Consider the following 144179-nt stretch of genomic DNA (forward strand, 5'->3'; position numbering starts at 1 on the left):
TATAGTTACTAGAATGGACACATCAATGTTGTGGCCATGAAGGGAAAGCAACACCCTAGCACCAGAGTAGGGAATACCTTAGGCCCTAGGAAGTAGAGGGAGGAGGAGAAGAGTTTATGCTCTCTCTGTCTGTTATACCCACCAACACAGTCTGGCAAAATGATCTTGTGGTCTGCTTGTAACAAACAGCAGCTGTGAGGGGAAATCTGACCTACCACTGAGTTTGTCATCCCTGTCTACATGCTAATGAAAACACAGAAACTCATGTGGACATGTCTGATGCTGAATTATTCCCCTATGTCTGAGACCATCGATGACAGTTCCTGAATGTGCCCTCCACCATTTGTGTACAAACACAAGGACCAGCACAACCTTGTTTCAATCTCACTGATACATATTTGTATACTTCTCCTGACACCGAAAGGAGCCTTAGAGGGCAAGGGTTAGATTGTTGGGAGAGGCTTCACCATGAGCCCTGAGCTTCCTTGCACATTCTTGCTGAGAATGCTCAGAACACAAGGCCCTCAGAGCTCTTTACACAGGCCATTTCTCAGGGTGATAGTTGCCATGAGTAACTTTGTGGGATGAAGTAATGTTTCCTTCCCAGACAAAGAGCAGGCTGTTTACAGCCTCAGCTTCAGTGTTCTTCTCCTGTAAGGCCACTGTGTGTTCAGTCACCATCAGTGTCATTCATGTTACTCTGTGGAACTTGAGGGGCAAGAGGAGCTGATGCCAAAATGCTTATTCTCATTCAGCTTATTGTACCACCAATATGAAATCCTTTTTCTCTGTCCCAAGATTCTTATATCTCCTGTCAGCATTCATGAAATAATAACAAGCTAACTTATTAGCTTGTACACAGGGCAAAATCAGATCCCTGATCTGACTTATACAAGGCCAAATTTCTGATTTAAAAAATCTGTGTGTATTTAAAAGATATATGTGTGTGTGTGTGTGTGTGTATATGCCTCCTAATGGTTCTGATTCTTTGATTGAACATTCACTGATACATCTGTTAAAAGACTTCTATCCAGAATATAACAAGAATGCTTACAACTCTTACAACTCAACAGGAAGATAAACAACTCGATCGAAAAAATAATTGGCAAAAGATTTTAATAAGCACTTTTCCAAAGTCAGTAGGAAAATAAAAATTAAAATCACAGTGAGATACCAGTTTTAAAAACTCAAAATACCAAGTTTACAGAGAATGTGAAGAAACTGAAACTGTCACCCATTGGTGAGAATGTAAAGTAGTGCCACCAATTTTGAAATAGTTTGGCAGCATTAAAAAAGTTAAACATACTACCCATATGACCCAGCAATTCCACTACTAGATATCTGCAGAGAGACTTGTACATAAATATTACAGTATTAGTATTATTACAGTAACAGTATTATTCATAATAGCCCAAAGTAGAAACATAATAGCCCAAAAGTAGAAACAATGCAAATGTCTGTCAAATGGTGAATGGATATACCAAATGTGGTATATCCGTCAATGGAATATTACTCAGCAATAAAAATGAATGACTACTGATACATGCAACAATATTGATGAATCTCAAAGGCATGTGTTAAGGGAAAGAAGCCAGACAAAAGATGACTTCTTATGGTATTTCATTTGTATGAAATTTCTAAAAAAGCAAATTCATTATCTATTGCTGCATCACAAACTTAGTGGCATAAAACAACACACATTTATTATCTTCCACACAATATTATCAACACACATTTGTTCTCTCCCTCTGGGTCCCACTAGGCTGTAATCCAGGTGTTGGCCAGGGCTGCAGTCCCATCAGAGGCTCAACTGAAGAAAGATCTATCTCAGCATTCTCTTAGGTTATTGACAGAAGTCACTTGTTGGAGGCTGGAGAACTGAGAGGCTGCCATGACCTGCCCACAGTTCCCTATCACATGACCCTCTTAATGGCTGTCACATAGCAGCTTGCTTCTTCAAGGCTTTCAGGAGGGCAAGAGAGAACAAATCTGCTAGCAAGTCAGGATCTTACATAATGTAACATAAGCACAGGAATGACATCTCATCACATTTGTTATGTTAACGTAATCACAGAGGTGACATCCCATCACCTTTGCCATATCCCATTGGTTAAAAGCAAGTCATAGGTTCTGCCCACACCCAAGGAGAGGGTATTACACGAGGGCATGAACACCGGGAGGTAGGAATCATGCAGGTCACCTCAGGTTCTGTCCACCACAGAAAGGCAAAAGTATAAAGACCAAAAGCAGATTGATGGCTGCCTGTAAAACAAAACAAAACAAAACTGTCTCTGCAATTAAATAGTTTCAAATATCCTCCCCAAAAACCTTATTTCTGTTCTTTCAAATGTCATCAACAACTTTTTGAAACCTCTCAGTCATTTGTAGAACTCCTGACTGTTCACTGAGTTCCATTCTGAATTTACACCCTCATGTAAATAATATCCAAGAGACTGACTGAGCTCACTCATGCGCCCTCTTACCCGGCTCTTACTTCGTCTTGCTTTCCCTATCTTTGTTTGCTTGTTTGTTTGTTTATTGTATTCCTTTTTGAGACAGGGTCTCGCGCTGTTGCTCAGGCTGGAATGCAGTGGTGCGACCACAGCCTTGACCTCTTGGGCTCAAGCAATTCTCCCATCTCAGCCTCCCGAGTAGCTGAGACTGCAGGCATGAGCCACCGCACCTAATTATTTTATTTTTATTTTTGTAGAGACAGTCTTACTGTGTTACCCAGGCTGCTCTTGAACTTCTGGACTCAAGTGATCCACCCGCCTCGGCCTCCCAGTGTTGGGATTATGGTGAGTCACTGCGCGCAGCAACACCTACATTTCTGTTTTCACCAAGCAAAGCAGAGATATGGAGGGAGAAAAGTGGGAACACAAGAGTAGGAAAAGGAGCCAAAACATGTTTCTTCAATGCTTCCCTCTCTACACATTAAAAAAAGAAAGCTAACAAATGTAAATTTGTAATACCAATAATTATATGAGAAGGGTATTCGTTAATTGCTATACAAGACTCACTGCTGTCTTCTCCTACAATTATTTCTAAAATCCATATAAAATGACTTCTTAAATGTTTATTATTATTATTATTATTATTAGAATTTTGGCCGGGCTCAGGGGCTCACACCTGTAATCCCAGCACTTTGGGAGGCTGAGGTGGGCAGATCACCTGAGGTCAGGAGATTGAGGCCAGCCTGGCCAACATAGCAATACCCCGTCTCTACTAAAAATACAAAAATTAGCCAGGCCTGGTGGCGGCCACCTGTCGTCCCAGCTACTTGGGAGGCTGAAGCAGGAGAATTGCTTGAACCTGGGAGGTGGAGGTTGCAGTGAGCCGAGACGGCGCCATTACACTCCAGCCTGGGCAACAAGAGCGAAACTCTGTCTCAAAAAAAAAGAATGAACTTTGTATAAAACTACAATATTGCAATTTCTGAAGAAGTAAGACATATCAGATCATGGAGTTCTCAAATGTAACTGTATAATATTGTTCTCTTTTTCAGTATAGCAGAGGCAAAATTTTACCCTCTTACAATTTTCAGCTGGGCCTGAGAATTAAACTGACATAAAAGAGATTAACAGAAGAAAAGCACACGAATTTGTTTAATGTAAGTTTTATGTGACACGGAATTTTTTATAAGAAAATGAAGACCCAAAGAAGTGGCAAAACCTAAATGCTTTTATACTAGTTTGAACAGAGAGAGGCAATTTTAGAAAAGTAACTAAAATATATGGGGAGGCTAGAGGCAGATAAGAGTTATTTTAACAAGTTTTGTTTGTAAGAATTCTCTGTGCTTCAACTCCCTGTCCCTGGTGATAAAAATGTTATTTCCTCCTAGTGTAGGGAGGATACCTTTCACACAGGAGTTTTATCTCCTACTTTCAGGAGGAAAAGAGACACTCAGAACATTCTTCTTGTACCTGTTGTTTTTTAAGTCCCTTTAGCTCAAAATAATTCTTACGCCAAAGTGGCATATTTTGGGGTGCCATATTCTGCCACCCTTCATCAGAGACATTATCCTTTTTGTAAGAAATTGAAAAAGAATTCAATGTCCTTTTTATGTTAAATGTTCGATCTACAGGGGAGTAGAAACATTCTTTTGACTGACATGTGCCCATTTCCCAAAGATACAGAGCACTAGTGTCTTTTTGCAATTATAGGCAAAGAAAGTGTTCTCAGTTATAAGACCTCTTTTTTTTTTTTTTGGAGACAGAGTCTTGCTCTGTCACCCAGGCTGGAGTGCAGTTGCATGATCTTAGCTCACTGCAACCTCCGCCTCCCAGGTTCAAGCAATTCTCCTCCCTCAGCCTCTCGAGTAGCTGGGACTGCAGGCAAACGCTGCTACACCTGGCTAATTTTTTGTATTTTTAGTAGAGACAGTGTTTCACCGTGTTGTCCAGGCTGGTCTCCAACTCCTGAGCTCAGGCAATCTGCCCACCTTGGCCTCCCAAAGTGTTGGGATTACTGGCGTTAGCCACCATGCCCGGCCTTAAGATCTCTTTTCCTATAAATTTTTTCTTTAATTTTTGAGGCCAATTACAATTTGTCTATGCTACATATTAAAGGAAAACAAGATTACATTTAGCACAAAAATATGTCTTATTTTTGGTTTACTGAAGCCATACATAATGGTCTTGGGTAAAAAGCATCCCGAGTTCAAGAAGCTCCAGGACCACTGATATGGAAAACAACAATAATCACAGATATAGAGAATTAACAGTCTTTTCTACTCAAAAGATTCTTGGTAGGAGAAAGAGAAATCCTTTCTCCACGTGTAAAGTAATTTAGAAAAAAAACTATAAGCTAGCTTCTCCTATGACCAAAAGAGGCTAAAAGAAAACTTATATTTTTCTTTTTTTTTTTTTTTTTTTGAAACGGAGTCTCGCTCTGTCGCCCAGGCTGGAGTGCGGTGGCGCAATCTCGGCTCACTGCAAGCTCCGCCTCCCGGGTTCACGCCCTTCTCCTGCCTCAGCCTCTCCATGTAGCTGGGACTACAGGCGCGCACCACCACGCCCGGCTAATTTTTTGTATTTTTAGTAGAGACGGGGTTTCACCGTGGTCTCGATCTCCTGACCTCGTGATCCGCCTGCCTCGGCCTCCCAAAGTGCTAGGATTACAAGCGTGAGCCACCGCGCCCAGCCTATTTTTCTTTAAATATAAAAATGGGCTGGGCGTGGTGGCTCATGCCTGTAATCTCAGCACTTTGGGAGGCAGAGCCTAGGGGATCACTCGAGGTCAGGAGTTCGAGACCAGCCTGGCCAACATGGTGAAACCCGTCTCTACTAAAAATACAAAAATTAGCCGGGTGTGGTGGCAGGCACCTGTAATCCCAGCTACTTGGTAGGCTGAGGCAGGAGAATCGCTTGAACCTGGGAGGTGCAGGTTATAATGAGCCGAGATCGCGCCACTGCACTCCAGCCTGGTTGACAAGGTGAGACTCCGTCTCAAAAAAAAAAATAGTATATATATATATATATATATATATATATATATACACACACACACATATATATATACACATATATATATACACACACACATATGTATATATACATTTTTAAAATATATAATATAATCTAAATAATCTGCTAATATAATCTACATATTTGATTTTAAAATAAAATCTGCCAATATAATCTACATTTGATTTAAAAATATCTAATCTGGGCCGGGCTTAGTGGCTCACGCCTGTAATCCCAGCACTTTGGGAGGCCGAGGCGGGCAGATCACGAGGTCAGGAGATCGAGACCATCCTGGCTAACACGGTGAAACCCCGTCTCTACTAAAAATACAAAACAAAATTAGCCAGGCGTGGTGGCAGGCGCCTGTAGTCCCAGCTACTCAGGAGGCTGAGGCAGGACAATGGCATGAACCCGGGAGGTGGAGCTTGCAGTGAGCCGAGATCACGCCCCTTGCACTCCAGCCTGGGCGACAGAGCAAGAGTCCATCTCAAAAAAAAAATATATATATATATATATATACACACACACACACACACACATATATATACAATCTGCCAATATAATCTACATATTTGATTTAAAAATAAAATCTGTTAATATAATCTACATATTTGATTTTAAATTAAAATTTTTAATTTTATTAAGAATAAATAATTTAATAATTAATAATTAAAATTAATAATTAAAATAATTATTTTTATTTAAAAAGGGTATTATGCTGAGTGAAAAAGCCACTCTCAGAAGGCCACACACTGAATAGTTCCATGTCTATAGCATTCTCAAAAATCACAAAAATATAGAGATGGAACACAGTGGTTGTTAGGGGTTACCTGGGAAGCAGGGGGAAAGGGATAGGAGGTGTGATTATAAAGGGGTAGCATAAGAGAGATCTTTGTGGTTTTAGACTGATTCTGTGTTGTGACTGCAGTTACAGGAATCTCATATGTGATAAAATGGCATCTGACTACACACACATTGTACTAATGTCAATTTCCAGGCTTTAATGCGGTGCTAACGTTACATAACAATGTCAATACTAGGGGAAACAGGGTGAAGGGTATGCAAGACCTCTCTGTATTGTCTTTGCAACTTCCTGTGAGTCTATAATTGTTTCAAAATGAAAGGGTTTTTTCTGTTTGTTTTTAAAAGATCCCCAAGTGATTTAAGTACACACAAAATTTTGGAAACAATGACTCTGTTTGTTTACCTCAGTCACAAATGTGAAATAAATAGGAATAGAGTTATTATTTGTTCAGATGGTTCAGTAACTACCTAGTCACCTGGGGAGCCAAATAAAGAAAAAGAAAACCAGGCTTCAGACTAAATCAGATTCTGGGTTGAGCACAGTGGCTCATGCCCATAATCCCAGGCAGGAGAATTGCTTGAAATAAGCCTGGACAACATAAAGAAATCCCATCTCTACAAAAAATAAAAAAATTAGCCAGGCATGGTGGCAAGCCCCTGTGGTCCAGCTATTCCGGAGGCGGAGGCAGGAGGACTGCTAAGCCTAAGAGGTCAAGGCTGCAGTAAACTGCAATTGTGCCACTGCACTCCAGTCTGGGTGACAGAGCAATACCTTGTCTCTAAATCAATCGGTCAATCAATCAGTCAGGTTCTGACAAAGTGGCACTTGAGATTTTGCATTTTTCACACTTCCAGGTGAGGAGCAAGGACAAATTTCTGGCAAGAAATTAGACTGAAAAGATGTAGTGCCACATATGTACATGCTTTTGTTAATATGTATGAGAAAAGTGGTTACTAATCTAGTCTTTTTCTTTTCTGTATCATCATGGAATAGTAACTAGTATCTCTAGGAATCATTATGAGGCTCCAAATGGTTCTGAAAAAAGAAATATATTTGTAAACACAAGTACATAAAATATTTACACATATTTCTGTAATCATCAAATACATCTTCATTGGGAGGAAGAGTACTGAAGACAATAAAACAGCCTTCACAAATACACAGGGGGCTGTGAAAAGAGAAGTATAAGTCATTCTTATACCAACTGGGGTTGGAGGGAAGAGTCCTTTGCTCTCCGTTGGCAAATCTACGAGTCCAGATCTGCTGGGAGCCATCCCCTTACCCCGACACATCTTCTCTAGTCCTTCCCACCCCACAGAGCTCTGATAAATCCCATCCACAGGGCAGGGAGAGTGCATCAGAGGCACAAAGAGAAACAGAAAAAAGGAAACAGAAAATATGGTTTCAATTGTTTCCACTTGTCCTCTTTCCTGTCTCACTACAATTTTTAAGATAATGTTTTACTTATATCAAAGTAATATATGTACATATTTTTTTAAAGTCCAGTAGTTTTTTGGCATTTGTTTGTTTGCTTGTTTGTTTGAGATGGAGTCTCGCTCTGTCCCCGGGGCTGGAGTGCAGTGGCACGATCTCGGCTCACTACAACCTCCGCCTCCTGGGTTCAAGCGATTCTCCTGCCTCAGTCTCCAGAGCAGCTGGGATTACAGGTGCACACCACCACGCCCGGCTAATTTTTTGCATTTTTAGTAGAGACAGGTTTCGCCATGTTGGTCAGCTTGTCTCAAACTTCTGACTTTAAGTGATCTGCCCGCCTCGGCCTCCCAAAGTGCTGGGATTATAGGCGTGAGCCACCGTGCCTGGCAAGTCCAATAGTTTCATAAGGCTTCTAATACACAGCAGCAGTCCCTTCCTCCACCCCTCATCATATCCAGTTTCTGCCCTGCCAATGGCAGCCACTTCTAACTCTTTTGGCTATAGTGTCTGACACTTTACTCCATATTCCAGACATCATGATTATATAGGAATTTGATTTTTCAAGTTCAAATATCTTCTACTGGCATCCTACTCCTGATCAAAAGGGTTTAGATCTCTTCTACCTCCATCTGTTTATGTGGGAAAACCACCCTCACAACACGCACACACCCACACCCAAACACTCACTTCCTTATGTTTTTTTTTTATTATTGTTGTTAAATATTTAGTATTTATATTATAGCAACTATGTAAATACATATTTCTGTTACCTGAGCCATTTCACTTTTAATTTTCCTTGGAGTTTATATGTGCTTCATTTGGCTTTATTTTCTAATTCATTTCAAGCTCTGTGCTAGAAGTACAAATCTCCTTTTGGTGCTTTTAAAAATACTATGTATTCTACTTTGTTTGTTTTTAAATTTAGACATGTCTGGAGCTCTCCACCATTCTGTTTTAATTTCGATTTTTAAAATTCTAGGCCTGCTACATTATTGTATTCTGGGAATTATATTTACCATCATCCTGGCAATTCTCACTTTTCTCTTGTGTTGTTACTGGAGCTCACATATTTCTTTCTTGATTCACCCTCTCTTTCAATAGAGTGTATTATCCAGAGCTTCCTGAAAAACAATTTATTACAGTAAGGGTTTTAAAGCCTTGGTTGTCTTTATGCTACCCTTATTTGACTGATAGTATGTTAGCTATAGAATTCTAGATTGGATTTCATTTTCCCTTGGAAATTTGAAGGTATTGCTTCATCATGGTCCAGTTTTCTATGCTTTGTATGTGTTCTACCCCCTTCTCCATTCCTTGAGTTTTAAAATCTTCTCTTTAATCCTGATGTTCTAAAATCTCACAATGCTTCATCAAGGCATGGGAATTTTTTTCCTTTTATTTTGCTGGGCGCTCTGTGGATCCTTCAATCTGGAGACTCATGAGCTTTTATTCTGAGAAAGTTTCTAATACTTTTTCCTGATTATTTTCTCCTGTCTTTTCTATGTTCTGTCATTTTGGAACTCCTCATTTGAGCATTGGATCTGCTCAAATGATCCCACTTCCTCCTATTATTTTTTAAGCTTTTATTGATTTAATTGTTTTTTTCCGTGTCACCCAGGCTGGAGTACAGTGACACAATCTTGGCTCACTGCAACCTTGACCTCCCAGGTTCAAGCCATCCTCCCTCCTCAGCCTCTTGACTAGCTGGAACTACAGGTCCATGCCCAGCTAATTTTTGTAGAGGCAGCGTTTTACCATGTTGCCCAAGCTGGTCTCAAACTCCTGAGCGCAAACCATCCACTAGCCTCAGCCTCCCAAAGTGCTGAGATTACAGGCATCAACCATTGCACCCGGTCCCTAATTTAACTAGTAATTTAGCTAATGCATTTTTAATTATCAAAAATGTTTTCTTGATTGTTGAATGTTCCTTTTTTAGTTTTTTTTTTTTTTTCCTATTTCATGGCTCAAAATCTTCTTCTCCCTAGATTGTCTCTTTTCTTCTAATTAAAAAAAAAAAAAAAAAAAAGTGTTTTTTTCTTTCTTATTGAATGCTTTTCCCAAATCTCTTATGGTCCTTGGGTACTGCCCATATTTAAGAGTAAGTAAGGCTCTACAAAGCCGTTTGAGAGCACAGTGGTAGCCTTCATTGTAGGGTGATCAGGCCAGGACCCAGCTGTTTTCCTGGGGGCCTACATTGTCCCCTGCCCATAACTATAAGTTTTTTCCCTTTGATTCTCTGGTTTCCCAAGGGAGGAATCATCCTATTTCTAAGCCTCTAAGCCAGTCTTCTGACAGCTGAGTCAGGGAAGGCGGCTGAAGTCTAACTATAAAAATGCAGACTTTATCCAGTTTATCACTGATGGGCATTTGGGTTGATTGCATGTCTTTACTATTGTGAATAGTGCTGCAATGAACATACGCGTGCATGCATCTTTATAATAGAATGATTTCTATTCCTTTGGGTATATACCCAGTAATGGGATTGCTGGGTCAAATGGTGTTTCCGATTCTAAGTCTTTGAGGAATGGCCACACTGTCTTCCACAGTGGTTGAACTAATTTACATTGCCACCAACAGTGTAAAAGTGTTTTCTCCACAACCTTGCCAGCATCTGTTGTTTCTTGACTGCATAAAGAAACTGTGGTACATATACACCATGGAATACTATGCAACCATAAAAAGGAACGAGATCATGTCGTTTGCAGGGACATGGATGAAGCTGGAAGCCATTATCCTCAGCAAACTAATGCAGAAGCAGAAAACCAAACACTGCATGTTCTCACTTATAAGTGGGAGCTGAACAATGAGAACACATAAACACAGGGAGGGGAACAGCACTTACTGGGGCCTGTCAGGGGAGGGTGGAGGAGGGGCACAGCATTAGGGAAAAGAGCTAATGCATGCTGGGTTTAATACCTAGGTGCTGGGTTGATAGGTGCAGCAAACCATCATGGCACACGTTTACCTATGTAACAAACCTGCACATCCCGCACATGTACCCTGGAACTTAAAAAAAAATAAAATAAAATAATTATAAAGAAAAAAAAGAAAATGCAAACTTTCCCTCAGCTCCTTTTTAGTAGGATCTTTCTTCTGTTTGCTATTCTTCATATTTCTAAATCCAGAGTCTCTCTGATTCTCTCTAGAAAGTAAAGCTTCAATCCTCTCTTGGGGTGGGAAGTTGTAGTCTGGCTATGTAGAGAAAGAGTTCTAAAGGCCTGACTGCTTTCTTTCATTGTTATGCAGACTTCCTCATGTTTTTAGTCCCAGTCATACCCACCCTTGCCTGTTGTGTCTAATTCAAACCTTTCCAGAATTCTGCGATGAAAATCAGCCTGCTTCTTGGAGTCACCCTCCTATAAGCAGTTAGATTTAAGAAAATGAAATCCAGCCTTACTGGTAATCAGCCTGTGATATTCCTAACAGAACATGAACGATGTTTCCACGGAATACGAGCAACGTCATAGAAACAACTTTTCTATATAAGAACATACCACAGTTGCAAAAGCACCAACAACCTTGGCCCAGTGTGGTGGCTCACACCTATAATCTCAGCACTTTGGGAGGCCAAGGTGGGAGGATCACTTGAGACCAGGAGTTTGAGACCAGGCCAGGCAACATAGCAAAGGAGTTTGAGTCCAGACCAGGCAACATAGCAAGACCCCTGTCTCTACAAAAAATAATAATAATAAAATAAAAATTAAAAAATAGCCAGGATTGCTGGCACACACCTGTAGTCTTATCTACTCAGGAGGCTGAAGCAATAGAATCCCTTGAGCCCAGGAGGTCAAGGCTGCAGTATAGAAGTAAAATGACCTGATGTTTCCTTCAAATGCCACAGAAGGTGGGTGCAGTGGCTCATGCCTATAATCCCAGCAGTTTAGGAGGCCAAGGGAGGAGGATCGTTTGAGATCAGCCTAATCAACATAGCAAGATCCTATCTTTACAAAAAAATTTTTAAAATTAGCTAGGTCTAGTGGTGTGCGCCTGTATTCCTAACTGCTTAGGATGCTGAGGCAGGAGGAGTGATTGAGCCCAGGAGTTCAAAGTTAACAGTGAGCCATGATCACACCACTGCACTCCAGCCTGGATGACAAACTGAGATTCTGTCTCCAAATAAATAAATAAATACATAAATAGCCACAAGAAAGAGATAAAAAGAAAGAAGGAAGGATGGATGGAGGAAGAGAGGACAGGAAAAACAGAGAGATACAGCCGGGCGCAGTGGCTCACACACACTTTGGGAAGCTCAGGCAGGCGGATCACCTGAGGTCAGGAGTTCGAGACCAGCCTGGCCAATGTGGCAAAATCCTGTCTCTACTAAAAATACAAAAAGTAGCCAGGCAGGGTGGCATGCACCTGTAATCCCAGCTACTTGAGAGGCTGAGGCAGGAGAATCACTTGAACCCGGGAGGTGGAGGTTGTGGTGAGCCAAGATCGCACCATTGCACTCTAGCCTGGGCAATAAGAGTGAAACTCAGTGTCAAAAAAACAAAACAAAACAAAACAAAAAACAGAGAGATAAACCAGTAGAAGTATAGCAAATTTTTGATAATTATTGAAAACTGGGTGCTGAACACAGAAGATTCATTTATTATTCTCTCTGTTCTTCTGTGTGTTTGAAAAAGCTTACAAATGCCATAAAAATACCCAAAAGGCATGCAGATTAAAAATGGAAAACATTCATTTAGTGGGATTATGGTCCAAACTGCCCTTTGGATATACTAAACCTCATCATTTTTATGAGCAAATCAATTGTACATAATCCATTTTAAAATTCTTAAATAAAGAGATTTTACATCTGTGAAGAGCAGAGAAACTAAGGCCGGTATTCACTATCATGATGGTCCTCTTTAAAGCTTTTCTTTTCTTTTCTTTTTTCTTCTTTCTTCTTTTCTGAAACAGATTCTTACTCTGTTGTCCAGGCTGGAGTGCAGTGGTGCAATCTCTGCTCACTACAGCCTCTGCCTCCTGGGTTCCAGCTATTCTCATGCCTCAGCCTCCAGAGTAGCTGGGACTATAGGCACCCAACACGCCTGGCTAATTTTTGTATTTTTAGTAGAGATGGAGTTATACCATGTTGGCCAGGCTGGTTTCAAACTCCTGGCCTCAAGCGATCCACCCGCCCTGGCCTCCCAAAGTTCTGGGATTATAGGCGTGAGCCACCACGTATGGCCCTCGTCTTTCTTTTCTTAATGGCTAAAAATACCTGAAAACCTTGTAGCTTTAAGGGTGACTAAGTAAAGCTCACTTTAATGCTAGCTTTGTCCTTAAGATTCCACATAAATTTTCTGATTTGAAAATAAAGATTTTAAACTTCAAAACATAATTTTGGAAGGAATTAAAAATGAGAAAAAATGCCTACTAAGTAAGCCTTTTGCTATTAGGCAAACACACAGAATAAACTAAACATTGTATGAAGATTTACACTGTGCTAAGGATTTCATGCACTCCTTCCTTTTGTCCTTCATGCGTACAATGCATACTTATTAGGAAATTACTGTGGGACAGCACTGTGCTAGTTTTTTATTAGACACACAAATTTTCTACCTTCACAGAGCATAGAGTCTACCAGAAAAGACACGACAGAGTCTTGTTCTCCTACCCTGACGCACCTCACCCCCACCTTGCCCCGGCAAGGAGATTGTTTTGTGTTGGTGTGTGTGGGTGTGTGTGGGTGTGTGTGTGGGTTTAGCAATTATTACAAATAAGTACGCCTTTGAGGTTGTTTTAAACTGTCATTAGCAATAACAGGAAAAGCAAAGTGGCTAAGTTGGGCTACTCAAAGTTTGGACTAGATAAACTCCGGATATGCCTGATCATCAAAAGCAGCTCCCTTGGTTACCATTTAGTATGTGGCACCACTTGGTGTAAGACTTGAGAACTGCAACATGAAAATTACAGTTCTAACAGATTTACAAAGATTTTCAATGTGTCCTTACAAGACTGTCAGAAAAGAAAGTAAAACAGCCCACTCCACAGTGGCTTAGAAGACAGTCATAAAAGGAAGTGAAAACAGCCACAGTGGCCACCACAGTTATCTTGAAAATAGTAGGCTTTAATAAATGCTTCTTAAATGAATCCAAATGAAATCCAAGGCACATTACTGAACTACAGATTCTGTTCTGTAGACTCAGACTGTGGCTGAAGAAATGTATAAATTTAGCCCTTGTAACTATCAGGATAGGCTAGTGATTCTGAAATAACAAATAATCCCCAAAGCTTAACAGTTTAACACAATAATGATTTGTGAAGGGGTGGGTTGCCCCTCCACACCTGTGGGCATTTCTCGTTAGGTGGAACGAGAGACTTGGAAAAGAAAGAGGCACAAAGTATAGAGAAAGAAAAAAGGGGGCCCAGGGGACTGGCGTTCAGCATACGGAGGATCCACGCCGGCCTCTGAGTTCCCTTAGTATTTATTGAATATTATTGGGTGCTTCTCGGAGAGGGGGATGTGGCAGGATCATAGGATAAAAGTGAAGAGAAGGTCAGCAGGTAAACACGTGAACAAAGGTCTCTGCATCATAAACAAGGTAAAGAATTAAATTTGTTTTTTGTTTATATGTGTGGGTTTTTTTTTTTTTTTCCAAGTCTCGCTCTGTCACCCAGGCTGGAGTGCAGTGGTGTGATCTCGGCTCACTGCAGCCTGTGCCTCCCTGGTTCAAGTGATTCTCCTGCCTCAGCCTCCCAAGTACTTGGGATTACAGGTGTGTGCCACCATGCCAAGCTACATTTTTGTATTTTTATAGTAGGGACAGGTTTTCACCATGTTAGTCAGGATGCTCTCAAACTCTTAGCCTCAAGTGATTCACCCACCTCAGCCTCCCAAAGTGCTGAGATTATAGGCGTGAGCCACCACGCCCAGCCTAAATCTGTTTCTTCATACGGCGTCTGCTGTGGGTCCTGATGACTCCATTCAGTGGAAGGCAGGGCTAGAGAATTGAGCACTGGACATGAAATGCCCCTACCTGGAAGTGACACACAACACTTCTACTGATATGTCAGTGGCCAAAGCAAGTTATAAGCAGGACAGGCAGTATAATCTCCTACATGCCTGAAAGTAGACAGTATCGAAAATTGGATAGTGCTTTTAATTTTTACATTTTTTTAGAGATGAGGGTCTTACTCTATCGTCCATGCTAGACTGCAGTGGAACCTCCTGCTTGGCTCAAGGGATTTTTCCACCTCAGCCTCCTGAGGAGCTGGGATTGCAGGTGTGCACCACCATGCCTGGCTAATTTTTTACTTTTTTTTTTTTTTTTTTTAGAAACAGGAAAGGAGGGAGGGAGGGAGGGAGGAAAGGAGGGAGGGAGGGAGCAAAGGAGGGAGGGAGGGAGGGAGGAAAGGAGGGAGGGAGGGAGGGAGGGAGGAAAGGAGGGAGGGAGGGAGGGAGGAAAGGATGCCTGGTCTGAAGCTCTTGGACTCAACCAATCCTCCCACCTCAGCCTCCCAATGTGCCAAAATTATAGGTATAAGTCTCCATACCCCACCTTGATATTGGTGAGCAGTAGGAATGCCTACCACAGACCTAAACAGTCAATAAGTTTTCCTCTTAGAGATAACAAATATATCTATTTACTGGGGAAATACTTCCTTTTCATCATCTCCTGGTGTCAATTTCCCTTGAAGAGGTTCAGGCTTCGGATCTTTGCAGATATGTGTGTCTGAATTCAAATCTATCAAATGGATACACCATGACCTTTACTCCCAGGTAATGTAAACACAGTCAGTGCTCTAGAAAATGAACAGTGCCTCAGAAACACTGTAGAAAGAATCATTGTTAATATCCTAATATACAAGACTAATCAGGTGTTATTCAGTCAGTCATTCACTAAGCTAATGGAAAAAATAAAGACTGATACCGAAAATGGAGCACTGAGTGAAGAGGTTTGACAGATAAGCAGAGATCCTGGGTCAGCACAGTGTCTAGTTGGCTCTCTGGGATGAGGTTCAAGAAAGGAGAAATAAGCCAGGCTCGGTGGCTCACGCCTGTAATTCCAGCACTGAGGCAGGCGGATTACCTGAGGTCAGGAGTTTGAGACCAGCCTGGCCAACATGGAGAAACCCCATCTCCAATAAAAATACCAAAAATTAGCTGGGTATAGTGGTAAGTGCCTGTAATCCCAGCTACTCAGGAGGCTGAGACAGGAGAATTGCTTGAACCTGGGAGGTGGAGGTTGAAGTGGGCCAAGATCGTGCCATTCCACTCTAGCCTGGGCAACACGAACAAAACTCCATCTCAAAAAAAAAAAAGAAAGAAAGAAAGGAGAGATAGGCTAGATCTTTTACAACCACAACACTGTCCCTGTCCCATTTTAGGAAAGCAAATTGTCTGAGTGTGTTGATTGGAATGGCTAGATTTGGGCTTTGTTGGACTGCTTTTTTGTTGTTTTTTCGACAGGGTCTCACTCTGTTACCCAGGCTAGAGTACAGTGGTACAATCACAGCTCACTGCAGCCTTGACCTCCCGGGTTCAAGAGATCCTCTTACTTCAGCCTCCTGAGTAGGGACTACAGGCACATGGCTAATTTTTTGTGGGTTTTTTTTTTTTTTTTTTTTTTGTAGAGAGAGGGTTTTGCCACATTTCCCAGGCTCATCTCAAATTCCTGCACTCAAGTGATCTGCCTGCCTTGGCCTCCCAAAGTGCTGAGATTACTGGTGTGAGCCACTGTACCTGGCCTGTAGTGCTTTCAAAAAAGAAATGTATAAATTTAGTCCTTGTACCTGTGTAAGGGTGGCTTGGAATTTTGGAGCTCAGATGGCTCTGTTGAGTATGTGAGATCGCTGACTTGAGACTCTTGCATGCAGCCACCTCATGCCTGAGTCAGAAGTGTGTCCCTTAGGTGTGCACTAGTGTTAGCTGACTAGGTAACCATGACAGAGTTTATCAATTCATTCGACAAACAGAATACCAAGCTAGGCCATGTGTCATGTGCTCCCATACCTGCACTATATAAGTTTACTAATTATATTCCAGTGTTGTACTGTAAGGACCAGGAGACCAATGACCATGTCTATCTTGCTCACACTGTATTGCCAGTATCTAGTACAGTGCTGAACACAAGGTAGATATGCAATGAATATTCTACTGTAAGAAATGAATGAGGCTGTATGCAAGATACTGTGCTAAGCAGGGAAATGGAGCAGATTGGAAGACAATAAAACTGGAACTTACAGTCTGTGGAGAGACAACATGATGAAAAGATGGAGCCAAATTTTGCAAGGGCAGACGCTTATGCAAACTGGGAAGATCAATTTAAGAAAAATAATATAAAATTTTAATACAGGCTGGGTGTGGTGGCTCATGCCTGTAACCCCAGCACTTTCTTGAGGCTGAAGTGGGTGCATCACTTGAGGTCAGGAGTTTGAGACCAGACTGGCCAACATGGTGAAATCCCGTCTCTACTAAAAATACAAAAATTAGCCGGGCATCGTGGTGCACACCTGTAGTCCCAGCTACTTGGGAAGCTGAGTCATGAGAATCGCTTGAACTCGAAAGGAGGAGGTTGCAGAGAGCCGAGATCATGCCACTGCACTTCAGCCTGGGCAACAGAGTGAGATTCTGTCTCAAAATAAATAATACAAAATTAAGCACCTGGTCTTGGAAGAGGTTCATGCAATTGAAGGGACTTGAAATTTAAGCTTTAATAACTTCACAGTAAATCCATCTCTGGGGATAAGTGGACAAATGTACTAACTACTGTGGACTCTAAAGATTGGTCAGAGATGTCGGCAAGGGAAAATCAAGGTTTCATAGAAGAGATCAACTGTGGCCGGGCGCGGTGGCTCAAGCCTGTAATCCCAGCACTTTGGGAGGCCGAGGCGGGCGGATCATGAGGTCAGGAGATCGAGACCATCCTGGCTAACACGATGAAACCCTGTCTCTACTAAAAATACAAAAAAATTAGCCGGGCGTGTTGGCGGGCGCCTGTAGTCCCAGCTACTCGGGAGGCTGAGGCAGGAGAATGTCGTGAACCCGGGAGGCAGAGCTTGCAGCGAGCCGATATCGCGCCACTGCACCCCAGCCTGGGGGACAGAGCAAGACTCCATCTCAAAAAAAAAAAAAAAAAAAAAAAAAGAAGAGATCAACTGTGAGCTTCGTCTTACAGAAACAAAGGAAACAAATTGCAGGTGGAAGAAACATGCTAGATCACACAAGTGAGAAAAAGAGAAAAAGGCAGAGCGTATCTGTGGAATAGTGAGAAATACTATATGGTTAGTGTGGGGTTGGGTGAGGAAAGACTTAGGATAGTGGTTCTCCAGATGTGATCACAGGCCAGCAGCACGGACATCGAAAGGAAATTTGTTAAAACTGCAGCTACTCAGGCCCTAGTCCAGATTTACCCAGTTCTCTTCATCCCATATCCCAAAATAAATTGTAGACAAACTAAAAAGTTAAAGCAAAAAATGAAAATCAGATCTTGCATAGAAGAAAAGATTATCTCAGCAAAAGGCCAAAAATAGAACTTGCAAAGGAAAAGATTAATAGACTTGCTTTCACTACAATTTAAAATGTTTGTACCACTAAAAAAATTAAAAAACAACAACAAACTACAATTATGCCTGTAATCCCAGTACTTTGGGAGGCCGAGGTGGGTGGATCACCTGAGGTCAGGAGTTTGACACTAGCCTGGCCAACATGGTGAAACCCCATCTCTGCTAAAAATACAAAAATTAGCCCCGTGTGGTGCCATGCGCCTATAATCCCAGCTACTCGGAGGCTGAGGCAGGAGAATCGCTTGAACCCGGGAGGCGGAGGTTGCAGTGAGCCAAGATCACCCCATTGCACTCCGGCCTGGGCGAAAGAGCAAGACTCTGTCTCAAAAACAAACAAACAAACAAACAAAAAACATAAAGAATGCTCGTGCTATACTAATTGGAAAAAAGAACCTGTTAGAAAAAAACACAACCAATATTCTAATTTTGAAAACAAATTTGTATGTCTGTATAGGTATAAAAGTAACCGAAAGATAGAAAGCAAAATGTTACCATTGATGAGCTCAGGGTTGTGAGATTATGGTAAATTTACTTTTGCTCTTTGTACTTTTCTGTTGTCTCCATTATGTACTAAAAACTAACTATTTTTTAATCAGGAAGAAATTAAGTGGCCGGGCGCGGTGGCTCGCGCCTGTAATCCCAGCACTTTGGGAGGCCAAGGCGGGCGGATCATTTGATGCCAGAAGCTCAAGACCAGCCTGACCAATATGGTGAAATCTCATCGCCACTAAAAATACAAAAATTAGCCGGGTGTGGCGGCTCGCGCCTGTAATCTCAGCTAATCTGAAGGGTGGGGCACGAGAATCGCTTGAATTTGGGAGGTGGAGATTGCAGTGAGCAGATATCCCATCTCTGTACTGCAGCCTGGGCGACAGAGTGAGACCCTGAGAAAGAAAAAAGAAAAAAGAAAAAAAAAAGAAAAGAAAAGAAAAGAAGGAAAGAAAGGAAGGAGAAATTTAGCTATTCTACAAGTGTGTGAAAAAGTTGGAAGAATGATGTTTTAATAGCCCTGAATCAAATTTATAATAGTATTTAAGAAATTCTACAATTGAGTACTCTTGAGATTTTAGGGTTTTATCCCAGCTATCACCCTCCCTTGGAGCGGAAGATGAGGAAAAGAGGGACCCAAAAATGAAACTGAAAAACACTCCAGCTAATCAAGAACTTGAAACTGCTTGCAATTTGTGACTATGTTAAACAACATCTAAACAAGGTCAAGCTCTTCTAAGTGCAAACAATACGTGGGATGCTGGGGAGAGTGTGCGTTTACTTTCACTACAAAATGTTTTGGAGTAAAACTTCATTTTGAAATATAAAGATTTTGTTGGACACAAGGCTATGTGGTAAGGTGAAGTGGTAAGATGGTGGCATGACACCCCCTTGTGGTTTCCACCGATTCCCGGTTCTGTGCTAGATACTAACTATTCTAGGATTTAAAAATGTCTCTACATTTCTTCGAACTTTAGGGCCATACTAGCATTCGTGAACATTTATTTGAGCTGAGTACCCACATAAAATTTGGGAGGTCATAAAAACTGAGCCTCACAAACAAGTAGTGTCTCTTTCAAATATAGCTTTATCTCCTGGGGGATGGTGGAGGGATCAGAGCAAAGTCTGTGATTATTACTTTCCAGCGATTGATTGGTTGATTAGCATGTGGTTATCAGAAAACGCAGTGGACGTGAACAAAGAGACATCATTGCAGCCCTAACTATCTGAGTGACCTTGGGTACCTGATAATCCACATGGCTCTCAGTCATCCTCTTAACCGTTTGAACCTCAGGGGCTTAGGCTACCAAAATGAATTAAGACCCAGTCTTTAGCTTCTCACACATTTACTTTTCTATTTTGTAAAATGTGACTAAAAACCTCAACTCATTGTCAAAAGGATTGAATTAAACATATCACCACACTTGCACAGAGATCATTTATGGAACCATGCTCACAAATTTATTTATGCTCGTGTAATTTAATCATTTCTACAGCTGCTCAAAGAAAGTCAAAGTCGAGAAAGGACTTAAATAGTCAAGTCCAGTCCCCCTTAACTCCTCATTCATTCCACTATTTCTCGAGCCAAGGAATCGGGTGAAACCCAACACCGACTCGCAGTCTTCAGGTTTTACCCTCTTGCCCTGAGGGCAGCATCCCAGCCCTGGGTGGTTCTCTGGTGTGGCCTCAGTAAAACTGTGACGCGGTCCTCCGCCTCTTTGTCCCCAATAGGCGGCTGGCACACTTCGGGGTCTGAAATGCCATCTGCCTTGCCTAACCTGCGCAAGACCATTCGCGTCCTTTCCCTTGAGGAGCAGCGTGGGAAAGATGCCGCTGCGCGTCACGTTTCTCCCACTTCCCCGGGGCTCGAGGGGGCGGTGGAGGCGGGCGGCGTAGGTTCGCTGGCTGCCTGGCGTAGAGCAATCCTAGAGGGTGGGATCGCCCTCGGGGCTCGGGAGGGGCTCTTCCCCGCCCAGAAGAAGACTGCGGCGGCGCAAGGCCTCCGGCAGGGGGCGCAGGCCGCTAGGCCTCCGCCGGGGCTGCGGGCCGGTGGTCCCTCCCAGGCCGCGTGTGCGGTGCGTACGCGCAGCCCGCTCCCTGCCCCCACCTCACCTCGTCACCTCCCAGCCTTCTCAGCAGGCCCCCTGAGGTGCGCGGCGCAGGCGCGGAGCTAGGCGGCCAGGGCAGTGCGGCCGCGGAGCCTAGGCCAGGGGCCTGGCGCTCAGGGCCTGGGGCGCGCGGGGAGGGAGAGGGGTCGGCCCAGCACAGCGTCCGGGAGCGCTAGGGCCGGAGCAGCGCTGCCCGCCGCCGTGCGTCCGCGGGAAGGACCGTGCGGCCCCTCCGCCCGCGCTGTCGGCCGCCGCCGCCTCTGTGTGGGCCGGCCAGGCGGGCCTCGGGGGACTGGTGAGTGTGAGGGAGGAGCGGGTGGGCCGGGCGCTGGACTGCTCCAGGGGACGCGGGCGTGCGGGCGCATCTTCTAACGGGGGAGGGCGGGAGAGACCGGAGTTCCCTTTACACGGAAACTCTGCCTTCGTTATATGGCGGGATGGCGTTCCCCTCCCCCATCCCGAAGGCAGTTCCACCCCCTGCGCAGGACGCCTTGGCCAGGCTCGCCTCGGCCCCCTGCTGCCGTTGTCTTTACGGAACCTTTGGGGTCGGGGCTTGGGAGTCTCCTCGGCGCCGGCTTCTGGGCCCGGGCCAGGCTGGTGCGTGGCGCCGGGGTGGAGGCGGCTAAGTCCCGGGGACTCCTGCCCTGCGCCTCCGACGGGCGTTTATCTGGCTGCGTCCGAGCTCCGGACGATCCTGGGTCCTTGCTGGCGCTGCGGCCCTGCCCGGCGGCTTCGTGACCTCCGGCGGCGAATCCCCGGGCTCGCGCAACAAGTCGTATCCGCGGAGAGCAGGCGTCGATGCTGGCGCCCAAAGCCTCCAGCCGAGAGTCGCCTCATTCGTTACGGTGCTTAGAAACCCTTTTTTTGGTTTTGTCTTTAAGTACTGTCTAGGGAAACGAGTCATTTGAAGCAGTTTATGCCTTTTTTTTTTTTTTTTTTCAAAGAGAGAAAGATTTATGCCGGACTGAAAAATAGCGAATCAAGTATTTAGTGACCGTGTGGTATTGCAGTAAAGACTGCCTCCACGTTGGACATGTAGTGGATTCTAGTTCAGGCTCTCCTGCAACATGTTTTGTTTCAATTCTTTTACAACTTAAAGCAGATACTTATTTTAATGAGAATGAAAAAGGAAGCTTAACTCTTTTTAAACTCGTTAAAAATGGAGTTATTTACTGTAAAGACGTCTTATAGCAATTAGGAAGAAAGACTATACATTGCATGAAAAGCCTCTTAAAACGTTTATCTATTTGATGATTGTTGACTGCCTGTTGTAGGTATTGTATTTTGTGCATAGACTTTCTTGTTGGTTGAAAAAAAATGACAGGTGGAAAGATGTTGGTTTCTAGGTGATATAAAATTTTTTTGAACATTTTTCTGATTTTCCTGCAGTGACACGTGTTACATATGTCGTTTGTATTTCAGAGGGAGGGGGGACTCTGTGATAAGTTGCTTGTGATTCAGAATCTTCCTACTAAGAAGACTAGTGAGCAAATGTTTCTGACATCCTTGAGTAAAAAGCTAAGTTTTTTCAAGGCTGTTATGCACACAAAAGGCACATAAAAATGTTTGCTGAAATGAAGGATGGTTAGTTTTTTTGGTCTTGAGTAGGCATCACCATTGTGCTGAAAGGAAGTCCGATAGACATTTGGATATTGTTCGGCCCCTAGTAGGAGTCAAACCCTTCCTGATCCATGTGCCTACTCCTCTCGCATAACAGCCTGAATCCAGGCCAGCTTGCAACGTTAATTTTAATACCACGCTTGGTTTCCTTTTCTTACTTTTATTCTTTAAGTTCCAAAGAACTTGAGATGCATTCTGAAATAACAAGAGACTACTTAACATGTTCGGCTGAGTGTTTTCAGTGTTCTCCCTGATGCTTTTAGAGTATTTAGAACATGAAGTGTGAAGCTTTGGGCTGTATGAATCCTAACAGCTCTTCTCTTTTTAATTTTTGAATGCAGTGAATTGAGATGGTTACTCAAGGAATGATTGTTTACATTGTTAGGTGAGGCATTTGATTTTATTCTTTTTTCTTTCTTTTTTTTTTTTTTTTTTTTTTTTTTTTGAGACGGAGTTTCTCTCTTGTTACCCAGGCTAGAGGACAGTGATGTGATCTCGGGTCACCACAACCTCCGCCTCCCGGGTTCAAGCGATTCTCATGCCTCAGGCTCCCGAGTAGCTGAGATTACAGGCATGCGCCACCACGCCCGGCTAATTTTGTATTTTCAATCGAAACGGGGTTTCTCCATGTTGTTCAGGCTAGTCTTGAATTCCCGACCTCAGGTGATCTGTCCGCCTCGGCCTGCCAAAGTGCTGGGATTACAGGCGTGAACCACTGCGCCCGGCGAGGTGAGGCATTTTATATATTGGTATCATTTCTGTACATTTCATGGTTGTCTGTTTCTTTAGGCTATTCCATTCTCCTTCTCCCAACTGGAAGCAAGATGTACATGCATTTTCATCTCTGGTTCTCCTGCGTATTAGTTGACTTAACTTTCACTAAGGCTGTTTCCACATCAGTAAAAATGTAAATGGGTTTGATAGTAACCCCTCCATGTACCGCACGGGACCATTTTGAAGATGAAATAGAATAAGGGTTAGGAAAATGCTTAATAAACTGAAAAGGCCGGGCGCGGTGGCTCACGCCTGTAATCCCAGCACTTTGGGAGGCTGAGGCGGGCGGATCACGAGGTCCAGAGATCGAGACTATCCTGGCTAACACGGTGAAACCCCGTCTCTACTAAAAATACAAAAAATTAGCCGGGCACCTATATAGTCCCAGCTACTTGGGAGGCTGAGGCAGGAGAATAGCGTGAACCCGGGAGGCGGAGCTTGCAGTGAGCCAAGGTAGCGCCACTGCACTCCAGCCTGGGCGAAAGAGCGAGACTCTGTCTCAAAAAAATAAAATAAAATAAACTGAAAAAGCACTATCTCATTCCCTGCTGTATTATATCACTTCAGTGCTGATATACCCAGAACTTAGTGAAGCAGCAAAAATAGTATGTGCACCTCAACTAGAACACCTGTCATCTGTATCACCTTGGTGTTAAGAGCATTATAGGCCGGGCGTGGTGCCTCATGCCTGTAATCCCAGCACTTTGGGAGGCTGAGGTGGGCGGATCACTTGAGGTCGGGAGTTCAAGACCAGCCTGGCTAAGATAGTAAACCCCCGTCTCTACTAAAAATACAAAAATTAGCTGGGTGTGCTGGCGGGTACCTGTAATCCCAGCCTCCTGCTGGCGGGCACCTGTAATCCTAGCCACTCAGGAGGCTGAAGCAGGAGAATCGCTTGAGCTGGGGAGGCAGAGGTTGCAAAGAGCCAAGATCGCGCCACTGCACTCCAGCCTGGGTGACAGAGCAAGACTCCGTTTCAAATAAATAAATAGATTAATAAATAAAGTTCGGTAAACCTTTATTCAAATCCCAATCCCAGCATTTACTGAGTATCTAGCTTTGACTTTACTGTGCCTCAGTTTCCTCAATAACAGGAAGTAAATAATGATTTTGAGAGGGTGATGTGAATTTTGCATCTCATATGATTACATAGGATTACATGAGATAAAGTATGTTCACAGCCTGGTACATAATTGGTGGTCAGTAAATTATTATTATCACTTTTACTTTTTTCTTTTTTTGTTTTGTTTTGGTTTTTTGTTTTTGAGAGTCTTGCTCTGTTGCCCAGGCTGGAGTGCAGTGGCATGATGTCAGCTCACTGCAGCCCTCCGCCTCCCAGGTTCAAGCGATTCTCCTGCCTCAGCCTCTTGAGTAACTGGGATTGCAGGTGCGCACCATCACGCCCGGCTGATTTTTGTATTTTTAGCAGAGACGAGATTTCACCATATTGGCCAGGCTGGTCTCGATCTCTTGACCTGGGGTGATCCACCCGCCTCGGCGTCCCAAAGTGCTGGAATTACACGCGTGAGCCACTGTGCCCAGCCACTTTTACTTTTATTTCTTAAATAAATAATCTATAAGGGCTGTAACAGTTTAAAGTTTATAATTTGGGCCAGGCAAGGTGACTCACGCCTGTAATCCCAGCACTTTGGGAGGCCGAGGTGGGTGGATCACCTGAGGTCAGGAGTTTGAGACCAGCCTGGCCAACATGGTGAAACCCCGTCTCTGCTAAAAATAGAAAAATTAGCCCGGTGTGGTGCCACACGCCTGTAATCGCAGCTACTTGGGAGGCTGAGGCAGGAGAATTGCTTGAACCCAGGAGGCAGAGGTTGCAGTAAGCTGAGATTGCGCCATTGCACTCCAGCCTGGGTGACAAGAGCAAAGCTCAGTCTCAAAAACAAAAAAAAAGTTTATAATTTGGTTTGCTTTCATTATGCTTGCATTCCTTATGGATGAATAAATTAATTCAGATTCATATTCCTATTTTGGTGTCAAAAGATTTAACTATAGGTCAGGTGTGAGACTGTCTCAAAAAAAAAACTATAGAAGGTAAATCATTTCAAAGAAATGTGGAAATTTACATATAATCACATATTTATCAATATATACAGTTTTTAGTGTGTAGTACATTATTTTCAAAATAATATATCTTAATTAGTTCTGTATAACTTTCCAATTGATTAAAGATCTGGTGCCATTGTATTATTCAGTACCAGAAATGAGCTATATTTTTGCTTACTAACTTCTTTCATGTTTTACTTACAGGCATTTTTTACCATCTACAGAAACTTACTGTAATTCATTTTTCCTCACTCCAGTAGTAAGAATTATACCAAGTAAGTGGACTGTATTGAAACTAATTAATTTTGTAACAGTTAATGAGAATGTAATTGGACAGTGGTTGCTGCACCTGTTGTGTTCTCAGTGGAACGTTGAATGTGACCTCATAAATAGGAAAATGATTTTTTTTCTTGAAAATTTTATATTCTGATCTATGTGATGAGTACTTTTTTCTGGAAGCCAGGGGGCTTCCATATTTGTGACAATATTTTTTTAAAGAAATGTCTCCGCCTTTAGCTTGAAAACTACATAAAAATACTTCCAATGGTAGGAAATGTGCCTTTAAAACTCCTAGTATGGTGCCATAGGCAGTGTTTCTTTATTATGTATACACAAAATAAAATGACTTAAGCATGTGGTTTATTGTAATTATCCAGTTCTCACAATTTATATCAACATTTGAAAAAGAACTTTTTAACCTCCGTAAGAAAGAAAACAGAAATCAGTTTCTGCCTTGAAACCTGATTGGAAAACAATCTGAAATACAAACAGAGGCATCGTGTAACATTTTTCTTATACCGTAGATTTTCAAGTGACTCACATATTTCATATTGCCAATAAATTCTTCAGTTAGAATTTTTATAACGGCATTAACAGTTGTTATTTGTGACATATTTGTTAATTTTTTTTCATTTTTTAGATTGAAAAGATATGAATGAGTATCCTAAAAAAAGAAAAAGGAAGACTCTACACCCTTCTCGTTATTCAGGTCAGTGTATAATTATTTTAAAGTTGGGTATGAATTAATTCCCACAAAATTATATTCTCATCCATTTTCTCCTAAGTGATCAGATAAGACTTAAATGTCTGGGTCAATTTTTAGGTAAAAGAATGGTTTAAATACATTATCTGAATATATATTCCTTATTGTCTACCATGTGCTAGGCACACATAAGAACTTTACAGACATTATTTTATTCCTCACAGCTCAATGGGTTATAAATATTTAAAATTAGATAGCCAAGGTTATTTACTTATATAGCATAATTGGGATTTGCATGTCTAATTCCTAAGCTGTGCTTAAGACCCAATAATGACAACCTTGGTAGAAAATATCTTACATTATTGGGGAAAGAAGACTTTATCCTCTCTCTTACTTTCGGAAATGTAAACTTTCATTCTGAATGTGTAATTTTTTTTTTTTTTTTTTTTTTTTTTTTTTTTGAGACAGAGTCTCACTCTAGCCCAGGCTGGAGTGCAGCGGTGTGATGTCAGCTCACTGCAACCTCTGCCTTTTGGGTTCAAGTGATTCTCCTGCCTCAGCCTCCCAAGTAGCTGGGATTACAGGCATGTACCGCCACACCCAGCTAACTTTTTGTATTTTTAAAGTAGAGATGGGGTTTCACCATGCTGCCCAGGCTGGATGACTATGTAACTTTAGATCCTTTCATTGAGGTTGGCTGTGCTGTGTTGGCAGTATAAGAAAAGGGGTCTTTTGGCCAGGTGCGGTGGCTCACACTTGTAATCCCAGCACTTTGGGAGGCCGAGGCGGGCGGATTAAGAGGTCAGGAGATCGAGACCACGGTGAAACCCCGTCTCTACTAAAAATACAAAAAAATTAGCCGGGCGTGGTGGCGGGCGCCTATAGTCCCAGCTACTCGGAGAGGCTGAGGCAGGAGAATGGCGTGAACCCAGGAGGCGGAGCTTGCAGTGAGCCGAAATTGCGCCACTGCACTCCAGCCTGGGCGACAGAGCGAGACTCCGTCTCAAAAAAAAAGAAAAGGGGTCTTTGTGGCCATCTCTAATATACCTCGCATACATTTACTTGGGACCATCTCAGTCTTACCTATTAGTCTACCCAGGCTACACATTCTTCATATCTGAAGAAATTAAGCCTAGTATACTGCTTACTGGCCCTTCCTAGACAAGACTTGAAATGACTATATTCAGAAGCCCTAAGTGGTCCTTACCATTTTCCCTATGTAATAACCTTTCTCTGCATGACATGGCACACCTTCCTGGTGTTTATTTCACTGTTTTGTGCAGTTAATACAGTGTTTATCATTTATTTTTATTTTGTGTGATTCTGATCACACAAATGTATCCTTGTGTATTTCAAAGTTGTTACGTTTTAAAGTATGTAATTTGTGGTTCTTTCAAAGTCCAATGTCAGTATCGGATCTGAAATATAAAAGCTTTAAAAGTTGAAAATATATAATATTTTCATTACAGATATTATAATTAATATTAAGAACATTTGTGTAAGTTAGATAACGGGAAGTTTCTCATTAAATGTGTTATGTTTACTGTGCTTGAAATATTTTTCATTTTATGTTCAGATTCCTCTGGAATAAGCAGAATTGCAGATGGATTCAATGGAATTTTCTCTGACCATTGTTACAGTGTCTGTTCTATGAGACAGCCAGATTTAAAATATTTTGACAACAAAGGTATATCTAATATTTTCGAAAATATGTTTCTTTAAACTGCTTTTATGTTTTTTATTCCTTACTTGAAAATGTGGGTAAAATGTGGATTGATGATTTCAAAACAGACAAGTCTTTGAAATTTGTTACAATGTAAGAAAACAAAGTTGTATTTTTTTAAGAAAGCAAGTAATTTTTATTATTCTTTTTTTTTTTTTTGAGATGGAATCTCGCTTTGTCGCTCAGGCTGGAGTGCAACAGCACGATCTTGGCTCACTGCAACCTCCACCTCCCGGGCTCAAGCGATTCTCCTGCCTCAGCCTCCTGTGTAGCTGGGGTTACAGGTGCGTGCCACCACACTCAGCTAATTTTTTTTTTTTTTGTTCTGTTTTTTTTTTCTTGAGACGGAGTCTCGCTCTGTCGCCCAGGCTGGAGTGCAGTGGTGCAGTCTCGGCTCACTGCAGGCTCCGCCTCCCGGGTTCACGCCATTCTCCTGCCTCAGCCTCTCCGAGTAGGTGGGACTACAGGCGCCCACCACCACGCCTGGCTAATTTTTTGTATTTTTAGTAGAGACGGGGTTTCACTGTGGTCTCGATCTCCTGACCTCGTGATCCGCCTGCCTTGGCCTCCCAAAGTGCTGGGATTACAAGCGTGAGCCACCGCGCCCGGCAGCTAATTTTTGTATTTTTAGTAGAGACGGGGTTTCACCATGTTGGTCAGGCTGGTCTCAAATTCCTGACCTCACGATCTGCCCGCCTTGGCCTCCAAAAGTGCTGGAATTACAGGCTTGAGCCACCGTGCCCGGCTGTAATTTTAACTTTTAACATTATTTCTGACATATAAATAAAAAAGTGCACTCTCTTAAGTCCATTTTTTGAAGGGGGTGGGGTTAGGGGAAGACAGTCTTCATTCTGTCACCCATGCAGCCATGTCTCACTCCACGGATTATGGCTCACTGCATTCTTGACCTCTTGAGCTAAAGCAATCCTCCCACTCAGCCTTTTGAGTAGGTGGGACTACAGGCATGCACCATGATGCCTGGCTAATTTAAATTTTTTTTGTAAAGATAGGGTCTTGCTGTGTTGCCCAGGCTGGTCTTGAACTCCTGGCCTCAAGCCGTCCTCCCATGTTGGCCTCACGGAGTGCTGAGATTGCAGGTGTGAGCCACGGCTCTCAGCCCTAAATCCACTTTAGTTGGTTAGGAATTGGTGGCAATGCAGGAGTGACTCAGAGTTGGGAGTATTTTTGTTGAAAGTTTAAGAATGGTGTTAGACACAGTTCTACTCAGCTAACCACATAGTGTGGAAGAAAAGAACAGAGGGTGATTTGGTATTTTTCAATGTTGGATCTTCTATTGGCTCCTCTGTTCTAGAGCATTGGTGAATGATAACAATTTACAACTTGCACTTAAGCTTCTTCTGCAATCAGATTGTCCCAGTTCCCTTGAGCTCCCGTTACAGGCACAGAAATATAAATTACAAAAAACATGTAGAGTTAGAGACATCAGTATGAATTCATGTTTAGCTTACTATAGATTCAGATGGCTACATACAGAATGCTTGTAGATATGTGTGTGTATATGTATGTGGTACTGTACACACACACACTTTTTGCTCTGTTAGCTGAGAGGGGCTAAAAGAAATGACACCCAGAAGCAGTGAGCATGAGCACATTCAGTGCCCAGGTCTTGGTTTCTAATGCCATTCTTTAGTAAAAAGAACTAGGCCTCCTTGGGAAAATGGCTGATTCTAGGTCTGGGGCAGGAAATACACAAGATGAACCTGGAGCATTTTGTAGTGCTGGAAAATAGGAAAGTACTTAAAAAAACCTAAACACACGCACTTGACGGGCATGCCAAAGGAGCACACGTCAACTTAAAGAGCTCCCAACAGCCAAAACTGAAAACTATTTGGGGACAATTATAACTCAGAGTATAAAATAAATATTTTATACTGTTATAAATTATTAAATAGAGGAGATGAGGCAAATCTGTGCAGAAAAATTCCAAATTATTAGACTTCATCTTAGCCAAAAGGCCAAGAAGCAATAAAATTCCAAATTATTTATGTAGCTACTCCTCCCTCTAGGAGGTGGAATATAAGTCTGCACTCCTTAAGCATGGACTGCACATAGTGACTTCTTACAAAGGGTAAAGTATGGAAAGGAAAAGCACAACTTTAGGCCGGGCGCAGTGGCTCGTGCCTGTAATCCCAGCACTTGGGGAGGCTGAGGCGGGCAGATCACGTGAGGTCAGGAGTTCGAGACCAGCCTCAACATGGAGAGACCCTATCTCTACTAAAAATACAAAATTAGCCGGGCATGGTGGTGCATGCCTGTAATCTCAGCTACTCGGGAGGCTGAGGCAGGAGAATTGCTTGAACCTGGGAGGCGGAGGTTGTGGTGAGCCGAGATCACACCGTGCACTGCAGCCTGGGCAACAAGAGCGAAACTCCATCTCAAAAAAAAAAAAAAAAAAAAAAAAAAAAACTTTATAGTGTTGAATCCTAATAAAGATTTAGCCAGGTGATCAAGATCAACATCAACGCCGGGCGCGGTGGCTCACGCTTGTAATCCCAGCACTTTGGGAGGCCGAGGCGGGCGGATCACGAGGTCAGGAGATCGAGACTACGGTGAAACCCCGTCTCTACTAAAAATACAAAAAAAAAAAAAATTAGCCGGGCATGGTGGCGGGCGCCTGTAGTCCCAGCTACTCGGAGAGGCTGAGGCAGGAGAATGGCGTGAATCCGGGAGGCGGAGCTTGCAGTGAGCCGAGATTGCGCCACTGCACTCCAGCCTGGGTGACAGAGCGAGACTCCGTCTCAAAAAAAAGATCAACATCAACAACCCTAAATCATATTGATAGTCTGTACCCTTGATAAGAAGTGGTGAAAATGGCAGTTTACCTCTGGTCTATCTCCCAGTAATCCATAATTCCAGCCTAATCATTTAAAAAAAAAGAAAGCAGACAAATTCCATTAGCAAGGCATCCTACAGAATACCTGATTAGTATTCCTCAAGGAGTGAGAAACTGCCACAGCCAACAATAGCCTAGAGAGGCATGGCACCTTAATGGAATGTGGTATCCTGAAACAGAAAAGGGACATTAGGTTAAAAACTAAGGGCATTTAGATGACTTTATTGACTTTATTAATAAGATACCAGTATTGGTCATTAATTGTAACAAATGTGCCGCACTAATGTTAGATGTTAGTAGTGGGGAAACTGGGATACATGGGACCTCTCCATACTATCCTCAGATTTTTCTGTATTTCTAAAACTATTCTAAAAAATAGTGTATTTTAAGAAAACATAGCCGGGCACGGTGGCTCACGCTTGTAGTCCCAGCACTTTGGGAGGCCAAGGCAGGCGGATCACGAGGTCAGGAGATCGAGACCACAGTGAAACCCCGTCTCTACTAAAAATACAAAAAATTAGCCGGGCGTGGTGGCGGGCGCCTGTAGTCCCAGCTACTCGGAGAGGCTGAGGCAGGAGAATGGCGTGAACCCGGGAGGTGGAGGTTGCAGTGAGCCGAGATCGCGCCACTGCACTCCAGCCTGGGTGACAGAGCGAGACTCCGTCTCAAAAAAAAAAAAAAAAAAAAGAAAACATGATGGATGGGCTGAGTGTGGTGGCTCACGCCTGTAATCTCAGGTCTTTGGGAGGCCAAGGGGGGAGGATCGCTTGAGGTGATGAGTTCAAGGCCAGCCTGGACAACATAACAAGACCCCATCTCAAAAAAACAAGAATTACCCGGGCTTGGTGGTGCATGCCTGTAGTCCTATCTACTCAGGAGGCTGAGGCTGAAGGATCACTTGAGCCCAGGAGTTTGAGGCTGCAGTGAGTGAGCCACGATCATGCCACAGTACTCCAGCCTTGGCAGACTGAGCAAAACTTGGTCCCTCGCAAAATGTTGAAGCCCAATTTTCACTATTAACCTGTATTTCAGTTTCCCCGTGCTAACTTTGAAACACTGGGGCTGGCCTGAGGGTATAAAGGCTTATTCAAACTCAGTAATTTAAACTTGAAATCCTAAGGAGCTTTAAAAAGTGTAATCTAGTCCAAATGGGGCATCAATTCTAAAGCATTTGCTTGTTTGAGCAGATTTTCTGTGTCTGAGGTATATAGATAACTTCTCTTTTTATGACTAAATCCAAGTCCTTAGTTCCTGTTGGAATTCAAAATCATATTTAAAAATTGATGCTTTGTTCTATAATTAATGTTTTGATTTTATAAATAATAAGTATTCTTCCAAATCCCTTTTTACAGATGATGATTCTGATATCGAGACATCAAACGACTTGCCAAAATTTGCAGATGGAATCAAGGCCAGAAACAGAAATCAGAACTACCTGGTTCCCAGTCCTGTACTTAGAATTCTAGACCACACTGCCTTTTCTTCAGGTTGGGAGAACTAATTTATAGCATTAATATATTTTGTATTGGTGAATTAAAAAAAAAAAGTGCATGCAATAAATTTCTTTTTGCCCAGTTGTATTTAACAGATCTTATTTAGTTATAGTCATATAATAGGTTTGTTTTATTCTTCAGAAAAATCTGCTGATATTGAAATTTGTGATGAAGAGTGTGACTCACCTGAATCAGTCAACCAGCAAACCCAAGAGGAGAGTCCTATAGAAGTTCACACTGCTGAAGATGTTCCAATTGCTGTAGAAGTGCATGCGATTTCTGAGGATTATGATATAGAGACAGAAAACAATTCCTCTGAGAGTCTCCAAGACCAAACTGATGAAGAACCGCCAGCTAAACTTTGTAAAATTCTTGACAAGAGCCAAGCTTTGAATGTGACTGCCCAGCAGAAGTGGCCTTTACTGAGAGCTAATAGCAGTGGCCTCTATAAATGTGAACTTTGTGAGTTTAACAGCAAATATTTTTCTGACTTGAAGCAGCATATGATCCTGAAGCATAAACGTACTGATTCAAATGTGTGTCGAGTATGCAAGGAAAGTTTCTCTACCAATATGCTTCTGATAGAACATGCCAAACTACATGAAGAGGATCCCTACATTTGTAAATACTGTGATTATAAGACAGTAATTTTTGAGAACCTCAGCCAGCACATTGCAGACACCCATTTCAGTGATCACCTTTATTGGTGTGAACAGTGTGATGTACAGTTCTCCTCAAGCAGTGAACTCTACCTACATTTCCAGGAGCACAGCTGTGATGAACAGTATTTGTGTCAGTTCTGTGAACATGAAACTAATGATCCAGAAGATTTGCATAGCCATGTGGTAAATGAGCATGCATGTAAATTAATAGAGTTAAGTGATAAGTATAACAATGGTGAACATGGACAGTATAGCCTCTTAAGCAAAATTACCTTTGACAAATGTAAAAACTTCTTTGTATGTCAAGTATGTGGTTTTCGGAGTAGACTTCATACAAATGTCAACAGGCATGTTGCTATTGAACATACAAAAATTTTTCCTCATGTTTGTGATGACTGTGGGAAAGGCTTTTCAAGTATGCTAGAATATTGCAAGCATTTAAATTCACATTTATCTGAAGGGATTTATTTATGTCAATATTGTGAATACTCAACAGGACAAATTGAAGATCTTAAAATTCATCTAGATTTCAAGCATTCAGCTGACTTGCCTCATAAATGTAGTGACTGCTTGATGAGGTTTGGAAATGAAAGGGAATTAATAAGTCACCTTCCAGTCCATGAGACAACTTGATTATTCTCTTTAACTTACAGAATGTTAGTTTAAAATAATAAATTCATCCTTTTTTTGGAGATGATTAAATGGATGATTGTAAACACAACTTATGAAATTTGCCGTTAACAAGTAACTTTTTTAAATTATAAAATTTTATTGGCATTGCTCCATTTTCAGTATATAAATATATCTTTAATGTGGTATTTTCAATTGCGTGATAGTTTGTAGTTTTAACCACTCTTGGTGACTGTCATCCTGTTTCTTGCATGTTCTCTGATTTCATGAATTGAAAAGAAACAAATGTATTGAAGAAATGAGCTACAGTTTTCCTTCCTTAACCATGGGTGCTAGTAACTTTTTAAAACTCAAGACAAGATTAGTTTTTTGTGTATGAAGTCATTAAATTATTACACGACCAGAACTAAAATGCAATATACAATTGAGTCCACGGATACTCCCATTAATAAGAAGTAACACTAGAAAGCCACTATTATCACAGGAAGAAAAGATTTGATTTTCATGCCAGTCTGTTTTTTTAAAAAAAATTTTTTTGAGCCCCTGTCTATTGTTGAATATTTTAAGATGGGATGAGGGAGGAACTAATAAGGGCTTACACAATAAAAAATAACTATATCATAACTCATTCATAACTTGATGTTTCATTTTCTGTTGAAGAATCATAAATTCATGCACAGAGTTAATTATTTTTTTCTTAGAGACGGTCTCGTTCTGTTGTCCAGGATGGAGTGCAGTAGTTGATCATAGCTCCCGGGCTGTAGTCTCCCAGGCTCAAGCAATCCTTCCACTTCAGCCTCCTGCATAGCTAGGACTACAGGCATGTGGCACCATGCCCGCTAAGTTTTTAAATTTCTTGCAGAGATGAGATCTCGCTATGTTGCCCAGGCCAGTCTCAGACTCCTGGACTCAAGCAATCCTCCCACCTTGGCCTTCCAAATCACTGGGATTATAGGCATGAGCCGCTATGCCTGACTCTTGCCCAAATTTCTGATGTCAAATTGTTCGTTGACAGAAAACCCACTGAAGTATTTAAAGTTAGGAAGATCTGGGAGATAGGGGTTGCTGGCATGAAAATATATAACTTACCTTTGTTTATTAATAAAATGATAAATGAGCATCAATATTAGTTCGTATGGCTGCCATAACAAATTACTACAAACTGAGTTGCCTACCTAGCAGAAATTTGTGGTCTCACAGTTGTGGAGGCCAGACATTCAAAATGGAGTTATTGGCAGTTGGTTCCTTCTGAGGGTTGTGGGGGAAGGATCTGTTTCAGGTCTGTCCTTGGCTTGTAGATGGATAGCCTCATGTTCACATGGATAGCCTCATGTTCACATGGTGTTCTCCCTGTGTGCAAGTCTGTCCTCAAATGTCCTTTTTTTTTCTTTTTTAATTTTTTGAGACAGAATTTCACTCTTGTCGCCCAGACTGGAGTACAGTGGCGCAATCTCAGCTCATTGCAACCTCTGCCTCCCAGGTTCAAGTGATTCTCCTGCCTCAGCTTCCCAAGTAGCTGGGGTTACAGGCGCCAGCCACCATGCCGGGCTAATTTTGTATTTTTAGTAGAAACGGGGTTTCACCACGTTGGCCAGGCTGGTCTCAAATTCCTGACCTCAGGTGATCCACCTGCCTCAGTCTCCCAAAGTGCTGGGATTACAGGCATGAGCCACTGCCCCAGGCCAAATTTCCTGTTTTTATAAGGACTCCAGTCATTGATTGGATTAGGGCCCCTCCCAATGTCCTTTTAACTTGAAGACCTGATCTCCAAATAAGGTCATATTCTAAGGTGATGAGGTTTAGGACTTTCAACATATGAATTTGGGAGGGAACACAATTGAGTAGCAGAGTCTGCAATAGCAGTATGAAGAAGATAGAATTATGTGTATCATTGCCCTCAAATTTAACAAGCACTGCTAACTATTATTTTTTAGGTTTACTGGTATAAGTGGAAGATCAATTTATGACCAATGGTTTTCCCACTTCAGGAATGTAGTCTGGACAATGGTGGCTGCAAGTATTCCTAGAAGGTATTATTTTTATCCCCACTATTTTGTTGTATGTGCATACCTGTGTTCCTAGCAACTCACATTCCATCTAATTATAACATTCCTGTTACGGCTGATACAAATGTTTCTCAGAAGACTTAAAATTGTAACAGTTTAAATTGTAAGATAACCTTAGAAAGCATCTGGTCTAAACCCTCCAGTTTTCTAAGTTTCTTGCAGAAATAGAAACGTAGATCGCTATGAGGCCAAGTACATATAACCAGTTATGTCATATGCGAGTGGGATCCAGGTTATCTGGTTTACTGTCTAGTGATGTTTCCACTACATCATGTTAAATAAACCTAACTTTTGTCCCTGGGACGTTTTCTGTGACTACTTCACCTAACAATTAACCTAGTTGTTGATAATTTTGTTTTTATGCTTTTTATACATCTAGGTCCAGGAATTGGATTTTCGGAAAAACACCTTAAGTAATGCCTTGGTTTGTTTGTTTTCTTTTAATCTATTTGCTGCTTTACATTTTGATCAAGGGTTAGTAATTGAAAAGATTGCAGGCCGGGCGTGGTGGCTTACGCCTGTAATCCCAGCACTTTGGGAGGCTGAGACGGGCGGATCACGAGGTCAGGAGATCCAGACCATCCTGGCTAACAGTGAAACCCCGTCTCTACTAAAAATACAAAAAAAATTAGCTGGGCGTGGTGGCGGGCACCTGTAGTCCCAGCTACTCGGGAGACTGAGGCAGGGGAATGGCGTGAACCCAGGAGGTGGAGCTTGCAGTGAGCCGAGATCACGCTACCACACTCCAGCCTGGGTGACAGAGTGAGACTGTCTCAAAAAAAAAGAAGAAAAGATTGCAATGCAGCTACTCAAGAGACATATATCCAAGTTTCAGAACCATATAATTTTGTACTTTTTTTTTTTTTTTTTTCAGACAGTCTTGCTCTGTTGCCCAGGCTGGAGTGTAGTGGTGTGATCTTGGCTCACGGCAACCTCCACCTCTCAGGTTCAAGCAATTCTCCTGCCTTAGCCTCCCAAGTAGCTGGGATTATAGGCATGTGCCACCATGCCCGGCTAATTTTTGTGTTTTTAGTAGAGACGGGGTTTCACCATGTTGACCAGGCTGGTCTTGAACTCCTGACCTCTTGTGATCTGCCCACTTCGACCTCCCAAAGTGCTAGGATTACAGGCGTGAGCCACTGCACCCGGCATAATTTTGTACTTTTTGATGAATCTGCAGCTTAAGGACCTATCCCAATGACAGTTTGTCCCACAAAACGTTTTTGCCTTGGCCCGATTTTCAAATCAATGATTGGCCATAAATTGCTTGAAGTAGTTGGTCTTTATTTATTTATTTTTTGAGATGGAGCCTCACTCTGTTGCCCAGACTGGAATGCAGTGGCGTGATCTTGGCTCGCTGCAACCTCCGCCTCCCGGGTTTAAGCAATTCTCCTGCCTTAGCCTCCCGAGTAGCTGGGATTACAGGCACCCACCACCACACCCAGCTAATTTTTGTATTTTTAGTAGAGATGGGGTTTCACCATCTTCGCCAGACTGGTCTTGAACTCCTGACCTTGTGATCCACCCACCTCGGCCTCCCAAAGTGCTGGGATTACAGGCATGAGCCATCGCACCCAGTCAGTCTTTATTTTTAACTTAAAGAACTTCAGGCCGGGCACAGTGGCTCACGCTTGTAATCCCAGCACTTTGGGAGGCCGAGGCGGGCGGATCACGAGGTCAGGAGATCGAGACCACGGTGAAACCCCGTCTCTACTAAAAATACAAAAAAAAAAATTAGCCGGGCGTGGTGGCGGGCGCCTGTAGTCCCAGCTACTCGGAGAGGCTGAGGCAGGAGAAGGGCGTGAACCCGGGAGGCGGAGCTTGCAGTGAGCTGAGATTGCGCCACTGCACTCCAGCCTGGGCGACAGAGCGAGACTCCATATCAAAAAAAAAAAAAAAAAAAAGAACTTCAGAAAAACAAACCTACCTAAAAAAATTAACACTCCTGGTTTGGTTTGGTTTGGTTTGGTTTTACTTCAGAGACAGACATTTTCACTGTATTCTTGTGACTTGCACCACAATTCAAGTCTGAGATTACCTAACTGATGATGTTTATTAACACTTCAGTAGAATTCTTCACAGCAGTGAACAGTGGTGACAGGTCATTATTGTTTTTCTTGCTGTTTTAAATCTTCATCTTACAATGAGTTATTTTGAAATTCCAAAACATTTCCCTGTATTCCAGAAATTGAAAATGGTTGTTCATTAAAAAGCCTCTTCTTTTCCTGCTTATAAATTTGCCAATTTTACCATTTTAAATCACCTTTCTTACATTTCTCTGAATTGTATATTATTTGTCAATTTCACAGTTTCTATAATCTATTGTTTGCTGAATTGTTGCAGGCTTTTGTTTGTTTATTAAAAACTAGACTAGCACTATTCCTAATTATTAAATCTGATTTACAAAACATTGAATTATTTAATCCTGGCACTTTTCCACTTTGCTTTTTTTTTTGTTTTTTTTTTGAGACGGAGCCTTGCTCTTTCTCCCAGGCTGGAGTGCAGTGGCGCGATCTCCGCTCACTGCAAGCTCCTCCTCCTGGGTTCACACCATTCTCCTGCCTCAGCCTCCGGAGTAGCTGGGACTACAGGCACCTGCCACCATGCCTGGCTAATTTTTTGTATTTTTAGTAGAGACGGGGTTTCACCATGTTAGCCAGGATGGTCTCGATCTCCTGACCTTGTGATCCGCCCACCTCGGCCTCCCAAAGTGCTGGGATTACAGGCATGAGCCACCGTGCTTGTCCCACTTGTATGTCTTACTACCTTTTACAAGAGACTTAGTATATTTTCCAAGCTGCTGTGTTAATTTTCTAATGGAATTTTAATGCCTAAAAAGGCCAAATGTTGGCCAGGTGCAATGACTCACACCTGTAATCCCAGCACTTTGGGAGGTTAAGGCGGACGGATCATCTGAGGTCAGGAGTTCGAGACCAGCCTGGCCAACATGGTGAAACCCCTTCTCTACTAAAAATAAAAAACAACAACAACAAAATTTCCATTGGTTTCCAGATGAGGAAACAGATTCTTAAAAAGACAAACATCTCTCCAAGGTCACGGGGTGAGCAAGAACTTGGAGACTCTTGATTCCCAGTTTCTGACCCTCTGGTCAATTTCTATCAAATGGCCGAAAGGACTACAGGATAGACTTATACAGATCTAGTGGGTTGTTAGCCAGGTGTGGTGGTTGGCACCTGTAATCTCAGCTACTCGGGAGGCTGAGACAGGAGAACTGCTTGAACCCGGGAGGCAGAGGTTGCAGTGAGCCAAGATTGCACCATTTCCTGGGCGACAAGAGTGAAATTCTGTCCAAAAGAAAAAAACAAAAACATATGTTATATAAATTTGAAAGAGCTAATAAAAATCAAATGGCCACAATCTTCTTGGAAAGTAGATTGGCTTACCAAAACATCAATATTCATTAAAAATTTAAGGCCGGGCGCGGTGGCTCAAGCCTGTAATCCCAGCACTTTGGGAGGCCGAGGCGGGCGGATCACGAGGTCAGGAGATCGAGACCATCCTGGCTAACACAGTGAAACCCCATCTCTACTAAAAATACAAAAAATTAGCCGGACGTGTTGGCAGGCGCCTGTAGTCCCAGCTACTCGGGAGGCTGAGGCAGGAGAATGGCATCAACCCGGGAGGTGGAGCTTGCAATGAGCCGAGATCGCGCCATTGCACTCCCGCCTGGGAGACAGAGCAAGACTCCGTCTCAAAAAAAAAAAAAAGAATTTAAGTGAGGCTGGATGCACGTGGTGGCTCACACCTGTAATCTCAGCACTTTGGGAGTCCAAGGTGGGTGGATCATGAGGTCAGAAGTTCAAGACCAGCCTGGCCAAGATGGTGAAACCCTGTCTCTACTAAAAATACAAAAATTAGCTGGCCATGGTGGCGGGCACCTGTAATCCCAGCTACTCGGGAGGCTGAGGCAGAGAATTGCTTGAACCCAGGAGGCAGAGGTTGCAGTGAGCCGAGATCATATCACTGTGCTCCAGCCTGGGTGACAGAGTGAGACTCCATCTCAAAAACAACAACAACAAAAAGAATTTAAGTGAAAATAAATAGTTAAGATCAACTGGTAAACCCAGTGGAGAAACCAATCTGGTTAATCAGGTATACCGTACAATTAACAGTTTCATCCTAATAAATAAAACAGAAATTTTGGGATATATATTCCCTTGCCTGTAACTTTTAACCTCAGTTAAAAGTTATCTTTTAGTCATCAGTACTGATAACTAAAGATAGAGTCACAAGAGAATTTTTATTATGGCACTGAGTTTATGGGATTACATATACTCCTTATGTTAATTTGGCTTTCCATAAATTAATCTTTTAAGACAACATTCACATCTAAGAAATGTGTACATTCATGATTTAAAACAAATTTGCAAAGCTAAAAGTTTTCACATATAGTTTACCTGTTTATATAAACTTATATGTCCAATTTGTAAGTTTAAAAACTAAGATTTTAAGACTATTAGAGTTGTTAGGAATTTACCTTGTACTAGTGATTTGAAAAATAATTTTCTGGATAACGAATTTCCATACTAAAGCATCAGTTACCACCAATTCCTTATTTCTCCTTAGTAACTTTGGTGTTAAAGTGGTAACTATCTGAACCCAAAATAAATTTGTGAAGAGTAATTTATTCATTCTAAAAAGAAATTTTCGGCCGGGCGCAGTGGCTCACGCTTGTAATCCCAGCACTTTGGGAGGCCGAGGCGGGCGGATCACGAGGTCAGGAGATCGAGACCACGGTGAAACCCCGTCTCTACTAAAAATACAAAAAAATTAGCTGGGGGTGGTGGCGGGCGCCTGTAGTCCCAGCTACTCGGAGAGGCTGAGGCAGGAGAATGGTGTGAACCCGGGAGGCGGAGCTTGCAGTGAGCCGAGATTGCGCCACTGCACTCCAGCCTGGGCGACAGAGCGAGACTCCGTCTCAAAAAAAAAAAGAAATTTTCTTACATTGCTAGAAAAGAATATTAAAGTATCTACTAATCTTATTCCCATACTTTATGAAGGGTGATTATTTAGAGAGTTTTAAAAGAAATTAACAGAACATTTAAAAGTGTGTTCTTTGTTGTTTGTTTTTAAATAGGCAAATGACTCTAACCTGACATCTTTTCTCGCCTTGCTAGAAATATTGAGCTGAATGAATTACATTCCGAAAATGTAATGAATAGTACATATTTTGAATGAAAACTCAAAAGTTTTTTAGTTTTAAATATCTTGTCCAGAGAGTGTATCCACTACTGAAAAATACTGCAGTTGAATCATTGATATTTTCACCTTTACTCTTCAAAGTAAAGCTGAAATCAGAAATTGGAATCATATTCAGCAAATGTAATTTCTGGTGGGTAATTTTTTTTTTCTTTTTAAGGCTATTCACCATGCTGTTCTGGATTTTGGTTGGCTGAAATTTGAGAATACGGAATTCCCATGTTTCCTGCCTACCCTGTTCATTTGTGGTAATGTCCAGAATGGCATTATTTGTCTTTTTCTGTTTTTCTTTTATAAGAGAGGCCCAGGCAGACCTCAAACTCCTGGGCTCAAGCAATCCACCTGCCTTAGCCTCCCAAAGTGCTGGGATTACAGTCATGAGCCTCCACTTCCGGCCTTATTCATCTTTTTTTAAATACATTATTTCTGAAATTATATTCTATGGCTGATTACTGTTATCTTTACAGTTCATCTTATTTGAGTTTTCAGAAAGTTTCAAAGTTTTCCCAACTAACAAGGTAAGTTTCCATGAACTAAACGTGTCCCCCTCAAAATTCGTATGTTCAAATCCTAATCCCCAATGTGATGGTATCAGAAGATGGGGCCTTTGGTATATGATTAAGTCATGAAAGTGGAGCCCTCATGAATGGGATTAGTGCCGTTATAAAAGGGATCCCAGAGAGCGTTCACCTGTTTTCCATGTGAGGATACAATGAGAAGTCAGCAGTCTGCAACCTAGAAGAGAGCCTCACCAGAACCTAACCACACTGGCACCTTGATCTCAGACTTCCGGCCTCCAGAACTGTGAGAAATTTCTGTTGTTTATAGGCCACTCAGTCTATGGTACATTGTTATAGTAGCCTATATTGACTAAGATAGATTTGTTTTGATTCTTCCTTCCATCTGTTCTCCAAACTCTTAAAATAAGTTATTCCCTTCATGCCATATCCCACATCACTTGCTTGTATACCCTGTAAATATTTTATATATACCTGCCTGGCATCAGTTTGTGCTGAATTTGTAAATTTTGAATGTGTCTATTTTAGATTTTAAGCAGAACATTATGGCACAGATCTTAATAACTTCTTTATGGTTACAATATTCTGGTTAAATTCCTTATGGCATTCATCCATTGTTAGTGAGCAACTAAGATGCCGAAGAAGGACCTAACCTAGAATGACACAATATTAGATCTGGGATGAACCTTAGAGATATAGTCTAGATTTAAAGTGAAAAACATGTAAAAATAATTGTGTCTGGGTGTCACCACAGGCTTACTCCTGTAATCTCAGCTCTTTGGGAGGCCAAGGCAGGAGGATCACCTGAGGCCAGCCTGGGTGACATAGTGAGATCCCACCTATACAAAAATTTAAAATAGGCTGGGCGCGGTGGCTTAACGCCTGTAATCCCAGCACTTTGGGAGGCCAAGGCGGGCGGATCATGAGATCAGGAGATCAAGACCATCCTGGCTAACATGGTGAAACCCCATCTTTACTAAAAATACAAAAAAAAAGAAAAAATAAGCCGGGCATGGTGGTGGTCGCCTGTAGTCCCAGCTACTTGGGAGGCTGAGGCAGGAGAATGGTGTGAACCTGAACCCAGGAGGCGGAGCTTGCAGTGAGCCAAGATAGCGCCACTGCAGTCCAGCCTGGGCGAAAGAGCGAGTCTCTGTCTCAAAAAAAAAATTTTTTTAAATAAGCCAGGTATGGTGGTGTGTGCCTGTAGTCCCACCTACTTGGGAGGCTGAGGTGAGAGGATTGCTTGAGCTCAGGATTTCAAGGCTGCAGTGAGCTATTATGGATCATGCCACTGCACTTCAGCCTGGGCAGACAGAGTGAGACCCTGTCTCTAATAATAATAACAACAATAATTGTATATGGTATGTAGTTTTTACTTTCATGGTTGTAAATTATGTGGTATAAAATTTAATTGGCACAACACTTTGATTCATGAATATTTTTACTTAGGACAAAATTAACTTTTTAAGAAAAGCAAATTGGTGAAAAATATGAAGTAAATAATAATAGTTATACATGGATATGGAAAAAATTGGGTAGGTGACACATGAATGACTGAAATTGGAGAATACAGAATTCTAGACAAAACTTGTTTATACTTCAGAAAAATGATCTTCTAATATCATTAGTCAAATGCTTTTTAAGGTAGAATAAACATGACAAACTCCCAACCACTCTTCAAATAATTTTCTTTAAAGTTAAAATGTGCCCTGTGTTTTTTATGGAATGTCATACCAAACACTTAGAGAAAATAACATATTAAAAAATAAAGGACAAAAGCATATGACTCTGATTTGTAATCCCTGTTCAGTAGCAATAAATTGTGTGACTATGACCATGAACAGTAGATGTAATGTTACTAAGTTTTTCTTAAATAGTCCATGGGTTCTGCAACTCCTTAAAACAAGCTTGTCCAACCCACGGCCCAACACAAATTTGTAAACTTTCTTGAAATGTTATGAGATTTATTTGCAATTTTTTGTTTTGTTTTGTTTTCATGCTCATCAGCTATTGTTAGTGTATTTTATGTGTGACCCAAGACAATACTTCTTCCAATGTGGCCCAGGGAAGCCAAAAGATTGGACACCCCCTTCCTTAATAACTTTTTTTTTTTTTTAACCTTAAAAACTTCTATTTTTGGCCGGGCGCGTTGGCTCACGCTTGTAATCCCAGCACTTTGGGAGGCCGAGGCGGGCGGATCACGAGGTCAGGAAATCGAGACCACGGTGAAACCCCGTCTCTACTAAAAATACAAAAAATTAGCCGGGCGTGGTGGCGGGCGCCTATAGTCCCAGCTACTCGGAGAGGCTGAGGCAGGAGAATGGCGTGAACCCGGGAGGCGGAGCTTGCAGTGAGCCGAGATTGCGCCACTGCACTCCAGCCTGGGTGACAGAGCGAGACTCTGTCTCAAAAAAAAAAAAAAAAAAAACTTCTATTTTTACGGGCTGGGCGCGGTGGCTCACGCCCGCCCATAATTCCAACAATTTGGGAGGCTGAGGCAGGTGGATCACCTGAGGTCAGGAGTTTGAGACCAGCCTGGCCAACATGGTGAAACCCTGTCTCTACACAAATAGAAAAATTAGCCAAGCATGGTGGCGGATGCCTGTAATCCCAGCTACTCGGGAGGCTGAGGCAGGAGAATCGCTTGAATCCGGGAGGTGGAAGTTGCAGTGAGCCGAGATCGTGCCATTGCACTCCAGCCTGGGCAACTAAGCGGGACTACTCAAAAAAACAAAACAAAACCAAACAAAACAAAAAGACTATTTTACTATGCTTCTATTTAACCAACAGCTATGGAATATCTACTATCAAGCCAAGTGCTCAGGAATACAAAGATAAACTATGGTTCTTGACCTCAAAGAGATTTACCATGTAATGCAGGAAACTGTCACCTTTCTGAACTACAATTCAGTTAAATATCAAATTGACTTTCATGTATCTAAGTATTTGCCTTTTGTATAATGCTACCTACCATACACGTTCTTGTAAGTTTTTTATATACTTGTGATTCAGTACTTCCAAAATATATGCAGAATGACTAAAGTTTATACTCCCATCAGCAAGATCATGTTTCCTCACAGGCTTATCAACAATATCATACAACTTTTTTTTTTTTTTTTTTTTTTTTTTGTATTTTTAGTAGAGACGGGGTTTCACCATGTTAGCCAGGACGGTCTCGATCTCCTGACCTTGTGATCCGCCCACCTCGGCCTCCTAAAGTGCTGGGATTACAGGCTTGAGCCACCGTGCCCGGCCAGTATCATACAACTTTTAAATTTCCTGTAAATCTTAAGGGTATAAAATAGCACATTATTATTGTTTAAATTTGCATAATCTGATTACTAACAAGGTTGAGACTATTTAATATGCTTATTAGTCATTTTAACTTTCATTTTGTGAACTGCTTCTCCCTATCCTTTGTCTGCTTTTCTGTTGGGTTTTCTGCTCTATTTTCCGAAGTTCTTTATTTTTAACTATTGATTTTTGTTGGCAATATATACTGCAAAAAATAGATTTCCTATGTGTCTGTTATGGATGTCTTTTGTTGAACAGAAATCCTTAAATTTAATGTAATAGATTCATCACATTTTCCCTTTACATTGTACCTCCTGCCTGTTAATTTTACAAAATTCTCTCCAACTAAAATGTCCCCAAATTATTTTCCTACGTTTTTTCCTAGTTTTCTGGTTTTACTTTTCATGTTTAGGTCTTATACCCATCTGAATTTGTATATAGATATGATTCAAACTTTATTTTTGTTAATTAAACTGAACCAATTTCTCCAATGCGATAAAATGATTTATCTTACCCAGTGATTAATAATACCAATTTTATCATATACCAACTCCCCATGGACATAATTAGCTTGTAAATCTGTGTCTTACACAATTACATTCCATTGTTTGTTCCTCCAAGAGTATCACATACTTTATAGTAACAACATGCTTTAAATATTAAGAGTTGGGTAAGTATAGGCAGAGAACAAGGGAAATAAAGAGAAACGGTTGATAATTTAAAAAATAATAAATATTAGAGCTTTGCTTATAGCAAATAAATATTAAATAAATATTAGGACTTATTATAAATATGTATTAAACTTTAGCAATTACTTCTTCTGCATGTATTGAGATAAATGTGGGTTTCCTCCTTTGGTCTGTCAGTATTATGGATTATATTGATTTCTGTTTGATGATTTCTGTATTCCTAGGAAAACCCTACTTAGATAAAAAAAAAAAATTTAATACAACGTTGGCCTCAGGTAGCTAATATTTCCTATGTTTGCCTCTGTAGTCCGTAAGTGTGATTTTTTTTTTTTTTTTTTTTTTTTTCTGGAGACTGAGTCTCACTCTGTCGCCCAGGCTGGAGTGCAGTAGCGTAATGTTGGCTCACTGAAACCTCTTCCTCCCGGATTCAAGTGATTCTCCCGCCTCAGCCTCTGGAGTAGCTGGGACTACAGGCACCTGCCACCACGCCTGGCTAATTTTTGTATTTTTTATTAGAGACGAGGTTTCACCATATTGGACAGGCTAGTCTCGAACTCCTGACCTCATGATCCACACGCCTCGGCCTCCCAAACTGCTGGGATTAAAGGCGTGAGCCATCGCACCCGGCAAGATTAATCTTTTCGTTAAACACGTAATAGAAAGTTAACCCTAAAATCATCTAGACCTGGCTATTTTTGAATATGTGGGAAACTTTGCCTATTCGAGTTTTCTATTTTTTTTTTTTTTTTTTTTTTTTTTGAGACGGAGTCTTGCTCTGTCGCCCAGGCTGGAGTGCAGTGGCGCGATCTCGGCTCACTGCAAGCTCCGCCTCCCGGGTTCACGCCATTCTCCTGCCTCAGCCTCTCCGAGTAGCTGGGACTACAGGCGCCCGCCACCACGCCCGGCTAATTTTTTGTATTTTTAGTAGAGACGGGGTTTCACTGTGGTCTCGATCTCCTGACCTCGTGATCCGCCCGCCTCGGCCTCCCAACGTGCTGGGATTACAAGCGTGAGCCACCGCGCCCGGCGAGTTTTCTATTTTTTCTCGGTCTAATTTTGGTATTTGATGTTTTCCCAGATTTTATACTTCATCTAAGCTTTTCAATTTGTTGGCATTTATATTACATATCTATGGTTAATCTCCCCTTAATTTCTGTCTTCTCTCATTTTTTATGTTCTTGAACAGATTTGGCAGTGACACATCAAATTGATAATTTCTTTCAAATAACGTTAGTTTTTGTTAATATCTATGTTGGTTTTAGCCTTTATATTTTAATTCTTTTCCTTCTTTGTGTTTACTCTCCTGGCTTTTTGGTAATATATGTGTTCCACACACACATACAAAAGCAATGGATTAAATTTCTTATTACTATATTAAACATTTAATTACCGTGCTATAATTTATAGCCTGTAATATGTCACTCTTGCTTTAAAATACAGTAATTATATTAAATATAATTATTAAGTACAGAACTAATAAAAGGATACCATCATGATTTTTAAAATTCAAACAAAATAGAGTAAAATTTCCCTTTGAGACTACCTACGCTCAGAACTGATGGATCAGCTGGCACGACCCAGACCCATAAACTGGCTCATCTGATCTAGTGTCCCCCAACCCAGGAACTGACTCCTGCAGAAAGACAGCTTCCACTCCCTGTGATTTCATCCCTGACCAATCAGCACTCCTGGCTCAGTGGCCTCCCCCAACCCACCAAATTGTCCTTAAAAATTCTGCTCCCCAATGCTGCTCGGGGAGACTGATTTCAGTAATAACAAAACTCCAGTCTCCCACACAGCCGGCTCTGCGTGACTGTCTTTATTTGCAATTCCCCTGTCTGTTGGAAAGCTTTTTTTTTTTTTGTCTGAGATGGAGTCTGGCTCTGTCGCCTAGGCTGGAGTGCAGTGGCGCGATCTCGGCTCACTGTAACCTCCGCCTCCCGGGTTCAAGCAATTCTCTGCCTCAGGCTCCTGGGTAGCTGGAACTACAGGCCCCCGCCACCACGCCCGGCTACTTTTTGTATTTTTAGTAGAGACGGGCTTTCACCGTGTTAGCCAGCATGCTCCCGATCTCCTGACCTTGTGATCCGCCCGCCTCGGCCTCCCAAAGTGCTGAGATTACAGGCGTGAGCGACCCCGCCCGGCCTGGAAAGCTTTTTAAGCTCGGAAAGTAATACGATCTGGATTTCTTTTCTTTTGTCTTTTTATTTATTTATTTGGAGACAATGTCTCGCTCTCTTGCCCAGGCTGGAGTGCAGTGGCACGATAAATCACAGTTCGCTGCAGCCCCGGGCCCAAACAATCCCCCCACCTCAGCCTCCGAAGTAGCTGGGACCACAGGTGTGTGCCACCACGCCTCGCTAGGTTTTTAAATTTTTTTTAATTTTTAATTTTTTTATTTTGTAGAGACGGGGAGAAGGAAGTGGGTCGGGGGCGGGGGTCGCCTCTCTATGTTAGCCAGGCTGGTCTCGAACTTCTGGGCTTAAGAGATATCCCACCCCTTTGGTCTCCCAAAGTGCTGGGATTACAGGCGTCAGCTACCACCATCATTGGAAGCTAGCTCAGCCTAGGCTGGGCAGAGACTTGGACACTTTGAGGGGAGAAGGGAGGGGAAGAAGTTGGAAGGGGGAACGGAAAACCACTCTCCTTGTAGCAGTCTCTGCCCACAACAAGCCTTGCCTTCTGCCCTTAAGGAAAATGGCGCCTGGCATAGATGCGCTTCCGGCCACGGAGCCAAACAGAGCAGAGGAGGCAAGAGGCCGGAAGTGACCGCCCTTTGCCACTCCCCCTGCCTGCTCTCAGCTTTTAACTTCTCGGGAAGATGAGGCAGTTTGGGAATTGTGGCCCGGTTGCTATTGCCCGGTGATAGTTGGAGCGGAAACTGTGAGTGCCGGCTGCCTCGACAGCTAGCACGTTTGCGACGCTCGGAGTGACCTTCGAGCGACTGGGGACTGGGCGCGGGAGTCGTGCACGCAGCGTTCTGTGACGAGGCGCCGCCCGCCGCGGTCCTGTAGGAAAGGAGAGAGCTTACTGTCGGGCGAACGGGGCTGGCGGCCGAGTCGAGCCCACGGAGCCCACGAGGCCGTGCTCCGGGGTGGGAGTGGGGGATCCGGAACTGGACGGTCGTGCGCGGGGGTGGGGGGGTGGGTGGGCTCTGGCCCTGACTCCTGCGCCCGGTGTGGGAAGGTGGGAGGCCTTTTCTAAGGCAGGTGTTCACACCGGCGGGACCGGGGCGTTACCCACACCCGACTTTTCCCACGCAGCTCCTTCGCGCGGTCATTTCTTGACTCTCTGGAAGAATCCGCCTTCTTTATGGCCACTGTTCCTTTCCATGTACACACCAGGATTAGAGCGTGATTATTTGTCTTTGGTGTCTTTTTCTTGAGAAACCACCTATGCTTTCTTAAACTTATATTCCTTGAAGTTTCTGGTACTTTGGCTGGAAGCGTTAATGCCCTCTTGAAGCCTTACCTCCTCATTTGTAGTGATGAACTCCGTCTTTCTAAATGTCAGCCTCACATTGTGATCTTAGAATTTTATTTCCTCACTCTGCATATCCACCCCTACTCACCTAGAACTTCAGGTTGAGAAACTTAGTAACTTCGTTATTGTTTGTGAACTTGGCTTCGTCTCACTAACCCTGTTCCCTGATGTACTTTAGAGTCACATACAGTGACAAACTTAGTCACAATTAGTTTCGTCTTCACCAAAGGGAAATTGAGTAGAAATTGCAACCAAGATTTTGGCTAATAGATTTAACTTATTTTAGTGAAATATCATTCAAAAGTCATCTCTAATTGTCTGACTAGAACACTCCCAAAAAAGAATTACCTAAAAACATTTTGCCGCATAATTTATTTCATTGGGGAGTTGATGACTGTCACTGGTGTGTCATCAGTTTGCATGTCTATCATCAACTTTAGTTTGTGCTTTTCTAACTTTATCTCCCTCTAGTAGCATAATGGCAGAACCTGTTTCTCCACTGAAGCACTTTGTGCTGGCTAAGAAGGCGATTACTGCAATCTTTGACCAGTTACTGGAGTTTGTTACTGAAGGATCACATTTTGTTGAAGGTTAGTTCTTCTTAAGTTCTTAAAGTAATTACTGTTGAAAATATATAAAAGTGCTTATTCTTTTTTTTTTTTTTTTTTTTTTTTTTTTTTTTGAGATGGAGTCTCGCTCTGTTGCCCAGGCTGGAGTGCAGTGGCGCAATCTCGGCTCACTGCAAGCTCTGCCTCCCGGGTTCACGCCATTCTCCTGCCTCAGCCTCTCTGAGTAGCTGGGACTACAGGCGCCCGCCACCACGCCCGGCTAATTTTTTTGTATTTTTAGTAGAGACGGGGTTTCACAGTGGTCTCGATCTCCTGACCTCATGATCTGCCTGCCTCGGCCTCCCAAAGTGCTGGGATTACAAGCGTGAGCCACCGCGCCCAGCAAAAGTGCTTATTCTTTCAACGTTAGTTATTGAACACATGTATAGGGCATTGTACTGTATACTATGAGAAGTACCATAATGAATAAAACCCCTTTCTACCCTCCAGAAGGGGAAAATTAAATGGTATTAATAACAACTAAGAACTTTAGTATATTAATAGCTCATTTAATTTTCATCACCACTAGGTGATGAGAAATAGCTATATTAATAGTTCATTTAATTTTCATCACCACCATCTTTCATTTTAAAGATGAAGAAACCAAGTCAAAGAAAAGTTAAACAGTTTGCCCAAGATCACACAGCTAATAAGTGCCCAGACAAAAAATCAGGCAGTCCACATTTAACCATTATACTTGTCTCCTCCCCAACTTAGCAGTTAAGCCAAGACCTCAGACATATCTCATTCTCTCAAATGAGGCTGAGTTACAGTGGAAAGGGGGAAAAAGGAGTTTCATAACTGTTAAAGGTGATTAGGAATGTCTTACTAGGGAATACTTCTTTTTTTTTTTTTGAGACGGAGTTATAACTGTTAAAGGTGATGAGGAATGTCTTACTAGGGAATAGTTTTTTTTGTTTTTTTTTTTTTTTGAGACGGAGTCTTGTCTTGTTGCCCAGGCTGGAGTGCAGTGGCGTGTTCTCGGCTCACTGCAGCCTCCGCTTCCTGGGTTCAAGCGATTCTTCTGCCTCAGCCTCCCAAGTAAATGGGACTACAGTGCACATGCCAGCATGCCCAGCTAATTTTTGTATTTTTAGTAGAGACAGGGTTTCACCATATTGGCCAGGCTGTTCTCGAACTCCTGACCCCATGCCACCCCTCTTGGCCTCCCAAAGTGCTGCGATTACAGGCCTGAGCCACCACACCCAGCCGGGAATACTTCTTTGGAGATAACTGTTGAAATTTTTTTCTGGTTCTTATGTACCTCTCGGCCAGGCGCCCTGACTCACACCTGTAATCCCAGCACTTTGGGAGTCCAAGATGGGCAGATTACCTGAGGTTAGAAGTTCAAGACCAGCCTGATCAACATGGTGAAACCCTGTCTGTACTTAAAAATACAAAAATTAGCTGGGCATGGTGGTGGACGCCTGTAATCCTAGCTACTCAGGAGGCTCGAGGAGGGAGAATCGCTTGAACCCGGGAGGCAGAGGTTGCAGTGAACCGAAGTCGCGCACTGCACTCCAGCCTGGGTGACAGAGTGAGACTCCATCTCAAAAAAAAAAAAAAAAAGATTATGTACCTCTCAACTATACAATGGAAAGGGAGGGATTCTGTAAATTTTTCCAGCGACAGTGGGGAAACCTTTGGTAGATTGGGAATCAAACTTTTTTTTTCATGTCTCTCCCAACCGTCTTTTACCAGATTTTGAGCTCCTTTAGGGCAGGAGCCTGGGATTCATTGTATTCCTAGCACCAGACTTGACACAATTCAATGCTGAATGAGAAAAAAAAAAAAATAGTAGTATAGAATCTTTGTTTCCAATTAGGAAATAATTTGAGCTGGCACAGTTGACGTTTTAAAAATATTTTTTTTTCTAAAAAAATTAATAGGAAGTGAAAATGAAGTTAGATGTGTATTGTGTGTGTTATAGATCATGCATCATGATAGGCACTAGTGAAATGGCAGCTTTAGAATCTGAATTCAGTTTTACAGGTTTTAGAACCTCTAAAAATGTTGCAAAAAGGAGACAAAGCAACTACATCAGGAAAAACATACAAGAGCAAAAATAAAATGAAAAGCAAAAATAAACGTAATGATACTTAAACCAGTCTGTCCATTATTCACCAAATTGCACAGAAAAGTATGGTGAGATATGAGAAGCTGAATTGGATGTGCACTGGAGAAGTTTTAAGTGGCAGTGTTTGTCTCTAATTAGGGTCATTCAGATAGCCAGATGAATCTTTTTGTTTTTGTTTTTGTATTTTTGAGACGATGTCTCACTCTGTCACCAGGTTGGAGTGCAGTGGCACCATCTCAGCTCACTGCAAACTCTGCCTCCGGATTCAAGTGATTTCCAGCTAATTTTTATATTTTTAGTAGAGATGGTGTTTTACCATATTGTCCAGGCTGGTCACGAACTCCTGACCTCAAGTGATCTGCCCACTTCGGCCTCCCAAAGTGCTAGGATTATAGGCGTGAGCCCCCACACCCACATGAATCTTCATGTCTTTATCTTCAAAAAGAGGTGATAAGAATGTAAACATCAAGTTATCTCCTATTCCTGAGTTATAAACAAAACTGAAAGATTTTTCTATTTTCCAAACCCAGGCTTTTTCAACTACCTCCAGCCATGGAGGAGAGGTGAGGGCTGGGATGTGCAGTTAAACCCTAAACCTGATGAGAGTAAGAGTGGGCTACAATCTGATGAGATCGAGTGCATTCAGGGTGGTATGGCTGTAGACGGGATACAACGTGTAATTCTCTTCCTTCTCTGTCTTTGTGTTAAGTGAGCTGTTTCACCTCATCCCTGGGGGAAGCAGATAGAACGTGGTAAAGTAGCAAGGTCTTTCCTAGCTTGGAGACCTTGAACCGTATTCTGAGGGGCTCCTATTCGAACCTCATTTTTTTCTCAGTATGTGGCTCCCCCTTCTGAGCTCAAGATCTGAAGATCCATTCAGTCGGGTTGGAACAATAATAGGTCAGTGTTAGGTTCTAGTTTCTCTCTTTAGAAATGTAGTCTTGTCTCAAGGGTAGCTTGTATGTTTGAGACCTAGAAGTCTCAAACTTTTGACTGTGCCCTTGCAACTTTTAATATTCTTGAAATTCTTTTGGGCGGGATTCTTGTGACCCATTGCCACGGAGTATGCACCTTTTACCAAACATTCAGATGCTGTGGGTGGCATGTTAACATAAAGCCAAAATACATACAATCTTAGGTATTCCATTATATAACTAACTTAATATTCATTTATATCACTTTTCTAATGCCATTTCAATTTTGCAGCAACATATAAGAATCCAGAACTTGATCGAATAGCCGCTGAAGATCATCTGGTAGAAATGCAGGGATATAAAGACAAGCTTTCCATCATTGGTGAGGTGCTATCTCGGAGACACATGAAGGTGGCATTTTTTGGCAGGTAATTATTTATTATTACTTCTAAGATTAGTTTCCAGGAATCAGCTTTGTGTCTGATGTTTCAACAAGTAATATTTCTCCTATCCTCCCCAAACCCCACAAGTTTCTGCCTGTGTTGAACGTTAAAGCTGTTAGTTAGCATGTTAAAGAATTTGTGCATTTTACCTCCTGGTATAAAATGAAGCTTTATGAAAGTCAATCATACTTTTACCTTTTAATGATTCTCATCTCTAAGAATTGGCTCTTAGTTTTAAGAATGGAAATATAGATAAATGATAAGCATACTTTGTGTTTTACTCTTTTAAGTTTACTTGATTATGTGAAAGTTTCAGAAGCTAGGATGAAATCACTTTTGTCATACCTAGACAGGCCTAGAAGGAAAGAGGCTCTTGTCTGAGGTAACTATTTCCAAGGACTTTCTAGAAATTCTTTCAAATCTCCTGCTTTGATAAGACTTATCAGTAAACATACTTTAGGACTGCCTTAATTCAGATAAAATGTTTTCAGGAGAGTTCTTGCCCAGTAATGGCATCTCCACCAATGAACTGACAATAACTGGCGTTGAACCTCTGGAACCAAATAACTCTTGTTTCTAGGCAGCTTATGTAAATCTCTTTTTGCTAATAAAAACTCCTCTTACCCTCACCGAATGCACTGGTGTGCCATTCCATGCATTCCAGATTATAATCTTTATTTTTGATTCCCAATTAAACTCAGCTTTTTTTTTTTTTTTTTTCTTGAGAGGGAGTATCACTCTGTCACCCACGCTGGAGTGCAGTGGCACAATCTCGGCTCGCTGCAACCTCCACATCCCGGGTTCAAGCAATTCTCCTGCCTGAGCCTCCCTGGTAGCTGGAATTATAGGCGTGTGCCACCATACCTGGCTAATTTTTGTATTTTTAGTAGAGATGGAGTTTCACCATGTTGGCCAGGCTAGTCTTGAACTCCTGACCTCAGGTGATCCACCCGCCTTGGCCTCCCAAAGTGTTGTAATTACAGGCGTGAGCCACCACATCCAGCCTAATTTTTTTTTTTTTTTTTTTGAGACGGAGTCTCACTCTGTTGCCAGGTTGGAGTGCAGTGGCACCATCTCGGCTCACTGCAACCTCCGCCTCCCGAGTTCAAGCAATTCTCCTGCCTCAGCCTCCCTAGTAGCTGGGACTACAGGCACATGCTGCCACACCCAGCTAATTTTTTTTTTTTTTTGTATTTTAGTAGAGATGGGGTTTCACCATGTTGCCCAGGCTGGTCTCGAACTCCTGAGCCCAGGCAATCCACCCACCTCGAACTCCTAAAGTGCTGGGATTACAGGCATCAGCCACTGTGCCTGGCTAATTTAGAGGTGATTTTCTTTAGTGTGTTTCTTAAGGTTGACAATTATCTGGTTCACAGGTTGTAAGGATTATGGCGGGGAGAAAAGGGCAGTGATCAGGTACATCTTCCAAAATTTTCAACTCCATCATTCCTAGAGGGAGAGTAGGAGGCGTACATTGGTATAACAATCCAGAGTGATAGGGTGATCTCTGCCACAGCTTATATGCAAACGCAAATGACTAGCTCCATAACTGGTTATTCAGCTATCATGTGCTGTGTACCAACAGAGGCATTTATTTACTAAACTAACTTCGTAGGCCTTCTAAGCTATTTCCCATCGTAGGGCTTTTGCCCTTGCAATTCCCTTTGCCTACGACTCTCGTTTCCTTGTTCTGAACATCTATGTCTAGTGCCTTCTCACTCTTCATATTTCATCCTAAATGTTAACTACCTCGGACACCTTCTCTGACCACTCTTATCTAAATTATTCCTTCTTAGTTATTTTTTGTTAAAGCACCCTGTTAATGTCTTTCAACACTTTTCACAAAGCTCTTATTTTATGTTTTTATTTTCTGCTTCTCCCACTTGACCATATTCTCAGGGCCTTACCCAGAGTCTGGCATGAGACAGCTCCATTTAAAAAGATCCTTCTTCAGATTAGGGTGGAGTAGGAAGGAAGAGCCTCCTGGGAAGGTGATGACTCAACTGTCCTACTGAGAATGAGAAATAGGTATAGCTTTGGATGTGAAAAAGGTCCAAAAGCTCATTTCTTGCAGAAAGCCGTAAATAGAAAGGGGTAGGGAGACCACGGTGTGTTTGGAGAACTCAAGTAGTTGAATTTAAGGTGTTAATGAAACAATAGCAGAAGAAGAGACTTTGTAAGCAAAAGCCAGATTGTAAAAGACCTTGTATTAATATATCATGGTAAGGCGTTCTGCATTCTTTTATTTTGGAAAATAGTCATGAGAGGATTGGATGTTACAAGTATAACCTTAGATATAATGGGGAGAATGAATTGAATGAGAACAGGGGTAGGAGGCAGTTGTAGTAATGTTACCAGAAAGGGGCCCCGATCCTAACCCCAAGAGAGGGTTCTTGGACCTTGCGCAAGAAAGAATTCCTGGTGGGTCCATAAAGTGAAAGCAAGCTTATTAAGAAAATAAAGGAATAAAGAATGGCTGCTGCATAGGCAGATCAGTCCCGAGAACTGCTGCTTTGCTATTTTTATGGTTATTTCTTCATTGTATGCCAAACAAAGGGTGGATTATTCCTGAGTTTTCCAGGTAAAGGGTAGGCAATTCCCAGAACTGAAGGTTGGTACCTGTCTCCCACTTTTTCTTTTTTTGGGAGACAGAATTTCACTCTTGTCACCCAGGCTGGAGCGCAATGGCATGATCTTGGCTCACTGCAACCTTTGCCTCCCGGCTTCAAGCGATTCTCCTGCCTCAGCCTCCCTATAGTAGCTGGGATTACAGGAGTGCACCACCACACCCAGCTAATCTTTGTATTATTTGTAGAGATGGGATTTCACCATGTTGGCCAGCCTGGTCTCGAACTCCTGACCTCAGGCCATCCACCCACCTGGGCTTCCCAAAGTGCTGGGATTACAGGTGTGAGCCACCGTGCCCAGCTGGTACCTCCCCTTTTTAGCCCATATATCCATCCATTCTGGATGTTGCCATGGCATCTAAACTGTATATATCATATACATATAATATATATATTACAGTGAGCAGTGAGGACTACCAGAGGTCACTTTCATCGCCATCTTGGTTTTGGTGGGATTTGGCCACTTCTTTTATCAGCAAAGTCTTTGTGACGTGTATATTGTGCCAACCTCCTATCTCATTCTGTGACTTAAAACGCCTAATCTCCTGGGAATGCAGCCCAATAGGTCTCATCCTCATTTGACCCAGCCCCTGTTCAAGATGGAGTTGCTCTACTTCAAACACCTCTGACAGTAGTATAGGCAAGAAATTGTGTGTGTTTAATACAACTATATATATTCAAGTGCAGTTACCAAAAAGGCAGTTGGAAATATGAGACTTGGACTAGGGAGAATTCTAGGAAATTTAGGAATTATTGGCTTATGTTGCTGATTGAGATCACAAGAGTTGATGAGATGATCCAGGGAGAGTGTGTAATGAAAAACAATGACAGCACTGGGGAGAGGAAGAGGGACTATCCATGGAAATGCCAGCCAGGGGCCAGGCATGGTGGCTCACACCTGTAATCCCAGCACTTTGGGAGGCTGAGGCAGGTGGATCACCTGAGGTCAGGAGTTTGAGACCAGGCTGGCCAACATGGTGAATCCCTGTCTCTACCAAAAATATAAAAATTAACTGGGTGTGGTGGTACACTCCTGTAATCCCAGCTACTTGGGAGGCCGTGGCAGGAGAATCGCTTGAACCCAGGAGGTGGAGGTTGCAGTGAGCTGAGATCGCACCACTGCACTCCAGCCTGGGCCACAGAAGGAGACTCCATCTCAAACAAGAAAAAAAAATGCCAGCCAGGTAAAAGGAAAATTAGAAAGCATTAGTATGGTATAAAAAGAAATATATTTGACCTTTGTCCCATTCTTGTCACAGAGCTTCTAAAACCATAGGAATTTCCTGAGTGATTGGAGTATCTTGTTTTCATAATGAGCCCTTATTGATGACACCTGAATTTATGCTAATGAGTGGTTTAGGGTGGGGCACCTAGATAACCTCAGAGGGTGACCAGTCACCTGAAAGTTTAAGTGATCAGGGGATTAGAGGACTGGAACTTTCCTTCCCACCCACCCATTTCCAGGAAGGGTGGGGGAGGACAGGCTGCAAATTAGGCTTTATGAAAACTCTTGAACAAGATTGGAATTCCAGGTAACTAAACTCATGGTTATGCTGGGAGAGTGGCATGCTGAGAGGGCATGAATGCTCAGGCATCTCATCTGTGTCACTTACAATATCCTTTATAATAAACCAGTAAATGTAAGTATAGTGCTTCCCTGAGTTCTGTGAGCTATTCTGACATTGAACCAAGGTGGGAGGAGGTAGAAATGAATTGAATGATAGGACACCCAGTTGGTGTTTGCTGGAGAACTGCTTCATGCATGTGGAAAAATCCCCATATATCTAGTTATGAAGTGTTCTGTGTTGATTTTGATAGTAGAGGAGAAAAAGTTCCTATTTCCACAGTTGTTTTTTTTGTTTGTTTTGGGAAGGCAGGGTGACAGTGTGTCTCACTTTAGTATGCATAAGAATCATCCCAAGAGCATCCCCAGAGTCTTGATTCTTTAGGTTTACAATTCACTTGAGGAATCTGCATCATTAATGGGCTCCCCAGATGATTCTTCTATGGGGTAGAGGGACCCAAACTGTAATTATAGTAGGTCCATCACCCAACATATGCAGCAAGTTGATATGCTGAGACACCAGGTTGCAGCAGAGAAGAGGTTTAATCGTAGGGTCACCAAATGAGGAGATGGGAGGGAACCTCAATCCATCTCCCCAAGGAATTTGAGGTTAGGCTTTTTAAGGTTTTTGGAGTGCCCAAAGTGTAGAGGTCGTTGATTGGTTGGAACTTGCAGAGTGAAGTCATGGGACAGGGAGATAATAAGGCTAGGCTGTATTCGCATGCTGATCCATCCCATTCCTCTGTGGGGGGTCTTCAAACTGGTTGCTGGATTTGGGGGGCCCGAAAAACATCTTAAGCTATCCTTAAAAGTGTTATGATTCTAATGTCAGAGCTCCTGTCTATAGGAAGAATGGGGGTGCAAATGGTCAGTATCTGGTGTTACGTGACATTTAGCAACAAGGAAGTGAGCCAAAGTGCAGCCTGATTATTAATGAGCTACAGCCATATTTCTGTCCAGAACCCAGCATGTAATTCTTGTTAACCCCATGGGGATGGTTTCAGAACTACTCTTGAGGATCACTGTAAGGCTTCATGAAATGTCCAGAAAGATAAATTTTAAGAGAGATCATAGGCATCCTTGCAGGATGTGGTATATTGGCAATAGAAGCCAATGTTGAGCTAATGAAGGCAAGAAGTTTCCCTGGGAAGGGAGTTGGGAATGACATCCATAACATAAAGAAAAGTGCTTTCCCTCTTATGCTAAAGGAAAGAGGTAAAACATATGCCGAAAAGATAGGATGCTTTTGCAGTGAACCAAAAGGCTCCCAGTAGTATCTGGGACTTGGGTTGACTTAATGGAAAGCAAGTCCCCGAAGTGAGTATGAGTTGTTCTTTGCATTTCAGAGCCATCAAAAGTGTCCTTTTTCCTATGACTGCATAACAGATTACCCAAAACTTAGCAACTTAACAGCCATTTTATTATGTTCAGTGATTCTGTGAGTCAAGAATACAGATAGGGCACAGCGGGGATGTCTTGTCTTTGCTCCGTGGACTCTGGAGCCTTAACTGAGAAGGTGTGAAGATTGGGGTGGCTCAACAACTGAGGGTTGAAATAATCTTAAATCTTCACTCACATGTCTGGGACCTCGGCTGGAATGGTTCAAAGACTAGGACTGTTGAGTAGAGCACTACTCAGAGCTCTCCATTTAGCTTGACTTCCTTGCAGCACAGCAGACTCGGGGTAAGTGGACTGTTTACATGGCAAGGCTCCAAGCGCATATATTCCAGGGAACAAGATAGAAGAAGCTACATTGCCTTTTATGACCTAGTCTTGGAAGTCACCCAGTGTCACTCCTTTTTTTTTTTGAGACTCAGTCTGGCTCTGTCACCCTTGGAGTGCAGTGGCACAATCTTGGCTCACTGCAACCTCCACCTCCTGGGTTCAAGCGATTCTTCTGCCTCAGTCTCCTGAGTAGCTGGGATTACAGGGCCCCCCCCAACACCTGGCTATTTTTTTGTATTTTTAGTAGAGATGGGGTTTCACCATGTTCAGGCTGGTCCCGAACTCCTGACCTCAAGTGATCCACCCACCTTGGCTTCCCAAAGTGCTGGGATTACAGGCGTGAGCCACTGTGCCTTGCCACCCACTGTCACTTCTAATGTGCATTATTTGTTGAAGCAGTCACAAACCATCCCAGATTTAAGGAGATGAGATATTAGACCCCATTTTGTGATGGGAGTAGTGTTGCAGAATTTTGACCTGTGATTTCAAATTGTCACAAAAAGCAAGAAAAGTTGAGGATACTACTATGAGAAAGGTGGGATTTGTCTTCTTGCACTTTATTTTTTCTGAAATGTACATTGCTAGTATTTGTGTAAGCCAAGTGGTCAATCTTTTCATAAAAATGCAGTCTTAAGAAATCTTAACCAAATTTGGATTTTAAAAAAAGTTGATTATTAGACCCAGTGAAAGCATTAATTTTTTTACTGTTATGTTTTGTTTTTCATGATTTTGTATATTCTTCAGGACAAGCAGTGGGAAGAGCTCTGTTATCAATGCAATGTTGTGGGATAAAGTTCTCCCTAGTGGGATTGGCCATATAACCAATTGCTTCCTAAGTGTTGAAGGAACCGATGGAGATAAAGCCTATCTTATGACAGAAGGATCAGATGAAAAAAAGAGTATGAAGGTATGATCTTTAACCTTTAGCAGAATAATATACCTGAAACAATGTCCTGAACTTACTCTTTAATAACATTGTTATAGATGTCTGCATCGCTGACATCTTATAAAAAGAACCGTTAATATTTCTTTCTTTTTTTTAGATGGAGTTTCGCTTTTGTCACCCAGGCTGGAGTGCAATTGCACGATCTCGGCTCACTGCAACCTCTGCCTCCCGGGTTCAAGCGATTCTCCTGCCTCAGCCTCCCAAGTGGCTGGGACTACAGGTGTGCGCCACCACACCCGGCCAATTTTTGTATTTTTAGTAGAGACGGGGGTTTTACCATCTTGGCCAGGCTGGTCTCAAACTCCTGACCTCATGATCCACCCACCTTGGCTTCCCAAAGTGCTAGGATTATAGGCATGAGCCACTGCACCTGGCCTTTTTTTTTTTTTTTTTTGACACTGAGTCTCACTCTGTCGCCCGGGCTAGAGTACAGTGGCATGCGATCTTGGCTCGCTCCAACCTCTGCCTCTCGGGTTCAAATGATTCTCCTGCCTCAGCCTCCCGAGTAGCTGGGATTACAGGTGTGCGCCACCATGCCCAGCTAATTTTTGTACTTTTTTTTTTTTTTTTTTTTTTTTTTTAGTAGAAACGGGGTTTCACCATGTTGGCCAGGCTGGTCTTGAAGTCTTGACCTCAGGTGATCCACCCACCTCAGCCTTCCAAAGCACTAGGATTATAGGCATGCACCATCACACCCGGCCAAAAAGAACTGTTAATATTTCTAACTTTGAAAGCCATCACTAAATATTTTGAGTCTTCTAAATTTTTTTTTTTTTACTTCGTAGCGAAATTAGTGAAAGAATAAAACCTGTCCTTAATTTAAGGTATTATTAGAATTAACAAGTTTTTTAAATCTACCATTCCAGTGAGACTAACATTATTTTATTTATTTATTTGTTTTTAGATGGAGTCTTGCTCTGTTGCCCAGGCTGGAGTGCAATGGCACGATCTCAGCTAGCAACCTCCACCTCCTGGGCTCAAGCAATTCTCCCGCCTCAGCCTCCCAAGTAGCTGGGATTACAGGCACGCACCACCACACCTGCCTAATTTTTGTATCTTTAGTAGAGATGGGGTTTCACCATATTGCCCAGGCTGGTCTTGAACTCCTGACCTCAGGTGATCCACCCGCCTTGGCCTCCCAAAGTGCTGGGATTACAGGTGTGAACCACCACGCCTGGCCAAGACTAACATTATTGAAGTGTATCATTGCTATTTAATCGTGTATCATTGCTGTTTAATCTCAAATTTGTCCCACCTTGGCCTCCCAAAGTGCTGTGGTTACAGGCTTGTGCCACCATGCCTGGCCTCCGATTTGTCCTTTTAAAACAGAATTGCTTAAGAAATTGGGCCCTGGAATCTGTTTTTGATATGTATCTGTGTCTTTAGAAACTGTCTTACCTCAGGAGTATGTGGTAAATATATTTATGAATAAATATTTTAACTTTATCAGATGAGGGCCAATGGCAATTCCCTACCTTTCATACATTTCTCAATTCAGTGCCACTAGACTCCTTCAGCCAAAAAAAGCATAAAAGGAAAAACAAATTAGGATGCAAGATGTTGACTCTGGACTGAAAGCAGTTAGTTAAGGCACTGTTTCTCATTGTGGTCACTTTCTCTTGAGTCTAAAAAGATCTCTTCCACAAACACAAAAGTTCAGTGCTTGAAGATCCATGCTATTTTATTTCTTGGTAAAGTCATGGGTGGTTCTTGCTCTGTGAATTTGCTCTTTGATGTATATCAGGTGACTCAATCTGTAAGCTTTAGAATAAGCATAGTCTTCAGATTAGTTATTAGAAAAATAAGATGATGTTTATGAAAATACCATTCAAGGCTGGGCACAGTGGCTCATGCTTGCAATCCTAGCACTTGAGGTGGTCGGATTGCTTGAGACCAGCCTGAGCAATATAGTGAGACCCCATCTCTACAAAAAATACAAAAATTAGCCAAGCATAGTGGCGCATACCTATAGTCCCAGCTACCCAAGTGGCTGAGGTGGGAGGATTGGTTGAATCTGGGAGGTTGAGGCTTCAGTGAGCCGTGATCACTCAGCCTGGGAAATGGAGCAAGACACTGTCTCGAAAAGAAAAGAAAATACTAATCAAGCTTTTAATTCATATAAATGAAGGAATCACTATTGTTTCGTGATTAAGATTTTTCGCAAATCAAAATTCAAACTTCTCGTGACTTCAGAGTCTCAAAGTACGCTGTTATTTTAAAGAAATCATCTCTCATTTTCCTGATCTATGCTCTTCCAGTCCTCTTCACACTCTTTTCCTCCTCCTTATTTTAGATTCAGGGGTTGGTTACATGTACAGGTTTATTACGTGGATACATTGTGTGATGCATTACGTCTGGGCTTCAACTGAGCCCGTCACCCAAATAGTGAATGTAGCATTCAGTAGTTTTTCAGCTCTTGTCACCTTCCACCTTTACCCCTGTAGTAGCTCCCAGTGTTTATTGTTCCCATCTTTATTTCTGTGTGTACCCAAATGTTTATGTCTCACTTTTTTTTTTTTTTTTTTTTTGAGACAGAGTCTTGCTGTGTTGCCCAGGCTGGGGTGCACTGGCGCGATCTCGGCTCACTGCAACCTCCACCTCCTGGGTTCAAGCAATTCTCCTGTCTCCGCCTCCCGAGTAGCTGAAATTAGAGGCACGTGCCACCATACCTAGCTAATTTTTGTATTTTTCGTAGAGACAGGATTTCATGATGTTGTCCAGGCTGGTCTCAAAACTCCTGACCTCAGTTGATCCACCCGCCTCGGCCTCCCAAAGTGCTGGAATTACTGGCATGAGCCACCGCCCCCGGCCTAGCTCTCACTTTTAAGTGAGAAGATGCAGTATTTGGTTTTCTGTTTCTGCGTTAATTGACTTAGGATAATGGCCTGCAGCTCCATCCATGTTCCTGCAAAAGACATGATTTCATTCCTTTCTATGGGGTGTTAAAAGCTATGTAATTTTAACCTATTTTAATAATGACATTTCTTCCATATGACTAAGTGATACACATTTATTTCAGTAGAATCAGAAAATACAAATAGGCAAAAATAACAGACTCCAGAACTTACATACTTCACAAAATCAGTTATCAGGAGTTGCTTAGAATTCTGTTGCTGGAGTTCTTGAGGGAACCATTTTTTTTTCTACTTGGAAATTTAAAAATTCAGGTTCTCAAGATTGCTCAGAAGGTTTTATTTCAGAGTTTTACCTTTTATACCCCTGTTTTGCTAAAATAAATGTACCACAATATTTTTAATTTTTATTGAATTTTATTACAAGTGGAGTTTATTTTTTTCTTTTCCTCCTGCTTTAGACAGTTAATCAACTGGCCCATGCCCTTCACATGGACAAAGATTTGAAAGCTGGCGGTCTTGTACATGTGTTTTGGCCAAAAGCAAAATGTGCCCTCTTGAGAGATGACCTGGTGTTAGTAGACAGGTAAAATTACATGTGGATTGCATTTTCTCTGGAAGTTTATTTAATAGTATAATACTGCTTACTTTAGCATATGGTATAAAAAATTAAAACATTCAGTTGCCACTTTGTTCTCATTAGCTAGATTAAGGAAGAGATACGGTATTGGTTTTATTTTATAAGTTACATAAAAGCACCAATTCATCAGTCTGATTCCATTTCAAGAAATTTTAAGGATGGCCACTTTTTTTGGCCAGAGTGCAGTGCTGCAGTGCCATGATCTTGGCTTACTGCAACCTTCGCCTGCCGGGCACAAGTGATTCTCCCACCTCAGTCTCCTTGGTAGCTGGGATTACAGACACACACCAGCCACCTCACCTGGCTCCATTTTGTTTTTGATAATGGATTTTCCTTTTAAATGGAAATGAGTGTTTCAGGTAATCCCTAGAAACAGAGGAGAGAGAAGATGTTCATGACACCAAAATATTTGATTTAAATACAGTGTTAATTAGTTTAGCTTTATTTCGTAGCCAGATTGTATCTATGACCCAGTCAGTCAAGATTGACAGTTGGATAGATACAAGAAAAAATGAATGAGATGTAGTATTTGGTACCAAAATGGGTAACGGTAGTGAACAATAATTGATTTTTATTTATTTTTTTGAGACAGAGTCTCACTCTGTCACCTAGGCTGGAGTACAGTGGCGCAGTGTTGGCTCACTGCAACCTCCGCCTCCAGGGTTCAAGCCATTCTTGTGCCTCAGCCTCCTGAGTAGCCCCATGCCTGGCTAATTTTTGTATTTTTTGGTAGAGACGGAGATTCACCATGTTGGCCAGGCTGGTCTCAAACTCCTGGCTTCAAGTAATCCCCCCATCTCAGCCTCCCAAAGTGCTGAAATGACAGGTGTGAGCTGCCGTACCTGGCTGAATAACAATTTAATTGTACATTTAAAAATAACTAAAAGAATATTGTATTGTTTGTAATACAAAGAATAAATGCTTGAGGTGATAGATACCTCGTTTACCATGTGACTTTTTTTTTTTTTTTTTTGGAAGCAGGGTCTTGCTGTGTTGCCCAGTCTGGAGTGCAGTGGTGGGATCATGGCTTATTGCAACCTCTGCCTCCCAGGCTTAAGCAATCCTTCCACCTCAGCTTCCAGAGTAGCTGGGGCTACAGGGGCATGCCACCAAGCCTAGCTAATTTTTTTGCATTTTTTTTTTTTTTTTTTTTTTTTTTGTGGAGTCAGGGTTTTGTCATGTTGCTCAGACTGGTCTCAAAGTCCTGGACTCAAGCACTCCCGCCTTGGCATCCCAAAATGCTAGGATTATAGGAATATGCCACTGCACTCAGCCCCGATGTGATTATTACACATTGTATGCTTGTATCAAAATACTTCATATACCTCATAAATATGTATACTTAATATGTACACACAAAAATTTAAAATGAAAATTTTTTTTAACTTTTTACAAAGATTTATTGTTGGCAAATTCTTCACTGCAGGTCCTAGTATAGTTGGTATATTAAATTTATATTTTTTTATTTGTGTTTATAAGTGCTTAAATCTTCTCTGAGCCATATTGGATATAGCTGCTTGAACCCTCGTTGTTTAGTATCTATTAGCCTAGTTTTATATTTCAGCCATCTAAAGCATAAACATTAAAAAGATTGAAATATTGAGCATGTTATTTGCTTTGTCAAAGATCACTAGGTTAAAATTTCCTAGGCTTCTTACAGATGACAGCTGGAAATCCTGTTTTTTAGACTTCAAATTATATATAAAAGCTGAAAAAATTCTGTAACCCAAATTTTCTTTTTAAAAAATATAATACAATTTTTATTTCACTCTCATTAGTCCAGGTACAGATGTTACTACAGAGCTGGATAGCTGGATTGATAAGTTTTGCCTAGATGCTGATGTCTTCGTTTTGGTCGCAAACTCTGAATCAACATTAATGAATACGGTAGGATTTATTCTTATTATTGTGTTTCTATGGTAGGAAATGAAACGGTGTCTGTTTTAATTCTGAAAAGCAAGGGAAATCCAAATCATGGATTAGAAATAACTTCTAAAAACAGGCATGAATGAAGGGGTTTATGTTTTCATAGAACCAGAAGGGCTGTTTCTAGTCTTTCTATAGTATGTAGTTCCCTGGATTTCTCTAGCAGTATAGGGCTTGATGGCTCTAGCTTCTGGTTATTTGTCAGTCTCAGGGAAAATGAGTGCCAGAAATTTTAGGATGCTTATTTCTCTTGAATAAAGTATAAACCACTCCTTCTTTCTGCCATCTATCAGGCAAGGCTTTTTATATTTTCAGTATTGTCAGCTATTTCCAGCTTCACCAGAATATACTCTAGGATTCGCTTAACTGTGTACACTTTAAGCTGCTGTCAGACTTAGAAGATTATTTAGCCAGATGTCTGGAGCCAGACTCATCTGAAATAAACTTTCCAGAGTTTAGATAATCTAATATTCAAAACTATAACATGATTTTTTAAAGTTGTTATCAGTTTTTTTCATCTTTGAAAGTTTAATGCTCATAAAGTGCTTTGGGATCCTTTGTCAGTGGTGTTAATTACTGTTGTCTAAATGGTTCAGACTTTCTCATTAAAATAAAATTTCAATTATAAATGTAAATTATAGTGAATGTACTGTGGGGTTTTTTTTTTGTTTGTTTTTCAGGAAAAACACTTTTTTCACAAGGTGAATGAGCGGCTTTCCAAGCCTAATATTTTCATTCTCAATAATCGTTGGGATGCCTCTGCATCAGAGCCAGAATATATGGAAGACGTAAGTTATTTTTTTTTGTAGGGTTTGAAATACAGTCACTTACGTTGTTGTTTGAGAAAATAATATTGCTTATAGAATAGAAAATTATAAGAACTATTCCATGAAAGAAGATAGAGAAAACCTGAAGTAGGTATGTGATAAAGACCAAGGTATGAAGTTACTTTGAGGGAAAATTGTGTTATACTATCTAGTTATTTCAAAGCTTGAAACTTCTTTTTTGTTTAAGTTGTTATTGAAATGTACATAACATAAATCGTAAGCGATCCTTCCAATTTGGCTTCCTAAAGTGCTGGGATGACAGGCCTGAGCCACCATGCCTGGCCAAATTTTACAAATTTAACACACCTGTGTCAAAATCCAGACCAAAAAGCAGACCATTCTGAACACCCCCCAGAACCTTCCTCTTACCTACCTCCTTCCAACTTCCCTTCTGTCCTACTTCCCAAGGAGAAATTATCCATTTCTCATGACTTCTGACCCCCTAAATTAATCTTTCTGGTTGTTCAACTTTATATAACAGAGTCATATAATACCTGCTTTTGCATGTGTTTTTGTTTTTATTTAACGTGTTTGTCATACATGTCCATATTATTGTGCAGAGCATAGTTGTATTGCATTCCCATTGCTGTATAGTATTCCATCTGTGACTATACTACAATTGATTTATTCACAGTGATGGGCATTTGGGTTAATTTACTATATTTAATTATGAATGCTACTGTGCATATGCTTGTATATGTCCTTCTGGTGTGCATATGTATGCATTTTTGTTAGGTAGTTCTCAGTGTGGAGGATGGACAGTTTTGACCCCCGTGGGATATTTGACAGCGTCTGAAGATATTTTTTTTTTTTTTTGTCACAATTGGGGTTTTCTGCTACTGACATCTAATGAGTAGAGGTTAGAGATGCTGTTACACATGCTCTGACACAGAACAGGCCCCCAAGCAAACATTGGCCAATCCAAAACGTCAGTAATGCAGAGGTCAGTAAACCATGGGTATATGTACTTAGAGGTAAAATTGCTAGATTACAAGTTAAGAATATGTTCGATTTTAGTAAATATAGCACCAGAGTTCTCCAAAGTGCTTGGTGTCAATTTATACTCCTGCCAGCAGATTGAGTTTCATAAGATTTCCATCCTCAACTTTTTTTTTTTTTTTTTTTTTGGCATTTTAGTCACACCAATTTTAGAAACTTAAAAAGATTGAAGTATCTGGAATTTGGACTATAAATAATAATTATTTAATTTGAGACTATTTCTGATTTTAATAGTAGTACGAAATTATTATATGTAGAGGACAAGATAAAAATAACTTAAACTATTCCATCACTGTTCACATGTTAAATTATTTGCTTTCATTTTTCCCCAATTGGAATTTTGTGTAACATCATGTTTTATATCCTCCTGTCATTAACTGTTGTCTTACAGTCTTGCTCTTTCAAATTGGGGTCTCCGAATTAGGAAGCATCACTCATAAATTATTTTTCCTCAAATATTTCAGCATTCCTATTTAGATTTATTTTTGCAAGTCTTAATATAGAGATCTGTCATCATAGCCATAATGCTAAAGACTAGTACTAAATCCTAACTTCTAACCCTTAATCTTCACTTCAGTGCCCAAGTGGTAATCTTGAACCCAACATTGCAATTCTAATGCCTGGTTAATGCATTCTCCCCAACCTTAACTCCCCAACCTTAACTTTGTTTTTTGAGACGGAGTCTTGCTCTGTCACCCAGGCTGGAGTACAGGGGCGCGATCTTGGCTCACTGCAGCCTCCACCTCCCAGGCTCAAGCGATTCTCCTGCCTCAGCCTGCCCAGTAGCTGGGATTACCGGTGCCTGCCACCACACCCAGCTAATTTTTGTGTTTTTAGTAGAGACGGGGTTTCACCATGTTGGCCAGGCTGGTCTCAAACTCCTGACCTCGTGATCTGCCTGCCTTGGCTTCCAAAAGTGCTGGGATTACAGGCGTGAGCCACTGTGCCCAGCAGAATTTTAAATAGATGTTCAAAAGACAGAATCGTTAAGAGAAAGATTTCCTGTCATCAAGTATCAAACTTCATTTATTAGAATTTCTTAAATTCATTAGTTATATGGTAACTTTTATTATATCACTGTGAATAAAGTCAGTATTGGTCTATAGTCGTTGGTTATTATATTTGCTTAAATTATTAGAATTCTTTTAATACGGTTTTCTCTGTAGGTACGCAGACAGCACATGGAAAGATGCCTACATTTCTTGGTGGAGGAGCTCAAAGTTGTGAATGCTTTAGAAGCACAGAATCGTATCTTCTTTGTTTCAGCAAAGGAAGTTCTTAGTGCTAGAATGCAAAAAGCACAGGGGATGCCAGAAAATGGTATGCATTAATTATAGATTTCCTTTTTAAATATAAAAATATTTAAAATTGGCCGGGTGCGGTAGCTCACGCCTGTAATCCCAGCACTTTGGAAGGCCGAGGCGGGCGGATCATGAGGTCAAGAGTTCGAGGCCAGCCTGGCCAACATGGTGAAACCCCATCTCTACTAAAAATACAAAAATTAGCTGGGCATGGTGGTGCACACCTGTATTCCCAGCTACTTGGGGGGCTGAAGCTGGAAAATTGCTTGAACCCAGGAGGCGGAGGTTGCAGTGAGCCAAGATTGCGCCGTTGCACTCCAGCTCTGGGCAGCAGAGCAAGACTCTGTCTCGGGGGGGAAAAAATATATATATATATATATATATTTAAAATTATAAAATCAGTAGCCTACCAGAAAATATATCTTGCTATATACTAGGTTTTTAAATCTTTGCCTGTACGTTACAGGTGGGGCACTTGCTGAAGGATTTCAGGCAAGATTACAGGAATTTCAGAACTTTGAACAAATCTTTGAGGTAGGAATTTTGTGATTGTATTGTCTAATACAAAACTCTTTCTTTGGTTGGAGAAAGCATAATCTTCTATTTTTATCATTTGTCTTTGTCAATAACTTTTGCTATTATTTAGTTTAGTTACTGACACAGCCAGTAAAATGTGGAAAGTGAAGAAGCCCCTGCAAAATGATTTGTAAGAATTGAGAATTAAAGAGTGTAATTTCTTCCTTATTCTTATTTTTATGTATTTATATATAAATAAGAAACTGTGTTTCAATATTGCTGTGTTGTGCAATGAATGAAATTCCCTGTATTCAATAATTTGGAACAAGAGCGAACAAACAAGCGTAATTGCTGTTAGAATGGATAATAGAGCAAAGTAAGCATTATCCTTTTTTTCTTTGCGCTGCATGACGAATAGAAGTATACAAAACATGATTAATGCCATTTGACAAAATTGTATTATATTTATATACTGTGTTGCCACATGTCCATTCTCCATATTTTGTGCCAAACATTCTAAATGAATAATTGAGTAGAAAAGAGCTTCAGTGTTTTCAGAAACTTCTAGGAAACTACTGAAGTGCTATTTTTTGAGACAGAGTGGTAGATGGGGAGGAAGGCTAGCTTCTTATGTTGCATTGTAAGTGTTTTTATTCAGAGACATTAAAACCCTACATTCGACTGAATAGTTCTTTAGATATTAACCTTCTGAACTCCTGTTTTGCCCTATGTAATTCATATCACCTTCCCACTTAGGAATGAACACAGTGACTTCAGCATTGAAGACACCTCAATCTGTAATTATTCTTATAAGTAGTAACTGCCTTAATAGGGGGGACATGAATGTTGAGTATACTTGGCAGGATTTTTAAAATAAAAAATGTGCTTACTATCTCTCATCTTTAATTTGATGAGAGAAAAAAGGTTATTAGACAGATGAAGACAAACTGGAAGAAAGCAAATCCACTGCCAGCTATCTCGATAAGATCTAATTGTTCAGAGGCTACTGGATTATCAGTAGATGTCCTCTCAAGCCAAGCTATAGGATACATGAAGTCCCGGTTACTCAAAGACCATTGTTTGTTTTTTTTCTTTTCCTTTTGCTTTCACCAAAGGGTTAATGCTCTCCTCACCTTTTTTTTTCTCTTAAAGAAATGGGATCTCCCTCTGTTACCAGGCTGGAGTGCAGTTGGGCAGTCATAGCTCATTGCAGCCTTGAACTCCTGGGCTCAAATGATCCTCCCACCTCAGCCTCCTCTCCTCACTGTTATCAGTTATTTCATCCATGGGGAAAATATGTAGGGAGAGGATCTATTCTATTTCCTTGTCTTTCCTTATTTATTGACCTTTGTATATATGTGTTTTATGTATGTTTATCATTGATTTCTTCTAAATTATACATTTATATAATGTATAATTGTGTAATGTTCTGTTACACATTTATACTGCTTCCATATTGGTTCATGGTATAGCTTGTGCTTCCCAAGAATATCTCATTGAGGAGGTGGGAATGAGAAGAATAAAAGACATGCTGTAGGGAATTGGTTCACAAGCCTGGCTGATCATCAGAATCACATGACATGCTTTAGAGAACCACAGGCTCCTGACCTATCCTATCCCCAACCCCAGATCCAGGGGGGTTGGGCTTGGTCTAGGAATCTACATACGTATATATTCAAAGCTCCCCAAGTGATTGCAATAATCAGACAGCCTTAGGAACTATTCTTTTTAAATGTTTTTAGAGGAAACTTGGCAGTTTATGTTTTATTCTAATGGTCCATTTGGGATTCTAAAATTTATGTATGGAAAAAATTGCTTATGAGCAGTAGCTTTTTGTTTTTACTTAGTCATGGAATGTCCAGCTTTAGAGTTTGAAAATTTTAAGTCTGAAATATCTAAAATGAGAAACAGTTAAAAATTACTTGAATTTATCCAAACAATCAGCTGGGCAAAAAATATTATGTCTGAATGTACTAAAAAGAGACAAAACATTTTTTGGTAATTAATTATATTGAAAGTTTTAGTCAGCTTTATTCCAAAACGAGTATTTGTTACTTCTTAAGTCAGTTTTGGTAATTTTTGATTTCTGAGAAATTGGTGTATTTCTGAAGATATATAATTTAGTAGCATAAAATTGTTTGTTTTGAATCTCTTGTTTCTCACTTCTATATTTAAATGTAAATGTATATCTACATATACATACACACACACACACACACACACACACACACACACACACACACACACACAGACCCTTAATGGGTTTGCCAATGATTTATCATCCAAAGACACAGCCCCAGCTCTTACGTAATTTATCACTTAATAAATATCATTTTTTGGGTTTCATTCACTAAGTTCTTTTTTTTCTTTGATACAGAGTCTCGCTCTGTCGCTAGGCTGGAGTGAGTGCAGTGGCGTGATCTCAGCTCACTACAACCTCCAGCTCCTGGGTTCAAGGGACTCTTCTGCCTCAGCTTCCCTAGTAGCTGGGACTACAGGGGCGCACCACTACACCTGGCTAATTTTTGTATTTTTAGTAGAGATGGGGTTACACAGTTTTGGCCAGGATGGTCTCGATCTCCTGACCTCGTGATCCACCCGCCTCGGCCTCCCAAAGTGCTGGGATTACAGGCACGAGCCATCGTGCCTGGCCTGTGTTCATCTTTAACATTGTTTGCTTTGAAGATGCATTGGTTTTTGCTTATTGTTCTTAAAGAAAAGATTCAAGATTGTGAATTTGTGACTGCAGCTTTAGGAGTATCCCAAGGTTTTCAGTACTAGTTTAGTTTTTGTTGTTTTTGTTTCTAATTATCCTTTTGGCATTTCCTTATCAATATAAGACTTTTTAAAATTCAAGTGTTTTGATTCATTTTATCCAATTTTTGGTTACTAATTTCTTGGTTTCTTTGTGTTGTGGTCACATCATGTGGCTTTTACACACATTTTCTCTTCGTTTTGGGGATTTGCTTACTTTTCTTTGTAGTCGTGCAAGATTTTTTGTGAAAAGAAAAACTGTATCAAGTTCATCACCTTTATCAATCTGACCTTTGCCGTGCACTTCTTTAGATTAATTTGATTCAAACGGATCTAAGTATTTTAAACATTTAGAATACTAAGTTAAGCAACGCTTGAAAATTAAATTGAGTAAAGCAATAAAAAAAATCAATATTAGCCTGGGCATTGGTGGCTCATGCCAGTAATGCCAGTACTTTGGGATGCCAAAGCAGGAAGATCGCTTGAGCTTAGGAGATTGAGATCAGGTTGGGCAAAAACATGAAAAGACTAAAGCCCATCTCTACCAGAAAAAGAAAAAAATAAGCCAGATATGATGGCTCATGACTATAGTCGCAGCTACCCTAGAGGCTGAGGTAGAAGGCCAAGAAGTTTGAGGCTGTGGTGATGGTGAGCTATGGAGGTACCACTGTGCTCCAACCTTTGTGACAGAGTGAGACTCTGTCTCTTTTCTTTCAAAAAAAAAAAGGAAGAAAGGAAAATCAATGTTAGTCTATTAATACATTTTCTTATTGTTTTAAAACTGTATTTGGAAAGTTTCAAAATGCATTTGGACTGCATTGTTCTAAAGGCAAGTTAGAAATCCAGATTTCTTTTGCACAGTTATTTCACCATTAATTCTTACTAGTTTTGGTTGTATGACGGGAGACAGACGTATAAAAATAACTTATTTAAAATGTCAGTGGATTTTTTTGTAATGGACATTCCTGGATGATAGGTGAAATTTGAACATGAACTGTTTGTTAGATAATAGTATTGTCTCAATGGTGCATACTCTGAACACAATTGTTTCGTGATTGTACAAATGTTTTCTTTCTTAGAAGACAAGTATTGATGTATTAGGTAATAAGCTTGTGATGTAGTAATGACCTGTCAAAATGTTCAGGAAGGAAAATAATACATAAGTATATATAAAAATGTATGCCTCTCTTTATATATATGGGGGTCATACATTTTATATATATATTGCAAGACATGTATTATATATATTACATATAATACATATATATTATTTATGTATAATATATATTATATATTTATTATATATAATATATATATTTATTATATATATTATATATAATATATGTATTTATGATATATAATATATTATATATATTTATTATATATAATATATATCTTTATTATAAATAATATAATATATCTTATATATTTATTATATATGATATATATTTATTATATATAATGTTATATGTAAATATTATATATATGTGCCCTCACATAGGAGAGAGAGTATCAAGCGTGAGTATGGAGGGAGGGGAGAAGTAAACAAAAGGGGCTGAATGTTCATATTTGATATATCTAGATGAAAGATATATTTCTTGCACTTTTCTGTTGAAAGTATATCAAAATAAGTTGGCAGTGATGAATAGCATGTTGTTAGATGTTTGTAGGGTCTATTTTCAAGGGAAATTGACAAGTTGGTTGGTTTTATGTTTTAATTACATGTATAAATTAATATTAATGTATGATTAGAGTTCCTGATAAAATAAGTCTGGGAACTGCTGCATATTATATATGTTCCCCATAGAGATTAATTAGCATATTAGTGTATTAAGGATGCTGAGAAATAACTTAGAAGGGGAACTTTATTTAAATTAACACTTCCCATACTTATTTGGAGTAGAATGTTCTTTTTTCAAGGTACCTCTTAAATATCCTACAGATCAGCGGGAACACCAGTATGGGATACTTTTTAATTAGAAGATTGATTATTTTCTTCTCTATACTTATTCATCATTATATATTTTTCAATCAGACAGTAACTTATATTGCCTAATAACTTCTGGAGATCTTTTCTGTCTCGTCTAGCTCTAACACTGTGCTGTTATCTACAAATTTGGATCTTCACTGCTGATATCTAGATCTGCTTCATCGAGGAATATAGGCTTTATTTTAATCTTTTTACTTTTAAAAATATTTTTGTGTTTATAATTTTGCGGAAGTTAATTTGACACATTTGTGAGGCATTTATTTAAAATAAAATCAATGCATTCTTTTAGTTATTAAAAAATAAGTAGTTTACAAATGTTCACTATTATGTAATTATTGGTGATTTTAAAGAATGTTTTATCTTTAGAATACTATAACTTCCTACATTAACTTTTTCAAAATCACCATGGGCAAAAATGAAGCTAGACAATGCAAGAAAGTAATGGCTTCGGAGTTAAATATTGACTAAATGAATTACCCTCATGTGCTCTATAGCTAAATAATCTGTTTTGTTTTCTCCACCTCAAACGAAATGCTGAAGAGGGGAGCTAAAATGGCAAAAGAGATTATAGTCTTTCTGAGTGCTCAAATAATTTCAGAGACATGAAGGCTAAGCACAGTTCGTAAATAGGACATTGAATGCACGTGTAGCATCCGGATGATTTCAGGATAACAAATGTAGCACTAGAGTATTAAGTAAATGCCTTCTGAAGCCTAAAAGACATTTATTAAAGGAAGGATAATAATGAACTTCAGGAAGCAATTACCACAATTTGTATTAGCTAAATATATAGAGGTTCGAGAAGATGAATTCATTGGAGTATCAGCAAATTAATATATCCCTAATTTTAAAAAAATTTATCATAGAAAATAAACATGTCTTTTATAAAACATCTATAGTAGTTACTGTGCTGTATTTCAGTGCAGAATTTGACTTTCTATGAAGTAAAAATGAAATAAGACAAATTGTAATATAAAAATTTTATAAATTTTTATTTCTATATTTATTTTTTGAGACAGAGTCTCGCTCTGTCGCCCAGGCTGGAGTGCAGTGGCGCTATCTCAGCTCACTACAAGCTCCATCTTCTGGGTTCTCGCCATTCTCCTGCCTCAGCCTCCCGAGTAGCTGGGACTACAGGTGCATGCCACCACGCCCAGCTAATTTTTTGTATTTTCAGTAGAGACGGGGTTTCACCGTGTTAGCCAGGATGGTCTCGATCTCCTGACCTCGTGATCTGCCCACCTCGGCCTCTCAAAGTGCTGGGATTACAGGAGTGAGCCACCACGCCTGGCCAAATTTTATAAATTTTATATGATAAATCATAGTAAATATATATTTATAGGATGGGCGTGGTTGCTCACTCTTGTAATCCTAGCACTTTGTGAGACTGAGACAGGCAGATGACTTGAGGTCAGGAGTTGAAGACCGGCCTGGCCAACACTGCAAAACCCTAACCCTACTAAAAATGTAAAAATTAGCCAGGCATAGTGGTGCATGCCTGTAATTACAGCTACTTGGGAGGCTAAAGTAGGAGAATCACTTGAACCTGGGCGGTGGAGGTTGCAGTGAGTTGAGATCATGCCATTGCACTCCAGCCTTGGTGACAGTGCAAGACTGTCAAAAAAAAAAAAAAAATATATATATATATATATATATATATATGTATGTATGTATGTATGTATTAGATAACAAGTATTCTATATATTGAAAATTGAAACAAAAATGTTGCGAAATGTGTCCATCGATATATGTGATGCATTGTGATGTATTTTTTATTTAAATAAATACGGTTATAAAACACTGATTTATAACAACTTTTAAATGGGTTGTTAGCTTGAAGATAAATGAGATAGGGCATGATTCAGGCCTTTGTGTACACACTATATTCTAATGAAAGTAATTACAATTATCTTCTAAATAGCTGCAGATATTTTTTCTATAAACAATTTTAGATGTTACATTGTTAAATGTTAGCTTTCAAATTCTTCACATTTTAACCTAATGAAGTCCTTTTTAGCAAACTTACAGGAATCATTGTATCATTCAGCTATTAAATAAGGAATTGTTCTAATTCGCATCTTAATTAAGAACTTTACTAGATTATATCTATTGCAAGTATGAGAAGAATCTAGATAGAAGGACTAGAATTGGATTAAAGGTGATCCAGATAAAAACAGTAATTCTAATGAGGAAATTTTTTAACATTGAAAATAGTACCGTTTATTTTTTTTAATGTTAGAGTCAAACCATTGCACATTACTGTGTAAAACTACACAAAGATGGTAACTTGCTGCTAAAGCCCTTTTTACTTTTGAATCTTTGTTATTTTTTTCACCTTTGTAATTTTAAGTTGTGCTTTCATCACTCATTTGTTTTCTATCTTTATTTCTGTTTGGGTTAAAGTTACAAACAGCAAGTTTTTGTGTTTAAATTCCTGAAAATGTTGCGATGGAATTACAGTAATGTGTTATGGCTTGGGCCCCTCGCAGGAGTGTATCTCGCAGTCAGCAGTGAAAACAAAGTTTGAACAGCACACTGTCAGAGCTAAACAGATCCTAGCTACTGTGAAAAACATAATGGATTCAATAAGCCTGGCAGCTGAAGAGAAAAGGTATGAGTTCATTTTGTTGCAACATAAAAATGTTAGTTTTTTTGTCAGACTTTTGTTAAGATGAGGTTTTAAATTGTTGTACTATAAATACTTTTTACACTGAAATCAACCTTGTGGGTTTAACTGATGCCTACTTCTATATTTTTAAGTGCATATTTGAAAGTGTCTATTTATTCTGCAACCTTGCACACATCATTTATATTCCCTGGACCTCACTATTCCTGTGTATGAATTGTGATTTTTAAAATGTTTTGTGGCTTTAAAATATCTTTGAAGCAGTGGAAGAACCATTTCTTCAAGCAGATTTTTATGAAGAAGTCCAAAACAGGTGATCCTCTTTTTGCATTCAATCCACGATCCATTTTTTACTATAGTCGTACATCGGTATTTTGAAATCACTATTTTATACTAGTTGTGTTTGTTTATCGCCTGATGAACAAACAAGGTGATGCTACCTGCCAACCAGAAAGTTGATTTGGTAAGCAGTACCCTTTATGTTATACTGTACGGTATTATTTTATACTATTTGTTACCTTGTAAAGGTGGCAATGAATACATGAAAATACCAGCATTATCGATAGAAAGTATAATTCTCACAAACTTGGTATGCTTGAAACACAGATCGGGATGTTATTAGATGTGACAAAAGTAATGATGTTAAGCCTCGATAGGACCTGCAGTGGACTTAAGCCAGTTGAAGGAAACATAAACGCATCAAAGCTTAAGTCCAAGATGACATAACATTGGAATTTTAAATGTATTTGCTCTTGCAGGGAACAAAGACCCCTTCATGTCCCTGTCTGTTGCTTTATAGTGGTACTTTCTTAGGAATGAATGAAGTTCAAATGCAGAGAACTGCCAGCGTATAAAACGCAAGGATCAGAACCCTGAGTTTGAACTCAGCCCCTGTGTACAGCCTCCGTGTCGCCTCTGTTTAATGAGACTGTGCTGCTATAGCAGTTCCTTCTAGCTCAGTTGCTTTGATGTAGTACCTAAATTTTGGTCTATAAGATTGATTTAATTTTTAAATCAATGTGATAAATCCAGATAAAAACAGTAATTTTTTTAAAATTTTAAAATTTAAAATTACAAAGGTGAAAAAAATACAAAGATTCAAAAGTAAAAAGGGCTTTAGCAGCAAGTTACCATCTTTGTGTAGTTTTACACAGTAATGTGCAATGGTTTGACTCTAACATTAAAAAAAATAAACAGGGTACTATTTTCAATGTTAAAAAATTTCCTCATTAGAATTACTGTTTTTATCTGGATAAAACAGTGATAATTTTTAAAGACATAGGATGTTGAACAAAGTATAGCACAAAGATGTGATTTGAGGATTGTATAATCATAATGCCCTGGGAACTTCTTAAGTAAAAGATCTTCTTAAATGGATCTCAGGTCTTTAGTTTCCTATATCAGCCAGAGGTGAACAAACTTTTTTAACAAAAGATCCAGATAGTAAATATTCTAGGCTTTATGGGCCATAAAGTCTCTTGGAGCTACTCATTTCTACAGTTTTAGAACAAAAGCACCCGTAGATAGATAATAGGTAAATGAATAGGTGTGGCTGTGTTTCAAGAAAACTTTAACAAAAGCTGGCAGCTGGCTAGATTTGGCTTGTAAGGTGCTATATGCTGACCCCTGCTTATTAACTAAAGTCAGTATTGCATTCTGTTTTGCCTGTTCATATCTATGAAGTGTTTGAAGACTTAGAATTCTTATTCATCCTTTCTGGGATTCAGGTGCCACATGGGCAGAGAAATGTGGTTTCTATCAAATCATCTATATACAATACTTTATAAGTGAAATATTACTTGAATCCTTTCAGATGTTACAAGTTTTTTTTTTCCTTGAGTCATACTAATAGATGGTTCAATACATGAATGAGTCCCTTGCTGAAATGCTTTAGGACTTCAGACTACCCTGAACGTTGATTACTCTTTATACTGAAATAGGCATTATTCAGTGGAAGAGAGGGAAGACCAAATTGATAGACTGGACTTTATTCGAAACCAGATGAACCTTTTAACACTGGATGTTAAGAAAAAAATCAAGGAGGTTACCGAGGAGGTGGCAAACAAAGTGGGTAACAGTAGCTTCATGATTAAAATAACATGGATGGAAATTATTTTTGATAATACTAAAAATGTCATTCCTGTTACTTTAAAAGAATGTTTTAAGATTTTTCAATTTAATTTTTTTGAGTAATTGATAATCTTGTTTAATTATTTTAACTCCAAAATTTTCATATTTTCAGGTTGCATGTGCAGTGACAGATGAAATTTGTCGACTGTCTGTTTTGGTTGATGAATTTTGTTCAGAGTTTCATCCTAATCCAGATGTATTAAAAATATATAAAAGTGTAAGTTAAAGTATAGATAAAATTATTCAGAGACAGTTTCTTATTATTCTATACCCTCATTTATTTCATGGTTTGGCATTTCAGTATATCAGTACAAAATGAAACTGTTAGATCTCTTGTGCCCTCTTGTAATAAATGTAAACTGTCTTGTATAAAAAGTAAATAGAAAATTTATACTTAGAATGAGATAAAGATCATTTTAGGACGAGGCACAGTGGCTCATGCCTGTAATCTCAACACTTTGGGAGGCTGAGGTGGGAGGATCACTTGGGCCCCGGAGTTCGAGACCAGCCTGGGCAACATAGTGAGAACTCTAATTTACAAAAAACAGTTAGGCTGGTTGTGGTGGCTCCCACCTGTAATCCCAGCACTTTGGGAGGCTGAGGCAGACGGATCACGAGGTTAGGAGTTCTAGACCAGCCTGACCAACATGGTGAAACCCTGTCTACTAAAAATACAAAAAAAAAATTAACCAGTGGCAGGCGCCTGTAATGCCAGCTACTCGGGAAGCTGAGGCGGGAGAATCGTTTGAAACTGGAAGGCAGAAGTTGCAGTGAGCCAAGATCACACCACTGCACTCCAGCGTGGGCAACAAGAGCAAAACTCTGTCTCAAAAAAAAAATAAAAAATACCCAACCGTGGTGACACGCTCCTATAGTCCCAGTTACTCGGGAGTCTGAGGCAGGAGGATCACTTGAGCCTAGGAGGTCAAGGCTACGGTGAGTCAAGATCAAAGCACTCCAGCCTAGGCAACAAAGCAAGACCCCGTCCCAAAAAAAAAAAAAAAAAAGTCAAAAAGACCATTTTGGCATTTACTGAATTTTTTATGTCTTTATAAAAACTACAGACTTTCTGGAGAAAAAATAATATGGATATTTACCATTGTTAACAGGAATTAAATAAGCACATAGAGGATGGTATGGGAAGAAATTTGGCTCATCGATGCACCAATGAAGTAAACGCCTTAGTGCTTCAGACCCAGCAAGAAATTATTGGTAATATTTATGTCTACAAGGTCATGTCTGGTTTGTTTTTTCATTCATGACTCTGGTAAAGAGCTTATTTTCCTTTAGGCATTCCATTGAAGGTAAAACATTTACCATTCTTTCTTAAAATAAGTGTTGTAATTTTGTTCTTTCTAGAAAATGTGAAGCCATTACTTCCAGCTGGTATACATGATAAACTACATACACTGATCCCTTGCAGGAAATTTGATCTCAGTTATAATCTAAATTACCACAAGTTATGTTCAGATTTTCAAGAGGATATTGCATTTCGTTTTTCCCTGGGCTGGTCTTCCCTTGTACATCGATTTTTGGGCCCTAGAAATGCTCAAAGGGTGCTCCTAGGATTATCAGAGCCTATCTTTCAGGTATGTATCTTTGAATCTACCAATTAAGACTCTCCTTTATTATTTTGTTTATGTGGATTTTCTATAATAAAACTAGCTTTACAAAATCTGCACATTTAAAAGCTAGTATCTGTCTCTTAGAGCCATTTCTGAGGTAGATATTTAGTTTGAGCATCCCCAATCTGAAAATCCTTAAAGGTCCAAAATCAAAAACTTTTGAGTACGGTGACACCACAGGTGGAAAATTTCACACAAGACCTCAATGAGGTCACAGTAAAAACGCAGGCACACAACACACAGTTTATTCAGTGTCCTCAAGGGAAAAAAGACTCAGCCTCCTCTAGCTGCAATATATCTTTTCCACATATGCCCAAATTCCCCCACACAAGCACGCCTATGAAGGGTACTGAAATGGCACATGTGCAGGCCCAATGTACCAACAGCAGGTTCCCCATGATGCCCCACAAGGGGCCAAGACTTCTGTGCATTACCCAGTATGGGCTTCTTTACTTACTCTCTTTTCTCTGGTGTAAAGATACTGTTTAAAAAAAAATTTTTTTTTTTTTTTTGAGTAGGGGTGCATTTGAGACAGAGACTTGCTCTGTGGCTCAGGCTGGATTGCAGTGGCGCAATCTTGGCTCACTGCAATCTCCACCTCCTGGGTTCATGCGATTCTCCTGCCTCAGCCTCTGAAGCAGCTGGGATTACAGGCACCCACCACCACACCCGGCTAATTTTTGTATTTTTAGTAGAGATGGAGTTTCACCACGTTGGCCAGACTGGTCTCGAACTCCTAACCTCAAGTGATCCACCTGCCTCAGCCTCCCAAAGTGTTGGGATTACAGGTGTGAGCCACAGCACCCAGCCTGTTTAAAATGTTTAAAAGGCCTACAGATACCCTTGTGGGTGACATTTATAAGAAAAAGAAGAGGCATTCATTTTTATTTATAGCACATAAATTTAAGCTGTTGAAAAAACTGGACAATAATGTAAGTGAGAAACTTCTTACAGAAGAATGATGTTGGAATGAACATCATATATGACCTAAAAGAAAGAACAACTTTCTTAAAGTTGTTCTTTAGGACTAAACTGTTGAAGTTCCATGCTAAAAATGATGACAGAAGTTAATAAAAAAACAAAAACACTACAGAAAGTTAAAAATGAAGATCTTGATCATGTATTGAAAGAGTGGATCCATCAGCATTGCAGTGAACACGTGCCACTTAAGGACATGCTGATCATGAAATAAACATCTATTAAAATGAACTGAAAATCGAAGGGAACTGTGAGTATTCAATAGGCTGGTTAGAGAAATTTAAGGTAAGATAGCATTAACTTTTCTAAAGGTTTGTGGTGTTAAAGCATCTTGATCACAAAACAGCAGAGAAATTCATTGATGAATTTGCCACGATTGTCTCTGATGAAAATCTGACTCCAGAACAAGTCTATAATGCTGATGAAACATCACTGTTTTGCCATTATTGACCCAGAAAGACACTGACAACAGCTGAGGGGACAGCCCCTACAACAATTAGGGATGTAAAGAACAGAATAACTATGCTGGGATGTGCTAATGCAGCAGGCATAAATGTGAACTTGCTGTGATAGGCAAAAGCTTGTGTCCTCACTGTTTTCAAGGAATGAATTTTTTTACTAGTCCATTATTGTACTAACAAAAAGGCATGGATCCCTAGGGACATCTTTTCTGATTGGTTTCACAAACATTTTATACCAGCAGCTTGTGTGCACTTGCAGGGAACCTAGGCCGGATGATGACTGCAAGATTTTGTTATTCCTTGACAACTATGCTGCTCATCATCTAGCTGAAATTCTCATAAAAAATAATGTTTCATTATTTCAATCTTCTGACCCTTCTGACCAGGGTATTCTAAGATCAATGAGGAGTAAATACAAAAACCTTTTTTGGGCAGCATGCTAGCAGCAGTGAACTGAGGCCTGGGTGTGGAAGGTTTTCAGAAGGAGTTTTGAATGAAAGATGCCATATATGCTGTTGCCAGCACAAGGAGTTTAGGATGAAGGATGCCATATATGCCAGCACTTGGAAGACAGTGACTCAGTTGTATATGCCTGCAGCCTCTGCCTGTCACTACATTTATTGATGATGAGGAGCAAATTGGTGACTTTGAAGTATGTCAAGTGAGCTCCTTATGCAAAAAATAATAGCTTCAGAGTCCATCCATAAGCTGGAAGAAGGATATATCAAAGAAGTGTTTAACATTGATAATGAGGCTTCAGTTGTTCATTCATTAACTGATGGCAAAATAGCTAAAATGCTTCTAAATCAAGGTGATTATGATAATGGTGATAATGAAGATGATTTCATTGACCTCGCAGAACAACTGCCTATAGGCAGCATGGTGATGGGCTTATTGAAGCACTAGAGCAGCATATATTCATAACAGAACAAGAAATAAGTTTATAAAATCAAGGAGAGACTTCAACAAAAACTATTGTTAAAGAGGCAAGTAGGTGGTACTGCAGGAAACATTTTAAAAGGCCATTCAGCAGAATGTCTTATTATGCCGAGAGGACCCACTTCTTAGTCCCTCAACTGCTTCTGATGTTTCTTCTCACCTAACAAAGTACTGTGTACAGGAACTTTGTAATCAAAACATAGCATTGTAGGTAGAGACTGAAAGCCTGCCATTCTTGCTGTTTAACAGCTGACACAGGTGTTCTGTTGATGCTACTGTGCTGCTTAGTTTGAATATGTTATTTTTCACTGTTATTAGTGGTGTGTCTTATATTTTTACTATTACGTTCCTTTGTGTGAATCAGTGTAAGAAAATGATTGCTTGTCAGTAGTATATAAATTGAATCAAGAATGATGGTGATGCCAAACAACCATAAGAGTGTTCACATGGGTGGCTGACATAGCAACACCTGTGTTTTCTGATGAGTCAATGTACACAACCTTTGTTTCATGCCCAAAATTATTTAAATATTGGATAAAATTACCTTCAGGCTATGCATATAAGGTATATGAAGCATAAAGGAATTTTGTGTTTGGACTTGGGTCCCATCCTCAAGATAGCTCATTATATCTATGAAATATTCAAAAATCCAAAAAAATCTGAAATCTGAAACACTTCTGGTCCCAAGCATTTTAGATAAGGGACACTCAACCTGTAGTATGCTTAAGGGAAAGCTTATCCTAAAGCTTACGTCCAATACTGTTGCAGGTGGTGCTACATTCATTTTTGAAACATTTCTGTTTTCTTAAAAGATTTGGTTTTCACATTTCAAATAAATTAGAATAAATATAAGCATTTTTTTAAATTTTTTTTTATTATACTTTAAGTTCTAGGGTACATGTGCACAACATGCAGGTTTGTTACATATGTATACATGTGCCATGTTAGTGTGCTGCACCCGTTAACTCATCATTTACGTTAGGTATATCTCCTAATGCTATCCCTCCCCGCTCCTCCCACCCCACAACAGGCCCCGGTGTGTGATGTTCCCCTTCCTGTGTCCAGGTGTTCTCATTGTTGTTTTTTTTTTGTTTTTTTTTTTTTTTGAGATGGAGTCTCGCTCTGTCGCCCAGGCTGGAGTGCAGTGGCGCGATCTCGGCTCACTGCAAGCTCCGCCTCCCGGGTTCACGCCATTCTCCTGCCTCAGCCTCCGGAGTAGCTGGGACTACAGGCGCCTGCCACCGCGCCCGGCTAATTTTTTGTATTTTTTTTAGTAGAGACGGGGTTTCACTGTGGTCTCGATCTCCTGACCTCATGATCCACCCGCCTCGGCCTCCCAAAGTGCTGGGATTACAGGCGTGAGCCACTGCGCCCAGCCTATTCTCATTGTTCAATTCCCACCTATGAGTGAGAACATGCAGTGTTTGGTTTTTTGTCCTTGAGATAGTTTGCTGAGAATGATGGTTTCCAGCTTCATCCATGTCCCTACAAAGGACATGAACTCATCCTTTTTTGTGGCTGCATAGTATTCCATGGTGTATATGTGCCACATTTTCTTAATCCAGTCTATCATTGTTGGACATTTGGGTTAGTTCCAAGTCTTTGCTATTATGAGTAGTGCTGCAATAAACATACGTGTGCATGTGTCTTTATAGCAGCATGATTTATAATCCTTTGGGTATATACCCAGTAATGGGATGGCTGGGTGAAATGGTATTTCTAGTTCTAGATCCCTGAGGAATTGCCACACTGTCTTCCACAATGGTTGAACTAGTTTACAGTCCCACCAACAGTGTAAAAGTGTTCCTATTTCTCTACATCCTCTCCAGCACCTGTTGTTTCCTGACTTTTTAATGATCACCATTCTAACTGGTGTGAGATGATATCTCATTGTGGTTTTGATTTGCATTTCTCTGATGGCCAGTGATGATGAGCATTTTATCATGTGTCTTTTGGCTTCATAAACGTCTTCTTTTGAGAAGTTTCTGTTCATATCCTTCATCCACTTTTTGATGGGGTTGTTTGTTTTTGTCTTGTAAATTTGAGTTGTCTGTAGATTCTGGATATTAGCCCTTTGTCAGATGAGTAGGTTGCAAAAATTTTCTCCCATTGTGTAGGTTGCCTGTTCACTCTGATGGTAGTTTCTTTTGCTGTGCAGAAGCTCTTTAGTTTAATTAGATCTCATTCATCAATTTTGGCTTTTGTTGCCATTGCTTTTGGTGTTTTAGACATGGAGTCCTTGCCCATGCCTATGTCCTGAATGGTATTGCCTAGGTTTTCTTCTAGGGTTTTTATGGTTTTAGGTCTAACATTTAAGTCTTTAATCCATCTTGAATTAATTTTTGTATAAGGTGTAAGGAAGGGATCCAGTTTCAGCTTTCTACATATGGCTAGCCAGTTTTCCCAGCACCGTTTGCTAAATAGGGAATCCTTTCCCCATTTCTTATTTTTGTCAAGTTTGTCAAAGATCAGATAGTTGTGGATCTGTGGTATTATTTCTGAGGGCTCTGTTCCGTTCCATTGGTCTATATTTCTGTTTTGGTACCAGTACCATGCTGTTTTGTTTACTGTAGCCTTGTAGTATAGTTTGAAGTCAGGTAGTGTGATGCCTCCAGCTTTGTTCTTTTGGTTTAGGATTGACTTGGCGATGCGGGCTCTTTTTTGGTTCCATATGAACTTTAAAGTAGTTTTTTCCAATTCTGTGAAGAAAGTCATTGGTAGCTTGATGGGGATGGCATTGAATCTATAAATTACCTTGGGCAGTATGGCCATTTTCACGATACTGATTCTTCCTATCCATGAGCATGGAATGTTCTTCCATTTCTCCCATTCACAATTGCTTCAAAGAGAGTAAAATACCTAGGAATCCAACTTACAAAGGATTCAAAGGACCTCTTCAAGGAGAACTACACACCACTGCTCATCAAAATAAAAGAGAATACAAGCATTTTAAAAGAAAAACTTAAAAAAATTTATCAATTCAGTAAGTTTTTAGGAAATTTGTGAAATTGTAAAACCATCACCACAATTTAGTTTTGGTTTTTGTCACCTCAAAGCTGTCTTACTCATTTGTAGTCAATTATGACTTCCATCTCCAGCCTCACCACTAATCTTTTTTTTTTTTTTTTTTTTTTGAGACGGAGTCTCGCTCTGTCGCCCAGGCTGGAGTGCAGTGGCGCAATCTCGGCTCACTGCAAGCTCCGCCTCCTGGGTTCACGCCATTCTCCTGCCTCAGCCTCTCCAAGTAGCTAGGACTACAGGCGCCCGCCACCACACCCGGCTAATTTTTTGTATTTTTTTAGTAGAGACGGGGTTTCACCGTGGTCTCGATCTCCTGACCTCGTGATCCGCCCGCCTCGGCCTCCCAAAGTGCTGGGATTACAAGCGTGAGCCACCGCGCCCGGCAAGCCTCACCACTAATCTGCCTTCTGTTTATGGATTTGCCCTTTCTGGACGTTTCCTATAAATGCAATCATATAAAATGTGACCTTATGTGACTGGTTTCTTTCACTTAGTATAATGTTTTCAAGGTTTATCATCATGGTATCAGTGTTGTAGGATGTATCAGTACTTCATTTCTTATTACGGCTGAGGAATATTCCATTACAGATACAACACTATCCATTCATTAGTTGATGGACATTAGGGTAGTTTGTAGTTTTTGGCTATTATGAATACTGCTATAAATATTCATGCACATGTTTTTTATGTGGACATGTGTTTTCATTTCTCTTGAGTATATACTTAGGTTCTAGTGGGTATAGAGTAGTATTTCATTGTAGGTTTGATTTGCATTTCCCTAAAGACCAATGATTTTAAAAATCTTTTTTGTGTGCTCACTAGCCATTTGTGTATCTTCTTTTGTGAAATGTCTATTCAAAGCTTTTACCTATTTTTAAATTATTTGGGTCCCATAGAGTTGCAGAATTTCTTTGCATATTCTGGATCAAATCCTTTCTCACATATATGATTTCCAAACGTGTTTTTTATTTGTTTTTTTATTTTTTGAGACAAGGACTTGCTCTGCCCAGGCTGGAGTATGGTGGCGTGATCACAGTTCACTGCCACCTCTGCTTCCAAGGAGCTGGGACCACAGGCATGTGCCACCACACGTAGCTAATTTAAAAAAATTTTTTGTAGACACAAGGTCTCACTGTGCTGGGCAGGCTGGTTTCAAACTCCTGGTCTCAAGCTATCCTCCTGCCTTGGCCTCCCAGAGTGCTGGGACTACAGGCATAAGTCACCGCACCCAGCCCCAAATATATTTCTCTTGCCTGTGGCTGTGTGTTTTGAAGTTTAAGAGGTTTTTATTTTGAAGTCCTTCTTTTTTTTTTTTTTTTTTTTTTTGAGATGGAGTCTCGCTCTGTCGCCCAGGCTGGAGTGCAGTGGTGCAATCTCGGCTTACTGCAAGCTCCGCCTCCCGGGTTCATGCCATTCTCCTGCCTCAGACTCCCAAGTAGCTTGGACTACAGGCATCCGCCACCTCGCTGGGATAATTTTTTTTTTTTTTTTTGTATTTTTAGTAGAGATGGGGTTTCACCATGTTAGCCAGGATGGTCTCAATCTCCTGACCTTGAGATCCGTCCACCTCGGCCTCCCAAAGTGCTGGGATTACAGGCGTGAGCCACCATGCCTGGCCGAAGTCCTTTTTTTTTTTAGTTTATCATTTTTTGTTGTTGTTTCAAGGATTGTGCTTTTGTTGTTAGTTTTTTTAAAAACACAATTTGTTCCTCTTGAGAGTTGAGTGCCTACTGTTACATTTAGACCCCATTGTATATTATGAAAATTTATTATTGTTCATGATATCATTGGTCGATATTGTAGATAAGAATTTCCAAATTATTTTTATTTTCTACATATATTTGTGGTGTACTCATCATTTAGGGTAATTTTTTGCTCATAGATTTGTTACTGTAATTTTAAAGAGTTTTATAAAGATAAATTTAATTTATAGTTGTTTAAGTGTAATCTTTTTTTCCTTTTTCTTTTTTTTGGCAGCTCCCTAGATCTTTAGCTTCTACTCCCACTGCTCCTACCACTCCAGCAACGCCAGATAATGCATCACAGGAAGAACTCATGATTCCATTAGTAACAGGATTGGCGTCCCTTACATCTAGAACTTCTGTGGGCATCATTATTGTTGGAGGAGTGGTAAGAAACATTACTTTTAGTATAATTAAAATTGAAATGTTTGCAAGGTTGCCTATTAGCTCACAAAAGAAAAGGTATACAGTATTTACTTCTGTTTATAGGCTCTGTAAAATAGTATGAAAATTTGCAGGTTAAAAGTAGTGAATTAAATATCACAAGTTTCATCTTAAATTTTTTAAAAACATACATCTTTAGGAATGAACTGTCACCACCTAGCTGGTCTTTAATACTTCCTAAGCATTTTCACATCACAGCACACAAAGAAATATTGGTATATTGGGGTAATAAGAAAACCCCAGGTGCCCTATCTAGCCTTCTGAATATCAAGGGGATCTGTCTTAAGTATTAAATGTTATTTTTAGTAGTAGTTCTTATTTGTTTCTTAAAAAAATGTCTATCATTAACAGCATAGATATACTTGTTTTGGTTTTTGAAAGGTCTGACCTACAGTATTTAACATCGTTTTATTTTTGAGATACATTGAATCAGTTTATCAAATCTGGCAGCTTATAAAGCTCTCCCTTATTTGTGTGCTGATCCCTTTTAAGCCTGATTGATTTCTGGTAACTTCAGGTTTTCTCATGGAGAAGGAATATACATTTTTAGAAAATGTATCTAACTCAAAGATCCATAGGAAACTAAAATGCTTTTAAATGTACTCTCCAAAGTGGTGTTTTTCCTTCTCAGACTAAGCTATGACTTTATCTTACAGATTTGGAAAACTATAGGCTGGAAACTCCTATCTGTTTCATTAACTATGTATGGAGCTTTGTATCTTTATGAAAGACTGAGCTGGACCACCCGTGCCAAGGAGCGAGCCTTTAAACAGCAGTTTGTAAACTATGCAACTGAAAAACTGAAGATGATTGTTAGCTCCACGAGTGCAAACTGCAGTCACCAAGTAAAACGGTAAGTTGAAAGGTGCATCTTTCCTTTAAAAAAAAGCTACTGAAATATGACATACATGCAGAAAAAGCACAAAATAAGTGTGCTGCTCAAAGAATTATCACAAAATGAACATGTTTCGTGATGGCCATAAATGAGAAAAAATAGAACAATACTAAACCTCACTGCTGCCCTTTCTCCTTCCTAATCACTATTCTTCTTTCCATTCTCCTGATAGATTAGGTTGAACATTAGAAAATTGGTAGATAGGAACTCTCAAGAACTCTGGAGGGGTTCAAAAACATAGTTCTTAATTTTTTTTTTGTTTTTTTTTGTTTGTTTGTTTTTTCAGAGATAGGGTCTCTGTCGCCCAGGCTGGAGGGCAGTGGTGCAATCATGGCTCACTGCAGCCTCAAATCTTGGGCTCAAGTGATCTTACTGCCTCAGCCTCCCGAGTAGCTGGGACCACAGGTGTGTGCCACCACACCAGGATAATTTTTTAATTTTTTTTTTTTTTTTTTGAGACAGGGTCTCAATATGTTGCCCGGGTTGGTCTTGACCTCCTGTGCTCAAGTAATCCTCCCTCCTCAAGCCTCCTGAGTAGCTGGGATTATGGGCATGAGCCATGCCCAACTCAAAAGATCTTCAGCAGACCTATTCTAAATTTATGTACCTGGCTGGGCAAGGTGGCTCACGCCTATAATCCCAGCACATTGGGAGGCTGAGGCAGGCGGATCACTTGAGGTCGGGAGTTCGAGAACAGCCTGGCCAACATGGTGAAACCCCATCTCTACTAAAAATACAAAAATTAGCCGGGAGTGGTAGCACATGCCTGTAATCTCAGCTAGTTGGGAGGCTGAGGCACGAGAATCACTTGACCCTGGAAGGCAGAGGTTGTAGTGAGCCCAGATCGCATCACTGAACTCCAGCCTGGGCGACAGAGTGATAGACTATGTCTCAAAAATAAATAATTGCCCTTAAGATATTTGTGGTTTCTTTTTTTTTTTTTTTTTTTCCGAGATGGAGTCTCAGTCACCCAGGCTGGAGTGCAATGACACAATCTCGGCTCACTGCAACCTCCACCTCCCTCATTCAAGTGAGTAGCTGGCGCGTGCCACCACACCCAGCTAATTTTTTTTTTTTTTTTTTTTTGAGATGGAGTCTCACTCTGTCACCCAGGCTGGAGTGCAGTGGCACGATCTCAGCTCACCGGAACCTCCGCCTCCCAGGTTCAAGCAATTCTCCTGCCTCAGCCTCCCGAGTAGCTGGGACTACAGGTACATGCCACTACACCTGGCTAATTTTTTTGTGTATTTTTCATAGAGATGGGGTTTTCACCATGTTGGCCAGGATGGTCTCTATCTCCTGACCTCATGATCCACTCGCTTCGGCCTCCCTAAGTGCTGGGATTACAGGCATGAGCCTCCACGCCCAGCCCCTTGCCCAGCTAATTTTTTTGTGTATTTTTTTTTTTGAGACGGAGTCTCGCTCTTTCACCCAGGCTGGAGTGCAGTGGCGCGATCTCGGCTCACTGCAGGCCCCGCCCCCCGGGATTCACACCATTCTCCTGCCTCAGCCTCCCGCGTAGCTGGGACTACAGGCGCCTGCCACCTCGCCCGGCTAATTTTTTGTATTTTTAGTAGAGACGGGGTTTCACCATGTTAGCCAGGATGGTCTCGATCTCCTGACCTCTTGATCCGCCCGCCTCGGCCTCCCAAAGTGCTGGGATTACAGGCGTGAGCCACCACGCCCGGCCGTGTATTTTTTTTTTAGTAGAGCCAGGGTTTCACCATGTTGGCCAGGCTGATCTTGAACTGCTGACCTCAAGTGATCCACCTGCCTTGGCCTCCCAAAGTGTTGGGATTGCAGGCGTGAGCCACTGCGCCCAGCCAGATCTTTGTGGTTTCTTAATAAAGAAAACTGAATGAATAGAGGTAGCCTGGCCAAGCAGTCTAAGAAAACTGAATGAATTCTTAGCATTGAACAAATGAACTTAATGGTAGGTAGACTCCTGATTTCATGGTGAATGTAATGTATTTTTGCTCTCACCGTTCAAATTTATAAGTTAAATGCTATTTTATTTTTAGATCTCAGGAGAATTTTATTATAACATAAACCTAAGTCCACCCGGTTTCTGCTTTTATGCAACTTAAATATTTGTTTCATTCATATGGTAAAAATATATAGAACTCCAGTCAAGTCAGGGTACAATATTCTGTATTTGGATGCCTCTGAGAGCAGAATTTTAAAATTCTTTCAGTTCAAGATAACTTCAGTTTAATGGAAGAAACTAACATTTACATAATTATAATACAAAGTGAGAGTGATAAATATAAGAGAAAGATAAACTATTATCATGAGGCAAGGCTGTACAAGTTACTTAAATCATGAAGGATAGTAGATCAATAAAGGTTTCCTAGAGGAGATGTGTAGCATATGAGATTAGAACATGCCATTTCGGAAGATCAGATGGAGACAACAATTCAAATCAAAAACAAGAAGGTAAGGGGAAAGGAATGCATTCAAGGACATGAAGAGAAATATTCAGTGTGGCATATGTGTATCTAAGCTGTGTACATACATTCAGGTATAGACTTCATAGCAGGATGTGGCCTTGTCTATGTGTAGATTGGGGTTTGGATAATTAGGAATTTTGAGAGTGATGTCAACACTTAGCTCTAGAACAGATAACTTTGCAGTAGTATTTGAAATTGTTTAGACTCAGGAGACAGGAATTGCAGGAACAGTAAACTGTTTCAGATACAAAATCAGAGTCTGAACTAACAGTTAATAATTGTAGAGAATGGTTACCAGGAGACTGCAAATTTGAGGAATTTGTTCATTCATTCATTCGTTGACAAAATTTTTTGAGCCTCTATTTTATCTAATATTTAATTTATATTGAGGATGAGTTTAAGGATCCTTTAAGGATCATCTAAGTAAGATACTTGGACATCCAAAGAATCAACTGAAATTCATATAAATAAAAACAAAGTTAATGTAGCTTTCCATGCATTGATTATCAAACATTTATTAATTGCCTCCCATGCAGCAATTCACGCTAGGGGTTATGGGAAATAAAAACTTGACTTGATTCTCTTTCTTAGAAGACTTTGCATGTTAATGGAGGCAACCTCAAATAATTTCTCAGTTAAAATGAACTAAGTAAATATTTAATATTTAACAAACTATTAAAAGAATGACACATGCTTCATCTGTCTAATACTGGGATTTGGTGGAATGGGAAGAGGTATGCTCCCATTTAAAAATATAATGTTTGCCAAAGTTAATATATGAATTAGCCCTCAAATATAACCCTTTGATTCTAGAAATATTGTTAAATTTTGCTACAGTTTAAAGTATTTTTGCCTGTGTCACAAAAGTGCATGGAATTCTTTTTCTGTTCTTGGTAATACCTTACTCTACGCAGGGTCCCAAGCATGAGTAAGGTTTATTGTGCTTCTGAAGAAACACACCCGTCTTTTGTCTTTATGTAGCTTATTCATGTTCACAGCCATATAGCAGAGGTAATATCGTCTCTTGAGCCAGGATAAAATGCAGCCCACTAGTGCCGTATCTTCCCTCTTACCATTCTTAGTGTTCTGATTCCTTATAGTTTAGAAGTTTTTTAAAACTTGTGTTCTTTTTATGTGAGCTTTAAATTAAAGCTTATTCATTTTTGAAGACCTTTATGACTGCTTCTAAATTTTTATTTTAAGACAAATGGCTACCACTTTTGCTCGCCTGTGCCAACAAGTTGATATTATTCAAAAACAACTGGAAGAAGAAATTGCTAGATTACTCAAAGAAATAGATCAGTTGGAGAAAATACAAAACAATTCAAAGCTCTTGAGGTATTTAAACCTTTCTTCTCAATAATTTGAACATGTACTGGTCTCCTTACAAAATATGTAAAATTATTAATGAATTTGTATTCATACCTAATAGCTTTTTGTGTTGGTTTAAATGAGAATCTTCCATATCTAATTCCATGTGGTTTGCAGTTTCACCGAAGGCTAATTGCAACAAGAAAAGAAATCTGAATCGAAAGGAACTTTATAGATCGAAATTTACTCTTCGTTAGGCTGTATTAGTCCCTTTCAGAACAGAAGTTGTATAATTAAAAGTGAGTTTTTAGTTGTGTATGTCCAAGACCCATAACATCTGTTTTCATGGGGGACTATTGATTATGTATACTTAAATCATAAAACAAAAGTAAGATTTCCTGATAAAATGTGGATTTCTGGTTTGATATGTTCCTTATATATTATTCAGGGTCTAATAAAATCTGCTTTTGGGGACAAGACCGAAAGTGTCACCATTCGGTCTGTAGTTGGAAATTCTTACTCAGTGCTTAAGAACTTAACTTTCAGCTTTCTTACTTTTGTTTACCCATTAGCTGGCTTGTCAGAATGTCTTGGAAGAACCATTAAACCTCATTTAGTCCCTGCTGTTACTTCTAGGACACATGCTACACAAAATTGCCTGTGTAAGAACAGCTTAGTAGTCAGTGTTTACAAATTGGAGGGACTGTCTTTGTGACCTGGATTTTGGGGCATGTACTTAAAACACCCATAGTAGTGATTATCTATCCATAGTGTCTTCATCTGACCAACATACGTGTTCATTGTACCTTAGTTTCAAAATCTCTGGAAAAGATGAGTGCCTATCACTTAGATATTTCCAGCCTCACCCACCCATGTGAATTGTATGTATTCGATTGCTCCTATTTTAAGTCAGCTCATCCCGTATATACCTTTCAAATTTGGTGAAACTGTGCAGTAGAAATTGGTTTTTTGTCTTAACCTAGGTAAGTTTTTGTGGTTTTCTGGTTTTGATTTATTCAGCTTTTGAAAGAGGAATACCTAGGTAAGTTTTTAAATAGTATTTCATTTTGTTATAATAAAACAAATGATAAAATAGATTATTGGCATTAGTCATGTAGCTTTCTGATTTGGGCAAGACTGGCTTGAATAAGTATGAATATTTTTGTTCTGCTAATTAATCATTTTTCTAATAGAAGAAAGTTAAAAAAAACAAATACCATAATACTTGGAATTTCCATTTTTTACTAGATTAGGCTCAGCCATTTGGATAGAATTTAATGTGCTAATGCTGCAGGAGAGCTACCTCAAGAAATATATACAGTAGAGTTCAGAGCTGATGTACGCTTCACTTATATGACCTGAAGCATATGCACGCAGGAATAAAGTAAAACAAGACCCTCCCCACTCCATAATGGAGAGAGAGAGCCCACTCAATGAATATGTGCCCTGGCATAGTGTGAGAGTGGGAAACAAATCTGTTTGTCTATCAGTTTTAGTTCCAGTTTTCCTCTCGTGGGCATTTGGCTGCATCGAGGATGAATCTAGTGTTTAAAGGAAATATTTTTGGTATGCCATTACCGCTGTAACATCTGCTACTTTCCTTGTATGTCCATAAGAAACATTCTGTATTTTGTGCATTATTTAAAGGGAATTTGCAAGCATAGTCATGCCTCTGGGTAACTTAGGATATCCCGTGTAAGATATGATTCCACTGTCTGTTATGCTTTTCGTCGTTTATTATTAAAGTTTTTGTCTTTTAATAATGGATGGAATGCATTTTTCTCCTTGATCTTTATGGTAATTAGATTGGTGTTTTATTTTTTTAATTAGAAATAAAGCTGTTCAACTTGAAAATGAGCTGGAGAATTTTACTGAGCAGTTTCTACCTTCAAGCAATGAAGAATCCGAACAGTAGAGCTTGCTTTGGTGACCATGATAGGAGGAAACGAAACTTGTAAGATTGGGACAGTTGTCATTTTTATGAAATTACTTTAAATATGAATTGTACTAACTGTACCTAAATAGCAAAGCCCTGTGGAGATTCTGGTAATGACCTATCTATCTCGGGTTATGTGTATTTTTGAAGAGTGTTATGTCCTTAGTTTTAATTTTGGGTAAAGAAAAGGCTAAAATCATGAATTAGTTACAAGCAACAGTACCAACTTATGTGACCCCTGAGGGGTGGGGCCGTGAGCTCTTAATTTGTTTTTGATTCTGAAAAAACTCTGCTTCCTGGCATCCAGGAGTTAGAGATTGAGCCTTTCATCTTCTTTCTCAAAACTAGTTTTTGATGCTGTCTTTCATGGGCATAGTCACTTTTTCATTTAGTAAATCGCATTGCTGGAACCACCAAGGAGTGTGGAATGTCCTTGAGTGTATTATTTATGCAAGTTACAGTCACTTTGCCATCATGGCAGCTATGTGAACCACTAATAAATGTGCTGTTTTTACTTTTTATTCCCATGAAAACTGATGTAAAACAGGATAAAGGCTTGTTATAGTCACTTATAAGTATCTGGTCTAAGTAATTTCTTTAGATGTTTCTAAAGAAACATTTTCAGCTTTGCTCCCATTATGATTCCAATAAGGAAAGCTTTCCTAGTGCAATTTTAGGAGTAAAGTTTGAAGAGATAAAAATAGCCAAAGATAGGAGAGGTCTGAATTTTGAATGATAAACAGTGATGTTTTAAAAAAGCTGTTCTTCAGGAGGCATTTGCCTAGGATATTGCTGGATTATACCCCATTGGAGGCTTTTAATTTTATTTGTATGAATTTTCCAGGATTTCATTAAAAATTATTACTGTATTTTTTACCTCAATGAAAGATTTTGGGTTCAAATATCTTTCTGTATTAAAAGCTGATTGAGTCTGTACATATGTAAATTATGCCTAGTGGAGGTTCTGTTGACTTTCTTCCCCACTGTGGAAGAGGCCAGTTTTGCCTCCATTTGCACATTCATTTCAGTTATTTCTGATCCATAAATGTAACGTTACTTTACAAAATTCTTCCTTGAGCTGGTGGAAATGCCTCACCAGTTTCCTCTTTAATGAATCAAATAAAATCTTTAACTGATGTTTAAAAAAATTGATTGAAACGCAGATGGAATGGAAATGTACAAAAATGACACCATTCTAGGAATTTGCTAGACAAAATGTAGGACTAGCAGATCAGTATCTCCTAGACACGTTAGAAATGCACAATCCCGGGGAACACAGTACATTTGGCCACATGTAGCTTATGCTTCCTTTTCATGGGAGGGATAAAATTTAAGGCTTTTTTTTTTTTTGAATACACAATCCTTCCTTTTCCATGCCTTTTAAGGCTTCTAGATGCTATTCAGCCTTTTTACAGCAGGTGCAACTCTATTTATTTTTCAAGGTATCTTAGCAGGTAACACTAGGCCATTGAAGCCTTTCAAAAATATATTTTTATGCAAATTGACACTAGAGTGCAGTATACTAATGCAAATTAATTTTGGTGTTTAGCTTTTATTGCTGATTTATAACCCAAGAAATGGTACAGGCCACAGTAAGTGGGATTAGGTAACTACACCAACATGGAAAAACAGTGTCTAAGATCACGTACTGCTAATTTAGTTTACAAAACTCAAGGCCGTAACCTTTATATGAAAGTACTTAAGCTTGAAAGTTCATAATGGTTTGGTGTCACCTCATTATTAGTATAGTACAGTGGTTCTCAAAGTTTGGTCCTGGGTCATCAACATTACTTCTTTTTCTTTCTGAGACAGGGTCTCAGTCTGTCACCCAGGATGGAGTGCAGTGGCGTGATCATGGCTCACTGCAGCCTCAACCTCTCGGGTTCAGGTGATCCTCCCACATCAACCTCCTGGGTGGCTGGGACTACAGGCACACGCCACCATGCCTGGCTAGTTTTTGTAAAGACGAGGTTTCCCCATGTTGTGCAGGCTGGTCTTGAACTCACAGGCTCAAGTGATCCTTTTACCTCAGCCTCCCAAAGTGTTGGGATTACAGGTGTGAGCCACCACGCACAGCTATAATCACCTTCAAACTTTTATAATGTGGATTCTTGGGTCTGAACCCAGACCTATGGAGTCAGACAGTAGGTTTGGGGCCCAGCAATCTATGGCTTAACAAGCCATCCAGGTGTTTCTGATGCACAGTAAAGTTGGGGTGCCACTGGTATAGGTTTGGTATGGCAACTTTTTAATCACTTGTTTTATGTAGTTCTGTCTGATCAATTGTGAAAACATAATGAATGTTGGAAATGGAACAGTGAAATAATGAAAGCCAACTCTTATGCCTAGAAATATGTGCACCTATGACCAAGCCCATGAATTATACAGGAATTATGTAATTATGAGTGATGTACTTCAAAGTTATTGCACATACACTTGTTTACTTCATATGTTTGCAGGATTAAACTTTGTATAATCTTTTTACAAAAATTTTTTTTCAGTATGCAAGCTTGCAAGATGAAGATAAAACCTGTTTGCCTGATAGTTGACAAATGTAGCATTTATACTAGTATTTAGTGAGTTTTTATCTTTCATTCTAATTACTTTTATGGTAGATATGTAAGTTATCTTGAGTAGACCTCTTTTGATGGCATTACTGTTTAGTTCTTCTGGGCAAACATTAAAAGGGTAAGTCAAAGTTACATATACCAGTCATTAGTATAAGATGTCATACAATACCATCAGAGGAGCACATTTCAAGAAGTTTTCTACCTTAAACATAACAATTTACAGGTACTTTGTACTCTTCACTGGACAACAGAACTAATTTAGTGTCAAAGGGGAGTTTATTCTTGCCCTCTGCTTCAACCTGTAGTGCTATGTGCCCCTGCATAGACTCGTAAGTTTAAGGGAAAGACACATTTTCTTATTGAATAATATTAAACAAGGACAGAGATAACCAGGAAAGCATAATAAACCTTCATTACTCCATTCCCCAGCTTCAATAATTACCAACTCATGGCCAAAGTTGTTTTAGCTCCCACATTTTGGAGTAAATTTAAGATAATCTGTAAATAATTATATAACATCTTTATCTTTATTTCCACACTCATCCTCCCCTAAGGGTGGGGTGGTGAAAGAAAGTAGTAAAGATAATTTATCAACACCATAAGCAGAAGTGCTTATTTAAAAATTACAGAGGCCAGGCTTGTTGGCTCAAGCCTGCAATCCCAGCAGTTTGGGAGATCAGGGTGGGACGGTCCCTTAAAGCCAGGAGTTCGAGACATGCCTGGGCAACAAAGCAAGACCCCTGTCTCAATAAAAACTTTATAAAAAATTGGCTGGGCATGGTAGTTCACGCCTATAATCCCAGCACTTTAGGAGCCCGGGAGTTCAAGACCAGCCTGGGCAACATAGACCCTGTCTCTACAAAAAAATATAAAAATTAACTGGGCATAGTGGCATGTACGTACCCATAGTCCCATCTACTCCGGAGGCTGAGGTGGGATGATCACTTGAGCACGGGAGGCTAAGGTTGCAGTAAATCATGATGACACCACTGTACTCCAGCCTGGGCAAGAGAGTAACACTCTCAAAAAAAAAAAAAAAGAAAAAAAAAGTGGCATAAAAAAAACAATGAAATCTGGTTAAAAGCACTTTATTGATTACAGTATCAATTCACAACATTTCATAAAGCCACTGTACAAATAGAGGAATGAATCACTGTGTAAGAAAGATCTAAGAACAGTTAAATCATGACACAAGTCCACAGTTTATAGGGTTTAGAGCTTTAAGAGCCTTAATCTAACATGTTTACCCTTCCCATAATTAGACTACTACTGACATTCATGTTCAATTGACCACAAGTGTGTACAAATCATTCTAGGTAAAGACAAACACTTTCAGAATGCTTTAACAGGAAAATAATTTTAATCAACTTTAAAAACACACTTAGATGTGGATGCCTTTGGATAGGAAAATAGAAATGCAAGTGTTCAGATGCTTCTTTGAAAAGAAAACAATAGGATAGAGCACCATTGTGTAAAAGACAAAAGGCTTGAGATATCTACCAAGTATATCACTGAAGTTCTATTAATTAAGAAATAAATACTGTATGATGTAAGATTTTGTTGAATACATTTAACACCAGTTGGAATATAGCTTTTTTTCTCCCTCGTAATGCTGCTTTATCACAACTGTATTTTACAAAATCAGTAACTGGATTTAAGAAAGAAGACATACGAGATTTTATCAACATGCAAACATTTGCAAATACAAGGTGTACCATCAATGTGTGATTAATAAGTTACTTTTTAAAATAAAGTGCTAGCTTAGATATTCTACTATAAACCATGTCATTGAGTACCTATTATGTAACCAATATTTTAAAATATACACTGAATCTAAGGCAACCCAAAATGAACAATGGAAAGAAAATTAGTAAATCTGAAATGTACTTCACATTCTATTTAATCTAATTTAAAATATAAATTCATTGTGCAACCCATAAGAAAGATGGTCCAACCTGTGGGTATTTTTAAAAAATTCTAACAGGAGAAATCATTGAAAATTTTGCTTTTTCACAATGCCAAAAAGGAAAGAATTTGAACATAATATTTAATTTTTAACAAAATTCAGCCTGACTCAGGCCCTGAAGATTTTAGAAAGAACATCTTCACTATTAAAATGATGGCAGGCCCAAATGGGGGATTGTTTAACCAGTTTTCCTAAGTTAAACCAAGAATAAGCCACAAGTATTCAATTGTGTTACAACTTAGATCTGAGACATTTACATCAAAGCATACTTCCCTGAACATGTTCATATTTAAAATGCTTAAGGTCTTATTATTAAATCCAAAATACCAAAAGTACTGGAGGAGCTAGTTATACAATACTGGCACAGCATTTTTAAGCAATAATAAAAAGTTTCATTTTGTCACCTTAAGATCCATTTCTCTATTAATAGGTTAAGTTTGAAATTCTGTAACATATTCTAGAAGCACCTACATCCATTATTTCCAAGAGACTAGTTTACTATTATCATGCAATCTCTGAGGTCATATGAGTCTAAAATGAAGGGAATTGCTGAACAGGCCCTTTTGCTGTTGAGATACGAAGCCTCAAATCTTTGCCTCTGAAGATGGAATTCAATGTGGTGTGTGTAATCACAAGTAAAAACTTGAGCTAGGGAGGAACCTTGGATATTCAGTCTAAATCTCAAACAGCATAGCTGCCAAAAATGAGGCCTGTCCATTAAAGTGGAGGAGATATCCTTGCTGATGGCAAGAACTGCTTTCTCGTTTTGAGACAGAGTCTTGCTCTGTCACCCAGGCTGGAGTGCAGTGGCGCCATCTCGGCTCACCACAACCTCCGCCTCCCGAGTTCAAGTAATTCTCTGCCTCAGCCTCACAAGTAGCTGACAGGCGCCCGCCTCCACGCCCGGCTAATTTTTGTATTTTTAGTAGAGACAGGGTTTCACCATCTTGGCCAGGCTGGTCTTGAACTCCTGACCTCGTGACCCACTTGCCTCAGCCTCCCAAAGTGCTGGGATTACAGGTGTGAGCCACCGTGCCTAGCCAAGAACTGTTTGCTTAAGCAGGTTTTTGGGACAATATGCTCAACACCACAGGGTGATCACATACTTAGAAAAGAATATGTATCTCTAAAATATTCTTGCCAGATCTCAAAAAACTACTCAATGCTACAGAGTCGACAAATTAACCTTCTCAGGCATATTGTGTTTAAATGTTTCTTAGAAGGTAAAGAAGGAAACCTGGCTGGGCACGGTGGCTCACGTCTGTAATCCCAGCACTTTGGGAGGCTGAGGCTGGTGGATCACTTGAGGCCAGGAATACGAGATCAGACTGGCCAAGATGGCGAAACCCTGTCTCTACTAAAAATACAAAAATTAGCCGGGCATGGTGGCACATGCCTATAGTCCCAGCTACTTGGGAGGCTGAGGCACAAGAATTGCTTGAACCCAGGAGGCAGAGGTTGAGGCTGCAATGAGCCAAGATTGCACCACTGTACACTCCAGCCTGGGTAACAGAGTGAGACTCTTGTCTTTAAAAAAAAAAAAAGAAGGAACATTAACTGCAATATTCTTGACGATGCAAATTTTAAAAAACTAAATCCAGCCAGGTTTTTCAGCCTTAAAAACTAAGATCCAAACTATTCAACGTCTCTACAAATTATATACTCATTGAATTCAGGAGCAATAACAAACAAATAATCAGCTCAACATAAACTGCAAGTAAACAAATATATTTAGCAACTAGAGCCCCTATTATTAGAAAGCAAAGGTGTAACCATGAAGGTAATTGTGGTAGTGAGGCTACTCTGTCGCCATTTGTTTATGGGTATAATTAACCACAAGTGTTAGTTTTTAGTTGCTGAGTAAATATTTAATTATGGGAATTGCTTTAAACTCCTCTTCATAAACTTTAAGAACATTAAAATAAATGTAATTTTAAAATATGTTAAGACCATAGAATTCCTGTGGTCTGTATGCCTCTGACTACTATAATAACTTTTAAGTAGAGGAGATACTCTTACATATTTAAGGTTATTTTTATGCATAATAGAATTGTTTTCTTCTGACTAACCTACATGGCAAACTTTCCCCAACCCTCTTTTTCTGGAAATGAACACATTCCTTTATTCTTTTCTCAAAGAGCTGTTCTTTATGAAGTGATATAAATAGCCTACAAATAAACATTAATAGCAAAAGTTCATATAAATTTTTTTTTTTTTTTCCTAATTTGAGACTTGGGATTATAGGTGTGAGCTACTGTGCCCAGCCAAAAAGTTAATAGAAATCTTAACCAAAATATAAATATACATTCATAACTGCCATCTGTAACATTCTGTTTTGGTCCTATATCTTAATTTGCCTTTATCCATTTTATTATTATTCTAATTGTCAACTGATTTTAATAAAACTGATACGTCTTTACAGTTGATGCACATATTAGCACATTCACAATATAAAAACAAAAATTTAGAGGTAAAGTTTGGGAGTATTTAGCTTAAGGTTACACATGTTCAAAAGTTAACACAGACCTATCTGAAAAGTAACTAAGTTACAAAACAATGCACGTCTATATATCAGAATAATCCAAGACTTTACCATCAAGCAAGACTAACAATCTTCTATTATCAATCATTTAGACTTATTTGTAAAAGAAAATCCAACAGGAAAAGTATCTTTAAGTTGGTCGTGGGGGACATTCTAGTAAGAGACATTATTATACCACAGAAGAACTGTTCAATATAGCTCTCTAACTCCTTTAAGAACTGCTTTCGGAATTTTTATTTTGGCTTTAAGTGGAATCACTTACATCTAGACATCCCTTGAAGACATTCTAGTAAGTGGAATCACTTACATCTAGACATCCTTTGAAGACATTCTAGTAAGAGACAAGACTAACAATCTTCTATTATCAATCATTTAGACTTATTTGATCTTTAACTTGGTCGTGGGGGACATTCTAGTAAGAGACACATTAATATACCACAGAAGAACTGTTTAATATACCTCTCTAACTCCTTTAAGAACTGCTTTCGGAATTTTTATTTTGGCTTTAAGTGGAATCACTTACATCTAGACATCCTTTGAAGCAAAACCACTTAGAAACCAGTATTTTGTGCTAAGGAAGGGACGAAATACTACAAAATATTGCAAAACAGAACAAAAAGCTTAAAGGTTTCATTTTCAGAAATTTAAAGGCACAGATATTTCACATCAATTCAGATTTTATAGTATGCAAACATGAAATAAACCATCGTATTACAACAAATATGTGCTAGCGATTGGTTAGATCTCACAATTCTCCCCAAATGTAACACTGTCACACTGCATTTCCTCTCTAGATGTACACTGATAGCACTGGGAAAGATGTTCAGATGCAGGGACAATCCCAATGTTTACCAAACCTCTGAAAGATGAGTATACCTTACAAACTTAGTTCCAAATATGAAATGAATAGGAAAGCCCAGCTATTTAGGGGGGTACTCAAAGTGTCAACTGATCATAACCAGGCTTTTAGAATGTCAAGAACCATTTATATGCTATTACCTACTTTTTATTAATAAATTATAATGATGTATTTTATCTATGTCCAAAATATCAGTGAAATCTCTAATCTCTGGCCTTCAGATTATCTGTCCCCTCAAAGGACTGAAAGCAAGCACTTTGATTAATAGTACACGGCAAATGATGCATGAGAAACAATGGACTCCCCTCAGAGGTGCCCCGCCTGTCAATGCTCTTAAACATGAAGCCATCAGGATCTCTTAGATTCAAAGAGATAGAATTCAAGGGGACTTTCTTCAGACATAAATACAGACACACACAGTATCATTTCTGTCTGTTTCTGTGCCTGGTTCTTCCATTATAAAACTCAAAAATGTGACATTTCTTGTGTATACAAAGTTAAAAATGTACTTCTTAAAAAATGCAAACACAATGGCGAGCTGCCATAATGTGTACATTCTGTTCTGCACAAAGAAAATAGACTCTGAGTACACACAATTCATCAAGGTTAAATTAACCCAACCCCTCAAATACATACACTGGTCCTTTTGATCTCAGAAGGCACCTTTGCCTTTTTTCCCCCACCCCCACTTTTTTTTGGTAGTTTACTGAAAGCTTGTTTTTGTATATAATCTAATAGAAAAATCTTCACCTGCAAATATAAGGTAGAACTTTTTCACAGCTATAGGCTGTAGCATTGATTTCTCCAGATATATCAATGGAGAACAAAGAATGTGTATGACACTGTTAATTCCAGATTCTAAGAAAACTGTCCCAAGAGCCTGTTGCCACAGCCATGCCATCATCAGTTACACCTAAGCAGCTCACACGGTTGTCATGACCAGCAAGGACACCTGAAAAAAAAAATTCAGTAAAAAATTAGCAATTGTAGAGTTTTAGAATTAAACAAGTATATGCAGAGATTTAAAAGGGTACTTATAAACTATCAATCAGTCCAGTTTTCTTGAAAGTTCATCAGTTAAAAAATAATAATTTAAAAGAAAACAACAAATTTCTCTGAGTAAGAAGACAAGTTAGGAGTAACCTGGATGTATTTATAAATTTGGATTATTTGAATTTTGACGTGCATCAATTTGTGGTTTCAATTTTGGAAAAATCATTTTATAATTCAACTTTATCTAGGAAAACATATGCAGACAATTATTCCACATCTCTAATAAGTTCATGATATTCCAAATTTTGCTGCTGAGCTATGTACGCTATTTTCAACAAAAACAAGATTTTCAATGAAGTTCACTGAAGGAGCCCTTTACCACAGGAACAACAAAAACATAAGAATAAAGCTGCCTTACATCACTGCTTCCAAGAATACCAACATAATTTATTTACTTTCTTATGCTAATCACCAAACTCTTGAATGTTATTGGTTATAACTTTCTGAAACCATGAAACTCATCTAATTCCTCCTTTCTTTCACATATTAAACTCACTTGATGTATTTCCAATATTTTGGAGGAAAACAAATACAATAAGATTAGTAAGAAAAATTAGAATACATCAAATGCTCAAAAAAAGTTTTAAAATACACTATGTTTGAATTTGCATTCTCTATATTCTTAAGCATATCATTTTCGATCAATCAGGAACAGAAGTTCATCTTGTAACTCTTAATATTCTCTGTAGTATCTCCAGTATGGCCATGTTTGGCAATGGGAAAATTTACCATTATGAGTTGAAATAACAAAAAAAAAATGAACATTGTGGCTAAATACTTTAAGTCACACTGGAGAGGGAAATGAATTAGCAATTCACAAGTCAGGATCCAATTTTAAGTTCAAAGTTCCAGTTGAGCCAACTTGAAACCAGCTTGTAAGCAAAGCAAAACTAAAACTCAAGCATATAAGTGTGGACAACAAGCACATTTTTATTTTGTTATGGATACTAATTGTTTCAATCCAGGCAAAACACCAAATATCTTTAAAAAGTAATTGGCCTTAAGCAACGGAGTACTTCCAGGAATCTACTTGCAGAGTGTAAAACTGCAAACCATGCAGTCTCTTTAAAGAGGTTGTAGAAGATTATTCCTGGAAAAAACTTAAACTGCCTCTGCTCCCTCAGGAACCCCAACAACTGCATAGGGGGGTTAAAAGGGTAAGGACATAAATCCACAAGGACAGTGAGATGAGAGCAGGCAATGGCAACGAACTTTTATAAGCTGGACTGTGGCAACTGTGTTAATGAACCCCAAAATACTGAGTTCAAAATGAATAATCTAGTAAGCCAAGTAACAAAATTACAATGCAGATTCTCCAAAAGCATCCCTACTAGGTGGAACCAGGTATCTCTGGAACAGGTAGGGGCAAAGGCAGAGTAAAATAAGATTGCACTGGAAAGTGTTCATCAATCAGTAAGAGCCCCCAGGTGTCCCTTTCCTCCACTCTGCAGAGTCAGGTGACAGATCATCCTGAGCTGTGGCGTAAGACTAGAGACTCACTCAGAGGAAAGGGTAAAACAGGGTCTCCTGACTGGAAGAAAACAGGCACAGATGAGATTGATAAAACTGTGCTGAAATGGGGAGTAAAGTTTACTAGCTAAATGTTTGGTCCCTCAGGTTTTCTCTTGAAATCAGCCCCCAAACTGGCAGCCAGTTTATACACTTCATGGAGGAAAGTGGCAGATGGAAAAAGGAAGAAAGGCAGACACAGCAGAGCTTCCTCAGTGAACGGCCAGGCTAGAGTGAATGGAGGCCTAGAGTCAGCACACCAGCCATGTGCTCAGAGCTTCAAATGGTTTTAGTGCCTCGCTCTTAAGTATGAACAAGAACTAACACTTTTAAGGAAATATTCTAAAAATAAAGACAGGAAACCCCAAAAATGAAGAAAAAAACAAACAAACTTGGAAACACAAAAGACTATGCTTGAAGAAGCAACTTAAAAAAAAAAAATTATTTCACTAATAATAGCTCTTAAGTTAAAAAGATGGTAGTGAAAATGAAAACCAAAACTTAACAGAAGGGTTGAAACCTGAAGGGAGGTTTCCTCCCAGAAGATAAAGCAAAAAAGATAGAAAATAAAAAATACAATTAAAAGGTCAGGCTGGGCGCAGTGGCTCACGCCTATAATCCCAGCACTTTGGGAGGCTGAGGCAGGCAGATCACCTGAGGTCAGGAGTTCAAGACCAGCCTGACCAACATGGTGAAACTCCATCTGTACTAAAAATACAAAACTTAGCTGGGCGTGGTGGTGCGTGCTTGTCATCCCAGCTAGTCTACTCGGGAGGCTGAGGCAGGAGAATCGCTGGAACCTGGGAGGCAGAGGCTGCAGTGAGCCAAGATCACGCCACTGCACTCCAGCCTGGGCAACAGAGCAAGACTCCGTCTCAAAAAAATAAAATAAAAATTCTTAAAAAACAAAAAAAGTCAAAAGGATCAGTCCAGGAAGCCCATTTTCAACATCATGAGAGATCTAGAAAAAGGGAATGATGATAATAGAGAAGAAATAAAATTCAACAAGCCCCCACCCCCAAGTGTCCCTGTTCTATAGGGTAATGAGTTTCCCAATCAAAAAGGCTCACTAAATACCCAGCACAATGAACGAAAATGGATCTGCTCCAAGACACATCAAAACTGGCAGAAAGTGTGAAGATTCATTAGTGAGAAGCACATAGAAACTAAGAATATAAACCAAAAAATTAACTCTAGAAAATACAAAAAAGCTGCATGGCAAAAGAAGTCATAACACGTCTCATGGCTCAGCAGCAAATGACTTTTTAAAAAGTCAGAATTATGTAAACAGTGAATGTGGTTCTAAACAAAATCTATCATATGGGAAAAACTGGTTGGGAAGAATGTGGCTATGGCAGGAGCAGCTTAAAACCCAACCCTGGCCGGGCGCGGTGGCTCAAGCCTGTAATCCCAGCACTTTGGGAGGCCGAGGCGGGCGGATCACGAGGTCAGGAGATCGAGACCATCCTGGCTAACACGGTGAAACCCTGTCTCTACTAAAAATACAAAAAATTAGCCGGGCGTGTTGGCGGGCGCCTGTAGTCCCAGCTCCTCGGGAGGCTGAGGCAGGAGAATGGCCTGAACCCGGGAGGCGGCGCTTGCAGTGAGCCGAGATCGCGCCACTGCACTCCAGCCTGGGTGACACAGCAAGACTCCGTCTCAAAAAAAAAAAAAAAAAAAAAAAAAAAAACCCAACCCTTATCATCCATCATAATAGGTCAACAACGGATAACACCTAAATTTTTATTTTTTAAACAAGTAACAGCAATACAGGCATGTTATTTAGAGATATGTAAGTAAGCCAGGTGAGGTGATTCAAGCCCGTAATCCCAGCTACTCCAGAGGCTGGGGTGGGAAGAAACCAGCCTTAGCAACATAAAGAGACCCTGTCCCAACAAAACAAAACAAAACAAAGGGGGTGGGGAGAGAGGAGGGGTAGATAAATGACTAAATGCAGTTCCTTTGGGGAGCAGAAACTATGGGTTGGGAATGAAGCAACTGCTGTGTTTTGGTAACAAGCTATATAGGACAATTGGATTCCTTTAAGTATAATTTTGATTTTTAAAACTAGTTAAAAATTACTCTGTGTGACTTATTAATGACAGTCCCCAGTATGGCTTAATGTGTATTGTCATCTTGTAGAAGCTACAGAGGAGGACTGAGGGTATGGGGCTAAGGGAAGCAACAGGTCTATGTCCTGTCCCATACAAGATCTGCTTCAGAAGGAAGAAAACCAGCAGTTACAATGTTTCCTGTCAGGTGATAAGAAAAGTGTGATTTCTAAAAGACCACACTGAATCACATTCACTATCCATCTTTAATTCTGAAGTCTACCAAACAAGAAAATATTACAGACCTCAGTGTGATTCTTCAGAAAGCAAAAGTGTAAATATGGCTTATGGATTATAACCACAAACAAAAGGTAACAACAAAGAACATGATGAGAACCATCGGGTTACCACTTTCCACAACTCCAGGATGTCCATGGAGGCCTAGAACACGACTGATGGGAACCTCTTCACGCTTCCTGAAAATCAGAACCTAATGTGGACTTATTTACTAACCTGCACGATCTCCTTTTAGCGTGTCCCATACGTTACAATTAAAGTCATCGTAACCAGCCAACAAGAGACGCCCACTTTTTGAGAAGGCTACAGAAGTGATTCCACAGATGATATTGTCATGAGAATACAATAATAACTCTTGATCTGCACGAAGGTCAAAGAGCCGGCAAGTGGCATCATCAGAGCCAGTGGCGAAGGCATATCCATTTGGGAAAAACTAGACAGGAAAGTAACAAACATTTATTCTACAGATGTATGTAAAATCATAGGAGGCAGTGTAATACTACACAAATGTAGATTAATCTTCCAACTTGGCTACCTACCAGGTGAGCGATGTTGGGCACTAAAGATTCTTAAATATTTTGAGCCTTACATTCCATTTCAAAGTGTTGGTTAGGACTGAATTAAATAACATATGCAAAGTACATAGCCCATTGTTCAGAACACAGCAAGTATTCAACAAATATTGGCTCTGGTTCTCCATATGTTATGTTGAAACATTTAAAGCAAGTACTAATATTTATAGAATATATATGTGTATGTGTGTGGCTGTTGTAGAACGAACAGCAAGGAGATAAAAGGTCCACAATCCTTACAGGGTTATAAGGACCCCTTAGCGCAGTTCTTTTTCAGAATTCAGAATTTTTCAGATTTTAGAAAGGTAATATACTGCGTACTTGGTAAAACCCAAATATGGTGCAATTTACAATATACTCTCAAGTCAACACTATTAAATAACACTATTCAAATCCTCAGTATCTTATTTCGTGCCTTCTTAGGATATCAGTATTTGCAAGTTGTCTACTAAAGTCTCCTACACAATGGTGTTTTGGGTCCTTGAATTTTTAATAGCTTTTGTTTTATGAATTTCAATGTTATAGCATCACTACTGTCCCTTTCATTAAGATAAAACTTCTCTCATCTTATAGTTTTTTGCTCCAATTCTACTTCGGTTAATAGCAATATAGTAATATTACTACAGATTTCCTTCCAGTTTATGACTTACCCACTCTCTTACTGTTACATTTAGCCTTCCTGAGTCATTTTGTTTTAGGTGTGTTTCTTGCATACATTACAGTTCAGTTTATTCTGTATCTTTTAATAGCAGTAATCATTTACGTGTAATGCCTTAAGTGATTATTCTTGGTCTTAATCTCTTATCCTATATTATATTTAGTGTATTTTCTCCCCACATCATGACTATGATCTCTGATACTTAAAATTATTGGGTCACAGTATTTCTCCCTTAACACTTGGCAGATACTGTTCAGGAGCCTTCCAGCAGTGTCTGTCGTGAAAAAGTGTGAGTTTAGCTTGGTTTTTAATCTTTTATATCTAGGTAATCTGCATTTTCGTCTTGAATTTTCTCCCATCTTTTGATACTCTTAAATTCAACAGGATGTGTTGGTTTCTCTTAATTACTTTTTTTTGTTATTTTGAGACAAGAGTCTTGCTCTGTCGCCCAGACTGGAGTGCAGTGGTGCAATCTCAGCTCACTACAATTTCTGCCTGCTGGGTTCAAGTGCTTCTCCTGCCTCAGTCTCCTCAGTAGCTGGGATTACAGGCATGCATCACAACGCCTAATTTTTTTGCATTTTTAGTAGAGACGGGGGTTTCATTATGTTGGCCAGGGTGGTCTCAAACTCCTGGCCTCAAGTGATCTGCCTGCCTCAGCCTCCCAAAGTGCTGAGATTACGGGCATAAGCCACAGCGCCTGGCCCCTCTTTTAATTACTTTTTAAAAAGTACTTCATAAGACCCTTAGACCTTCAACTCAATGATTTTCTTCAACAAAGATATTTTTTTAAAAATTACTTCTTGACTATCCTTCTGCTTCCAGCCAAAATGGAGCAACCGTGATAGGATTTGCTCCACGCCTTAAAAAACTAAAAACAACTGACAAAAATATATAAAACATGGTTCTAAAAACATTGGATATCAGTCAATGAAGGAGTGTACCTCAGAGAAACAATAAATAAAAAGAGGCTGAGCGTGGTGGCTCACACCTGTAATCCCAGCACTTTGGGAGGCTGAGGTGGGCAGATCACCTGAGGTCAGGAGTTTGAGACCAGCCTGTCCAACGTAGTGAAACCCCAACTCTACCAAAAATACAAAAATTAGCACAGCGTGTTGGCGGGTGCCTGTAGTCCCAGCTACTTGGGAGGTTGAGGCAGGAGAATCACGTGAACCCGGAAGGCGGAGGTTGCAGTGAGCCGAGATCATGCCACTGCACTCCAGCCTGGGTGACAGAATGAGACTGTCTCAAAATAAGTAAGTAAATAAATAAATAATTCCTACAGCTGCTCCATCTTACTACCTTACTACCATCTTACTATGAAAGTTTACAGGTCATGGTGAAGGGAAGAGAAACGCAGCTGGAGCCCACTGGCCTCCCTGAGTTGAGGAGACAGCACTGGGAATCCAAGAAGTCCACAGCAGCTAGAGTTCACAGAGAGTGTTGGAGAGGACAAAGCTTGGCAATGAGAAAACTCCAGAGGCATGCTGAGGGCCTCCTTTAGGGAGTCAACGGAGTACCGATCAGCAGAGCCGTGTGAGAAAACTAATCAAGCTGCGAAAGGAACACCCAAAAAGATTACAGGAAACAAACCCTGGTGCGTACATAGGACAAAAATAATGCCTATCCCCTCCAGCCAGAGGGGAAACCTCATAATACACAGGAAAAACCTCGTAATTAATTGGGAAGAGGGGTTTTAAGTCTTTTGCCTCACCAGTGGGGCAAAATTAAGCACACACGGTGTGACTCTGGTCCCATCTAACAAAACTGACATGCAAACCCTGTAATGATCAAATCGTTTCCAAGTAACTTAACTTGGCCAGTCTGATTTTAGCTATGCCCCAGAGCAAATCTAAATAATATTTTTATGAATATAAAATTATCTAGCATCCAACAAGGTAAAATTCACAATGTCTGGTATCTAATAAAAATTCACCAGACATGCAAAAAAGCAAGAAAATATGACCTATAATTAGGAGAAAAATTAATCAGTTGAAAAAAACAGAAAAAGTCACAGAAGATAAAATTAATAGGCAAGGACAACAACAATGTCTGGGATGAAAAGTGCACTGGATGGGTTCATGGCTGATAGATACTACAGAAGAGAAAAGACGCATGAAGGCAAAGCAATAGGAACCATCAAAAGTAAAATACAGAAAGAAAAATATCCTGAACAATAAAATGAACAGAACATGAGTGAGCACTGGGAAAAAACTTCAAGTGGTTTAATGTCTATGTGACTTAGTCTCCAAAGGAAGGGAGAGAGGAGACAGAAAAAAAAATCTGATTAGGGGCCGGGTGCGGTGGCTCACACCTTTAATCCCAGCACTTTGGGAGGCCAAGGCAGGCAGATCACCTGAGGTCAGGAGTTCAAGACCAGCCTGGCCAACATAATAAAACCCCGCCTCTACTAAAAATACAAAAAATTAGCCGGGCACGGTAGTGTGCGCCTGTAGTCCCAGCTACTCAGGAGGCTGAGGCAAGAGAATTGCTTGAACCCGGGAGGTGGAGGTTGCAGTGAGCCGAGATCATGCAGCTGCACTCCAGCTAGGGTGACAGAGCGAGAGTCAGTCTCAAAAAAAAAAAGAAAGAAAGAAACTCATAGATCCAAACACAAGAAACATGAAGAAGGGCCAAGCATGGTGGCTCACTCCTGAAATCCGAGCACTTTGGGAGGCTAAGACAAAAGATCACTTCGGCCCAGGAGTTCCAGACTAGCCTGGGCAACATCGCAAGGCCCTATCTCTGCAAAAAATACACACACGCACACAAAATAGCCAGGCATGGTGGCACGCACCTGTATACCCAGCTACTTGGGCCCAGGGAAGTCGAGGCTGCAGTGAGCCATGACTGCACCATTGCACTCCAGCCTGGGTGACAGAGTGAAACCCAGTCTTAAAAAAAAAAAAATTATGGCTTTAAGTTCCAATATTAGAAATTTTAAAAAGTTCCAAATCAATGACATCAGCTTCTATCTTAAAAAAAAACTAGAAAAAAGGCTGTGCACGGTGGCTTATGCCTGTAATCCCAACACTTTGGGAGGCCGAGGTGGGTGGATCACCTGAGGTCAGGAGTTCGAGACCAGCCTGACCACATGGAGAAACCTCGTCTCCACTAAAAATACAAAAAAATCAGCCGGGCATGTTGGCTCATGCCCGTAATCCCAGCTACTTGGCAGGCTGAGGCAGGAGAATCGCCTGAACCTGGGAGGCGGAGGTTGTGGTGAGCCAACATCACACCATTGCACTCCAGCCTGGGCAACAAGAGTGAGACTCCGTCTCAAAAAAATAAAAGGCCAGGGGCTGCGACTCACTCCTGTAATCCCAGTACTCTGGGAGGCCAAGGCGGGCAGATCACCAGATCAAGAGATCGAGACCATCCTGGCCAACATGGTGAAACCCTGTCTCTACCAAAAATTCAAAAATTAGCTGGGCGTGGTAGTGTGTGCCTGTAGTCCCAGTTACTTGGAAGGCTGAGGCAGGAGAATTGCTTGAACCCGGGAGGCAGAGGTTGCAGTGAGCTGAGATCGCACCACTACACTCCAGCCTCGCAATAGAGCAAGACTTTGTCTCAAAAAAAAAGAAAAAAAAAAAAAAAGCCTAGAAAAAGAAAAGCAAATGAGGCCTGAGTGATCAGTTTGGCTTTGTTTCCCCACCCAAATCTCATCTTGAATTGTAATCCCCAAATCCCCACGTGTTGTGAGGGAGCCGGTGGAAGGTAACTGAATCATGAGAGTGGTCTCCCTGCAGGCTGTTCTTGTGATAGAGAGTGAGTTCTCACGAGATCTGATGGTTTATAAGGGGCTTCCCCCTTCGCTCAGCACTCATTCTCTCTCCTGCCGCCCTGTGGAGAGGTGCCTTCCACCATGATTGTAAGTTTCCTGAGGCCTCCCCAGCCATGCAGAACTGTGTCTATTAAACCTCTTCTCTTTATAAATTACCCAGTGTCTGGTATTTCTTCATAGCAGTGTGAGAATGAACTAATACACCAAGTAAGCAGTAGAAAAGAAATAATAAAGATGAGAGTGAAAGATCAATGAAACAGAAAAACAACAGAGTATCATTCAGAACAAAAGCTGGTTCTCTGAGCAGATAGTTGATTTATAGATAGATAGATAGATAGATAGATAGATAGATAGATAGATAGATAGATAGATAGGTACAAATAAAAAAACCTCTAGCCAGATATGTTCATTGCTAAGGCTGCCATAACAAAGCACCACAAGCTGGCTGGCTTAAACAAAAGGAATGTATTGTCTCACAGTTCTGGAGGCTAGAAACTTGAAACCAAGATATCTGAGGACTGTGACAGAAAGATGTGTAATCTTGTCTCTGTCCTGTAGATGACTGTCTTCTCCTGTGTCTCTTCACATCATCTTCCCTCTGCGCTTGCCTGTCTCCACATTTCCCCCTTTATAAGGACAATAGTCACGCTGGATTAGTGTCACCCAATCCATTATGACCTCATTTTAACCAATTATATCTGGACCAACCTTATTTTCAAATAAGGTCACAGTCTGAGGTCCTGGGCTTTAAGACTTCAACATATAAATTTTAGATGGGCACAATTCAGCCCACACTCCCAGACTATCAGGCAAAAAGTAAAACAAATTACCAACATCATAAATGAGAGCAGGATATCCTGTAAACTCTACAGATATCAAAAAAAAATTAAGGGAGTGTAATAAATAGCTGTAAGCCAATAAATATGACAATGTAGATGATATAGATAAAATCTTTGAAAGTTCACTCAAAAAGAAATGGATAACCTAAATAGCCCTATATCTAATACAACATCACATTATACACTGTAAATATATACAATTTGTCAATTATACCTTAACAAAGTGGGGGCTGGGGAGGAAAAAAGCCTTGATCTATGATAGAAATAACTGAATCTGGCACTGAGTTAATGAAATTAATAATCACAGTTTACAATTATTAACAGTGTCTTTACTGCTGAGAGACACCTAGAGGCCCCACAAATATAGAGCCAAATGGAAAATTTCAGCAACTCACTCAGTGAATATATGGGGCTCAGCCACAAATGAAACTATTAAAGTTTCATTTCTAAGCCTAACATTCTAAACAGTGTGAGAAATGTCACTGCTAAAATCATCACTGAATATAATTTCAAAATATTGTAAAAGAATAATAAAGTTGGTCATAATTTCATCTGAAAAACTGTTATATATACAGTATCTTTGTTTGAATCATTTTATTCCAAAAAGAAGCCTCTATATTTACTTATATTTGTAAAAGATGGTATTAATGTTTTGACAAAAAAAAAAAAAAACAGGAGAAAATCAATGTAAACACACCATTTTAACTGGCTGAAAAAAAAACCACACGAACATCTCAATAGATGGACAAAAAGTATTTGACGAAAATTCAACACTCATTCCTGATAAAGACTTTAGCAAATTATGAGAGAACATCTCAACTTGATAAAAGTCATGTGCTGAGAGATATAGAGGGTTAAGTTTGCCTGCTCTACAACTCTATTCTAACCAGGTTGGCCTACGGCAAAGAGGTGGGGATGGGGTTAGCACAGCATTTACTTTCTCTGATGTTTTCTACAAAATCATGTAAAAAAAATGACTTTCAATAAGTGTATGATAAAGAAAAGTGTACTAATTTTTTCCCCGAAAATGTCGTTATAAAATTAGAATATTTCTCATACATTAAAATCCTTGGCAATTATGGTACTTTTGGACAGTCTAGTCATATCTGTACTGTTTGGCATCTGATCTGCTTAGGTAACCTAACTCAAGCAGTATCCTACCTTCTTTTAACACCCCTCCCCCTCAATTCTGACCATTTGATAATCATTTTGATTGTCATTCAAAATGTTACTTTCACTTTACCCTAATTTACAGATATCTATAACTAGCTTATCCTCCTATATACTGAGTACTTTTTACCTGGCTTAATCTATTTATGGTTTTCTGTTTAGGTAGTTTTTTAAAATATGAAGTAGCTTATAAATAACTGATACCAGCAACGCCTGGTAGCTCACTCCTTGTAATCCCAGCACTTTGGGAGACTGAGGTGGGAGGATTGCTGAGCCCAGGAGTTCAAGAGCAGCCTGGGCAACATAGTGAGACTCTGCCTCTACCAAAGATTAAAAAAAAAAAAACAAAAAAAAACAACAAATCACCAGCCATGTGTGGTGGTGTATGCCTGTAGTCCCAGTACTCCTGAGGCTGAGGCAGGAAGATCACTTGGGCCCAGGAGTTCAAGGCTGCTGTGAGCTATGATCATGCCACTGTACTCCAGCCTGGGCAACAGAGTGAGACCCTGTCTCTAAATAATAATAATTTATACCATTTACTGAGCATCTAATACCTAGTTTCATTTAGTCTCCACACCATTCTCTGATGTAGGTGGTATTATCCCTATTTTAAAAACTGAAGAATCTGAGATTCACCAAGATGAAGCAGCATGACTAGTTTCACACAGGTGCTTAATGGCAGCAGAACTAAGATTAGGTCCTGGGTTGCACTGACTTCAAAAGCTATACTCCACACTAATCAGCTGCTTTTTTCATCCTTGTTGTTCTCTCTTTGGGTTGTTCACTTTGGTCCCAGAAAGATGAGACTTTTTTCTCATCTAAATTCACTGTCAGAACATCCACGATCTGCTTGTTTACTCATGATAATCCCTCCACTTTGGAAAAAAAAAAAAAAGCGATATTCACCAGCAATTAAAAACGTAGGTTGCCAGGAACAGTGGCTCATGCCTGTAATCCCAACACTTTGGGAGGCTGAGGCAGGAGGATTGCTTCAGCTCAGGAGTTCGAGACCAGCCTGGACAACATGGCAAAACCCCATCTCTATAAAAAATACAAAATTGGCCATGCATGGTGGTGTGTACCTGTAATCCTAGCTACCAGGAGACTGAGGTGGGAGGATCGCTTGAGCCCAGGAGGTCGAGGCTGCAGTGAGCCGTGATTGTGCCGCTGCACTCCAGCCTGGACGACAGAGCAAGACTGTCTCAAAAAAACAAAAAAATAACAACAAAAAAAATCCAACAATAACAAAAAAGATCTAGGACTATGAATTGAAGCTTTCTTTTTTAAAAAATCAAAAACCCTTATTACTTGGAGATTCAAAGTTATAAGGGCACATTACTTGTAAGAATCCTTGAAGGCAATTTGTTGTTAAAATCATGCCATAGAGCTCAACACTTTAAATGCATAATAAATTTTCTCCGGAAATGCTATTCACTTACACTGACAGCATTAATATCTGAGACATGTCCCGTGAAAGACTGTCTACACATTCCATCTCGAATATCCCATAATTTGGAAGAGGCATCACAAGCACCAGAAACAAAAGTCCTCATGTCAGGACTCAGAGAAAGACTCATCACATCTCCAGAATGCCCAGTGAATGTGGTGGTCTGCTGGGCAGTTTCGATGTCCCATAAAGCACTGTAATTAAAAACAAAATACAACATTTAATGACAATTACTTCTTCTTATGTCAGTTCCTGCTACCACCCTCAAACCCATAATCAGTGTGCTTCTGGAATAAACTTACCAAGTTGTATCTCCTGAACTTGTAACAATTTGGCTGTCATCTAAAAAACGACAGCAGGACAAGTACCCTACAGCATAAAGAGTAGCAAATTTTAGGTTATCACTGATTGAATAACTCAGTTACCATATGAAACAGCAATATATATTTTTAAAAATAGAAGACTTGGGCCACAAGTGTTTGTCAATATACTCTATAGTTCTACTTTTAGTTACTTCAAATCCCACATTGTCTATAAACCAAATTTTATCAACAAACCATTCTTAGGCATTTACTATGTTAATGACATTGTGCTGGGTACTCTGAAAGTTACCAAATTGAGTAAGACACAGCCCCTGCCACCTAAGACAATTACCTTGGGAAGAACTAAATCTATGGCCGACTGTGTTAAGCACCCTGGAGAAATAGTTTTAAAATACTGTGAGAGGATGCCTCTGGGCACACTGCCTATGAGTTAGCCCTGCTCTGCAAGGAGCAGTTAAAAAAATTTTTTTTCAAATAAAAAATATTAAAAAAATAAAAAACTGTAAGAAATCAGAACAACAACAGTGAAGACTTTATGAAAGATGTGGCATTTGAATGCTTAGCATTCATCAGTGTTTCAAAATATGGAAATGTCAGAAAAACACCATTCTAGAGATTTTGTAAAAGCATGGTCAAACAGTATGGTTAAAAATTCAGATGAACAGATACCAGATAAGTGGCAATAAATTCCTGATTAACACCACTAACCCAATACTACACTATTGAACTATGATGGGCACACTGGCAAACAAAGCAATACACTATCATGGTGAAAAGCACTTCACTAATGTACCTTAATGCATACTTTCAATTATGTAATTGAGTACAGATGCCACAATCCCATAATTGTTACATGGCAGCAGAAAATGAAGAACATTTTATTTGCTTTATTTTTCATGAGTTTGAATTTTGTGCAGTAAATTTCTTTACAAAAACAATACAGCTATTTTTGAAAGAAAAATAAAATTATGATCCACGTTTGTATGACTATGAAAAGTTAATGTTTCCTTTGTTCATACAATTTCATTCTCACCCGATTAATCCTCATCCTTTAGCCAGCCGAGCACAATCTGTCATTTGTCCTTGATCAGCACATTCCACACAAGGAACCACGTGTGGTGGGAAAGAATATTTAGGGAAGCTCACCTGTGTGACCTGGCAACTCTCGGCTTACTCTCACATTTCCCTCTCTGGTCTTTAAGTTATATATAGAGCAGATGTTGTCCAAGCCTCCACAGGCAACATAATTACCAGAGGGAGCATAAGCACAGGTCATCACCCAGGAGGACCTCAAAGGAATAGCATGCATCTGTAGGGCACACACCACACATCACTCAGATTACAAAAACAGTCATCTATTCATAAACCCATTTACAATGAAGTAAATATTATTAAAAATTAAATACATCTAAGAAAGATAAGTCAAATAAAATAATGTAATGGCTTGAGAAAGTGAACCATGAAAAATAAAACGCTAACGCACATTAAAATGCCTGTTGTTTTGTATTATCAAATCATCTGAGTCAAAAAGTGCTCTTTTTGGAAATTCTCTTAATAAAATAATGAACATAAAGATGTTTCAATGTGAATATCTTGCCATTTGAAAAATTAAGTGTCAAATGTTAGAGGTTTTAATAGAATTTTCACTTTTGTAATAGTGCTCAAAAGAGAAATTTCCTCCAACATAACTCTGAACAAGAACTAGGGAGATAATTAGCAAGTATCAGAGTCGATTACATTAGTCTTCCATGAAAAGATGACACTAGCATCCCTCTATTAATAGGCCCTTATTCTGGGATCTCGTTCAAACAATGGTGATAGTTTTGCATCACTCTAGAAACAGCACTGTCTGCTGCCTTGTTACCCTAACACCAATCATTTGAAGGTCAGATGGAAAAAAGAAAGGTGTATGAGAATACCACGGCTAAACAGTCATACAGGGAATCAACATGTGGCAGGATTACTACTATGCTCTCACTTAACCTAATATGCTTAAAATACATTTTTTTGTTTTATGAAAATATAGTTCAAAGATAACATGCTTAATGATGATTAATAAAGAAACTAATATTACAAAATTGTCTTGGCTAGCTTTAAAATCTCAGTCACGCTGAAATTATTATTTCACAAAATGGTATTTTCAGATGTTTAATAAAAATACTAATATGTATACACAGAGTATAAAGGTATTAACTTATCAAAGTATTCCTGAAGCTTTTTCACTACTACTCAACAATTTTAAACTGGGGATTCCTTCCAGTGGATGTTTTAGGACCATCCACAGTCTTTTACCACCAAGAGATCTAAACAAGTTGTCATTTACCTCCAATCTACTGTATCTTCTAAAAAGTCCAGAAGCACAAATCAGGGCCTGGAGTGGGCCAAAGAAGAGCTTCCCACTAGCCATCTAACTTATCCACAACTAGAAATAAAAATCTCAAGGTCTTTGTCATATTAGGAAATGGGAATTTTTAAAAGTCATTTCTTAGTATATGTAAAATGGTACTCTAATATTCATATATTAAATATGAGCCCTCTAGTAAAACACAAAGTCATCTCTGGAAATAAAAAAGGGTTAAACATTAAAAGTAAACACTAAAACAAAAGAGAAGAACTAGATTAAAATAAACAATAAATTTATCTCAGAAAGCAATTTAAGTTTGAGGTAAAAGAATAAACAAAAGAACTGGTGAACAGCCAAACAAATATAAGGTTATTTAAAAGAATTATGAAGAAATTCTACCTTATTTGTTGTATAGCTATCCCAAATAATTAATTTTCCATCTTGGGAAGCACTGACTAGCAGCCTAGAGGAACAAACACAAAAATAATTTGACACTTAGAGGGAAAAAATAGCTTAAATTGGTTATTGCATTGCATTAATGTAGAATAATTCAGAAAAAAATACAATTTTTCTAATTAAAAACTTGATACCAAAAAATGTTCTTCCAACTTTTAAAAAATTTATGCTGCATGCCAAAAATTTTGAACATATTTCATAAAATAAAATTTAGCAACTGACTAAAAATGTCTGGCCATGATTAAACTTTTTTGTGGTAACAACATTTTAGTTATACAAGATTTGGGTGGATATTAGCTGACTGGTTTAGTACTTACTGACTTACTTAAATTTAATGACAAGAATGTACATAGAAGCCTAACGACCATATTTCATTCAATCTAAAAACACCAGTTGAGAGTCTGAGAATATGACAATACTAGAGGTACAACGCAGGATACATCTGCTCTTGAGGCCTCTACCATCTGGTGAAGATAAGACATTTACTCATATTTATATTAAATCAAGTAAAAACTGTTAGAAGAGGGGTATAAAATAAATGCCACAGGAGAGTAAAGGAGGAACAATGGCTTAGCTGAGTTAATCACAAGGGGATGAGTCTTGAAAGAAAATGTTGAGAGCTAAAGATAGAGAAAAGGCTGTATTTTAGGAGAAAGCTACGTAAGATCAATGACAGGCAGAAAAATACACTCAGTGTTTCAGGAATTGTGAGTCTTCCAGTAGTACAGTTTGTGAGAAAACGGAAAAATAAGTTGAGAAAAGCAGACTGGGCTTAAACTGCAGAAAGCTTTGTTAAACTAAAGAGTATGAACTCCTAAGTAATTTTAGCCACTAAATTTTTTGTATTGTTTGGATTTTTTTTTTTTTTTGAGACAGAGTCTCACTGTGACATCCAGGTTAGAGTGCAGTGGCGCGATCTCAGCTCACTGCAACCTCCGCCTCTCAGGTTCAAGTGATTCTCCCGCCTCAGCCTCTCGAATAGCTGGCATAACAGGTGCGCACCATCACGACTGGTAAGATGGGATCTCACCATGTTGGTCAGGCTGGTCTCAAACTCTTGACCTCAAGTGATCCACTCGCCTGGCCTCCCAAAGTTCTGGGAATACAGGCATGAGCCACCATTCCCAGCCTTGTTTGAAATTTTTATTTTTCACCATGGTGTAAAATTCAAAAAATAAAAAAGGATATCCAGAAGAAAATTAAAAAAGCACCTTCCTGGGCCTATCATCAGCCACCCAGTTCCTTTCCCTAGAGGTAAATAACATTATCAGGTTCTTGGGTAGCAATCACTACAAGGTTTTACAAAAGGGAAGATCTATCTGATAGTGGGGTATAGGATGGAATCTAAAGAAAATTCTTTAGAAATCAACTGGCATCATCAGCATAAGAGTTGAGGAGAACATTAAGTAATGGACTGATAACAAGGATGGGTGGGAAGACTACGTGAGATAGGTTCCTGGATGATGTTTTCATTTTTCTATGAAGATTAACAGTCTTGAGAAAACGTTTAAGGAAAGCAAGAACCATAAACATTGTTTCAAGTTATTACATTTTGAGTTAAAAATTTGCTTTATCAACAGGTAAATTATTTTTATCTTCAACTCCTTTAAGAAAAAGAATAAGACATTCGGCCAGGTGCGGTGGCTCACATCCGATTAATCCCAGCACTTTGGGAGGCTGAGGCAGTTGGATTACCCGAGGTCAGGAGTTCAAGACCAGGCTGGCCAACATGGTGAAACCCCCTCTCTACTAAAAATACAAAAATTAGTCAGGCGTGCTTGTGGATATCTGTAATCCCAGCTACTTGGGAGGCTGAGGCAGGGGAATCCCTTGAACCTGGGAGGCAAAGGTTGCAGTGAGCCGATACTGCGCCATTGTACTCCAGCCTGGGCAACAAGAGTGAAACTCTGTCTCAAAAAAAAGGAAAAGAAAAGAAAAGAAAAAGATGAAGACATTATGTCAGTTGTCAATTATATAATTTTATGTATCCCTTCCTGAGAGGCACATGTTCTATATTATTGTGGTCAAATATCCCAATTAGAGCAACAATTGAGGCTTCTTCTACTTTACAATTTTAGTGTCTCCTGGGAGAAGAGAATAAATGTGCAACTTCTATTAAAACATAGAAGTTTCTTGGTTTAGCCATTTCCCATTAAGATTAACCAAATCAAAGGAACAAGTAAACCACTGTGGCAGCAGACACACCTGCTATTGCCAGACAATGGAAAAAGCATAGGCTCTGCTGTATAGCCTTATACACATAGTGAATGACAGTGATGAGCAATCGATCTAACTGCAGGCCAGGTGGCAGCTGTGCGTGTGCCTGTGCACCTGCAGATGGTCAGCTTGCACATTCAAGCACACACCTTTCCATGATGCAGTTGAGGGAGTAAAAGATGTATTCAGTACAAATACCTTTGTTTCGTGTAATTTCCATTATTTGCGAATTTATGTAATAAGAAACTATAGCAATATCCAAAAACTTGCACGTAGATGTTCAATAAGTATTTGCTTATGAACTGAAATTTCAAGCTTCATATACAGTAAAAACGCTTTGTGCATATTTAAAAAACAAAGAATGTCTGCAATGTCCCACTGCAAAGAAAAAAAATCCTCTTCTAAACAGCTGTCCTGGATTCCATATTAAAAATGTTTAAACTTTTAAAGAGTCAATTAATATTCTTATTGAAAGCAACATGTTCATCTGAGATGCATTTTCTACAAACGCTTCATGAATATATTCTGTTTTTAAACAAAGAAAATGCAAATGATGGTTCTTAATGAAAATAATTCTGCAACAGTTTAAAAATAACAGGTAATGACAGGTACAAACCTGGAATCGTATCCCCAATGCATAGCATAGATTTTAGCTAGGTGGCCCCTCAGTGTACGTCTTGTTCGCATTTGTATTCGACCCACGGAGTCCATATTTGATGTAATCTTTTGAAAGCAACAAAAATGTTATTCTTTACCTTAGTCATAGTTCATGAGAAAACTTGAACTAGAAACAGTGAAGGGTCAAAAAAGCAAACATAAAGTACATGTATAGTAATTGAAGGTAATTTAATGTATATAATTCCACAGAGCTGTTATGGGATCAATGTTCATGAAAATTATGATTAGTTTAAAATAATCCTATGTGCTATTATAAATAACATAAATATATAATAAGAATGCCTTCTGCAGACTATTAACTAAAAAGAATAGATATACCTCTAGGCTTTAGTAGAAAACCAGCCACAAATAAAAATCTAGTGGCAAATGATCACAGTAAACATTTATAATTTTAACTGTAAGAAAGCCAATTTTATATTTGTAGAGCACATAAAATACTTCCTTAATAATAATGATCAATATTAATTAAACATGAAGCCTTCCCAAGATTTTTAAAAAATATTAGTCTTCTTAACCCCTCTTACTATCTCATTCCCAACCTAAGAGTTTTCATAAGGAAAAAACCACCTAATCAGGGTATACCAAAGAGAATCAGAAACTATTTAAAAAGAAGCATAAACTATATGAATCTATACATACATATATATACATACACATATATATATATATAATTTTTTTTTTTTTTTTTTTTTTTGAGACAGAGTCTCACTCTGTCTCCTACGCTGGAATGCAGTAGTGTGATCTCGGCTCATTGCAATATCTGCCTCCCAGGTTAGCGATTATCCCGCCTCAGCCTACCAAGTAGCTGGGATTACAGGCAGGCACCACGTTGCCCAGCTAATTTTCGTATTTTTTTTTTTTCTAGTAGAGACGGGATTTCACCATGTTGGCCAGGCTGGCCTCAAACTCCTGACCTCAAGTGATCCTCCCACCTCGGCCTCCCAAAGTACTGGGATTACAGGCATGAACCACTGTGCCTGGCCTTGAATATATATATATACCTGTATATATATATATATGTGTGTGTGTGTATGTATGTGTGTGTATATATACATATTTTTTTTTTTTTTTTTTTTTTTTTTTTTTGAGACGGAGTCTCACTCTGTCACCCAGGCTGGAGTACAATGGTGCAATCTCAGCTCACTGCAACCTCTGCCTCCTGGGTTCAAGTAATTCTCCTGCCTCAACCTCCCAACTAGCTGGGATTATGCCCAGCTAATTTTTTTTATTTTTAGTAGAGATGAGGTTTCACCATGTTGATATAGCTGGTATATTTTTATAGCATTTATTTTTCCATAGACATCTATTTTAACAAAATATTTTAAAAAGCACTCGCACTGTATAGCATTTGACAAATTACAAAGTGCTTTTACACAGAGATTTCATTTAACTTTTTTCAATTAAGTACTAATGCAAGAATCTGAATGTCATTTGCCTCTATGTCAAATTATTTTATGAGTTACCAAAATGAAATAAAGAAAAACAAAACTTTACCTGAACAAGCGTTGCATCATTACATGCTTTCCGAGCATCCTGAAGTAAAGAAAGATGATTATAATGCATTTAGAAGCCTGTGGAATGACTAAAGTGATACTTTTATTGAAAACGTAGATTTGTGAATCTACTTTTCACTGTACCACATCTTTAAAATTTTTTAAATTGATATAAAAATCACATAACCTAAATCGAACCGTTTTAACCATTTTAAGGCATATAATCCAGTGGTTTTTAGTATCACAATGTTGTGTAACCATCACCACTAATTACAGAACATTTACATCACCCCAAAAAAGAAACCCTGTACCTCCTAATTCCTTCTTCTCTCACAGCCCTTAACAATCACTAATTTACTTTCTTTCTCTATGGATTTGCCTCTTCTGAACAAAATTCGAGAGACGTCAATACAAACTGAAAAGGATTATCAAAAGGAAGACGGTGAAGCAAAAATTAACAAAAAATTAAAGACTGCAAAGAACATATTTAATAAAAAAAAGTTTTAAACCAAACTTTAGTTTTTTTTTTTTCAAATTTATCAGTTAACAAATTTAGAGGATTTATATACATAGAAAAATAAGAAATGAAATTAAATCCTTCCTGCTAGGCTTAAGCTTTTTTCCACAAAGGTTATAGAAGTATCCTCTTCAATTTTGTTTTTTCTATACAGTGTTTAAGTATTTGCATACTCCTGGGCAAGGAGAAGGCACACAATGTATGCTGAATAAATGTCCCAAATGGACAACTTGTTCCAGTCAGCCAAGGGAAAAATGCCTGCTTCAGCTCCCAGCAAACACTGGATGGCAGACATGATCTTTCTGGCCCTTTCAACCTATTTATAACCACTCAGAATATTTCTAAGTAAGGGTGTTCACAAGTAGTTGCACAAAACATATGATTTGATTATTTCATTCCTACCCAAACTGTGGGTTTAAAGACCTCATCTGGTAAGGAATAATGTAGCCCACTTTCCTATAATGAAGAGTTTCCAGAAATGACAGTGATGGGCCTGAACCATGTTCCAAAAATGGTAGAGCTGAAGACCAAATTCTTAAAAAAGGTTGACTTCCAGCTTTATGAAAATGAACTATCATTGTTGAGACTATCTTTTTTAATTTAGTTAGTTGTTAAAAAAAAACTGGGTTGAACACTATGTGTCAGGCACTATTCTAGGCACCAACAGGCATCAAAAATCTCTGCCCTCATTGAGCTTACATTCATATTAGTAACACAATTTAAAAACTGCAAATGGAAATTATCCAACTACGGTGAAAATTGGTAATGAAAATTAAAATATCATGTTGGAATACAAGAATTCTACAAATATGTCAGCAGCAGTTATGTGCAAAATTACATTATGCAAAGATTCTATTTACACTGAGAACTCTCTCTTATGAACACTATTATCCATTATAAAACAGAATATAAGGCCAGGCGTGATGGCTCATGCCTATAATCCCAGCACTTTGGGAGGCCGAGGAGGAAGGATCACTTGAGCCCAGGAGTTTTAGATAAGCCTGGGCAAAACAGTGAGACCCTGTCTCTGGAAAAAAAAAAAAGCAAAACAAAACAAAACAAAAAAACCAGAATATAAAAAATATTCCCACTTAAAGGCTGAATTCCATACTGTCCAGCACCACAAGAAATACAAAATCTGGTAAGATCTTTGTGCAAAAGAAAGATGATACATACTTTTTTCCAAATCAAAGACATAACAATTACACAAGAAAACAAAATCTGTTTTCTCTAAAATTTAAAACAAATCATCTATTACAATACATAACATACATTTCTATCATATCATGTATTTACACTATACTAAGGTAAAAATATAGTTAGATTATATTTCTGGATGGGAGGAGGAAGGAAGGAAAGATTTTTATTTTTGAGACGGAGTCTCGCTGTCGCCGAGGCTGGAATGCAGTGGCGCCATCTCGGCTCACCGCAAGCTCTGCTTCTCGGGTTCATGCCATTCTCCTGCCTCGGCCTCCCGAGTAGCTGGGACTACAGGCGCCTGCCACCATGCCCGGCTAATTTTTTTTTTTTTTGTATTTTTAGTAGAGATGGAGTTTCACCATGTTAGCCAGGATGGTTTCGATCTCCTGATCTCGTGATCCATCCGCCTCAGCCTCCCAAAGTGCTGGGATTACAGGTGTGAGCCACCGCACCCAGCCGGAAAGATTTTTAAAGTTAGTGTGACAATTAAACTAAGAAAAGTACCTAGTATTTTACATAAATGTGGTTACTTGAAATCATGGGAGGAGCAGATTTGGTGAGCACCTTGCCCACGACATTGTGCTTGGGATGCTAGTGAGATATGGAGATGATTAAGACACAAAATTATCCATCTAGGTACAAGCAGTAGGTACAAATGTGCACAAGGAACTACAACACACGGCAGACCGTGATCAGCTCTATAACAGAAGTCCAACATGCTGTACGAGTAAAAAACTGCCACTTGCTGGCAGCAGACTAAGTCCTCTATGTGTTATTTCACTTAATCCTCTGCAGAAACATATAAAGTGGGGTACTGGTACTCCTGCTTCACAGCGAAGATAATGATCATCAATGAAGTTAAGAAACTTGGCTGGGCATGGTGGCTCACGCCTGTAATCCCAGCACTTTGGGAGGCCAAGGCAGGTGGATCATGAGGTCAAGAGATCGAGACCACCCTGGCCAACATGGTGAAACCCCGTCTCTACTAAAAATACAAAATTAGCTGGGCGTGGTGGTGTGCGCCTATAGACCCAGCTGCTCAGGATGCTGAGGCAGGAGAACCGCTTGAACCTGGGAGGCAGAAGTTGTAGTGAGAAGAGATCGCACCAATGCACTCCAGCCTGGGTGACTGAGACTCCGTCTCACTCTGATAAATAAAATAAAATAAATAAATAAATCCAAGTGGAGGGCTCTTGGAGGATTAGGACTCAACGGATAGGATTTCCAAAGAGAAAAAGTGGCTCAGAGGTAGTATAATTCCAGGCCAAGGGAACAATTTGATAAAAGGTAACAGATGAGAAAGAGTAATGCGTGTTCAGGGAACCAGACTAGTATGGCTACAGCACAGGTCGCAGGAAAGGATATGAATAACTACGGTTGGGAGAACCAACTTTAAGTTCTAGCAGAACACACCTGGTCTGAATCCTGGCTCTGTTACCTTGGCAACTTATTTAATCTCACTGAGCCTCAGCTTCCTGAACTATTAAATGAAGTAACACCAACGACTTCGCAGAGTCGGGGGTGAGGATTAAATGAGATGGGCGTGTGGCCACATGGTTTAGCCAAAGAGCTGCTCCTGCTCAGCATCCGGAGTAAGTGACACAAAGTAGAGAGGGCAGAAATCCCTTCTAGTGGGTGCAGTAACATCGAATTCAGAGATGAGCCTGTGAGGCCTTCTGTGATTATCCCAGGCAAAATAAATCTCTCCTTTGTTCTGAAAGCTTTGTTCAGATACCTAAGGTTTCAACGCATAATTCTTATTCACATCTAAATAATTAACTTCCTTGAATTCCTGGCAATAAGTCTATCTGCTTATGACTTCACTCAGAATCAACACTTTTCTGGTGAATGTTCTTCACCCATCCCTGTTTTTCCTAATCTTTTCTTCTCTTTTCTTGTATCATCTTTGTAGAGATTTTATTTTTGGAGACAGGGTCTTGCTCTCTTGTCCAGTTAGAATGCAGTGGTGTGATCATGGTTCACTGCAGCCTCGAACTCCTGGACTCAAGCAATCCTCCTGTCTCAGCCTCCTGAGTAGCTGGGACTACAGGCACAAGCCACCACACCCGGCTAATGTTTTTTTATTTTTGTAGAGACAAGTCTCCCTATGTTGCCCAGGCTGGTCTTCAACTCCTGTCTCAAGCAGTCCTCCCACCTCAGCCTTCCAAAGTGCTGGGATTACAGGCGTGAGCCACTGCACCCAGCCTACTCTTCACTTTTAAATTAGGCAAATTCTTCAGAAACGGCTATTGTGAGAGGTTCAAACTGGGAAAAGCAGCAGCTGTGTTCCAAGTTATGAGATTCTCCCTCCTTACCCTTGTACGTTGCTTTAGCCTTTACTTTTCTCTGGGAAAAGAAGTAGGCAGCTGCCAGGCTACTCACAACTCAAAGCCTCTTTCCTCCACCCTGCTTACCACCAGGCTTCCTACAAGATGGCATGTCTATATCCTTTCATTTTTAGCTCTGCCTTCCTTGATATTTCGCAGTGCTAATGAAGTCCAAGGAAGCATCTGTTCCCATTGTTCCAAAGAAGGGACCGTGGTGCTGTCTCTTAGAGAGTGCTCCCCACGCAGACGCCTCCTCTCAGAGCCTCCCCACGTGCTGCTGCTTCACTGCATTTGGCAACTCCTCTCCATCCATTACACTTTGAAGTTCTAGTGTCTTTTAATTTTGTTAAAGATGGAGTTTGTAGTTGTTTCTTATCCCTACTGTTTTGAGTTGATTCCAAGAGTAAAAGGTGTCAGACATGTTTTGATTCTGCCACTGATAGTTTTGTTTTGTTTTTCTGAGACAGAGTCTCACTCTGTCACCCAGGCTGGAGTGCAGTGGCACGAGCTCAGCTCACTGCAACCTCCACCTCCAGGGATCAAGCCATTCTCCTGCCTCAGCCTCCCGAGTAGCTGGGGTTACAGGTGCACACCACCACGCCTGGCTAATTTTTCTATTTTTAGTAGAGACAGAGTTTCACCATGTTGGCCAGGCTAGTCTTGGAACTCCTGACCTCAGGTGATCCACCTGTCTCAGCCTCCCAAAGTGGCGGGATTACAGGCATGAGCCACTGTGCCCAGCCTAATGATTTTCTGCAATCTAATGTACAGATTAATATTTTCCTAGTGTGACACTATATTGTGACACTATCTACATTATTGTTTTGTACCAAAAATCTATGATTCTAGGCATGTAAATAAAAAGAGAATTATGTCTGTCTTTCATAGAGGCCATTCTTCTACATAGGTACTTGTTCGCAATGAATTTTGAAGAGTTCTTTCGAGACATGATAAACACAAATAGACCTCAGTTCTTACTTCACATGTGAGAGAAAAAGACCATTTCTAGCCTTAGAAATCATTTAATATAGACTGATAAACTAATAGGCAAATTTTGTAGATTCCTGGTACTGTTAACATTTTGAAAAGGTTTTACCTGAATCTGATTCCGCAGCTGTTCTGCTTCTTGCCTCAACTGTTCCAGTTCGCTCATTTTTTCAATTTGTTTACCTCAGGAGCTAATGAGTGAAAACAGCTGTTAAAAAACAGAGAACGAGAAAGATTCAGCTCTCTATTTACATCTTAATCTGCTTTTACAATACTGACATATAACTTCTTTTTGGACCTTCTGAAATTCAACGGAGGTAGTCAATTATTAAGGGAATTTACAGATGCTTAGTAAATACAGATTGAGATTATTTACTGAAGGGTTTTATACAAGAACATGATCAGAGGATGGAGGAGAAATTCCAAGTTGTAGTATTCAAGGCTGAATTATGGGGAATTAGCACCAGAATGGAGTCCAGTGAGAAATATTTTATAATAGTTCAGAGGACACCAAGAGACTTCCCCACTTGGATGTCTGGATTGGCACCTAACACAGTACCTCAAAACTGAAACCCACCCCACCCCCAAGCCTTCCCCATCTCAGGAAACGGCAAGTCCATCCTTATTTAGAATTGTTTAAGCTAAAAATCTGGGAGAAGTCCTGTTTTAATCATACCCTCCCCATCGAATCCATTTGCAAATCATGTCAGTTATTCCTTAAAAAATTATCCAGGTTCTAATTCTGATATCCTCCACTTCTGCTGTCTGGGTCCACACCACCATGATCATCTCACCTGGTCTCCTTTCTACTGCCCTCGACCACTCTCTGGTCTAATTAGAGCAACTAGAGATTCTTTTAAAATACAAGTCACTTTAAATCCTCCGATGGTTTTCCACTCCACTAAACTCTATTTTGACCCACAGAGCCCTGTATCATTACACACACACACACACCCCTCTGACCTCATCTATCACTCTCACACTCACTCTGTTCCAGTTGTTCAAAGACTTCTCTGATGTTCCTTGAACATGCTAAGCAGGCCCCAGTCTCAGTGTCTTTGCATTTGCTCCTGCCTCTGCTTGGATAGCTCTTGTCCTGATATTTTAATCCCTTGCTCCCTTACTAAATCTGCCCAAACGTGATCTTCTCAGTGGGACCTTTGCTGATAGCACACATGCACCCAATCATGCTCCTCTTACCCTGTCTTGTTTTTCACTATGAGACTCAACACCAACAGCATGTATTTACTTACTTGTGATCTCTTTCCCTCTGATAAGATGTAAAGGGCCGGGTGTGGTGGCTCACGCCTGTAATCCCATCACTTTGGGAGGCCAAGGTGGGTGGATCACTTGAGGCCAGGAGTTCAAGACCAGCCTGGGCAACATGGCGAAACCTCTTCTCTACCAAAAATACAAAAATTAGCTGGGTGTGGTGGCACATGACTCTAATCCCAGCTACTCGGGAAGCTGAGGCAAAACAATTGCTTGAATCTGGGAGGAGGAGGCTGCAGTGAGCCAAGATCACACCACTGCACTCCAGCCTGGGTGACAGAGCGAGACTCTGGCTTTAAAAAAAAAAAAAAAAAAAAAAAAAAAAAAAAAAAAAAAAGATGTAAAGTTCCTTGAGGTAGGGTCTCTGTTTGCTTTATTCTTTGTTGTATCCCCATCACTTAAGATACTCTGGTCTCCAGTAAATAAAGCAAGCTGAAATAGCTTAACAAATAAAGGAATATTCATTCTAAGGATTTAGCATGAATCACAGAACCAAAAGACAGGAATATTACTACCTCAAAAAGACACTAGAGGCTAGAAACTGGGAGTATTCTTTCTCTACCTGTCCTGGTCTCTTTTCTCTTATCTTCCTTGTTTTTTTTCTTTCTACAGAATGACTTTTTCTGCTTCCCTAAGTACAAAACCCAAGCTTATATCTTTTTAGGTCAAGACTGTTAGCCCAAAAGGACTGTCTTAAGTCCAAATTCATACAAAAGATTGATTCCCCTCATGAGAGAGAATTTGGTTTTGGTGTCTATCCTACAATCACATCAACTATGGTACAAATATCTGTTTATTATGTTCAGACAAAAAAAAAGAAACCAGTATCTATTTATTCTTTCAGAATTCATTTTGTATTTATTTTGTCCAATTAAAAAATCAATGTATTGGGATTGACTGGAATGGCATTAAGGTATAAAACAGTTCCAGAAGAACTAAAATCATTCTAATATTCCATTTCCAATTTAATATTGTGGCATATTTCTCTGTTTATCCAAATTTTCCATCTTTTATTTATGAGTCTTAACCATTCTCCGATAAAGTTTGATTGTTTAACAATTTAGTATGCATCTCAGAGAGGGCCAGACTGGATAGATTACAGCTGGTCTGGAATACCATTCTGCTGAAGTGAAGACAAGCAGCATGCAGGCTCCTTAAAGTCACAACCTTAGCTGCCCTTGCTGACCATTCCTGAGATATCCCTGCCCCAAAAGTCCTAGAAACTCTGATTTTGATACCTCTTTATTTTTACGGTCCCAAAAAATTTTGGGTAAGCAGAACTAGTTTACATCCCTCCTACTAACATACTAGAAAGAACTATCAAGGGACCCTAAAGGGCCTCGGGACTTTTTAAAAATTTGCAGTTATTATTATCACTATTATTGTTATTATTTGTAGAGATGGGGTTCTAGCTATATTGCCCAGGCTGGTCCTGAACTCCTGGGTTCAAGTGACCCTCCTACCCCAGCCTCCCAAAGCACTAGGACCAAAGGCATGAGCCGCTGAGCCCTGCCTGGGTCTCAGAACTTTTCAGCTTATTAAAAATTACCTGTTACCCATCCTACTGCTGTCCTTCCCCCAAAGCCACACACACACACCAGTGACCTTCTAAAGCAGGAGTTACCTGTAATAAGAGTTACTTAGGATACACTATGATCTGTACCAAATGAATGAGAATTTCCAGACTGAGTGCCCCTAAGGATGGAGGTACCATGAATAGGAATGGGAAACAAAGAAAAAGCAGTTCCCTCAACACCATCACTCCGTGGACGGGGCACTGATGCGATGATGGGCGAGGCAATCTGTCACAGACTTTGGCCCTTCCTGCACATTCTGGCTGGGAATGCCAAGAACACAAGTCCCTAGTGGCTGTTACTTGGGCCATCTCTCAGGGTTGTTTTGCAACATGCAACCTCAAGGAATAAGACAATGTCTCCTCATGAGATGAAGAGCAGAATGGCTTCTATTTACTGTAAAAGGGGTAAAACCCCCAAGTTCAGTGTCTGTAGGTTGTGATGAAATCCAGTGCATGTGCAGCATCCATCTGGGCCTACCTGTGTCACCCTGTGGGCACTGGGGAACACAGGGAATCAACACAAAGCAGCATCACACCATGCTACTCACCATGAGTAACAAAATCTTTTGTCTCTGACCAAGGAGTCTCATCAAACAGTAACAGACTCATTTATTCGCTTGTAAGTAGGTAAAGATCCCAGGCCCTTTGCAGTCACGGATATAGGGTTCACAAGAAAAAAGATGAGGGGTCCAATGTGGAAAATAGTGAGTTTGTGGCTCATCCCTTCTTAACCAGGCTTCATCCAGTACTTCATCAGGCATTCTAGGTCCAGCACTTCAAGCCTTTTCACAGTACCCTAGCCTGCCTGCCCTTCCATGTTGTCACACTCAACAACGAAAGCAAAACCCTGGATGAAATCAGCTACCTACTTTCTTTCAGCCAGCACTCAAGTGGCCAAACATTGATTGAGAAAGTCAAACAATGGGACATATCAGTTCTACTACAAATTCACATCACCAATCTCAACTGGGCCCTCAAAACTACATGGCAACCCTACACAGCTTTGTATGCACTGCTTCTGCTTTTGCTATCAAATATTTAAATTCCTTTGCAATCTTTTCAAAATTTTGACCTTCTCACAAGCCCTCATGCAGCAGACAACCCTGCCGTCTATATCATAAAGTAGAAGCCATCAAACATGAACTTTTTCAAACTTCCACTACTAGATATACAAAGCTATACATACATAACTGACTCATTATATTCCTCATCTTCCTTCTTTGTGTGTGTGTGTGAATGAGACAGACAGAGAGACAGAGAGACAGACAGACAGACAGACAGACAAGGTCTCACTCTGCTGCCCAGGCTGGAGTGCAGTGGTGGTTAACGGCAGCCTCAACCTCCCAGGCTCAAGCAATCCTCCAGCCTCAGCCTCCCAAGTAGCTGGGCCCACAGGCGGGCACTACCACGCCAAGCTAATTTTCTTTTTTCTTTTTTGGTAGAGACAGGGTCGCCATGTTGCCCAGGCTTGTCTCAAATTCCTGGGCTCAAGCGATCCCCCCACCTGAGCTTTCCAAAGTGCTGGGATCATAGGCATAAGTCACTGTACCTGGCCCTTCCTATTATAATAGAATAGCTGACTTATTTCCTGTTTGGGCCAATTCCTCCACTGGTGATTCATTCATTCATTCATTCTGAGACAGGGTGTCACTCTGTCAACCAGGCCAGAGTGCGGCAGCACAATCATAGCTCACTGTAACCTCAAACTCCTGAGCTCACCGAATTCTTCCACCTCAGCCTCCCCCAGTAGCTGGGACTACAGGCATGCATTATCATGCCTGGCTAATTTTTTTTTTTTTTTTTTTGAGAAATAGTGTCTTGCTATGTTGCCCAGGCTGGTCTTGAACTCCTGGCCTCAACTGGTCCTCCCACTTTGGCCTCCCAAAGTGCTAAAATTACAGGCATGAGCCACCATGCCCAGCCCCTCCACCAGTGATTTAAACTCTCACCTTTTAAGTAATCTTATACTTCCAGTATATTCAATCTCTTACACTTTTCTCTTTTTAGTCTTTTTATTTATAAAATTTTCTAACACAGAGAAAGATAGAACAACCCTAATATTCATCATAGGTTTACAAAATATTAACTTTTTTTTTGCTGTATTTGCTTTATCTTTTGTTTTTGCTGAGGTATTTTAAAGTCAATTACAGACATCAAGACATTTTAGCCCTAAATATTTCAGTATCTACCAAACCACAATACCATTATCATAACTACCAAAATTAACAGAAATTATTTAATATCCAAAACTCAGTAGATTTTCAAATTTCCCCAACTCTTCCACCAATGTCTTTTTACATCTGATTTATGCAAATCCAGATCCAATTAAGAACTATATAATACATTTAGTTATGTCTCTTGTCCCACCATCTAGAAGTATCCATCTCCTGCCTGCTCTTTTGCACTTTCTGACATTGACTTATTAGAGAGACTAAATCATCAGCCAGGTGCAGTTGCACATACCTATAATCCTAGCACTTTGAGAGGCCAAGGCGGGTGGATCACTTGAGGCCAGGAGTTTGAGACCAGCCTGACCAATATGGCAAAACCCCATCTCTACTAAAAATACAAAAAAATTAGCCAGGCATCTTGGCAAACGCCTGTAATCTCAGCTGCTTGGGAAACTGAGGCAGGAGAATCGCTTGAACCCAGGATGCAGAGGCTGCAGTGAGCCGAGATTGCACCACTGCACTCCAGCCTGGGTGAAGAGTGAGACTCTCAAAAAAAAAAAAAAAAAAAAGACTAAATCACTTGTCCTACACAATGTACCCCATTCTGTTTACTTCTTATGGTACTGTTTAACTTGTTTATCTTCTTTACTGATTGCTTGTAAACTGGAAGGAAGTTAGATCTACCGGCCAGATTATATTCAGGTTCAATATATTTGGCAAGAATCCTTCCAGGTGATGCTGTGGACTTCATCCTGTAGCACATCAGGATGAACTTAATGGTTCTTTGTGCTACTATCAGTGAAGCTAAGATTCCTCAGTGTGTTCAGCTATTAACAGCTTAATTTGTCCACTATAGAGTTATAATCCCTCACTCTCATCCAGCAAACAATCTGTGGAGAACTTTTCAGTTTCAATTGGGTCTTTCCCACCAGCAGCTAAATATGCCCAAGTCCCTCCCTTAAAAAGAAAAAGAAAAAGAAAAAAGAAAAAATTCCTTGACTCCACATTGCACCATCACTTACAGTCTTTTTTCTTCCCCTCACCAAGGACTTTTAAAGAGAACTGCCTACACATGACCCCACTTTCTCACATGAAATTCTGAGTTCTCCAACCTCATGTCCAGCAGCCTCCAGCTATGTTTGGGCAGGCCTGATGGAAGGGGAGCGTAGTTATAAGGCAAGGTGCTGAGAAATGCTGCTAAGCTGCAAAATCAGAACCCTTGTGATGCCTGTGCCAGACAACCGCAACCTTTCTTTGGATGTCTAAAAAGAAATGTCAAAGCTGCCCTTTTTTCCCCTTTCCTTTTTGCTGCTAAAAAGAGGAACTAACTTTTCACTCTTTAAAAAAAAACACAACTGATTCATTTTGTCACTTGGGAGAGAGAACATTCTGATTACACAGATTTTTTGGTGATCTTTTCTTCTCAGCCAACAACTGTTGGATTCCTGAGAATACCAATAAAGCATGAATCTAGCACAGACCAATAGATTATAAACTACTCTCAGACAAACCTAAAGGCTGACTACAGTAGAACAAGGCCATAGGATGCCCCAGGTGAAGCCTAATATGGCAAGTCCTAGTAAATATGTTTTGAAGGTAAGGATCCAAAGTGGCCAAACTGTATTGACATGTGTGTACATAATATGACTATAAAAATTTTTAATTCTTGGAAACAATACTATCACATCAGGTATAGTTTAGTAAGTAGCTCCCTCAGGCTGTTTATCTAAAGCATGCGTAAATTCAAGGAAGGGAAGGTCTTTAGGGACACATTTTGACAGCAGGAAAGAAAGTCATCTAACCACTTGCCCTCCTGCAGTTCCTTTACATCCATAGTTTAATAAGAAACAGAAATCAGGGAAGTGGCAAAAGGATGTCTGAAGCTTTGTGATGTGAGGAAAAGAAAAATATGGAAAGTGGAGGTGGGGGTGGAAATTGGCAAGGCAGTCACCCACTACTGAAGAAATCCTTCATTGGGTCTTAGCCAGGCAGACTAACTGCAGCATCAATTAATTCGGTGTTCCTTAAAGTTTAAAATAATCAAGAGCCCAATCTGAGAAGGGAGTAAACCAAAAAAATCATTTCTCACTGATCAGACTTTTCCTGAAATAATGATAAAAACACGAAGTGATTACAGACAGAAAGTTTTTCATCTACACTAGTTACAGGCAAAACACAAAATTGAGTGGGACTTCTCCCAATAACACAGATCTGATAAATGAACGCCAAAGATGAAGACAAAGAGGCATCAAGCATGCTATTTAAAAAAAAAAAAATACCCAAAAGCTTTCAACATAGGGGAGCAGAATCTCCCCAAAGGCTTACCAACAGTTCAACGACCAGCTGTACCCTCCACCCCCACCACACAGACACATCCACTGCTGACAATTTTTATAATTATTCCTACATATGAGAAAACTGGGGAGATGAGAAAAGATCAACTAGAAGAGCTAGCAGCTTCCAGCTGGGCATGGTGGTCCACAATTCTAGTCTCAGCCACTCAGGAGGCTGAGTGGGGGGATCGCTTAAGCACAGGAATTTGAAGGGCAGTGAGCTACAATCACACCACTGCACTCAAACCTGGGAAACATTTTAAAAAGAGACCCTGTCTCTAATGGTGGAAAAAAAAAAGCAAGCAGCTTCAGTTGGGTAAACACAAGGTATCTATGATAAGAACATAGATATCTCAAAAGAACAAAACATCAAAAAATAAAACAGGTCACAGACTGAGAAAAGATAGTTCTAAGCTAAAATTCAAATAATGAATTAACATCTAGAATTTTTAAAGTAATTACTTCAAATGAATTATTAAAAAGACTAACAATCCAACAGGAAAATATGCAAAGATATGAACTGGCAAACCACAGCAGGAAAAGCTTCAGAGGACCATATACAAATGAAAAGACACTCAACCTCAGGAATCAGGGAAACGCAAATTAAAATAAGATAGAATTTCATGCCTATTAGATTAGTAACATTTTACGTCTCAACCAACGGTTGGCAAGGTTGTAGAAATGGGACATATTCAATGGGACAACTCTTGGGGAAGCAATTTGGCAACATCTAACAAAGGTGACAACACATATATCTTTCAACCTGACAAATCAATGCTGTTTCTGGATATTTAAGCCCTAAGGAATCTATAGTACATGTGCACAGGATTGAACAGTGTTCATACAGCACTACTTATAATAACAATAAACTGGAACACCAATGCCCACTGACAGGAGAACTGATCACTGTAGTGTTGTCACAGTGAATTATTATACAGCAGTGAAAACAAATGAACTACAGTTACATGCTACATAGAAGAATCTTAAAATAATATTGGAAAAAAAAAAGAAAATTCCAGGAGACACATACTGGCATTATAAAACTCAAAAAACAACTACAACTAAATGATACATTGCTTAAGAATGCACGCAATGGGCCAGGCACAGTGGCTCACACCTGTAATCCCAGCGCTTTAGGAGGCCGAGGTGGGAAGATCACTTGGGGCCAGGAGTTTGAGACCAACCTGCCAATGTGGTGAAACCCTGTCTCTACTAAAAATACAAAAATAAGCCAGATGTGGTGGTGTGTGCCTGTAGTCCCAGATACTTGGGAGGCTGAGGCATGAGAATCGCTTGAACTTGGGAGGCAGAGGTTGCAGTGAGCCAAGATCACACCACTCCACTCCAGCCTGGACAACAGAGCAAGACTCTGTCTCATAAAAAGAAAAGAAAAGAAAAAAAGAATGCACACAAGCTGGATGCAGCGGAGTGGTGGACGCCTGTAGTCCCAGCAACTCCAAAGGCCGAGGAAAGAGGATCGCTTGAACCCAGGAGTTCAAGGCTGCAGTGAGCTATGCCTGCACCACTGTACTCCAGCCTGGGCAGCAGAATGAGACCCTGTCTCTTAAAAATAAAAAAATAAAATAAGCAAGCAAACATAAATATATAAAAGTGAGTGCTATAGGAATCAAAGGTGAGTATATTTATAATTTATCCAACTCTTGTACCTGAAGTCCACTGGGAACAATAAAATAAATGAAATGGAATAAAATAAAAATAAAAAAGAAAATGAAGCTTAGGCAGGTTAAATAACTTGCTTAAGATAAGAGGCAGAGTTCACATCTGAATCCAGGCATATGACTCTGAAACCCAGGCTGTTTACCACTCTGCCATACGGCCTCTTTTCAAAGGGCATCTTAAGACCTCTTTGCTCAATCTAACGATCCTCCCTTCTTATTGAAACTTTATTCCTAAGGCTTTCATGAACCCATACTTCTCTGATTATCCTTGTACTTATTCCTTCTTTTTACCTTTGTGGGTCCTTCTCCTCCATTCATTTAAATATTGATTTATGTGTCCCAGGGTTCTATCTTCATCAAGCTAGTTAAGAAACTTCCCTCTTGGGAGGAAGCAAAGCTAAACAGGAATATGAGATACACACACCATCTCTTTCTTTTACAAAAAAAAAAAAAAAAAAATCAGAAGGGGACAATGTAATCATCCAAGAATTTCAACCAATAGTGATTTTTGCTCAAGATCACAGAGGAGCTGCTTATCACAATCTTCAAAGTGGCATTAACATCGCTGACTAAGGCAATTTTAAACTAATAACTAAATAGAAATTGTTTCATAAACACAGTGCTCTTATTTTGTTACTGTAACTTCTTGACTAAACAGTTTCAACATCAATATTTGATTCATTTAACACATTTTAAATAACTATCACATAGTGAAAGCATTGTTGAGCAGAAAGCAGCATATCAGTTATGTTTTAAGAGTTCAGCTGTACCAGTTACAAATATCAAAAGATACTAATGAGCCATTGTATCCAAGCCAATTTGTTAAATAAATGGAAAAAAATACACTTGCATAATTCAAATGGCCTTCTCACTCCATGTCTTAGAATGTCCACAGAACTTTTACTGAAGCAAGGCATTATGCAGGCTGTACAATTATACTGCTGTGGTAATGAACACATTTTAATCTGTACAAGACAAGAAAATACAACTATTTCTTAGCTACTAAGTTTCATACCAATCACGAAAGCTCATATAAGCCTAAAAAATGTTATTTTAAATTGTACTTTAAAAATGTAAGTATACACCGGATGCAGTGGCTCACGCCTGTAATCTCAGCACTTTGGGAGGCCAAGGCGGGCGGATCACCTGAGGTCGGGAGCTCAAGACCAGCCTGACCAACATGGAGAAACCCCATCTCTACTAAAAATACAAAATTAGCTGGGGGCATGCCTATAATCCCAGCTACTCGGGAGGCTGAGGCAGGAGAATCGCTTGAATCCAGGAGGCGGAGGTTGCAGTGAGCCGAGATCATGCCATTGCACTCCAGCCTGGGCAATGAGAGTGAAACTCCATCTCAAAATAACATAACATAACGTAACATAACATAACATAAATAAAATAAAATAAATAAAATAATAAAATAAAATAAAAATAAAATAAAATGAATAAAATAAAAATGTAAGTATAAACTACTTTTGCTTCTCTAAAAGTCAATTCATAATTTTAAATTTTTATTAATTTTCTAGTATTCTACTTTTTGCAATACAAATTTACATTTCTTATACTTTATAAAATAATTTTTAAAAACCATAATTAATCAGGTACAATATTTAAAGCTTTTATGATTTTTTTTAACCAAGAAATTTTAAAACACACATGCCCACCCACCCCAAGTATTCCATACACAGACATCTCCACGTGGCTTTCTTTCTCAGGAAGTTAGTCAAAACCGTACAGCTGCATGGGGCAAGTGGATAAGAGAGGAAAATAGAAGTTGCAGATGCTGAAATTGTAGCATACAGCATTAACTTTTGGTTTTTTATCTTGTTTTTTGTTTTGCTACCAAGTTACTCATTACACTGAGCATTTTTAAGTATCCCTAAGGTAAAACAATTCAACCTCTTGTGAACTGAAGGCAGGCTGTTTCGTGTTCCAGGAAATAAATAAGGCACTGATCTCCAGTCTATTTCCCTTCACCTAACTGTTATGTCCTGGTAGGGTTTATTCTCTCACCAAATATTTACTGAATGTGCCAGGATCTGGGGTTACATATGAATAAAACTTAGGCTCAGGTCTCAAGGAGTTTACAGTCTAAAAGGGAAGACAGACATAGAAATACATACACACATAGGCCCATAATCCATTACCCTAAACCCTAGGGCCAGATATATTTCAGAATTTGGAAGTTTCTAGGTTTTAGAAAGGTATGTTCATTGTATTGGCATAACACCCATCAGACCCCAGAGCAGCACCCACAGACTCAAGAATTAAAATTTCTGAAGCAAAATGTAAAGCATGTTATACGAGGTAGGAAAAAAACAGACTAAGAACCTATAACCCCAGCACTTTGGGAGGCCGAGACAGGCGGATCACTTGAGGCCAGGAGTTCAAGACCAGCCTGGCCAACATGGTGAAACCCCATCTCTACTAAAAATACAAAAATCTGCCGGGCATGGTGGTGTGAGCCTGTAGTCCCAGCTACTCGGGAAGCTGAGGCCTAAGAATCGCTTGGACCTGGGAGGCGGAGGTTGCAGCAAGTGGAAGATTGCACCACTGCACTCCTGACTGGCAACAGAGCAAGTCTGTCTCAAAAAAACAAAAACAGACTAACCAATAGCTTCATGTTGTTATAGTTCAGGTCACACTGTGCCACCAAATGAGTTCAGGTCATATAAGGTTTTGCCACTAAATTATTTATGAAAAGGAAAAAAAAAACCCTGTAGTTTTCAAGAGTATTTGGTGTTTCTAAATTGTTAGGAGACTGACCTGTAATACACATGAGGAGGACTGCCTGGCACAAAGGCAGGATAGGCCAGGTGCAGTGGCTCATGCCCATAATCCCAGCACTTTGGGAGGCTGAGGTGGGCAGATCACTTGAGGCCAGGAGTTCAAGACCAGCCTGGGCTACATGGCAGATATCCATCTCTACAGAAAAAAAAAAAAAAATTAAAAAATTACCCAGGTGTGGTGGCATTTGCCTGCAATCCCAGTGCTTTGGGAGGTCAAGGAGGGAAGATCACTCGAGCCCTGGAGGTCGAGGCTGCAGTGAGCTACAATTGTGCCACTGCACTCTAGCCTGGGCAACAGAGTGAGACCTCATCTCAAAAAAAAAAAAAAAAAAAAAAAAAAAAAAAAAAAAAAAAAACGGCAGGATTACCCCTGAACTTAAAAAGTACTAACTAGGAGTTAGCCAACCAAGAGATAACATTTACTGAGCATTTATTACGTGTATGTACACAACTCTGTGTAGTAACTATTTAGTTCTCAAAACAACTTCAGAAGGTAGGTACCAGTATCATTCCCATTCCACAGACGAGGAAACTTTACACATGGAGGTTACAGACCTTAGCCAAGTTCACACAACCTAATGGCGCCAGAGATGACTACTTACAGTGTGACCCCGGAAATTCTTTAACTACTCTAAGTCTCCATTCCTTCATCTGTGCAGTGGGGATCGCTACCCCTGTGGGATTGTTTTGAGAATTAAATAATACGCATTTTTTGATGTCTTTGGAAATTTAAGTTAATTTGGCCCAGCAGGAGGAATATACGAAGAAGCTATAACCATGAACACTACTCAGGCTAATATCTACAGTGATTAATCGACAGATCTAATACTATAGTGCTCTAAACAAAAATGGAAAAAGAAATGACCAGAAGGAAGTCCTTTCTTGGCCTTCGCACCTCAGTTATGCTTCAATTTAACTACTTCTTCCTCTACTGAACTCCTTAAGAAGCACTGGGGCAACTGTTGATAAAGGCTGTGTTTTATTTTCTGGGAGAGGACTAAAACAATCCATGAGCACTGTTCCGTTTGCAACAGGACTCTCATATTGAGGTAGAGGAGAGTGGTTTCAAAGGGAGAGAGAACAGGAAGAAAACAACCAATTATTTGAAGGGCTTTCTCCAACTACATCCACATGCTGAAGATTTAAATACTTGCCCCACCACATCAGCAGCACCTGACTCTGTGACCCATCCCCCCCCCCCCACCCTAAGGCCTTGACTCTTCAAGTGTGTAAGGACGGAACCAGGGTTGATAACCATTAATTTAACCAAACAGTTTCAATCTGTGGTTCTCAGAGTGTGGGGACCCGCAGCAGCAGCATCACGTAGAAACCTGTTAGAAATGCAAATTTATAAATCCCTTCCCAGGACTACAGACTTGGAAACCTTGAGGGCAGAGCCCAGCAATCTGTGTTTTAGCAAGTCTTCGTGGTGAGTCTGAAGCTCTCTAGAGTTTGAGATCCACTGGTCTAAGCTCTTATTTACACAAGCAGTTTAAGATCGTGTGACTGGAGGAAAGTTCAAGAACGTGTGTTCATGCATTAATCACTTCCTAAAAATCACTAAACTGGCACTTATATAATCTTCCTGATGAGATAAAACATCTAAATACTTACACATAAAGACATCTCTGAAAGGAAAATAAATCTTGGAACCCCAGACTCACTAAGCCTAAAGGAAAAGTCTAGCTGGGTCATGCAAACCTGCCTCCCATTTTGGCTCCTAAAAAAGATGGCTACAAAGATGAAAAGCTACACACCTCCCTCACACTTTGCCCACGAGGAAATCCTTGTGGGCCCTAAGATCTCTACCCTAAAGCGGTTCTGTTGAAGCTCACCATGGTGATGTGAATTGATAGCTTATCTTCACAGGTGTGGGGATATAGGACAGGACTCAAAAATCATCCCTCCACTCACCTGAGACAAATGTATATCTGATTGCTTCCTCTGCCCTATTTGTCTATGTTGTCTTATGTAAAAATGCAGATTCACTGATCGAGACAAAGGCATGAATGACTGTTTTCCACTACCCACTTCTCACATGAAAATTGTGTATTTCCCAATATCCTGCCCTTTCCCCTTTAAATACCGAAGCCCTCAAAATCATCTTCAGAGAAAGGCACAGACCTGTCTCCCAGGCAAACATCCTTTGGCAAATAAACCTCACAAAATGATTGAGACTTGCCTCAGATATTTTCTTTGACTTACACATTAAAACAAATATAGATTTTTTTTTTTTTTTTTTTTTTTTTTTGAGACAGAGTCTCGCTCTGTCGCCCAGGCTGGAGTGCAGTGGCGCAATCTCAGCTCACTGCAAGCTCCGCCTCCCGGGTTCACGCTATTCTCCTGCCTCAGCCTCTCCGAGTAGCTGGGACTACAGGCGCCCGCCACCACGCCCGGCTACTTTTTTTTTTTTTTGTAACAAATATAGATTTTAAAAAATTATTCGTGTTCTTAATTCATTTTAAAATAAAGCAAAATAACTTCCCATATCTGAATTATGATAAGATTTTGAATGTTTTTCTAAAGAATGGCTTCAGAAAGGGAAAAGAAGTTCCTATATAAATTGCAATTTTCTTAACACTCCCAACTTAAAATATTTGTACACAGAAATCAGTAACAATTAATTCCTTGACATAGTTCAGGTGTTAACTTCTCTTTCCTTGAGGGAAACGATGCATCAAACAGAACTGTGATTTTTGGGGGGCAGCTATACCTCCTTTGGTCTTACTTTACTCTTAAAGAAATATAAGAATGAAATAAATACCAAGGTCAGGAAGGACAGGCTCAGTTAGGAACCAAGCTGTCTTCTTTTATCTTGAAATGTTCATGCTACCTAAAAATAAAGACACTTGAGACATTTTTTTAAAAGTTAAGACTTAAATGGATTAATCTTTGTTAAAGCAGCAAAGTACATGAGAAAATACCAAGAAAATAGTGTTTCATGTATTTTGGGAATTAAAAAGGGACTTAGATTCTGAAATGCAGGCTGACTTTTACATGTTTTATTACTTTTTTTTAAAGAACTTGTGATTACGTTTTCTGAACAAGGCACAATGTGATCAGTTGATATAGGCACAAATTGATCAAGAAGAAAAACAAGTTCTTTCTCCACGTATCATAAATGGATCTATTTGGGGTGAACACAGTTAATAATTAGGGGTTATGACACTGAACAGGATATGTTATCAATGCAGAATCTAAACAGGGATGGTAAATTCCATTAGTAAAATTTCATGCATAAAAATAAAAAATGAATAGGAATTCATGGAATTAAAACCTAATGCAGAGTACATGTCTTAAGTATAGTGTTGATATGTTTCTATTCTTTCAGTGTATTTATTTAAAATTCATATATATATATATATATATATATATAGAGAGAGAGAGAGAGAGAGAGAGAGAGATACAATAGCAGCTTTAAATAAGTTTAAATTCTTTTCCAGTCAACATTTTGGGAAAGTTTTCAAAAGGATTTTCTTCTGCATTGTTCCTATTATTTTCACCTGCACTCCTAAAAGTATGTAAGAAATGAGTATTACTCTGACCTACTGTCAATCTAAATCATCATGTGATTCCTTCTTCCACTCAACAAACATGTATTTAACACCTACCCTGTGCTAGGCACAAAAACCCACCCCATCAGAAACATTCATCCATTGGAAAAACAGCTAAGTAACAATACAGCCATGCATCACTTAACGATGGGAATATGCTCTGAGAAACACGTCCTTAGGCAATTTCATCTCTGTGCAAACGTCATAGGGTGTCCTTACACACACCTAGATGGTACTGCCTACTATACACCTAGGCTCTATAGCATATAGCCTATTGCTCCTGGGCTACTAACCTGTACTGCATACTCAATACTGCGGGCAATTTTAACACCATGGTAAATATTTGTGTATCTAAACATATCTAAATATAGAAAAGACAGTAAAAACATGGTATAGCCGGGCAGGGTGGCTCATGCCTGTAATTCCAGCACTTTGGGAGGCCAAGGAAGGTGGACCACCTGCGGTCAGGAGTTCGAGACCAGCTTGGCCAACATGGTGAAACCCTGTCTCTACTAAAAATACAAAAACAAAAATTAACCAGGCTGGGTGGCTGGCACCTGTAATCCCAGCTACTTGGGAGGCCGAGGCAGGAGAATCGTTTGAACCCGGGAGGCAGAGGTTGCAGTGAGCCAAAATCGCACTACTGCACTCCAGCCTGGGTGATAGAGTGAGACTCCGTCTCAAAAAAAAAAAAGATATTATTATCTTATGGGACCATCATCCTACATACAGTCCACTCATTGACTGAAACATCATTTCTTTTTTTGAGACGGAGTTTCACTCTTGTTGCCCAGGCTGGAGTGCAGTGGCACATG

General features: G+C 39.9%; 3 protein-coding genes across 20 annotated transcripts in view; 2 read left to right on the top strand and 1 right to left on the bottom strand.

Moving 5' to 3' along the window:
* The first annotated feature begins 20680 nt into the window (after nucleotides 1-20680).
* Nucleotides 20681-35961, top strand: ZNF639 (zinc finger protein 639). Of its 7 annotated transcripts, XM_063621817.1 has the most exons (8): nucleotides 20961-21090; nucleotides 23054-23144; nucleotides 25455-25525; nucleotides 26170-26238; nucleotides 27809-27919; nucleotides 32162-32296; nucleotides 32444-33147; nucleotides 35529-35961. In XM_063621817.1, the coding sequence occupies exons 4-8, from the start codon at nucleotides 26181-26183 to the stop codon at nucleotides 35559-35561; spliced, it is 1041 nt and encodes a 346-aa protein (XP_063477887.1). In that variant the 5' UTR covers nucleotides 20961-21090; nucleotides 23054-23144; nucleotides 25455-25525; nucleotides 26170-26180; the 3' UTR covers nucleotides 35562-35961. The 7 variants fall into 7 exon arrangements, with proteins under 7 accessions (XP_063477884.1, XP_063477883.1, XP_063477882.1 ...); XM_063621814.1 differs by lacking the exons at nucleotides 20961-21090; nucleotides 23054-23144 and adding exons at nucleotides 20681-20836; nucleotides 22757-22800 and having other exon boundaries at nucleotides 32444-35961; XM_063621813.1 differs by lacking the exon at nucleotides 23054-23144 and adding an exon at nucleotides 22757-22800 and having other exon boundaries at nucleotides 20722-21090; nucleotides 32444-35961.
* Nucleotides 35962-48130: 12169 nt separating this feature from the next.
* On the top strand, nucleotides 48131-95279 carry MFN1 (mitofusin 1). 9 transcript variants are annotated; one of them, XM_063621772.1, is made up of 19 exons: nucleotides 48148-48264; nucleotides 49336-49454; nucleotides 52756-52891; nucleotides 59567-59729; nucleotides 63082-63206; nucleotides 65039-65147; nucleotides 65867-65974; nucleotides 68179-68332; nucleotides 68780-68847; nucleotides 76063-76184; nucleotides 78140-78266; nucleotides 78442-78546; nucleotides 79439-79541; nucleotides 79689-79918; nucleotides 87331-87483; nucleotides 88196-88392; nucleotides 89524-89645; nucleotides 92088-92222; nucleotides 94026-95279. In XM_063621772.1, exons 2-18 carry the CDS (start codon nucleotides 49343-49345, stop codon nucleotides 92180-92182), a joined length of 2229 nt encoding a protein of 742 aa, XP_063477842.1. In that variant the 5' UTR covers nucleotides 48148-48264; nucleotides 49336-49342; the 3' UTR covers nucleotides 92183-92222; nucleotides 94026-95279. The 9 variants fall into 9 exon arrangements, with proteins under 9 accessions (XP_063477838.1, XP_063477842.1, XP_063477840.1 ...); XM_063621768.1 differs by lacking the exon at nucleotides 89524-89645 and having other exon boundaries at nucleotides 48131-48264; XM_063621770.1 differs by lacking the exon at nucleotides 89524-89645 and having other exon boundaries at nucleotides 48148-48475.
* Nucleotides 95280-97773: 2494 nt separating this feature from the next.
* The window catches only part of GNB4 (G protein subunit beta 4), a 56249-nt gene continuing 9843 nt past the window's right edge, over nucleotides 97774-144179 (bottom strand). Inside the window, exons 1-10 of one of the 4 annotated variants that reach the window (XM_063621833.1) lie at nucleotides 139788-139809; nucleotides 128100-128198; nucleotides 122961-122999; nucleotides 121405-121511; nucleotides 118515-118578; nucleotides 116918-117080; nucleotides 115751-115817; nucleotides 115441-115642; nucleotides 107195-107411; nucleotides 97774-103020 (exon numbers count right to left, since the gene is read on the bottom strand). In XM_063621833.1, the coding sequence (XP_063477903.1) occupies nucleotides 102914-103020; nucleotides 107195-107411; nucleotides 115441-115642; nucleotides 115751-115817; nucleotides 116918-117080; nucleotides 118515-118578; nucleotides 121405-121511; nucleotides 122961-122999; nucleotides 128100-128156 (1023 nt within the window). In that variant the 5' untranslated portion in view covers nucleotides 128157-128198; nucleotides 139788-139809 and the 3' untranslated portion in view covers nucleotides 97774-102913. Of the gene's footprint in view, nucleotides 103021-107194; nucleotides 107412-115440; nucleotides 115643-115750; nucleotides 115818-116917; nucleotides 117081-118514; nucleotides 118579-121404; nucleotides 121512-122960; nucleotides 123000-128099; nucleotides 128199-129243; nucleotides 129405-139787; nucleotides 139810-144179 lie in introns of those variants that run through there. The other 3 variants (XM_063621831.1, XM_063621832.1, XM_063621834.1) reach the window with 3 other exon arrangements.

Source organism: Symphalangus syndactylus, chromosome 17 (genome assembly GCF_028878055.3).
Source record: "Symphalangus syndactylus isolate Jambi chromosome 17, NHGRI_mSymSyn1-v2.1_pri, whole genome shotgun sequence".
NCBI lineage: Eukaryota > Metazoa > Chordata > Mammalia > Primates > Hylobatidae > Symphalangus > Symphalangus syndactylus.

What these genes read in the sequence shown, in the direction of transcription:
- MFN1 (XM_063621768.1), top strand. Translation starts at nt 49,343, where the DNA reads ATGGCAGAACCTGTTTCTCCACTGAAGCACTTTGTGCTGGCTAAGAAG. An exon ending in GACCTGGTGTTAGTAGACAG is followed by an intron (nt 63,207 to 65,038) that starts GTAAAATTACAT and finishes CACTCTCATTAG; the next exon opens with TCCAGGTACAGATGTTACTA. An exon ending in ACTTTGAACAAATCTTTGAG is followed by an intron (nt 68,848 to 76,062) that starts GTAGGAATTTTG and finishes GGCCCCTCGCAG; the next exon opens with GAGTGTATCTCGCAGTCAGC.
- ZNF639 (XM_063621814.1), top strand. Translation starts at nt 26,181, where the DNA reads ATGAATGAGTATCCTAAAAAAAGAAAAAGGAAGACTCTACACCCTTCT. An exon ending in ACACCCTTCTCGTTATTCAG is followed by an intron (nt 26,239 to 27,808) that starts GTCAGTGTATAA and finishes TTTTATGTTCAG; the next exon opens with ATTCCTCTGGAATAAGCAGA. An exon ending in CCACACTGCCTTTTCTTCAG is followed by an intron (nt 32,297 to 32,443) that starts GTTGGGAGAACT and finishes TTTATTCTTCAG; the next exon opens with AAAAATCTGCTGATATTGAA.